This window comes from Euleptes europaea, chromosome 2 (assembly GCF_029931775.1).
Source record: "Euleptes europaea isolate rEulEur1 chromosome 2, rEulEur1.hap1, whole genome shotgun sequence".
In the NCBI taxonomy this organism is placed as follows: domain Eukaryota; kingdom Metazoa; phylum Chordata; class Lepidosauria; order Squamata; family Sphaerodactylidae; genus Euleptes; species Euleptes europaea.
The window spans coordinates 8,154,493-8,282,007 of NC_079313.1; the positions used below are offsets into that span (position 1 = coordinate 8,154,493).

The following is a 127,515-nucleotide window of genomic DNA, read 5'->3' on the forward strand; positions in this document are numbered from 1 at the left end:
CACCACATCACGCTGGTGTAGGGTAGGGTGAAGCTGGTATTTAGGCATCTTAGAACATAAGTAAATAAGAAAAGGCCTGCTGGATCAGATCCAGGCCCATCAAGTCCAGCAGTCTGTTCACACGGCGGCCAACCAGGTGCCTCTAGGAAACCCCCAAACAAGACGACTGCAGCAGCACCATCCTGCCTGTGTTCCACAGCACTCAATATATTAGGCCTGCTCCTCTGATCCTGGAGAGAATAAGTACGCATCATGACTAGCATCCATTTTTACTAGTATGAAAATGAATACCCCTCGTGTGAGAGGAGCCGGCGGGACCAGAAATCCTGAATCCCACCCAGATTCCCCCCCCCAAAAAAATTCCTGTAAGCACCACAATCAGACCTCAGCCTCCACCTGTTGTTAGCCACCCCCAAACCTGGCTGTCGGTGGTATCCTGCCTCTAAATATCGAGGTCCCATTTAGCCCCCCTTGCTAAATAGCCATTGAAAGCCCTCTCTTCCGTGAATTTGGCTAGCTTCCAAAGCTGGTAGCAGTTGCTGCACCCAGTGGCAGAGAGTTCCACGCGTTCGTCAACGTAGTTTGGTGCTTCCTTGTTTCTCCCCTGACTCTACAGCTCATCGGTTTTGTACAGAGGAACGACGAAAAAGCCCCCCCTCCCCATACAATGACGTCTTGCAGGCCGTTGGATTTCTTGTGGCATGAATACTGTTGTACGGGGTTTTGGGCTCAGTGGCGGGGCACCTACTTTGCATGCAGAAGGTCCCAGGTTCAACCTCTGGCACCTTGCATTTAAAGGGTCAGGTGCCGGGAAAGACCGTCCTTTGCCCGGGACCCTGGAGAGCAGCTGCCAGTCAGGGTAGGCAATAGGGAGATACACTGTGCAGGGATCAGACTCTGCCAGAGGCCGCTTTGTACGTTCATAAGTTATATACGTGCAAAAGCGACCTCCTGTTGCGCAGTGTATCTCCGTATTGCCTACTCTGACTGGCAGCTGCATCTCTCTCTCTCTCTCTCTCTCTCGCTAATGCCAGTAAAGGCTTCGTATTCCTATCTATCCATCTATCTATCGCTAATGCCTATAAAGGCTTTGTATATCTATCTATCTATCTATCTATCTATCTATCTATCTATCTATCTATCTATCTATCTATCTATCTATCTATCTATCTATCTGCTTTACTGTGACTGAGTGAAGCCTGGATTGTTTGCGGAGTGTGTGGTTATATTATGCTTCTAAATAGCCACTTAACCTGGTCATCTATGGTGGGACCCAGTTTCTCCTAGGTAACTCTGCAAAGGAAACCTCTAGATTTGTGTCCAGTTGCAGTTTAGAGACCCACAAAAAAATTTTTGGGGGGGTTAATGAGCTTTTGAGAGTAAGATTTATAATTCAAGGAATGGATCTTGCGAATATCCGACAGAGGGGGCTTTGGCTCTTGAAAGGCCCTGCCCTGAAAATCTTGTTGGTCTCTAAGGCGCTAGCAGACTTGAATCTGCCTGTTCTCCTGCAGTCCAATACGGCTACCCTCTGAAACTATGCAAGGAAACTCTATTGGTTTGTTTAGTTATCTCAAGCCATGCATTGTGTGGGAAGGTGGACGTGACCATGAACTAAATTTCTGTGGACTTGTTTACAAGACTTTGAGGGGGGGGGAGCACAGCTATCCATTCCTGGAGTTCCTTTTCGCCAATTTTTTTCTGGGAAGAATTTCTGCTCCGTCATGCTGTTCTGTTATGACACAGACTATATCTCCCTTCCCCATCTCCAGAGATAACCGCAACTTCCGATGGACTAGTATCTTTATTGTAGTGTGTGATATATATATATATATATATATATATATATATATATATATATATATATATATATATATATATATATATATATATATATATATATATATATTTAAATGAGAGTTGGAAACGGATGGCCCTCACCAAGATATAGGGAAAGTAGATTTAAAAGGACAGGTTGTTACCAGACTGGAAAACTCTGGTGTCACAAGCAGCAGAAGACCCGGGAAAAGAAGAGATTTTAACAGAAAGAAAAAGAGAAAGAAAGTAGAAGCTGGGGAAGGGAAGAAAGAAAGAAACTGGGAAAGGAGAGGGAAGGAAGAAAGAGGGAAAGAAAGAGGGAAAGGGACGGAAAGAAGGAAGGAAAGAAAGAGAAACTGGAAAGGGAAGGAAGGAAGAAAGGGGAAGGAAGGAAAGAAAGAGAGAGAAACTGGGGAAGGAAGGAAGAGGGAAAGGGATGGAAAGAAGGAAGGAAAGAAAGAGAGAAAGAGGGGAAGGAAGGAAGAAAGAAAGAGGGAAAGGGACGGAAGGAAAGAAAGAAAGAGAGAAACTGGGAAATGGAAGGCAAGCAAGCCTGCTAAGCATTTTTAAAAACAGCACAAGCTTCAACAATCTCAGTCCAGGATTTTTAGGCAAAATGAGTGTGGAGTTTTATTCCTGGCCCCGGCAATTTCCCGTTTGGCTGCAGCCGGCTGGCTCGGAAGTCAAAAAAATTGGCAGGGGCAATGCAAACAGTGTGTGTGTGTGTGCGCGCGCGCATGTGTGTGTGTGTGTGTTCAACGAAAGCACTCGCTGCCGGCCTGGTGGGGGGGGGGAGTTGTTTTGGCGAGAGTTCTGCCTGGGCTCGATTCATAATTCGGGAAGAACAGATCTGGCAAATAAATATCCGTCATTGTTTGCCGGTGGCTTCCTGCCGCTGTTTAACGAAACCTTTCTCCCCGCTTCCCCCCACCCTTCTCAATATTTACTTATGATTACTTTTTTTTTTTTTGAAAGGACCGAATCTGCTGAACCGGTGGGAGCATGAACCAGCAGCAGAGAATGGCTGCGGCAGGAACCGACAAAGAATTGAGCGACCTCCTGGACTTCAGCATGGTGAGTGAAAAACTCTTTGTGCATAGCGGGTGGGGAGAGACACCCAGGGATGTGTGTTTGGGGGAAAGGGAGACGTTTGGCATTCTTGGGAGGCGGAACGGGTTGTTGTGTGGCGGGGGGAGAGCTTCAGAGCCTGCGTTCAGTGGGAGGCGACAGATCGGCGCAACTTGTTTGTTCGCCGTGGCAAGACCAAGGGGGATTCGTAATTGCTACGGTCGTCTTGTTGTGAAGCCTCGGAGGTGGCTGGCGGGGACGAGCGCGAGTTGCGGGTAATCGCTCCGACACTTTCCGCCTTTTTTTTCTTTTTAAAGTCTTCCCCAAAAAATCAAGGGAATGGGGTGAGAATTCCACCGGCCCGTGAAAAATCGGCCTGTGGATTGTTAGGGATGAGGGAATCTTGGGCTGGTTTTTCTGGGTTGTTCCCCCCCCCCCCATGGAGTTTGCAAAGACTCGCCAACTAAGCATGCAGAGGATGTGTGTGTTTAGAGTGAAATTTGGGGTTCTGGGGAACCTGCACACCTTCTGCTGCATTCTGGCTGGCCACCTTCTTTCATTTGGGGTGTTTTCTGTCCACCGTTGATATGTTTATGTGATGCACTGCATCATGGGAGTTGTAGTCCACAAGGCTTTCAGGCATCGGTTGCATTGGTCTACCTCATGGGTCTAGAAAACCTGTCAAATGCTGTCCCCCCCTCCCCCCCCGGTTAATTCTGGATTTTTGTGTGTGTGTTTGCTAATATGTCTGTGTTTTGATATCCTTCTATTAACGGTTCTCGCATGCTTGCAGTCCTTTTTTTTCTAAGGGAGTGGTAGATTCGCAAACGCAGCCCGTACTCATGCTGCTTCTCATAGAGACTGCGGGTGTCCACATTTGCCCCTGTGTATGTACAAGACCTAGGAGCGGTTCTTTATTTGTGTGCGCAAGAATTCCACTTTGCGCATCAGTGCGGCAGAGGTTCTAAGCTTGTGCATCTCTCTCTTCCCTTCCCGTTCTCCTTTTGAGCTGAAAGAGACGGGCGTTCCGAGTTGTGACGATGATTCCTTTTTCTCCCCCCCCCCCAAATGGGGAATGCTGCCCCCCTCAAATTAGTTCATGTCCAGGTGTTGCACTGCATCATGGTTCATGTGACCTGTGTCAGTTTTTCTTTGCCTCCCTGTCCCTCACTCTGGATCATGATAGTATTTTTATGCTAGCTTATCTCCCTCCCCTTTCCACCCCCCCCCCAATTATCATGGCACCCATTGGGTGCAGATATTTCCTTTCCTTTCCTCAGCTTCGGTAATGCAACAGGATAGTCGTGGAGGTAGAACTGGGGTTTGTCTGCCAGTTTTAGTGAAAACAGGCAGGTGCAGTTGGCCACGGGGAAGTTTGTGTCATCCCAGCTGAAGTTGTCGGGTGTGTGGGTTTGGTTTTTTAAGATAAGGGACACTTTAAGCAGGCCGGAGGGAGGCGGAGAGCCGTGTCATGACAAGAGATAACTGCAGAGTTTTTTCCTTCTTTTTCTCTCCCCTTCTTGTTTCTGTCTGCTCTATTCAGCCAGGATTCACTGAATTGTAGCCCTTTTAAGGGTGCATGTTTGGAGTGAAATTTGGGGATCCACTTACATGGAACTGCTTCTCAAATTTGGGGGGGTTCTGGGGGGAAACCTGCATGCCTTCTGCTGCATTCTGGCTGGCAACTTCTGCCATTTGGGGTGTTTTCTGTCCTCCGCTGATATGTTTATGAGATGCACTGCATCATGGGAGTTGTAGTTCACAAGGCTTTCAGGTATCCATTGCATTGGTCTACCACATGGGTCTAGAACAGGGGTGGGGAATCTTTTTTCTGCGAAGGGCCATTTGGATATTTATAACATCATTTACAGGCCATACAAAATTATCAATGTAAAAATTAGCTGACCAAGCCCCAAGCAGGCAGCTGCCCCAGATGACCTCCCCCCCGCACAGGCAGGCATCCAACCGGTGGCGCACTCGCCCACCTAGGGGCACAGGATGGTCTGTTGCACCAGCTGGGCACAGCCGTCCAGCCGCATGCTGGAGTTGCTCCTGCTCCTCATGGTCGGGGCCGGATTCTATAGCCGGCTCCTGCTACCTCCGCCTGCAGGGGTGAAAGGAGGACACACTGGTTAAGAACTCCCCCCCCCCCATGCATTCTGGCCCTGCCCCCTTTAACCCCTCCATTGTCGCCACTTCCACCCCCAGCCCTCTTGTAGTACAGAGGGAATACGTTTCTCCACGGCCCGGGTGGGAAAGGGTTAACACAGTTTCTTGGGCGGTCCTGGCAGCTCCATAGCTAACGACTCTTCTGTAAGGGGGGGAAAAGGTTCCTTTTCTCGGCAAAACAAACTCACATCCACCTTGAATAGAGGCTGTTCTTGTCCGAGGGAGGGGGTGGATCACCAGTCTTAGATCCTTCTGAGCTAGAGATCTGCCAGGACCCACAAAGGGCCAGACCAAATGATTTCACGGGCCTTAAACGGCCCTCGGGCCTGATGTTCCCCACCCCTGGTCTAGAAAACTTGTCAAATGCTGCCCCCTTTTTTTGTTAATTCTGGATTTGTGTGTGTGTGTTTGCGAATATGTGTGTGTTTTGATATCTTTGCCCACGTGAAATGTGTCGCAAGGGGGCGTAAATCTCATTTGATGTCCCGTTGTGTCTTTCCAGCCCCTTGGAAAGAATACAGACTTGTTTAGTAGGCTGGTTACCATGTTTACAATGGCCAGGGGGAAAATGAGCTAGCCTAGTGGTTAGAGCATTGGATTAAGCCAAGCCGGGGGGGGGGGGCTGAATTCAAATCCCCACACTACCATAAAGCTCACAGTGAGTCTTATGCCCATCTACTTCTCTCTGGCGCGTGTGCACGCACGCACTTGGTTCAACCTACCTTATAGGGTTGTTGTGGGGATAATATTGGGAAAAGGGGAACTATGAATGCTGCTCGAGAGAAAGAGCAGGATAAAAATCAAATACAAATGAGCAAGGGCTGGGTATCTCTTAGGGTTGCCAGGTCCCTCTTCGCCACTGGTGGGAGGTTTTTGGGAGCGTGGAGTTTGGGGAGGGGAGGGACTTCAATGCCATAGAGTCCAATTGCCAAAGCGGTCATTTTCTCCAGGTGAACTGATCTCTATCGGCTGGAGATCAGTTGTCATAGCAGGAGATCTCCAGCTAGTACCTGGAGGTTGTTAACCCTAGTATCTCCTGTTGTTTCTGGTGGAAAACCAAAGCGGAAACATGGCTATATGGGATGGTTGACTGACCCAGGAAGGCAGTTAAAAGGTACTGCAGTCAGTCCACGGGGGGGCGGGGGGGATCGCTTGCAAGAGGCGCAAACAAGGCCTTTGGAGGTATTATGGTTCATCTTGAGCTCATGAATATAGCTGAGGTTTATCCTCAAGGTTGCAAGCCTGCCTGTCTGTGTGACCCACTGGCGAGACCCACAGACAACACACTGATGGCCTGAAAGGGGGGTGGGCGCGAAGAAAGATAGGGTCATATTAGTTAAAATGTGGAACTCCCTGCCCCAGGATGTGGTGATGGCTGCCAACTTGGAAGGCTTTAAGAGGGGAGTGGACATGTTCGTGGAGGAGAGGGGTATTCATGGCTACTAGTCAAAATGGATACTAGTCATGATGCATCCCTATTCTCTCCAGGATCAGAGGAGCAGGCCTATTATTTTGGGTGCGGTGGAACACAGGCAGGATGGTGCTGCTGCAGTCTTCTTGTTTGGGGTCTTCCTAGAAGCACCTGGTTGGCCGCTGTGTGAACAGACTGCTGGACTTTGATGGGCCTGGGTCTGATCCAGCAGGGCCTTTCTTATGTTCTTATGTATTCTGCCTTAATGTAATTGGTGAGGGGTGAGAGATACCTACAGGCAGGAAGCCCTGGCGAAAACCCTCACTTCCCCAGGACTGAAGTTGGGGGGCCGATCTGGAACCTTTATAGCAGACAGTGGCACTTGGTCCTTGAAGTCAACTGACTTCCAGCACCAGGAGTATTCTGGGTCCTATTGTGAGTTTGTCTCGGTGATATGTGTGTGGTTTCTTCCCTTGGATGGCACAGGAAGTGAGGCATCGGGCACTGAACTGGGGGGGGGGCTTCTTCCCTGCGGCGCCCGGCAGCGTCTTCTCCACCTGCTCGGTGAGCCCTAGTGTTAGCAGGGCTGCCAACTTCCAGGCGGGGTCTGGAGATCACCTAGAATTCCACCCGATCGGTTCCCGTGGAGAAAATTGACACTTTGGAGGAGAGTTTCCCAAACTTTTTGAGTCAAGGAGCACTTTTCAGGAGAGAAATTAGTCATGAAGTACTAATTTTCACCTAGCACCTGTATATTTAACCGAATGACAGTCGTATTTTTCTTTCCAATCTCTCTCTCTCTCTCTCTCTCTCTCTCTCTCTCTCTCTCTCTCTCTCTCTCTCTCCCTCTCTCCCTCTCTCCCTCTGTCTCTCTCTCTCTCTTAAATAAAAGGAGGGATACAAAAGGAAAAAGTGGGAAAATAGGGTATCCACAGTGCAATTGAAAGGACAAAAAAAAAATGAGTCAAACAGATTGCATTGCCATGCTATTCAGCACCATAGTATCAACTAATTACCCAAGTAGTAGAAGAAATATTTAAGCATTGCTAATCATATGATCAAAAAATGACCGCCTTATCACATCTATCAAACATATTTAATATCTCTGCAATCAAAATAATTATCTAAATATTAAATTAGATATCTACTCTCTTATTTTGTTTTCGTTAAGATTGGGCCTCAACATATTTGTAGAATAATTTCCATTTTTCATCTTTCCAATCTCTTCACGGAGCACCAGGAGCTGTTTCGCGGAGCACCGAGTGCTCCACGGAGCACAGTTTGGGGACCTCTGCTCTGGAGGATAGCCTTTATGGCATTATACCCCACTGAGGTCCCTCCCTTCCATGAGCCCCGCCCTCCCCAAGCTCCACCCAAAACTCTCCAGGGGTTTCCCAACCCTAAGTGGTAGGGATGTCCAGAGCAGAGGGCCGGTCTCTGAAACACACGGGCCTTAAAGACTGAGAGACTTGGGTTGCTGTGCCAACCCGTCAGCTGGTAAACTATTGTCGCGTTCGCACAAGGGAACAGCAACGCTACAGAGATGGCGTCCTCCTTTCATTTTTAGACATTTCATTCTGGCGGCTAGCGAGGGTTTTAGGGCTCAGTGGTGGAGCCGGCGGTTTGCCCATGGAAGATTGGAGGTTCGTACCCTGGCGGCATCTCCAGCCAAAGGGACGCGGGCACATGGACACAGGAAGCCGTCTTACACTGAATCAGACCCTTGGTCCATCGAAGTCAGTATTGTCTACTCAGACTGGCAGCGGCTCTCCAAGGTCTCAGGCAGAGGTCTTTCACATCACCTACTTGCCTACTCCCTTTAACAGGAGATGCCGGGGATTGAACCTGGGACCTTATGCATGCTAAGCCGAAGCTCTACTACTGAGCTACAGCCCCTCTCCAAATATTGGGTAAGACCTCTCTCTGTAGGGTTGTTAACCTCCAGGTACTAGCTGAAGATCTCCTGCTGTTACAGCTGATCTCCAGGCAGCAGAGATCAGTACCCCTGGAGAAAATGACCACTTTGGAAGGTGGACTCTATGGCATTATACCCTGCTGAGGAGGAAACTGACAATCCCAGCTAGGATTGCCAACCTCCAGTTGGTGGCTGGAGATCTCCTGGGATTACAACTGATCTCTGGGCAATAGAGATCAGTTCCCCTTGAGAAAATGGCCACTTTGGCAATTGGACTCTATGGCATTGAAGTCCCTCCCCAAACCCTGCCCTCCTCGGGCTCCGCCTCAGAAACCACCCACCAGTAGCAAAGAAGGACTTGGCAACCCTGCCGCTCTGCCTGAGATCCTGGAGAGGTGCTAGCAGGACCGATAGTCTGACTCTGACCCGCTGTTTTCCTATCAATGATGGCTGCTTGGCCTGAGTACCTCGCAGTAGACACTTAGCTGCTAAGCAGACGCTCTGCACCCTGCCAAAACCAGAGGCATCTCCGAGCAGGAAGGACTGGGTTTCCTCCTGCTTAGCCCAGTTGCCCTGAAAAAATGGACTTCTGTTGTGTTTGTTTGTTTTTTCAAAAAACTGGTTTTTGTAACTTAGCTTTACTTCTGCCGGTCGGCCACCCCTGGTAGTTCCAGTCGTCCGGAGAATCGGTCCCATTTCTAGAAATCTTACCCCTGGTTAAAAGCGACAACGGCTTATTGCAATTTTGCATTTATTTATTTTTTATTTATTAAAGTAAATAGAATGGTTTTCTGAACAACAGTTAATTCAGGTGGTTGCTTTTTTCCTTTCGTAATGACCAGGGGAAGGGCCGTGGCTCAGTGGCAGAGCATCTGCTTGGCATGCAGAAGGTCCCAGGTTCAATCCCCGGCATCTCCAGCTAAAAGGACCAGCCAGTAGTTGATGGGAGAGACCTCAGCCCGAGACCCTGGAGAGCCGCTGCCAGTCTGAAAAGACTATACCTGATCTCAATGGACCAGTGGTCAGATTCAGTATAAGGCAGCTTCATGTGTTCATAAAAGTATCGAGGCCGTTTATGTTTTAACAGAATCTTTTATTAGTGTTGTTCTAATAAATAAAGCACTTGACTGGTCTTTGACAATCGTTCAGCTGTCAAAGAGTCACCCTTTGGAGATGCATTTCTCTCAAAAGACAGTCAGCCCTCCTCTGCCAATCTTCTCATAATGTGGCATGCCTTCTTTCGGTTGTAGATTCTGGGCCTAGTCCTCATAGAGGGATGCAAATTGTGGGGGACTATACAGTGCCAGACTTCTTGGGGGGGTGTTAGGTGGCTGTGCTCCCCTTCAGTTAAAAACACACAACAGAATTCCTAGAAATAGAAAATGCAGCACCATGGATACAGGCAGAGTTGCCTGCTGTGCTGGATTTCTGCTTGCAGGGAATTCTTTTAGTGTGTGGGAATGCTTAAAACTGGAAGTCCCTGAAACCCGAAGGGGTGAAGTCCCAGCGTGGTGAAGTGGTTAGAGAGTCGGACTAGGATTTGAAGGACCTGTGTTTGTTTAATTTCCTTTAAAAAACGGGGGGAGAACGAAGGGAACGAAGAAAAAAAATTTTTTTTAAAAAAAAGATATATATAAAGACAAAAATATCACAACAGTGGCAGGTCGAATCCCCACTCGCGCCGTGGCATCTTGCTGGGTGACCTTGGCCCAGTCACACACCCTCAGCCTCGACCCTGGCAAGTATTTGAAGACCTGCAAGGAATACCAGGGGGCGGGACGCGGAGGCAGGCAATGGCAAACCACCTCTGAACGGCTCTTGCCTTCAAAACCCCGGGGGTCACCGTAAGTCAGCTGTGACATGATGGCCAAAAAAAGAGAATCTTTTGGATATAGTAAAGGCATGGAGGATCCCCTTTTGTCTGACCATCAGTCAGCCTCCAAGAGACAGGCAAATAGAATCATAGAGTTGGAAGGGACCACCAGGGTCATCTAGTCCAACCCCCTGCACAATGCAGGAAATTACAACTACTTCCCCCCCCCCACACACACACACACACAGTGACCCCTACTCCATGCCCAGAAGATGGTCACGGTGCCCTCCCTCTCACGATCTGCCTAAGGTCATAGACTCAGCATTGCTGACAGATGGCCATCTAGCCTCTGCTTAAAAACCTCCAGGAAAGGAGAGCTTACCACCTCCCGAGGAAGCCTGTTCCACTGAGGAACCGTTCTACCTGTTAGAAAATTCCTCCTAATGCCTAGACGGAAACTCTTTTGATTTAATTTCAACCCGTTGGTTCTGGTCCAACCTTCTGGGGCAACAGAAAACAACTCGGCACCCTCCTCTATATGGCAGCCCTTCAAGTACTTGAAGATGGTTATCATGTCCCCTCTCAGTCTTCTCCTCTTCAGGCTAAACATACCCAGCTCCTTCAACCTTTCCTCATAGGACTTGGTCCTATGAAGTACATAGATGTCTTCAAAAACCAGTGAACATTCTAATACAAAATTGATATGGGTAATAGCGTCTTCCCAGAAAAAAACTGAGTAACTGGAGATGCCCAAACGATATGTTTAAGGGGTGCAGACCTGGATTCAAATACCGGATCAGCCCCAAAGCTCAGTGGGAAACCTCAGTTCAGCACAGCCTACTTCACAGGGCTGTTGTGAGGATAAAAATGGGGGGGGGGAGCTCCCTGACAGAAAGGCGGGGATACAAATGAAGTAGTCGGTCTCTGCCTCCTTCAAGGCCGTGCGCCAACTGAGAATGTGCGTTAGTATTAGGGTCCCTCTTTGCCACCGTCAGGAGGTTTGGGGGCAGGGGCTGAGGAGGGCAAGGTTTGGGGAGGAGAGGGACTTCATTACTATAGAGTCCAATTGCCAAGTGGCCATTTTCTCCAGGGGAACTGATCTTGATCGGTTGGAGATCAGTTGCAATAACAGGAGATCTCCAGCTGTTACCTGGAGATTGAAAAAAATATGCACAAGTACTACTGGGATAGTAGTGAAAATATAGTACTAGGCTCAAACCAATTAATTTAAATAATACACAAGCAAACTATGCAAACATATATTGTGAACAATGTGTAACATCTACTTGTCTGTAGATGTTACACATTGTTCACAATATATGTTTGCATAGTTTGCTTGTGTATTATTTAAATTAATTGGTTTGAGCCTAGTACTATATTTTCACTACTATTACCTGGAGATTGGCAACCCTTATTAGGATGTTTCCCACTGTCCTTTGCAATGAGCAAGAGGTTGTAGGCCATGCGCCCAGGTGTTCTTCCGTGATAGGTTTTGTTTTTGTTTTGTTTAGATATGCAGGGATTTCTCTTCCTCCCCATGCTTTCCCTGTTGTGCGCAGTTACAAAGGTGTGCATGAGACATCAGGCTGTGTAAAGAACAAGATCCCCAGGTGCGCGCAAGGGAAGAAAAAAATTGGCAGGGGGGAAATGTCTTGGGACAACCAGACCCCGAAAGCTCCTTCTATCGACTCATGGGCGAGAATCAGCATTTTGCTCAACAAAACAATATGGCCAAAATCAGGGCGTCCGCGTGTGTCCCCCACCCCCACCCCTTTATCATTCTTTATTTTAAAATACTAATCCAGTTTTAATTTGCGTCGGCTGCTTGCGACATCGGGGTGTGTAGGGGAAGTGTCAAGCTTTTTCAGCCTCTCCCAGTGTTGGTTAGGAAGAAGCAAAATAAGAACTGTTTTCACAGGCCTTCTGGTTAAGTAGAGCCGGAAGGCCCAAGTGTGTATTGGAGGATGACCCCCTAGGGTTGCCAACCTCCAGGTGGTGGCAGGAGATCTCCTGCTGTTACAACTGATCTCCAGCCGATAGAGATCAGTTCGCCTGGAGAAAATGTCCGCTTTGGCAATTGGACTCTACGGCATTGAAGTCCCTCCTCCCCCTCCCTAATCCGCGCCCTCTTCAGGCTTTGCCCCAAAACCTCCCCGCTGGCAGCAAAGAGGGACCTGGCAACTCTATAGGGAAGAGGTGGATCCAATGGTGTGCACAGTGGAAGTTCTGTCTCTGTCTCCTCCACTGTGTTTTCCCAACAACCCTACAATGTAGACGAAGCAGAGAGGGAGTGGTTGAGCTATGTAAACTTCATGACTGAGCAGGGATTTGAACTCGGGATTTGACCTCGGGTCTGCCCGGAATCCATCTAATTGCACTTTCTGTCGGATCCTATTCCTGACCCGAGTTCTCTGGCTGGCCCATAATTCCCTGTAATATGGGGAGAGGGAGACCCACCTTTGCAAGGCTGCTGTCAGGGTCTCCTCGAGGGCAGAGCTTGTTCCGCCTGCTCTGCCTTATGAATAGGGTTGCCAACCTCCAGGTACTAGCTGGAGATCTCCTGCTATTACAACTGATCTCCATCCGATAGAGATCAGTTCACCTGGAGAAAATGGCCACTTTGGCAATTGGACTCTATGGCACTGAAGTCCCTATGGCATTGAAGTCCCTCCCCAAACCCCACCTTCCTCAGGCTCCGCCCCAGAAATTTCCAGGTATTTCCCAACCCAGGGCAGGCAACCCTAACACCCACTTTTAGGGTCGCCAACCTCCAGGTACTAGCTGGAGATCTCCTGCTATTACAACTGATCTCCAGCCGATAGAGATCAGTTCACTTGGAGAAAATGGCTGCTTTAGCTATTGGACTCTATGGCACTGAAGTCCCTCCCCTCTCCAAAACCCGCCCTCCTCAGGCTCCGCCCCAGAAACCTCCCGCCGGTGGCAAAGAGACCTGGCAACCCTACTAATGAGCTAGCTTGCTAATAGCAAGTGGAAATTGGGAAACGGTTTTATTTTGTGTATCTGCGAAATGTGACTTTCACGTGTTTTTGCACCTTGTAAGACACTTGGGTTTCGTGTATGAGAAAAGCGGGTTACAAGTATCCTAAATAAATAAATAAAGCAGGCAAAGCAATGTGTGAAAGGGCGTCGTAGTGGTGCCGGACGTTATCAATGCGAATCCTGTGACTGCCGTGCGCGGAGGCATCGCCATTACCTGGAAAGGGCAAAGAGTAGGCTTGCCAGGCCCCGTAGCTCCACCGGCGGGAGCTTTTCCGGGGCATGGCTGCAGCGTGCGATGCACGCGTGCCTGGCACAGCATGCGCACACACCCTGCGTGACGCACCGACGTCACGTCCGGGTTTACCTGGAAGCAACGTGGACGCTCTAGCGATCTCGGCCAAAAGTTTTCGCTGAGGTTGCCAGACCTCAGCTGGTTGGCGGGCAGCTCGGTGGTTTGGCGGGATTTTACCCGCCGCCACCGGGCACTTGGCAACCCTAGCAAAGAGAGAACTGCTTGCGGGGGTGGGTTTTCAAGATGCATGCCCCGAGCAACCCACCGGTCTTCCTCCATTTAATTTCTGCCTTTCCTTTCCAGATGTTCCCCTTGCCCGTGGCCAACGGCAAAAACAGACCCACGACGCTTGCGAGCACGCAGTTCGGAGGATCAGGTACGGATTGCCGTTTTACCATTTTCTTCCCCCTTCTCACTTTAGAAGGCTGTTCTCTGAAAGAGAGCCGTATCTCTCTTTTCAGTTTATTTATGTCTTGATATTTGAGCTCCCTCCAGTCTGTCTGCTCAGGACGGGCACGTGAAGGTAGAGTTGCCATCTCCGGGTTGGGAAACACCTGGTGGTTTTGTGGGCGGAGCCTGAGGAGGGCGGGGTTTGGGGAGGGGAGGGACTTCAGTGGGGTATAATGCCATAGAGTCCACCTTCCAAAGTGGCCCTTTTCTCCAGGGGAACTGATCTCTGTCGCCCGGAGATACGGTTGCCAACCTCCAGGTACTTTACAACTAGCTGGAGATCTCCTGCTATTACCACTGATCTCCAGCCGATAGAGATCAGTTCCCATGGAGAAAAATGGCTGCTTTGGCAACTGGACTTTGTGGCATTGAAGCCCCTCCCCTCCCCAAACCCTCAGGCTTCGCCCCAAAACCTCCTGCCAGTGGCGACGAGGAACCTGGCAACCCTGCCTGGAGGATCCGTTGTAATAGCGGGAGATCTCCAGCCACCACCTGGAAGTTGCAAGGAAGATCCAGCACTCAGCTCTATAGATTGCAAATTGTATATATTACAAAAACTGTGCAAAAAATAAGACACAAACAGTGTAGAGAAATCCTATACAAGTAAAGACAAACGCAGAGAGAGCAAAATACAAAGGGAAATTGCGAGGCAAAATCCAGGAAGTAAACTTATCCGAAAGGTCCTAAAGTTTCTAAAGAGTCCACGAATTTTCTAAAGTATCCGAATTAGTAGAAGTGTTCACGTTCTCTCCAAAGTTTGCCTCTGGTTCAGGATCGCTGTTATCCTTATGTTATACATCGTGCATTTTCCTTTGCAATCTGTAGAGCTGAGTGCTGTTTCTTCCTTGCATCCTTACCTTAGAGCATAGAGGTTTGGGTTTTTTTGCTTAACCACCTGGAGGTTGGCAACGCTACATGAAGGGAACGTTTGGGTTGAGACCCTTTTCCTCAGCAGACTAGAGAAGTTTTGGCCTGATGTGGTTTTCTATGTGCGGGGTTTTAATTTGTCTTTCTGCAATGGTGCTTTTGCGGGGGGGGGGGGGATGTAAGACTACAGCCCTGAGACAAGTTGGCCGCTTCAGAGAGGTTTATGCTCACTGTGGTTCCCTGTGGGTAGGGTTGCCAGCTCTGGGTTGGGAAAGACCGGGAGATTTTTGGGCGGCGGAGTCTGGGGAGGGCAGGATTTGCAGGGCATAATGCCCTAGGATCCACCCTCCAAAGCAGTCCTTTCCTTCAGGGGAACCGTTCTTGGTCAGCTAGAGGTCAGTTGTAATGGCAAGAGATCTCCAGGTGCCACCGGGAGGTTGGCAGCCCTACCTGCAGGCCCAGTCTTAGTCTGGCACTAACCACTGCATCACGCTGTCTCTTTTCCACGGAGTGGCGTAGGCCTCACAGCTTGCCATTTCAAAAAAGAAAAAAAAAAAGGTCGTTGAGTTTTCTTCCCTCCTCCCCAAACAAAAATGTTCTCGAACCACTTTCTTTTCACTGTCGTGCAAAACGGCCTTTCTGTGTGTGCCAAAGCTACCTTTTCAAAAAAGAATGAAAAGAAAAAGAGTTTAAGGTGGGGAAGAAACAAATCCCTCGTTGTATTTTTTAGTTTTTATCAGGTTTATATGCATGTGTGTTTGGGGGGGGGGTTGCCCTCCCTCTTCCCAGATCTTCTCTGGACCTGTTTGCTAGCGTTTCAATGAAATGAAAGTGACTGTCAGAAGTGCGTGCTTTGATCAGGTTGAGCGTTTTGTGTTTTATTTCTATATAAAAGGTTTTAAACTCGAGAAGTTCCTTCCCCCCCTTTCTTGATAGCGGCGCAAGTTGGTGCGTGTCCCAAATCTAAAGCCACCGGCAACAGAACAAAGCATCAGGTGCTTTCTCTCCCCCTCTTCCCCGTGTCTGAAGTTTGTTGCTTTTGATTTTTCAGTTTTGCATGTTTTAAAAAGAAAAACGTGGTTGCAAGCCCCCTGGGTGGGGATACGATCCAGGGTGGACCCCGCAACCTTTCCTGTGATACGTAGGACCAAAGTTGCCTCCTTTGCAAACCCAGCTTTTGTTGTTTTTGAGCAGCCCCTGGAAAAAGGGAGGGCGGGACCCCCGGCATATGTATTCTGACATCTTCTCTGCCTGGTCGCCTGCTTTCAATCCTTGTGGTCGCCACAGGCGATTGGGATAATTTTTCGAGGCTGGTTTGAGGCTGAAAAGCTCGCCTTGGGGTCTTGGCTTCAAGCTCCAGGTATCTTTTGACAGGGAGCGACGTGGGCTTGTGAGGAGTTAGGCAATCAAAATCACCTCCCCTTCTAGCCCTCCAGAATCCTATAAACTCTTTGGGGTTTAAGAAAATAACTTCCCCCATCTCGTTCTGTTCTCTCCTTTTGCTGATTTTCAGTCATCCACAACATTTGGTGCTTTCAAGAGGGCAGTGCACATGCTCTGTCTCCATCTGCTTGTTTTAGGGTCTCCCCCCACCCTTTCTACTTGGGGAATTCCCCACTAAAAGAGTCTCAGGTTGCCAAAGCTGGGGAAAGACATTTTTCTCTGCCTGAGAACCACGGATGGTGTCAATCATACTGATCTAGATGAACCAGTTGTCTGATCCTGCATGAGGCAGCTTCATATAGCTTTATACCAGCCCGGTGTCTGGAACACATGAAGATGCATTATACTGAATCAGACCCTTGGGTCCATCAAAGTCAGTATTGTCTACTCAGACCGGCAGCGGCTCTCCAGGGTCTCAGGCAGAGGTCTTTCCTACTTGCCTAGTCCCTTTAACTGGAGATGCCAGGGATTGAACCTGGGACCTTCTGCATGCCAAGCAGATGCTCTGCCTCTGAGCCACGGCCCCTCCTCTGTTTTGGGGAGGGAGCGTTTCTCGTAGGGTTGCACAAGCTTCGTATACAGGAGGTCCTGGGTTCAGATCCTGGCATCTCCCATTAAAGAATGTGAGGGAGAACCTTTCTGTGTTTGAAATCCTAGAGAACAGATGACCAGCTCTAGCGATAAAGAAGCTTCATAGTCTCTTGGTAGTTTCAAGTTAATGCAGGCTTGGGGGTTCATACAGAACTCTTCTTCAGACATTGAAAAGTGGCATGGGACAGGGAGGAAGGATAAGCTCTCAAATGTTTGTGTTCTCTTTTAAGCCAGCCTGTTTTCATTTTCTGCTGCAATGCAGGCCTTTCTCTCTCTTTTTCCGTTCCTCCCTTTAATTATTTATGTTAAACAGATATTTGTGCAAGCCCTTCTTATCTGACTGCTCACGACGGTTTTCAAAAACAAATGGAAAATAATCCAAACGTCATAAAATACGTGGCAAACCAATATTTTAAAGAGTCACTTAAAAAAATTATATAAATATATTTAAGCACTTAAAAATGAACAGAGAATGGGAGATGAGGAAAGTGTTTCCGAGGAATGTGTGAAGAAGGCGGTCTCCCTTGCATCTCAGGGGGATTTTGTTGGGGAATCAGAAAGGCTGCATTCAGACCAAATGGTAAACCGGGGTTTAATTCAGTGGTGGTTTGTGTAGAAAACTTTGCTTGGTCTGCCAGACAGAAGTGGCAAATTCCAGGTAGTTGTAAACTCCAGTTCTTCTGCTGTCATATAGAGGATGGTGCCGGGTTGTTTTCAGTCGCCCCAGAAGGTCGGACCAGAACCATCAGGTTGAAATTAAATCAAAAGAGTTTCCGGCCAAACATTAGGAAGTATTTTCTAACAGTTAGAGCAGTTCCTCAGTGGAACAGGCTTCCTCGGGAGGTGGTAAGCTCTCCTTCCTTGGAGGTTTTTAAGCAGAGGCTAGATGGCCATCTGTCAGCAATGCTGATTCTATGATCTTAGGCAGATGATGAAAGGGAGGGCACCTTGGCCATCTTCTGGGCATGGAGTAGGGGTCACTAGGGGTGTGGGGGGAGGTAGTTGTGAATTTCCTGCATTGTGCAAGGGGTTGGACTAGACGACCCTGGTGGTCCCTTCCAACTCTGTGATTCTTACCTTTTCTCCTAAGAGGGTGGACATGCTACTGACACTTCATGCTACTGACTCCGTAGCCTGGCAGTCACAAAGAGCAGGTCCTAGTCTGGGCTGAGAGTGTGTGTTTGGCCCAAGGTAACCCAGCAAGCTTCCATGGCGCCAGTGGGGATTCAAACCAGGTCTCCCAGGTCCGTGTCCGACATCTTAACCACTACACCACGCTGGCTGTCGTGGTTATGATACAGTTAGCTTTAGTCAACAAACTCTGGTTTGCAAATTCAGCCATTGCCCCAAGCCACAGGGACAACCTCGGGTTCACAAACTAGGCGGTTAGAAACCCTCTTTTGACACCAACAAACAAAGCCCGGGATGCTGGACCATCTGCGTTCAGACATTGCAGCTAAAACAGAGTTTGGCCAAACTAACCACAGTTAACTGTGAGGTCTGAATTCAGCCTAGCAGTCAGAATTGGAAGCATTCCCAGAGAAAAGAGAACCCCGTGGGGCCAGCTCTGGGGTGGAGTCGGATCCGATGGTGTTCACAGTGGTGGTTCTTTCCCTGTCTCCTCCACTGTATTTCCCCCAAAATCTTAAAGAAGGGGCCGTGACTCAGTGGTACAGCATCTGCTTGGCACGCAGAAGGTCTCAGGTTCAATCCCAGGCATCTCCAGTTAAAGGGACCAGGCAAATAGGTGATGTGAAAGACCCCTGCCTGAGACCCTGGAGAGCCGCTGCCGGTCTGAGTAGTCAATACTGACTTTGATGGACCGAGGGTCTGATTCAGTATAAGGTAGCTTCATGTGTTCAAAATGTAGTTTAGGTGGAGAGGGAAGGGGGGCTATGTGAACATAACCAAGTGGGGGTTTGAACCCAGGCCTGCCAGGACCTAGTCCAATTATGCTTGGCGGTGGGTTCCCAATTCTGCCACAAGTTCTCTGGCTTTCCCAGTTACAAAGAGGGAACCCTGATGTATCTGCGAGTAGGGAATGTTTGGATATGTCCTGCTTCATTGAGAAAATTATTGGGTCTACTGGCCAATTTCTTATGGGCCAACCTGTTCCAGGGGACTGCAGGGGATTCTTGGAGAATAAGTTGGTTTTTATATGCCGACTTTCTCTCCCACTTAAGGAAAAATCAAACTGGCTTGCAGTCACCTTCCCCTCCCCTCCCCACACCAGGCACCCTGGGAGGTAGGTGGGGCTGAGAGAGCTGTGACTAGCCCAAGGTCACCCAGCTGGTTTTGTGTGTAGGAGTGGGGAAACCAGCCTGGTTCACCAGATTAGAGTCCGCCGCTCATGTGGAGGAGTGGGGAATCAAACCTGGTTCTCCAGATCAACCACTCCAAACCACCGCTCTTTACCACTACGCCACGCTGGCTCCTTTTAAAGGATGGTGGATCTTGACCCAATCCTGTAAGGCCCTTCACTTGCTCTCAGGGAAGAGAGCAGACCTAGAATCACTGAATGCCGATCAAGGATGCGAAGGGATCCTGTTCTAAACTACGAGTCCAGAGCTTATCTCTACCAACAATTTGCCTCAGGCAACCCTAATTCTCTTTCTCATTAAATGTGGGACACATTACAGGGGTGTTTGTTAGGATTGCGGCAATAATCTGAGATTTAACTAAAACATTTACAAATTGCCAGTGGTCTAGGGAGATTCTTTCTTTCTTTCTTTCTTTCTTTCTTTCTTTCTTCCTTCCTTCCTTCCTTCCTTCCTTCCTTCCTTCCTTCCTTCCTTCCTTCCTTCCTTCCTTCCTTCCTTCCTTCCTTCCTTCCTTCCTTCCTTCCTTCCTTCCTTCCTTCCTTCCTTTCTTTCTTTCTTTCTTTCTTTCTTTCTTTCTTGCCATGAGAGATTGAAGCGTGTGTTAGAGTAATACCGTTTCAGGCTTTTGAACTTAGGTGCGTCAGAAGAGCCCTGCCAGAAACCAAAAGGTTCATCAAGTCTAGCAACTCTGGCTAGTTGCCGCTCCCTTGAAAGCCCAAAAGCAGGGCAAGAAGGTGGCTGCCTTCTCCGGCGACCGGTATTCAGAGGTGTACAGCCTTTGTGCATGGAGGCTCTGTTCAGCATTCATAGCTCTTCGAATGTGTCTAAATCCCCCTTTTCAAAAAGCCTGTGGCCATCACCATAATCATGCAGCAGTGAGTTCCTCCGGTCACTTACCTGTCCTGTGAGCAAATGCTTTCTTTTGCCTGCCTCGAACTTTGACTTTTTTGAATTAGATTTTTTTTATTTCAATACATAAACATAGATATACATAAAAAAGAATACACTTGACAAAACAAAACAACAGAAGAACAAAACCCAAGAAATATATACACACGCATAAGACTTCTGCTTTCAATTGCAAAGGAAATATCTATAATAACAAAGTAATTCTAGCTCTCTAGTTACCTTTTATACACTATATCTTACTATGCCTTTATTGCCATCATACATTATCTCCTTTCCTCTATTATCTTTATGTTCTTTTAATCTTCAAATCCACATATCATCAAGTCAGGTTTTTTCCTGATTTCCGTATAAAGTCCATCAGGGGATTCCAATTTTCGATGCATTCGTTTAAATTCTTTCCCCTAATTAATGCAGTTAGTTCGAAACTTAACCTCGAACTGTGATTTTGATGAGTGATTTTGGGGAGCAATTTGTCCCAGACGGGTCTGTAGTCTGAACCCTGCTTGGGTCTATTCAACAGTGCTTGCTTCTCATAAAGTGTCCGTATTTATGAGTGAGCGTTCTGCAGCTGAGTGGGGATTCGAACCTGGGTCTCCCGAAGCCTAGTCCGACGCTTTAACCACTACACCACACTAGCTGTCTTCGGCTTGCACTGTCTAATCAGATCTGGAGAAAAATATTTTTGCTGTGAGGAGGGGTTGTGTCCCCTTTGGGGGGGAGGGAAGCAGGTTATAAATGGTTTAAATTAGGTATCAATCCTCCCCCTGAGTCTCCTGCTCTTAGGAACTAGAAACTTGGCTCCGGCAGTCTGTGTTGAAGCTTAGCCCCCTTCCTGACCATTCACATCAGAGCGCTTCATCCCGTCCGCGATGAATCACCGGTATTCAGATTCCCTGTTTCCATAGGACTGAGGGGGTCTCCAAGCAATCCTTAACCCCCAAACCTAGCATTTTGCAAAATGAATGGGTGAGAAGGGTGGGGTTTTATGTCCTTAATTCTCTTCTCAGTGTGGCGGGCTTTCATCTCTTTCCAAAAAAAAAATAATTGTTGGCATTACTTCTGTGGTATGTATTGTCCCTTTCAGTCTTCTCCTTCCCCTTCATCTCTTAAACAAAGGATTAGAACGTTAACCTGGATTCCCCCTCCCAAAAAAAGGAATTTTCTCCACCCCTTTGATTGTCGAGGCAGGCAGAATACAAAGGTTTCTGTTCCAAATGGATAAAAAGGAAGTATTTTTTCACACAACATGTAGTTAAATTGTGGAACTCCCTGCCCCAGGATACGGTGATGGCTGCCAACTTGGAGGGCTTCAAGAGGGGAGTGGTCATGTTCATGGAGGAGAGGGCTATCCATGGCTACTAGTCAATATGGATACCAGTCATGATGCATCCCTATTCTCTCCAGGGTCAGAGCAGCAGGCCTATTATACTAGGTGCTATGGAACGCAGGCAGGATAATGCTGCTGCCGTCGTCTTGTTTGCAAGCTTCCTAGAGGCCCCTGGTTGGCCGCTGTGTGAAAAGAGTGCTGGACTTGATGGGCCTTGGTCTGATCCAGCAGGGCTTTTCTTATGTTCTTATCTGCTTCCCTCCCCCCCAAAGCAACACATGCCTTGGCGAGGGTGCCCGCAGAGGATGTGGTCATCGGACAAAGGAGACTTTGGGAGGGGCCGGGTTAGAATCCGAATTAAATGCTCAAGCCAGGGCCGCAGCTTTTCCTTGGTTGTGTTGTGAACTCTTGAAATTGGTTCCTGCTTGGTATGTCGCTGGCTGCTAAACGAGGTGGCCTTAAAAACAGGTTAAATTGCCATAGAGGATGGATCCATTAAGGGTCATAAGTCATGACCAAGCCCTATGAATCATAGAATCATAGAGTTGGAAGGGACCACCAGGTTCATCAAGTCCAACCCCCTGCACAATGCAGGAAATTCACAACTACCTCCCCCCACACCCCTAGTGACCCCTACTCCATGCCCAGAAGATGGCCAAGGTGCCCTCCCTTTCATCATCTGCCTAAGGTCATAGAATCAGCATTGCTGACAGATGGCCATCTAGCCTCTGCTTAAAAACCTCCAGGGAAGGAGAGCTCACCACCTCCCGAGGAAGCCTGTTCCACTGAGGAACCGCTCAAACTGTTAGAAAATTCTTCCTAATGTCTAGACGGAAACTCTTTTGATTTAATTTCTACCTGATGGTTCTGGTCCGACCTTCTTGGGCAACAGAAAACAACTCGGCACCCTCCTCTCTATGACAGCCCCTCAAGTACTTGAACATGGTTATCATAAGGAAAGGAAAGGCCGAGGGAGTTGGAAACGTTTAGTCTGGAGAGGAGGAGGTTGAGGGGGGACATGATGGCTCTCTCTAAGCATTTGAAGGGCTGCCACTTAGAGGAGGGCAGAGAGCTGTTCGTATTGGCAGCAGAGGAGAGGACTCGCAATAATGGGTTTAAATTGTGGGCGGAGAGGTACCAGCTGGATATTGGGGTGGGGGGGATTAGAAGACGAAGAAGAGTTGGTTTTTATATGCCGACTTTCTCTACCGCTTAAGGGAGACACAAACTGGCTTACAATCCTTCTCTTCCCCTCCCCACAACAGATACCCTATGAGGTAGGTGGGGCTGAAAGAACTCTAAGAGAGCTGTGACTAGCCCAAGGACACCCAGCTGGCTTCATGCATAGGAGTGGGGAAACTGACCCGGTTCTCCAGATTAGAGCCCGCCACTCATGTGGAGGAGTGGGGAATTAAACCCGGTTCTCCAGATCAGAGTCCACTGCTCCAAACCACCGCTCTTAGCCACTACACCACGCTGGCTCTCTTTTTAAAATTTTAAGCCCACTTTTACGGTAAGAGTTGTTCGGCAGGGGAATCGGCTACCTAGGGAGGTGGTGAGCTCCCCCTCACTGGCAGTCTTTAAGAAGAAGCTGGACAATCACTTGTCAGGGATGCTTTAGGCTGATCCTGCATTCAGCAGGGGGTGGACTAGATGGCCTCTGTGGCCCCTACCAACTCTGTGATTCTGTGCCTTCTATGATAGCTCAACAGAGTGTCCATATTCGGGGGCAGTATCCTTCGGAAGGCCAAGCAACCACTGCGAGCTCCTCCTGAGCTTTCTAGGAACATCTGTTGACAGTAGAGTATTGGACTCGATCGGGGCTCCTCAGCCTTTCTCATCCCACAGGCACCTGCGGTGGGCGCAGCCACAAAATTGCTGCTGCAGCTTACCTTCAGTCACACAGTGAAGGTCCTTGCGCTGTGGTGGGGGCTGCTCCCATAGCAATGTTTTTTTTTAAATGTGCACCACCAATCCAGTCTTCAAAAGCCAGTCAGAAGCCCTACCTGGCCCGGCTCACTTTTTAAAAACAGTGGGCGCCAGGAAGGGTTGCCAACCTCCAGGTATTAACTGGAGATCTCCTCCTATTTAGGGGAGCGGCCGTGGCTCAGTGGTAGAGCCTCTGCTTGGCACGCAGTAGGTCCCAGGTTTAATCCCCGACGTCTCCAGTTAAAGGGATTAGGCAAGTAGGTGATGGGAAAGACGTCTGCCTGAGACCCTGGAGAGACGCTGCCGGTCTGAGTAGACAATACTGACTTCGATGGACTGAGGGTCTGATTCGGTATAAGGCAGCTTCATGTGTACAACTGATCTCCAGCCGATGGAGATCAGTTTGCCTGGAGAAAATGGCCACTTTGGTAACTGGACTATGGCATTGAAGCCCCTCCCCTCCCCAAATCCCGGCCTCCTCCGGCTGTGCCCCAGAAACCTCCCACCGGTGATGAAGGGGGACCTGGCAACACTAGTGCCAGGAAAGATGTTGGTGGGCGCAATGATGCCCCTGGGTACCACCCTAATGTGCGTTAATCTGGTGAACTGGATTTGTTTCCCCACTCCTGCACATGAAGCCCATTGGGTGACCTTGGGCTACTCACAGCTCTCAGAGCTCTCTCAGCCTCACCTACCTCACAAAGTGTCTGTTGTGGGGGGAGGAGGGAAGGTGATTGTAAGCCCCTTTGATTCTCCCTTAAGTGGTAGAGAAAGTTGGCATATAAAAACCAACTCCTCCTCCTTCTCTTCCTCCTCCTCCTCTTCTCTGCCCCACCTTCTCCCCGGTACACTGAATTCACAGGCATGGTTTTCTGCTGTCAAAGGCACCCATCCAGCTCCCTGGGATCAGGCTGGAAGATAGCAGCTGGGGAATTTAATGTGGGTAAGGAAATTTCTATGTGTGGAAGCGGGGGGGGGGTTGCCTTTAACTAGTCCGCAGAACAAGCCGATGCAGGGGTCCTGTGACCCCTGCCTCTCCCCTCCAATCCCCCCCCCCCCACCGTTATGAAGATGCCAGATTCTGGAGTCGATATTGGGGAGATGCTGATGGTGGGGAGAAAGATGTCTTCCTTTCTCTCCCCCCCCCCCCCGTCTCTGCCAATAGCTTTTTTTAAAAAAAAATTAAAATTAAAGCAAGGTGGTCCCCCTTTTCCAAAAGCCCGCTAATGCCCTATTAACATTGTTATACAAAACAGCCGTGCTCCGTTTAATTAGGAAAAATAAGGACTAACCTCCACCATATGTTGCGTTTCTGCCGACATTTGCATTTGAAAGTCCGACCGCGTTTCACGGGCGGATCTGGGATTTTCGCCATATGAACGGCCTCCAAGTCTGTGTTGCTATGGGACGGGAGAAAGAAACCATGTGCTTTCCTATCTTGTTTTTGGCACCTCCCTTTTTATTCATTTACTTTGCTGGAGTTTCTTTTATGGCTGCTGTGTGCGTGTGCCTAAATTAGTTTTTCAACTTTTTTTTTAATACCATTGACATCTTCTTGACTCCACTCACAACTTTGGCACATATGCTGTAGATTCACAGCCCGCCATATCCTGTTGGCTTGCTGTGACAGGCGGTTTTATTTATAAGATCCCTACACGACTTTTTGGACAGTGAAGAAAGCTGATAGGGAGAAAGTAGATCCCTTTGAAAAATGGCATCGGAGGAGATTGTTACAGATACCGTGGACCGCCCAAAAACCACATCAGTGGGTTATAGATCAAATCAAACCTGAACTAACCCTAGAAGCTAAAATGACTAAACTGAGACTATCGTATTTTGGTCATAGTATGAGAAGGCAAGAGTCACTGGAAAAGACAATCATGCTAGGGAAAGTGGAAGGCAGCAGGAAAAGAGGAAGACCCAACAAGAGATGGATCATAACCAAGGTCAGACCAAGGTCCATGAAGTCCAGCAGGTCAGACCAAGGTCCATCAAGTCCTGCAGTCTGTTCACACAGTGGCCAACCAGGTGCTTCTAGGAAGCTCCCAAACACGACAACTGCAGCAGCAGCATCCGGCATGTGTTATAATGCACCTAATATAATAGGCATGCTCTCTGATCCTGGAGAGAATAGGGATGCATCATAACTAGTGTCCATTTTTACTAATAGCCACGAATACCCCTCTCCTCCATGAACACGTCCATTCCCCTCTTAAAGCCTTTTAAGTTGGCAGCCATCACCACATCCTGGGGCAGGGAGTTCCACAATTTAACTATGCGTTATGTGAAGGAATAAACTCTCTAAAGGAAGCCACGGCCCTGTTAAATATAGGATGTTTTGGAGGGCCTTGATTCATGGGTTCGCCATGAGTCGGAAACGACTGGGCAGCACTTAACACACACACACCTTACTTTTATACATGACGTGTGTATATTTTTTGTTGCCCAGAATTGCATGGTGCCCTGGTAAGTAACTTTTTTTTAAAAAAAGAAAGGTTGAGATTTTTTCAAAAGGTCCAAGGAAGGATTAACGTTCTGTATGCCCCCGACTCTCTCCCACATGCCCAGAGCTCTTGAATTCCCCCTTTGTCAATAAATAGCAAGAGAGTCTCTGACAAGAGTCTGCTTTGGGGTATATCGCCTGCTCCATACTATTTCCATAAACCAGAAATAAAAAATTCTGGTTCATGCACAGAAGAGATCTGACACTGTTTCTTCAAAATTGTTTTTTATTATTATTTACCAATAAAAAAGAACAAAACCCACGTAGAAAATACAAAATAGAAAACATAATGCAGATTAATAATATACAAGCATCTTATATGGGTAACCTAATTGAATTTACTACAAAAAATTCTTTCAACCTGCCTGTAAGTATTTAGATAATATTATGTTCCTTAAAAAAAACACCTGAACTATTCTATTTTCCTGTGTTTAACTCTAATCCTATATGCTAATGATTCTAAATATTAAACATTGTATAAAACATTCAGGTTTAATTGGTGACACAGCGTAGTGTAGTGGTTAAAGGTGGTGGTTTGGAGCAGTGGAGCCTGATCTGGAGAACCGGGTTTGATTCCCACACTCCTCCACATGAGTGGCGGCTAATCTGGTGAACTGGATTTGTTTCCCCACTCCTACACACGAAGCCAGCTGGGTGACCTTGGGCTAGTCACAGCTCTCTTAGAGTTCTCTCAGCCCCACCTACCTCACAGGGTGTCTATTGTGGGGAGGGGAAGGGAAGGCGATTGTAAGCCCCTTTGATTCTCCCTTAAGTGGTAGAGAAAGTCAGCATATAAAAACCAGCTCTTCTAATCTGGTGAACCAGGTTGGTCTCCCTACTCCCCCAACTACTACTACTACTCTTTCTTTCTTTCTTTCTTTCTTTCTTTCTTTCTTTCTTTCTTTCTTTCTTTCTTTCTTTCTTTCTTTCTTTCTTTCTTTCTTTCTTTGCTTCTTTGCTTCTTTGCTTCTTTGCTTCTTTGCTTCTTTGCTTCTTTCCTTCCTTCTTTCCTTCTTTCCTTCTTTCCTTCCTTCTTTCCTTCTTTCTTTCTTTCTTTCTTTCTTTCTTTTTTTCTTTCTTTCTTTCTTTCTTTCCTTCCTTCCTTCCTTCTTTCCTTCTTACCTTCTTACCTTTCCTTCTTTCCTTCTTTCTTTCTTTCCTTCTTTCTTTCTTTCCTTCTTTCTTTCTTTCCTTCCTTCCTTCCTTCCTTCCTTCCTTCCTTCCTTCCTTCCTTCCTTCCTTCCTTCCTTCCTTCCTTTCTTCCTTCCTTCCTTCCTTCCTTCCTTCCTTCCTTCCTTCCTTCCTTCCTTCCTCTTTCTTCTTTTTAATCATCTCTTGGCTTCTAAGGAGAGAGCAGAGATTGTGGAGGGGATCTGCCAAAGTATCTGTTTTGCTATTCATACTGAGAATGAAACCTTTGGGCTCCGGCTTAACATCCGTATCAGAATGCGATTCTGGGAATTCCCTCTCTAACTCTGGAGCTGGAGAACACCCAACCCTTTCTAAGGATGGCGGGGCGAAGTCTTGAGTGTCGGATCCTCCTCGACCTGTTCTGTAACCACCGGAAACTGCTTCCTTTTGTGGTAGTGAGGGGGGGTGAAGTAGAGGTCCAGTACACAGCTCCTTCAGCCAGACACGGAGCATAGTTTGTGCGTTCGTGCGCCAAACTATTTGTGCGTGATGACAATCCCAGACCCCAATGAATAGAGTTCTCAAGTCAGGAAGCTGACAGAGAGCTAATTTTAACTTGGACGCGCCGTTTCGGTCTCCTTGAGATGCATCCTCTCCTGGCTGCTTTCCACTCTATCCCCCGCAGGGGATGCCCTTCCCTGGGGGGGGTAGCAGACGTGAAAGGAATTGAAGCCCATGGCTTGAGTGCCAATAATTTGACTTCTCGGGGATGTTTGGGGCAGTAACCCACAAGCATTGGCTGCAGCAGGAGTTAGGGGACATTTTGATGCTTCAGTGAGCCCGGATGGAAACCAGACGATGTGGCTAAAGGTCTTTCAGAAGTGTGTAAGAATCATCTTTCCAGATAAGAACATCAGAAGAGCCCTGCTGGATCAGACCAGTGGTCCATCTAGTCCAGCATCCTGTCTCACACAGTGGCCAACCAGTTCCCCTGGAGGACCAACAACAGGGCATAGAGGCCCAGGCCTTCATAGGAACAACAGCCCTGCTGGATCAGACCAGTGGTCCATCTAATCCAGCATCCCGTCTCACATGGTGGCCAACCAGTTCCTCTAGAGGGCCAGCAACAGAGCGTAGAGGCCGAGGCCTTCATAGGAACATCAGAAGAGCCCTGCTGGATCAGACCAGTGGTCCATCTAGTCTAGCATCCTGTCTCACACAGTTCCTCTGGAGGGCCAACAACAGGGCATAGAGGCAAAGGCCTTCACAAGAACATCAGAAGAGCCCTTTGAACGTCTCTTGCCTTGAAAACCCTACTGGGTTGCCACCAGTCAGCTGTGACTTGTCGGCACCAACGGTCTGTCCAGCCCTGATTTCTGTTTCCAATTTCAGCCAGCCAGATATCATACGCAGGACATGAAACCATCCCCTTTCGGAGGGATACTGCCACTGTACGTGGAAGTTCCATTCGGTTTCTCCTGACCAGTAGCCATGTTGCTAGGGCGGTGCACCAAGCATGTGTCTAATCCTTTCTATAAAGCCATTTTAAGTGAGCTTCCATTGCTGCATCTCATGGTGGCCAGTTCACAAATTATGCTTTGGGTAAAGAAATCCTTTCCTTTGTTGGGTGGCCAAGACGTCTGTGGTAATGGGAGTGTTTGGAGGTCCCTGATCGGCCTCTTTGAGAAACAGGGTGCAGGACTAGATGGACCGTTTTGGTCTCTTCTTATGTTCCAGAATGTGGGTTATTTTGATGTCCTCGGTATGGATGCTGGGTTTAAAGCAGTGGGGAGGTTAAATTTTTTACTTCCAGTTTCTCAGGCATGGCTGCAGGTGACTGTTTTCGCTTTCCTCTTTGGCTGCAAGCGAAAATGGTTTTATTTTTAAACGTATTTTTGTGTGCCTTGAGGTTCCTGTCGCCTGCCTTTTAGTTTCAAGACCCTTTGCCACCTCACAGGGCCCCCGTAAGATCTTCAGTGTTCATCTGCGGACGGGCGGTTAAAATATATTTGGTGTCCAGAACCTTTCTCCCAATCGAACGTGCGTTACTGGAATGGGGAAAGGTGCATGCGTGCGTCTGGCTGCTCTTCAGCGCCACCACTTGAGATGGCCAGAGGGTGGCATTGCAGCCATCCATCCTTTTCGTTCTCATAACTCAGTGGTTCCCAACCTTTTTTTGACCAGGGACCACTAGGACTTTTTTGTTCGGTGCAGGGACCCCAAGGTTCAAAATAAAAATTCCGGGAATTTGAAAATAAACTTTAATCATAACTGTTAGTTAAACATTAAACTTAGAATTATATTTGAATATATATATTTTATAATAGAGAACTTTTAATTGAAAATATTAATTTATTATGGGTTTATAACTGTGTTTCGCGGACCTTAATTTAGTTCTCGCGGACCCCTGGGGGTCCACAGACCCCTGGTTGGGAACCAGTGTCATAACTGATGGGGGTGGGGGGGGGAACAGGAAGAGAAAAAGCCTAAAGCTGCAACCTGAGCAGGGTAGAATCCACAGCAAAAGCCCGGTGTAATTTCTTTTCATTAAAGGGCGGGTGTGGAATTTTAAGTAATCAGCAGACTATTCAAGGTATTGGAGTTACTTCGAGACAGTCGGGGTAGCTGTCCTTTGCCGCCTGGTTTCTTCGCAATTAGGGTGACAGAATTATTCACTCAATAAGCTGCACACGCAAAAATAAATTGGGGAGAGTTAGCTTTGCCAACCTCCAGGCGGCGGCTGGAGGTCTCCCAGCATTACAACAGGCTGCAGAGATCAGTTCCCCTAGAGAAAATGGCTGCTTTGTGAGGGGGGGGGGCTGTATGGCATTATACCCCCCACTGAGGTCCCTCCCTAAATCCCGCCCTCCCGAGGCTTCACCCCCAAAGGTCCAGGGGTTTCCCAACCCAGAGCTGACAACCGTAAGGAGAGTGCATCTGAGATCTGAAGATCTACCCTGGCAAGTTATTGCCCCGAGGCGCTAGCTTGAACACACACATACCAGCCAATCCACAGTGTGAGCTGTGAGCCCAGAAGTCCTGAGTTCAAATCTCCCCTTGGGTGTGAATTTGCTAGATCGCCAAAGCTTGGGGAGGGGCCGTGGCTCAGTGGTAGAGCATCTGCTGGGCATGCAGAAGGTCCCAGGTTCAATCCCCGGCATCTCCAGATAAAGGGACCAGGCAAGTTGGTGATGGGAAAGACCTCTGCCTGAGACCCTGGAGAGCCGCTGCCAGTCTGAGTAGATAATACTGACTTTGATGGACCGAGGGTCTGATTCAGTAGAAGGCAGCTTTGTGTGTTCATGCTTTATAGGGAAGGGGCTGTGGCTCAGTGGCAGAGCATCTGCTTGGCATGCAGAAAGTCCCAGGTTCAATCCCTGACATCTCCAGTTAAAGGGACTAGGCAAGTAGGTGATGTGAAAGACCCCTGCCTGAGACCCTGGAGAGCCATGGAGAGGGGCTGTGGCTCAGTAGTAGAGTATCTGCTTGGCATGCAGAAGGTCCCAGGTTCAATCCCCAGCATCTCCAGTTAAAAGGACCAGGCAAGTAGGTGATGGGAAAGACCTCTGCCTGAGACCCCGGAGAGCAGCTGCCGGTCTGAGTAGACAATACTGACTCTGACGGACCAAGGGTCTGATTCAGTATAAAGCAGCTTCATGTGTTCATGTGCCCCACGTTCTCTCAGACTCCCATAATTGTTAAGGGCGCAGCCCCCCCATTGAGGAACGCCAACTGGGGACGCGGCCTTTCCCCCCATGCCTTGGGGAGGGGTGTCTGGGCATGGCTGTGGATTTAAAACGATGGGGGGGGGCACGGGGGGGGGAAGGGAGAAGGAAACCCTCTTTGTTGTGGCAACAGCGGTTTAGCCAAATAGCTGAAGACAAAGGGCTTGGGGGCGGAGGGGGGGGGGGAGTTTCCGTCCATTTAAAAAGGGGCAGATGGTAGAAAAGGGAACGCTTTTTGTTTGAGATTGGGGGGAGGCTGTCTTGTTTTGCAGACGCGCACCCACACACACACACACACACGGCCCTTCCTTGCGTGGAACAATTCTGTCCCCTTTCCTGCGTTGTGACTCACCGTCTGGCTTCCGCAGACTGATCGCCAGAGAGGAGAGCTCGGCGTGGTGCGAGAAGGCAGCATGGTGTAGCGGTTAAGAGCGGTGGACTCTGACCCGGAGAACCTGGTTGGATTCCCCCACTCCTCCACGTGAGCGGCGGAGGCTAATCTGGCGAACTGGGTTGGTTTCCCCACTCCTCCACGTGAAGCCAGCTGGGCGACCTTGGGCTAGTCACAGCTCTCTTAGAGCTCTCTCAGCCCCACCTACCTCACAGGGTGTCTGTGGTGGGGAGGGGGAGGGAAGGTGATTGTAAGCCGGTTTGATTATTCTTTAAGTGGTAGAGAAAGTCAGTGTATAAAAACCAACTCTTCTTCTAAAAATCAGGCATTTTAAAAAAAGCAACCTAATTCTGAACAGAACGGCGGTGTTTCCTTTTGTGCTTAATGTTTGCAAAGCGGCCCCTATTTCTTCTCTTGAGGGTGGAGAATCCAGCTTCGTTTGATTCCCCACCCCTCCACATGAGCGGCGGCCGCTAATCTGGTGAACTGGATTTGTTTCCCCGCTCCTACACATGAAGCCAGCTGGGCGACCGTTGGGTTAGTCACAGCTCTCTCAGCCCCACCTATCTCACTGGGTGTCTGGTGGGTAGGGGGAGGGAAGGCGATTGTAAGCCGGTTTGATTCTCCCTTAAGTGGCAGAGAAAGTTGGCATATAAAAACCAACTCTTCTCCTCCTCCTCCGTTCCACTGACCACCTCTTGTGCCCTCTGACGGCTGTCCAGTTAAAAACAGGGACATGTGTACAGTGGGAGAAACACAAGTTCCTGTGCTAACTTAGGCCCTCGGTCTGCCTCCCTCTGGCAGCTGGCGGCAGCTCTATGGGGTCTCCCGGAGGGAAAGGTCCATTGCCTGACATCTGTCAGCGGGAGATGCGGTGGCTGAGCCTGGAACTTGTGTGCCTTTCCTCCGCGGAGGTGAGGGTGGCATCCCGAGGTCCATTTCCTGCGTTTATCCTCTCAGCAACCCTGCAAGGGAGTCTGTGGGAGAGGGCACATTAACACATGAAGCTGCCTTATACCGAATCAGACCCTTGGTCCGTCAGAGTCAGTATTGTCTACGCAGACCGGCAGCGGCTCTCCAGGGTCTCAGGCAGAGAAAGGTCTTTCACATCACCTACTTGCCTAGTCCCTTTAACTAGAGATGCCAGGGATTGAACCTGGGACCTTCTGCATGCTGAGCAGATGCTCTACCACTGAGCCACAGCCCCTCTCCATGATTCTCAGGCAGGGGTCTTTCCCATAACCTACTTGCCTAGTCCCTTGAACTGGAGATGCTGGGGAATTGAACCTGGGACCTTCTGCATGCCAAGCAGAAGCTCTACCGCTGAGCTACGGCCCCTCCTGGGACCTGGCCCGAGGTCACCTAGTGAGCTTTCAGAAGAAGAAGAAGAAGAGTATGTTTTTATATGCCGACTTCCTCTACCTTTTAAGGAGAATCAAACCGGCTGACAATTTCCGTTCCTTCCTCTCCCCACAACAGACACCTTGTGAGGTAGGTGGGGCTGAGAGAATTCAGAGAGAACTGTGACTTGCCCAAGGTTACCCAGCAGGCTTCATGTGGAGGAGTGGGGAAACCAACCTGGTTCTCCAGATTAGAGTCCACCGCTCATGTGGAGGAGCGGGGAATCGAACCCGGTTCTCCCTATTAGAATCCACCACTCCTAACCACTACCCCACGCTGGCTCGTCATGGCCAGTGGCGCTAAACCGGCCTGCTCAGAAGAAAGTACCAATCGATGCACCCGGGCCTGCTCCTAGGAAAACATCCTTAGGAGTGCAGCCTGATCGGTGATTTGAAACCAGGTCTTGCAATGGGGACGTCCTAACCACTACCCCCCACCCGGCCGCCTTTGACCCAAGTGAGTCTCGTGAAACTTGCTCAGTTCCGGGTTCGTAACAAGCCGGGGACAGAACCCCCCCCCACCCTCTCTTGCCCCCCAAGGCACAGTTCAAGACTCTTGTTTTTGCTGCTTTAAAAATAATAATAATAAAGTTTGATTTAATTGTGTCGGGTTAACACTCTCCACCCCCCTCTGCACTTTTCCTTTTGGAGCCTGGTTTGCTCCCTGGATGGGGGGGTGGGGGGTTGTCCATCTTGTTTTCACAGCTGCAGGGAAGTGTTTGGGGCACCAGAGGTTTTTTGTTGTCTTCCCCTCTGGGTTTCTCGTCACCCCTTCCCGGAGGAACAGTTGCGTGGGTGTGTTTACTCTTCCCTTTCTTCCATCGGGCCCCTTCTCCGCCTTCCCCCGTCACCTCCGCTTCTCCCCGCTCTCGTCTTCTCTCCTGTTATCACGTCCTTTTGGCCGCTGGGGCCGGAGACTCTGAAGTCAGATGTTGACTCTTCCCCCCCCCCCCCGATTTTATTAGCCTTATCCAGCAATCGCCCATCCAGAGTTGGAAAATCTAAGAGCATAAGGAAAGCCCTGCTGGATCAGACCAAGGCCCATCGAGTCCAGCAGTCTGTTCACACAGCGGCCAACCAGGTGCCTCTAGGAAGCCCCCAAACAAGACGGCTGCAGCAGCATTGTCCTGCCTGCGTTCCACGGCACCTAATGTAGTAGGCCTGTTCCTCTGATCCTGGAGAGAATAGGTATGCATCATGACTAGTATCCGTTTTGACTAGTAGCCATGGATATAAGAACATAAAGGCCCTGCTGGATGAGACCAAGGCCCATCAAGTCCAGCAGCCTCTTCCCACAGCGGCCAATCAGGTGCCTCTAGGAAGCCCCACAAACATGACGACTGCAGCAGCACCATCCTGCCTGTCTTCCACAGCACCCAATATAATAAACATGCTCCTCTGATCCTGGAGAGAATAGGTATGCATCATGACCAGTATTCATTTTTACTACTAGCCATGGATAGTCCTGTCCTCCATAAGAAAAGCTCTGCAGGATCAGACCAAGGCCCATCAAGTCCAGCAGTCTGTTCACTCAGTGGCCAACCAGGTGCCTCTAGGAAGCCCCCAAACAAGACGACTGCAGCAGGTCCATCCTGCCTGTGTTCCACAGCACCTAATATAATAAGCCTGCTCCTCTGATCCTGGAGAGAATAGGTATGCATCATGACTAGTATCCATTTTGACTAGTAGCCATGGATATAAGAACATAAAGGCCCTGCTGGATGAGACCAAGGCCCATCAAGTCCAGCAGTCTCATCCCACAGCGGCCAATCAGGTGCCTCTAGGAAGCCCACAAACAAGACAACTGCAGCAGCAGCATCCTGCCCGTGTCCCACAGTACCTGGTATAATAGGCATGCTCCTCTGATAACAGAGAATAGATATGCATCATGACTAGTATTCATTTTGACTAGTAGCCATGGATAGCCCTCTCCTCCATGAACATGTCCGTTCCCCTCTTCAAGCCTTCCAAGTTGGCAGCCATCACCGCATCCTGGGGCAGGGAGTTCCGCAATTGAACTATGCATTGTGTGAAGAAATACTTCCTTTTATCTGTTTCGAATCTCTCAGCCTCCAGCTTCAGCAGATGACCCTGCATTCTGGTATTATGAGAGAGGGAGAAAAGCTTCTCCCTGTCCGCTCGCTCCAAACCATGCATAATTTTATAGACCTCTGATCATGTCTCCCCTTAACCGCTTTCTTTCCAAGCTAAACAGCCCTAAGCGTTTCAACCGCTTCTCATAGGACTCTAATCTGGAGAGCCGGGTTCGATTCCCCACTCCTCCACATGAGCGGCGGACTCTAATCTGGAGAACTGGGTTGGTTTCCCCACTCCTCCCCATGAAGCCTGCTGGGTGATTTTGGGAGGGGAAAAGAAGGAGATTGTCAGCTGGTTTGATTCTCCTTAAAAGGTAGAGGAAGTCGGCATATAAAAACGGTTTAAAAAATCTAGACTTATCTGCCCCCGAAAGAGACCTTTAGCCCAAGGGAAATATTGTGTTTGCAGTTTTGGTTAATTCTGAGTGGCTTCTTTGGTCCTCCGAAGCAAAAGGTTTTGGAAAGAGTGGCCTTTTCGGTGAGGGCATCCTCCTTTTGTTGGAGGCAGAGTATTCTCGGAAAACCTGCTCCTTGGCATGGGGGCGAAGCAGACAGGCTTTGCAGGGATTTTAATTAGGACTAAGCCGTCCCCGCCTTTCTTTTCCTTCTCCAGATTTCCGTATGTTGGCGGTTGTGAAACGTTTTCACCTGTTTATGTCGCCGACACACACCCCCATTTTTATTTCTCTCCTCTTTATGCCGTCCTTTCTGCCATTGAGGCATAAATACACAAAGACGTGTGGGTTCAACTCACTTGCTCGGGGGTAGGGCTGCCCGCCTCCTGGTACTAGCTGGAGATCTCTTGCTACTACGACTGATCTCCAGCCGATAGAGATCAGTTCACCTGGAGGAAATGGCTGCTTTGGCAACTGGACTCTACGGCATCAAAGTCCCTCCCCAAACCCCGCCCTTTCAGGCTCCATCCCAAAAATCTCCCACCGGAGGTGGGCCTGACAACCCTACTTGGGGGTGGGGAAAGCAAAACAGAAACCGGGGTTTTCCACATCCCAATTACCTCTCCTTTGAATCGGCATGCCAAATGCAGTCGTTTTACGAAGGAGCAGGTAAATAAGGTTGTTTGGTTGGAGGGGGTTGGTAACCTTCTTTAAAATGGGTATGTTATACGGGCAAGGGGGTTGGACCATTAGGGTTGCCAACCTCCAGGTAATAGCACACACTAGTTAGCCTGCCCTATGTGTGTTTGCAAAAGATAAACAGCAGCGTTGCCAAACAAATTAAACAGCAAAGTTATTAAAAGTTAAATTAAACAGCAAAGTTATTAAAGTTAACAGCAAAGAATTACAAACGTGCTCTATTGGTGCAAAATTTCCACATAACAAGTCAAACAATCACAGATATCCTAAGCCTGTCAATTAAAAGACAACGTTTGATTCTCCTTTGATTTTGGAGAAAATTATAGGAAAAGTTCATGTGCAATGCATCTCTTTTTCCAATGTACGGCGGCCTTTTTCCAATGTACGGACGTAGAAACGCGGTCGGATGGTTGCGTTCCTGACCACCTTCCATTTTGCCAAGCATGACTGTCTTTTCCAGTGACTCTTGTCCTCTCATAATATGTCCAAAGTACAACAGCCTCAGTTTAGTCATTTTAGCTTCGAGGGTCAGTTCAGGCTTGATTTCATCTAGAACCCACTGGTTTTTTTGGCGGTCCAGGGTATCCGTAACCCTCTCCTCCAACACCACATTTCAAAGGAATCGCCTTTTTCCTATCAGCTTTTTTCATCATCCAGCTTTCGCACCGATACATAGTAATAGGGAACACGATGGCATGAATTAAATTAAATATGAGTTACATTAAATATGAATTAAATTAAATATGGCTTAAAAATACTAAATGGGAAATACATCCAGCTTTATTTCTTTTGGTGGGTGGAATAGTCTTGGCAATGTTACACCCACCATTCATTCTTTCTCTCTTTCTCCCCCCCCAAAAAAACGGGCTTTTTTCTTCCTTAAAAATTGTGCTTTTTAGCTTGAGTAAGAAGCAGACTCAAAACTCTTGAACTAGAACGCCCTGCTCAGGCAAATGGCGTAGCTGCAATAAGGCGGAATTAACTCCTGCCAAATTGTTACCATCAGCTTTTTCTCTCTCTCTCTCTCTTTTTAAAGTAAACATTTCTATCTCCGCATGCATGGGAGAGGTGGCAGAAAGGAGGCTTGCCGTGGTGGTGGTGGGGCTGCTCTCCCCCCCCCCAGTCCCGCACCACCAACCAATCCTCCCCAGGCTATGGGTCTCCCCAAGGACTCTTGTCTGAAATTTCTCCAGCCTCAGCAGTTCCCAGATGTCGTAAACGCAAGGAGCAGAGAGAATGTTTTGCTTTAACACCCACTCTCTCGCTGCGGCCGGGTTCTCAGCGAGGTGGTAAAGCCTGCCCGGCCTGTACTGCTTACTCACATGACTGTGTGTTCCTCCAGTCAACACCCCCCCCCACCACACACAAATCCCTGCAGTTAGAAATCTAGCCTGTCAGGGAGAAGACTGGCTCGTTTTCTGTGTGCAGGGGGCGAAAGCCGGGTGGAAACATTCAGTGATGTGGTATGGGGAGGGGCCGTGACTCAGTGGCAGAGCATCTGCTTGGCCTACAGAAGGTCCCAGGTTCAATCCCCGGAATCTCCAGTTAAAGGGACCAGGCAAGTAGGTGATGTGAAAGACCTCTGCCTGAGACCCTGGAGAGCCGCTGCCAGTCTGACAATACTGACTTTGATGGACCCAGGGTCTGTTTCAGTAGAAGGCAGCTTCATGTGTTCATCCCGCCTGGACTTCAATGCCATAGAGTCCAATGGCTAAAACGGCCATTTTCTCCAGGTGGACTGATCTCTGTCGGCTGGAGAGCAGTTGTAATAGCAGGAGATCTCCAGCTAGTACCTGGAGGTTGGCAACCCTATGCGACCCCAGCACAGGGCTTTCAAGGCAAGCGATTAAGCAGAGGTAAATGACCATTGCCTTCCTCTGCAGGGCCTTCCTTGGTGGCCCCACTTCCAAGTACCGACCCTGCTTAGCTTCCGAGATCTGACGAGATCGGTCTATACCACGCCGCCTTCCTGACATGGGTAGTGATTTGGGGCCTTTAAAAAGTTTGGAGGTCCACTATGAACTGCTTGAGTTTTATCTTTTTATGATTGCTGGTTAATTCCAGACTACTACAAACCTAGTGCGTTGGTTTATTGAAGTTCCCATTTTGTTGGCTGTACTGATTCAGGGCGCTTTCACACGTGCCAAATAATGCGCTTTCAGTCCACTTTCAATGCACTGTGCAGATGGATTTTACTGTGTGAAACGGTAAAATCCATTGGCCAACGACCGTTAAAGTAGATTGAAAGTGTGTGAAAGCGCTCTCGTTGTAGTCCTCCTTGAGTCCCTGAGAGAGAGGCGGACTGTAAATAACGTAAAGGAAAAAAGCAAAATAATCATGCAGGGGGGAAAATGAATATTTTTGCAATTCTATATTTTCCTCTCCTGCCCCCATCCCCAACTTAGGGTTGCCAGACCCTGCCAGGGCTGGGGGTATTCCCCGCTTTAAGGGCCCTCCCTCTGGTACCATTCAGCTGGCCGGTGGGGGGGGGGTTAAAGTTAAAGGTCCCCTGTGCAAGCACCGGGTCATTCCTGACCCATGGGGTCACATCACATCCCGACGTTTCCAAGGCAGACTTTGTTTGTGGGATGGTTTGCCAGTGCCTTCTCCAGTCGTCTCCCCTTTACCCCCAGCAAGCTGGGTACTCATTTCACCGACCTCGGAAGGATGGAAGGCTGAGTCCACCTTGAGCCGGCTACCTGAAACCAACTTCCGTTGGGATTGAACTCAGGTTGTGAGCAGAGCTTGGACTGCAGTACTGCAGCTTACCGCTCTGCACCATGGGGCTCCTTTACCTGGGGGGGCTTACCTGTAGCAAACTAAGGCCTAGGCCTCCCCACCCCCACCAGTTGCCAAGGAGTACTAGGGTTGCCAGCTCCCTCTTTGCCACCAGCAGGACCTTTTTGGGCGTGGAGTCTGAGGAGGGCGGGGTTTGGGGAGGTGAGGACTTCAATGCCATAGTGTCCAATGGCCAAAGAGGCCATTTTCTCCAGGGGAACTGACCTCTATCAGCTGGAGATGAGTTGTAATAGCGGGAGATCTTCAGCTAGTACCTGGAGGTTGGCAACCCTACTCCCCGACTTCTTGGGGGAAAGCAGGTTTTTCAGAATCGTGGCTGGGGTCCTTTCGTAGCTGCTGCTTGCAATTCTACATTTTCTTCCAAAAGTAATGTCCTTATTCTCCCCATAAGATCTCCTTTCCCAGAAGTATTTTTATCCCAGCTGGAAAACTGGTGCCCCGTGGGTGGGTTTGGGAGACTTTTTAAAGGAAAATGGGAATCTTGAGAGCCAGGTAAGCTGCTTCTCTTACAAATGTCACTCTGCTCCCCCCCACCCACACATTCTCTTAACCTCCCCAAATAGTCAGCGTGGTGTAGTGGTTAAGAGCGGTGGTTTGGAGCGGTGGACTCTAAATCTGGAGACCCGGGTTTGATTCCCCTCTCCTCCACATGAGCGGCGGAGGCTAATCTGGTGAACCGGGTTGGTTTCCTCACTCTTCCACATGAAGCCAGCTGGGTGACCTTGGGCTAGTCACAGTTCTAGAGCTCCCTCAGCCCCACCTACCTCACATGGTGTCTGTTGTGGGGAGGGGGAGGGAAGGCGATTGTAAGCCGGTTTGATTCTGCCATAAGTGGTAGAGAAAATCGGCATGTAAAAACCAACTCTTCTTCCTCCTCCTCGGGTTGAGGAACATGCTTATTTTCCCTTTTCGCTTGCCAGCTGCACCCTCCGACATGCTTAGGTGTATGCGCCTCATGCATCCACTCGCACGTACTTTGGAGTTAACTGTGCGCGGGATTGGGAGGGGGAATCTATTTCACAAAAAATAAACCACTGCTTGTAACGGAGACACAGGGTGGGGGTGCACAGGATTGCATGCCGGTCTGCTGGAGGACAGCGGCTTCTTTGCTGGGAAAGGGCAGGGGCAAAACAACTTTGCCCGAGCAGCCGAGCTAATTGCCGGCGGACTCGTTTTATTGACTTTCCGAGATCGTGCTCGGCTAAGTTTCCTTCTCCAAGGCGGATTCTCGCAGCCCGATTAGGCACGAAAGCTACTTAATATGGCGCTGTTTATCACGGGTGCCTTCTGCCACCCCCCATTTCATTTCAAATGTTCGTGCCGCCAGATTGGTCCTGCCTCCCTCCCACCCCACCCCCACTCCTCACCCCCACCCCATTTCTTCTGTGAAACAGAGATCCGGGAGGCTGGTGGGGCATCTTGACCCCAGGGAGGTGGGGGGGGGGCGCAATTTTTCCTCCAAGCATCTTCCACTCGGAGAAATGTACTCAATTCAACCCATGGGTGTCATGCTCCGAAGAGGGGGAACCAAAGGGGTTGAGCTAAACCCGATCTAATATAGCAACCAATAAATCTATTTTTATTATATATTGTGCAAAGTTGTATTTAAAAACACAGGGCCTAATATACAGGCTTCCCAAAAAGCGCAAACATAGTTACAAGTATTACCAACACATAAAATGACCAAGATTCTTTTCTTCACATCCTGAAATGCTGAATCTCATGTACAAGGTGTGAGCCGTGAGTAGGGTTTCCAGGTCCCTCTTCGCCACTGGTGGGAGGTTTTGGGGGGGCGGAGCCTGAGGAGGGCGGGGTTTGGGGAGGGACTTCAATGCCGTAGAGTCCAATGGCCAAAGCGGCCATTTTCTCCAGGGGAACTGATCTCTATCGGCTGGAGATCAGGTGTAATAGCAGGAGATCTCCAGCTAGTACCTGGAAGTTGGCAACATGTTTTAAGGCACATGGGTGAACCATTTTAACATAAAGCCACACAGAATGAAAGGCTTATATGTATATATTTTACCTTGTACAACATATATGTCAGGATGCGTATTGTAAAATGTCTGGCAACTGAGGAAGGCCTGTAAAAGGCCGAAAAGCATCTGGTCAGATTCTGGTCATTTTAGGTACTAACATCAACTGTTTGGTAATATTTGTAACTATGTCTGTTCTTTTCAGGAAGCCTGTCTATTAGGCCCTGTGGTTTTAAATATGATTGTGCACAATATATAATAAAAGTAGATTTATTGGTTGCTATATTAGATCGCGTTTAGCTCAACCCCTTCGGTTTCCCCTGACTTTTAGGTTGAGTTCCGTGGTTCCCCTTTTTCTTCGGTTCTCATGCTCCGAAGGGAGGTGCGCCGTCCGGGTGCAGGTTTACGGGTGAAGCGGATCCCATCAGAGGAGCAAAATTTCGCAGGCTAAAGAGCAGGGGTCAGCAGAACGGTGCCTGAGCCCAGGCGGGGGTCTTCAGGGTCAGCAGAACGGTGCCTGAGCATGGCGAAGACCACACCCGCAACCCCCTTTCTGGCTAGCTGCTTCAGCTGGCAGAGGTAAATTCGCTCGGCGTAGCCCCAGTTAGCACGAGACGAACGGTGCGATCCTAAGGAGAATTATTCCAGTCTAAGCCCGTTCATTTCCATGACATTACACTGGAGTAAGTCTGCATAGGATTGCTCTGTAAGTCACTGGAGGCTGGTTATTGAGGGTTCCCAATTCACGTGGGGTCGGGCGATTGAAATGCTCTGTTCAGCTGTCCAAATTGGGGGGATCTTCTATAACATTTTGTGAAAAGAGGGAGAAAGTAATCGGTTCGGTTCGGCTGCTGTTGTTCAGCCGCCTTCGAGCCGTGCATTCCACCGTAGCCTTACAGCCACGAGGGCTAGCAACTTGCCCTTTGGAAAGAAGTTGTTTCTGCCAGCTGAGTCTAGCTTTCGGAACGACTCGAAGCCTTTCTTCTGTGCTTCCCTAACCGGCGGTGTTCAACCAGACCCTGACGGTAAACCTTTTTTGTGTGTACAAGTGACCATGCTTTCGTGAGCTCTGTAAGAGAACGCTAATTTTTTGATGACTTAGGCCTGCGTTGCTTCTCTGCGTACGTATGCGCCTTAATGTTGAGCGTGGGTACATTTGTTTGGCTCTGATGTGTGGGGAGCATCCGTCTGAATCCGCTGCCCTTTTGTGTCTGTGCATCGAAATGCTCCAGCGTGGGGAGGGAGGGTCCTCCCACCCCCCGAACCCCCTGCTCTCTCTGTCTGACAGCTACATTTTCAACTATTAGTACATTTTAATTAGAACATGAGCACGGAATGCATTATGAATATTCATGATCGGGGTTATTAAAATGCATAATTAATCTGTGGGGTTGCTATTCCTTCTCTCTCTCTCCCCCCCCCCAACCCAAATTTTAATAACTGTATTAATGGAACGGGAATTGGCAGGACCAGGGCAGAAGAAGGAATGATGTTCAGAAGTTTGACAAAGCAAAAAAAAGAATATTTGCTTGGCTTTGCATCGTGTGTGTTTGTGTGCGCATCCCAGCCAGCGTGCAGATACTGTTCACTGGTCGTGTTGGAGGAAGAAATTCGGTGGAAGTAAAATTTTGAGGGGGTGCCTTTTCCTCTGCAGCTTCTATGCCCTTCTTCCAAGCGACTGCTAAAGTTTTTTTGGGGTGGGCGGGGCTCAACTGGGCATTCAGCGCTTCAGCAAGATGGGGGGGGGAATTGGCAGAACCCCCTCAACTTCATGGAGGTACAGCCGTCTCCATAAACAGAGCATGGGGGGCAATTTCCCCCTCCTTGCTACAGCTTGTGTGTGTTAAGTGCCGACTCGTGGCGACCCTATGAATCAGTGTCCTCCAAAAGGTCCTCTCCTTAACAGCCTTGCTCAGATCTTGCAAATTGAGGGCCGTGGCTTCCTTTATTGAGTCAATCCATCTCTTGTTGGGTCTTCCTCTTTTCCTGCTGCCCTCAACTTTTCCTAGCATGACTGTCTTTTCCAGTGACTCTTGCCTTCTCATAATGTGACCAAAATACGACAGCCTCAGTTTAGTCATTTGAGCATCTAGGGTCAATTCAGGCTCTCCAGGGTCTCAGGCAGCAGTCTTTCACATCACCTGCTTGCCGAGTCCCTTTAACTGGAGATGCCGGGGATTGAACCTGGGACCTTCTGCATGCCGAGCAGAGGCTCTACTTCTGAGCCATGACCCCTCTCCACAGCTCTCCAAGGTCTCAGGCAGAGGTCTTTCACATCACCTACTTGCCTGGTCCCTTTAACTGGAGGTGCCAGGGATTGAACCTGGGACCTTCTGCATGCCGAGCAGATGCTCTACCGCTGAGCCACGGCCCCTCCTCTCCTCTGATCACAAGTGTCGCAGAGTTTCAAGCTTGCGCCTGAGTCTCCAGAGGAACAGGGGCCAGACGGTGCCAGTTCAACGCCCGAGCAGAGCAACAGGCGTTGATTTGCTGACTGCTGGAAAGGTCCGGTGGCCGAAACCCGCAAAGGGGACACCACAGAATGTTCAGGCTCACCGGGCTCTCCTGCCTCAGCCTTTCCTTTTGGTGCAAGTGGGCTCCAAGCTCATGCCTCGCGCTGTGTTTCCAACGGCCCCTTTTCCCTTTTGAGGACGGTGTCCCTGTTTTTGGCGAATCGGGGTCTGTTTCTTTCTCTCTTTTTTTAATCGCCTCTATGCTGCCTTGCCTGCCCTGCCCCTTTTAGGGGGAAAGGCAAGTATCCACATTTTAATAAATAAACACGAGCCCCCCCATGTGTCTCTTCTCCCCCCCCCCAAGTATTTTACAGTTGCAACCACTGCAAGGGTGTTGTGCTAGGTACTGCAGTGTGAAAAGCAGGTCAGAATACCTCAGGCTGCCAACGCTACAGAAGGAGGAGGAGGAGGTGGTGGTGGTGGCAGCTTAGGCTGAACGAAGATGACTGTGCCAAGATAACCCAGTTGGGATTTGAATGGGGATCCTCGTTCAGCACTCTACTGCTGCCAGCGTGGTATAGCGATTAAGAGCAGCGGCCTCGAATCTGGAGAACCGGGTTTGATTCCCCCCACCTCCACATGAGTGGTGGACTCTAATCCGGTGAACCGGGTTGGTTTCGCCACTCCTCCGCATAAAGACAGCTGGGTGACCTTGAGCTAGTCACAGTTCTCTCTGAACTCTTTCAGCGCCACCTACCCCACAAGGTGTCTGTTGAGAGGAGGGGAAGGGAAGGCGATTGTAAACTGCTTTGAGACGCCTTAAAGGTAGAGAAAAGCAGGGTATAAAAACCAACTCTCCTTCTCCTTCTTCTTCCAGTAGAGCCTGATCTACAGAAGGCTCCCAGTCCCTCTATTGTCTTCCCCACTGTCGGAATTGGGAGTGTAAGCTCCTTGGAACGGGTGCCTGTTCTGTTTGCGGGAATCTGCCGCACCCCTGTATGTGCATAGCGCAGCATGCGTTGGCCGGCGGTGACAATTTTGCAAGTGGTAGTTCTAAACCTGCGAGCCTTCCTGCTTTTTTTTTGTTTGTTTGTTTCCTTTTGTGATTTAGGTTCAGGTTCAGACGGAGCTGAATTGTGTCAAGGCAGGGAGGGGGGGAAGCAAAAGCAATTGTCAGAGGAGGTAAGAATTGTAGCTTCCCCCCTCCCCCCCCCCCCATGCGTAGTAGCCAGAGTTGCAATGCAAGCCGATTCTGCCGCTACCCCAAATCCGCACAGTAATCAGATTGGAAAATTTTTTGATTAGAAAACAAAATCTAAATGAGGGCTATGAATATTCATTAGGTGTGGAGATTAATATGCATAATTATGCAAATTAGACAGCAATTAAACACCAATTCTCCAGGGGAAATGATTAACACAAAAGGCCCCCGAAATAGAAGGCTTGGAATTTGAAAGAAGTTTCTGGTTAAATGAACAGTAAGGGGGAAGCGGAGGAGAGAGAGCTGAGGATGGCGCGTTTCCCATAATAATCAGCTCTTGGAAATGTGCGCGCGCTTGCGTGAGGCCCGAGAGCCAAGCGATGCCTTTCTGCCTCCCATTTTGCGTTGGCTGGTGGAGGATGTGGACTGGAACAGCAGGTTGCCTATAGCTGCGGCAAGGGTTGCCAACCTCCAGGTACCAGCTGGAGATCTCCCACTATTGCAACTGATCTCCAACTAAGAGAGATGTTCCCCTGGAGAAAATGGCCGCTTTGGCCATTGGGTTCTATGGCCTTAAAGTCCCTCCCCTCTCCAAACCCCACCCTCCTCAGGCTCCACCCCCAGACTCTAGGTATTTCCCAACCTGGATCTGGCAACCCTACCAATGTGCCATGGGGCACAGCTCACTTTTCTGCGCTTCCCCCTCCCTTTAGGAATGCCTCCTTCGAATGTCACCGATGCAGCTTGCTAATGTTTACCCCTTCTTCGGGGTTCAGTCCTTCCCCTAGAAGCGAAATCTCAAGTGGAGGTAGGGTTGCCAGGAAAGCAGGGTTTGGGGAGGGGAAGGACTTCAATGCCATAGATTCCAATGGCCAAAGCGGCCCATTTCTCCTTGGGGAGCCAATCTCTGTCGGCTGGAGATCTGTTGTAATAGCAGAAGAACGCCAGCTAGTACCTGGAGGTTAGTAAGCCAAAATAGACACCTCTGTGTATAAATGTAGTTACTCCAAATCTAACACAGATCAATGGTATCCTGAGAAGGAACCTGTTGGAAGACTGTTAAGAAATAAAATCGTTGGTATCCTGGGAAGGAACCTTATGAAGGATTCTTGGATATGGATTCTTTAATATGAAATAAGAGACAGGACATATAACGTTGGTGAAGTAGAACTGATGAAGAACTGAAATGGCCGTCTTCCTCTTCACCTTTGCTCCCCTGCTTTGGGACTGAGTAATACTTACCTGGAATCCACACCTGAAAGAAGAAGAAAACCCCAGAATTGGTACCTGTTGGACTTTTTGTCTGTCTTTAGGATAGTGCATTTTGGAAACCTTGGAATATTGTGGCTTTGTGTCTTTATGCTTAAGAAATAGGACTTTTTGTATGTGTTTGTCAATGTTATTGTATAATACGGTCTGTTGTTTAGCTATACTTTGTATGGTTGATCTGTGTTTGATTCGGAGTACCTGGAGGTTGGCAACCCTAAGTGGAAGGTGGTGGTTGGTCGCACAGGACAAGGCGAATGCGCCGGGTAGCTTCGTACACGGCAGCCGACGAGTTGCGTGTTCGTCTGTTGGTAACCTGTGGGGCAAGGTCGATCCCTGCTCTTTTGGGAAAGATGTTCTAGCAACGATGCCTCTTGGCTTCTATGGGGGCGGGGGGCAGACTGTCCTGAAATGAAAGGAATCCAGTCAGCCGTCCAACAAGAGAGTCTTCAGCAATTTGTTGCCTTCTTTTGGGGGGGGGGCTTGCAGAGAGATCCTTGGGATGACAATGGGGGGTCTCCTGCCCCAGCTATGTATTTTCTACTGTGACGTGTCATGTCAGAGGGGAGGATGAGGTGGTAGAGTCCTGAGGAGGTGGAATGGACTATACCACATCAAGTTGCAAGACTATTTGGGGGTGGGAGCAGAGAATCTCATTTTTGAATGTTTTCAAAACTCCCTGCAAGTAGAAAACCAGCTCGGCAGAGCACAGTTGCAACATTATAAATATTACTTAATTAATAATATGATAAATATGTGTTTATTTGTCGAAATGCTTCTACCCTACTATGAGAAATACCCTGAAGGCAGCTTTCACTATAAAATCACTATAAAAGTACAGAGCATTAAATAGATTTAGATATAGATAGGGTGGCCAACCTCCAGGTACTCGCTGGAGATCACCCACTATTTTAACTGATCTCCAGCCGATAGAGATCAGTCCACCTGGAGAAAATGGCCGCTTTGGCAATTCGACTCTATGGCGTTGAAGCCCCTCCCCAAACCCCACCCTCCTCAGGCTCCACCCCAAAAATCTCCAGGTATTTCCCAACCCAATACTGGCAACCCTAGATATAGATATCTATAGAGAGGGATTCAACCTGTATTCAGAATAGCAGTTGGCACAAACCACTAAGGAAGAGAATGAAGATGCAAAATTTGGGTCATTGAGGAGAAATTTAGGATACTACTACTAATAAAAATTCTGGTAATCAGATGACACATATATGTGTGTACATATACGTACTTATAAATATTGTGGAAATATTTGAGTATCTTTTCAGAAATTGAAAAGTACAAAATTGCTACATATTTAACAGTTTTATGAAATCTTTTATAAAAAGGTATTCACATCTTTCTCTCTGGTATGCCATATTTACATATATTAATATGGGGGGGGTGTTCAGAAAGGGCCCCCCTAGGCTTCTCCATGATGTATAGAATGCGTTCTGCCAACTCAGGGTTTTGCTGCCCTGTCTTGCTTGCCAAGTAGACCCGGCGCTCGCTTTCTGCGCGCAACACAAAGCGTGGCCCTTCTCCCTGAGCTGCTAGCTTTCCGCTTCCAAGGAGGCTTTTTCCCCTTGCAGAGGATAGTCGAAGCTCCTCGCTTTTAGCCTGATGTAATTTCCGATGTTCTCGGGCAGGCAATCCACAGTGGCCGCAGGAAGTTTGAATGATGTCCCACCGGAAAAGGTTGGCTTAGTTTTGTAATTTCTGTCTCTCCTCCCTCCCAAATTCGTCTAAATATTTTTGTTTGCAGAAGGAAAAGTTGACTTCAAGGGCTTTGCCTTTGAAGGTTTCTGCTGATAAAAGTAACCACGTTTTGTTTTTTTCCTGCTCTTGTTTTTTCGGCAGGTTTGGAAGAGAGGCCGGCCTCGGGTTCCTGGGGAACAGGAGATCAAAACAGCTCCACGTTTGACCAAGTCCGGGTAAGGACCAGATATGAAACCAGCAACGGGTGGTTTCTTGTGTCTCGTTTCTTCTTGATTTAGCAGTGGGGAAAACCCTAAAAATGTATGCTTACAGCCCTGCTGGGCAGGTTAATTATGTAATTTCCTAGAAACTCCCCCAGCATCCTGTTTCTGACCGAAAGCAGCCCCCAGGAGGTAAAGAAAGGGGGTTGCTGTTCCCTGTTGTATTCCCCCTCCAGCAGCAATCACCTACGAGTACAATGCTTCTGCGCATGGAGGTTCAATAGTTAGCTGTTTGGCAAAGAACTGCTGACAGAGCTGTGTCTTCTGCACATTTGTTGGTCTCCTATTTAAAGCCACGTCAGTTTTGTAAGCTGTGTGTAATGCTTTCACCTGACCTGTTTCTATGTCCCTGTGTTCCTCTCGTTCAGAGCCAGCGTGGTTAAGGGTGGTGGTTTGGAGCGGTGGACTCTGATCGGGAGAACCAGGTTCGATTCCCCACTCCTCCACATGAGCGGCGGAGGCTAATCTGGTGAACTGGGTTTGTTTCCCCACTCCTGCACACGAAGCCAGCTGGGTGACCTTGGGCTGGTCACAGCTCTCTTAGAGCTCTCTCAGCCGCACCTACCTCACAGGGTGTCTGTTGACGGGAGGGGAAGGTGATTGTAAGCCAGTTTGATTCTTCTTTAAGTGGCAGAGAAAGTCGGCATGTAAAAGCCAACTCTCCTCCTCCTCCTCCTCCTCCTCCTCCTCCTCCTTCTTCTGTTAGCAATTTGGATAAGATCTGCTGACAGGCCTGTGTCTTCTGCACATTTGTTGATCTCATATTTAAACCATGTAAATTTTATAAGCCGTGGTGAATACTTTCATCTGAACCGTTTCTATGTTCCTGTGTTCCTCTCATTCTCCCCGAATGTTAGAATTCAAGGGCAACCAATGAAGTTGACAGGCAGGCAGTTCTGGACAGACAAAAGGAAGAGCTTCGTTACGAAACAGCTAATTGATCTGTGGGGCAGTTTTTGCTAGATTAGATGATTTGAGAATAGGATTGGACAGATTCATGGGGAAGGAGTGAAGGACAGCTGCATCCGTGGATGTTAGCCGTGGTGGCTTGATGGAACCTACAAGTTCAGAGGCCGTCTATCTGACTGCCAGTGGCTGGGAGGCAACAACACACACCTAAATTTTAAGAGGTCATCTTGGGGGGGGGGGTCTTCTGGATGCAAGTGAGGCCCTGGAGGGAATCTTCATCTGGGGAAGACTGTGGGGACTCTGAACCACACTGGATGGGATCAGAACATGGGTCATCCTAAAAAATCTTTATTGCCTTCTGTGGAACTCCCTGCCCCAGGATGTAGTGATGTTTGCCAACTTGGAAGGCTTTAAGAGAGGTGTGGCCATGTTCATGGAGAAGAGGGCTATTCATGGCTACTAGTAGAAATGGATACTAGTCATGATACGTACCTATTCTCTCTAGGATCAGAGGAACAGGCCTATTATATGAGGTGCGGTGGAACGCAGGCAGGACAATGCTGCTCCAGCTGTCTTGTTTGTGGGCTTCCTAGAGGCACCTGGTTGGCCACTGTGTGAACAGGATGCTGAAGTTGATGGGCCTGGGTCTGATCCAACAGGGCTTTTCTCCCTGCCCCAGGATGTGGTGATGGCAGCAAACTTGGAAGGCTTTAAGAGGGGGGTGGATATGTTCATGGAGGAGAGGGCTATCCATGGCTACTAGTCAAAATGGATGCTAATCATGATGGATACCTGTTCTCTCTAGGATCAGAGGAGCAGGCCTATTATATTAGGTGCTGTGGAGCACAGGCAGGATGGTGCTGCTGCAATGGTCTTGCTTGTGGGCTTCCTAGAGGCACCTGGTTGGCCACTGTGTGATCAGACTGCTGGACTTGATGGACCTTGGTCTGATCCAGCATGGCCTTTCTTATGTTCTTATGATTACTGAGCTCCGGCTTTTGCTGCTGAGGTCCACGTGCCAGTAGATTGTAGGACTTTCTCTGTTTTGAAGTCACTCCTACAGCTTTGCGCTTTGTCTCTCCAGCAGGGCTACGGCGAAGGCTCGCATTACGGAGAGCACAGGGACCTCCCGTCTCATAACAGCATATCTTCGTCACCATTCCTGGGGTCTGGAATCGTAGGTAAGTGCCACCTGTGTGTGTGGCTACCCATATAAAATTCGATGTGTGTGTGGGGAGAGAGTCTGATCCCCTTTTGGCTTCAGCCTGTTCCTTCTGGGGAGGGGGCGTGGCTCAGTGGTTGAGCCTCTGCTTGGCATTCAGAAGGTCCCAGGTTCAGTTCCCGGCATCTCCAGTTAAAGGGACTAGGCAAGTAGGTGACGTGAAAGACCCTGGAGAGCGGCTGCCAGTCTGAATAGACAATACTGACTTTGATGGACCAAGGGTCTGATTCAGTAGAAGGCAGCTTTATGTGTTCACATGTTCCCCTCTCACCATGCACGTTTCCTGGCTCCTCTGTGCATTCCTTCAATGCAGGCGTCACTCTGGGTCATAGTGGAAGGGTCTCTTTCCCTCACTTCTGGGCTTGCCTGGGTGTGAGCATTCCTCTCCTGGGCTGCTACAGGGGAAACTCAGTGGTGGAATATCCTCCTCGAATGCACAAGGTCCCAGGTTTGATCCCCAGTGTCTGCTATTAAAGGATTTCCAGTGCCCGATTTTGGGGAAGATTTTTCTCTGTTTGGAACTCAGGAAAACTCCTGCCAATTAGACTCAGGAAAACTCCTGCCAAAACTGCTGCTCAATGCAGGAGATTCACAACTACCTCCCGCACACACACCCCAGTGACCCCTGCTCCATGCCCAAAAGATGCCCAAGATGCCCTCCCTCTCATCATCTGCCTAAGGTCATAGAATCAGCATTGCTGACAGATGGCCATCTAGCCTCTGCTTATACACCTCCAGGGAAGGAGAGCTTACCACCTCCAGAGGAAGCCTGTTCCACTGAGGAACTGCTCTAACTGTTAGAAAGTTCTTCCTCATGTCTAGACGGAAACTCTTTTCATTTAATTTCAACCCGTTGGTTCTGGTCCGACCTTCTGGGGCAACAGAAAACAACTCGGCACCCTCCTCCATATGACAGCCCTTCAAGTACTTGAAGATGCATATCATATCATCCCTCAGTCTTCTCCTCTCCAGGCTAAACATACCCAGCTCCTTCATTTGTTTGGTTTGGTTTTTGCTTGTTCATTTGTTTGCATTCCACCGAGCGTGGAATGCAGCGGTTGGCCACAATTCAGCGGACGGCTTTTTCGTTAGAAGTAAATGAAATTCGAATTCCAGGCGTCTTGTCCACACAGGGTGGAAGACACCCACAGCTGTAGCTGTTGGTTCCGAAACATGCCTCAAGACGGGACGGAGCGACCCCCTCCGTGCCCTGCCCTTTCCCACCCCCCCAATAGAAAAGAGGTAAAGGAAGACCCCCAGAATGTCAGAAAAGCAGAGGTGTGTAGTATCAGAGTCCAACAACAAGAATTCAAAGAAATTCTTTTCCAGATAAACCAAAGGATATTCGAGTTATGTTTCTCCATATCCTAACGGTTGCTCGAACAAATCTTGCGAGATATTGGGAAAGCAATAAATCCCCTGATTTAAACAGTTGGCTTGATAAGGTTAAAGAAACCTATGCTTTAATTAAGTTGATGTATTATAATAATGATAAAAATATGGAAGAACTGGACTCTCACTGGAATTTAGCAATTTAAAGGATGGAAAAAACACTCCAATGTGTAAATCGCAGAGAGGTAGTGATGTAAGAATCATTTGGATTTTAGAGAAATAGGTAGAGTATTGCTTGGTTCACTGTTAGGGGTATTTTAGTTATATTAGCAGCATGGTTTTAGTTTCTTTTCAAGAATTTGTATTATGAGTATTTTAGTAATGTTATATTTCCATTTTCTTTTATTGTTATATTCTCATTTTCTCTTAATAATTTTTTTTAAAAAAAACAAGAATTCAAAGAAAAAGGGTTTTATCAAAATTGTGTATAAAATTTATGAAAAGTGAAATACAAGAATAGTTAAATTTGTGCCACGACATGACAATCCCTCAAGACTTCGGTATCTACTTTGTGAAAACACTTAACAACTATTTACGAAGTCACACATCAAAAATTGCATTCCTCAGCAAGTGATGATTCTTAACAAATCTGTTAAGTTGCACAGCATAGTTACAGACAGCGAAATTACGAAGGCAGGAATGCCGGCTGATATTTCCCATTTCGATTTCTTCATCGGTCCACACGGCCCATAACTATCAAGACCAAAATTTCCCAGCAGAATCAAAATATGAATAAGCCATCGACGAGAACCAACTGGGTTCACGTTCTCTCCCTCTTAACTTTTTATTTCCAAGCGGCATCTCCCACATTTATCAGCACACTTAACGCATAATATTTACCAGCCCCACGACATTGGGACACAAATTTAATTCTTGTATTTCACTTTTCATAAATGTTATTCACAGTTTTTGTAAAATCCTGTTTCTTCGAATTGTTGACCTCTGGTACTGTGTACCTTTACTTTCCTGCCCGCCCCACCATCTTATCGACTTCATTACTTCGCTTCTTGAACCAGGATAATCCTCGCAAAGGAGTTTAGGGGGGCGGCAGGAGGGAGCAGTTGTGTACGAGATGGTGTGCGCTCCCGTTGTGAATCTTTCCCTTCCCACTTCTTGGTCTTTGTGGCCCTTTTTGTCCTGTTGGGTTTCGGTTGCCGGCGTTCCCGATTTGTCGGTTTCTTTTTACCCGGTTTGTGCGCAGCCGCCGCAAGTGCGGCATTAAAAATTGCATCCGTTTTAACGGGAAATCGGGGAGGGGACAGATACGGGCTCCACCGGCTCCCGGGAAAACAAGATTGGAAGCGGGATTTCAGTCCTGGGAGAGTGAAATCCGGGTAGTACCTCTATTGTATGCAGGGGGTCAGTGTAAAATGATTTTTATTGAGCCCATAGGTGCTCCCCTACCCAACAACAAAGGGGGGGGGGACTTAACCCTGAAAAACAACAGAATTAAGTACCCAAAGGTCAAGAAAAAATAAACATCCAAGGTCAAATTACTGTGTTTAGGCTGTATGGCTAGGCTTGCCAGGTCCCTCTTCACCACCACCACTGGAGATTTTGGGGGTGGGGCCTGAGGAGGGTGGGGTTTGGGGAGGAGAGGGACTTCAATGCCATAGAGTCCGATGGCCAAAGTGGCCATTTTCTGCAGGTGAACTGATCTCTATTGGCTGGAAATCAGTTGTGATAGCAGAAGATCTCCTGCCACCACCTGGAGGTTAGCCACCCTGGTTGACATGTCCCTCTTCGCCACCGGCGGGAGGTTTTTGGGGCAGGGCCTGAGGAGGGCGGGTTGGGGAGGGGAGGGACTTCCATGCCATAGAGTCCAATTGCCAAAGCGGCCATTTTCTCCAGGGGAGCTGATCTCTGTCGGCTGGAGATCAGTTGTAATGGCAGGAGATCTCCAGCTAGTACCTGGAGGTTGGCAACCCTACGTGTGGCCGAAACACATATGGCCAGAGTCTAATTGTGTGATTCTATGTCTAATTGTGTTACATGAGCATGTTGATTTGGTAGGCTTTCGCAGGGCCTTATATGTGTTACTAATAATAAGCCTGTAATAAATATACACATATTTTGTACTGACCTAACCTTTAGATTGCATAACTTTGGGCCTTGGGTGTTTATTTTTTCTTGACCTTTGGGTACTTAATTCTCCCTCACCCAAGCCTTGGTAGACTGGGGAGGGGTTGAGTAAAATAAAACTGGGTGGGCGGAAACTGTTTTACTAGCAAAGATAAGCCCCCGGCAGATCTCTTTCAAGTAATTATTTCTAGCAATTAACTCCTTTGCAGGGCCCTTCTTGCTAATCTAGCCGGCATTGCTGTTTGGACAACGGTTTTAATGGGCCCCACGGTTTCTCTCCCCCACTTGAAAACACCTCCCCCCCCCTCCTTAATCCCTCTGCCTGATCTCGGCTCCCCACCCCACCCCCAGCCCGGGATGGATTTATTGCGTCTGGATTGTCAGTTCTCCTCAAGCTCAACCTCGGCTTGTTTTCCTTAACCACGGTTGAGCGTTCACGCCCCCAGAGCACTGAAAATAGGGTTGCCAATCTCCAGGTAGTAGCTGGAGATCTCCCGCTATTACAACTGATCTCCAGCCGATAGAGATCAGTTCACCTGGAGGAAATGGCTGGTTTGGCCATTGGACTCTATGGCATTGAAGTCCCTCCCCTCCCCAAACCCCGCCCTCCTCTGGCTCTGCCCCAAAAACCTCCCGCCGGTGGCAAAGAAGTAACCCTAACTGAAAACTGTGGTTTCGGGGAGGCCGTGAGCCGGGTGGTGGCGGAGTGGCTCAGGGCAAGGGTCGCTGAACCGTGACATGCTGTAACCACGGTTAAGCGTTGCACCGAGCAAGCCGCGGTTAAGAACAGGGGTCCCCGATCTTTATGAGCCTGCGGGCGTCTTCTGAATTCGGACATAGGGTGGGGGGCGCAACCAGAAATTGGCTGCTGCAGGAGGCGGAGCCACAAACACAGAGGAAGACCGAGCGCAGGGGGAGAAGAGGGGTAATTTAAAAAAAAAAATACCCTGGGAAAGGGGTGGGAGAGAATAAATCAAAACGCTATGGTGGCAGTGGCACTGGAACAATAACCAGTCAGATCTTCGGTGCCCAATCAGAAGCCCTGCTGGGTAAGAGCCCCACTTGGCCCCACCCACTTTCTAAAAACACTTGGTGGGTACCCAAAAGGTGTCGGGTGCCATGGTGACCACAGGCACCATGTTTGGTACCCCGGGTTAAAAAAGTTACCCAGCCTCTCTGCATGCCGTGGGAAACACGCCGGCCTTGCGGGAAGGAAGAAAAAGAGTTGGTTTTTACATGCTGACTTTCTCCACCACTTAAATAAGAATCCAACCAGCTTACAATCACATTCCCTCCTTCTCTCCTCAACAGACACCCTGTAAGGTAGGTGGGGGCTGAGAGAGCTCTAAGAGAGCTGTGACTAGCCCAAGAAGAAGAGTTGGTTTTTAGATGCTGATTTTCTTTACCTTTTAAGGAGAATCAAGACAGTTTACAATCTCCTTCCCTTCCCCTCCCAACAACAGACACCTTGTGAAGTAGGTGGGGCTGATCGAGTTCGGAGGGAACTGTGATTAGCCCAAGGTCACCCAGCTGGCTTCATGTGGAGGAGTGGGGAAACCAACCCAGTTCTCCAGATTAGCCTCCTCCGCTCATGTGGAGGAGTGGGGAATCAAACCCGGTTCTCCAGATCAGAGTCCACCGCTCCAAACCACCGCTCTGAACCACTACACCAAAGCAGCCATTGGGGGACTAAGTCCCATGTGCCGAACTGCAGTGTGACTATGCACCTGGAATCTTAACCGAGGCTAAAGCAAAACGACCGTGTCTAATGCTAACTCTGCTTGAGGATCCCCCGGGCTGCTGAGGTGTGTTTCTTAATTTCGTCTGTCGGTCTACTGCATGCGCCCCCACCCACTTCGAGTCTGCCTGCTTACTCTTCACTGCTACCAGCCCAGTGCCGGGTGCTGTCCGCTACGCCAGCGGCAGGGTGGTGCATGGCAGCTAGCCTCCTAGAGGTCTGTGTTCAGATGCCCCTCTGCTCAACTCTGGAAGCCCCTGGGCAGCCTTTGACAAGCCACTCCCTCCCTCTTCTCTCCCCTCCTTGTCCACCTGACAGGGCTGTTGTGGGCCTGACTGAGAACTTTGGGGGAAAGGCAAGGAAAAGCATATTCAAAGCAAGTTAAATTGTGGGACTCCCTGCCCCAGGATGGGGTGACGGCTGCCCCAACTTGGAAGGCTTTAAGAGGGGAGTGGACATGTTCATGGAGGAGAGGGCGATCCATGGCTACTAGTCAAAATGGATACTCGTCATGATGCATACCTATTCTCTCCAATGTCTGAGGAGCACGCCTATTATAATAGGTGCTGTTGAACCCAGGCAGGATGCTGCTGCAGTCATCTTTTTCTGGGCTTCCTAGAGGCACCTGGTTGGCCGCTGTGTGAACTGATTGCTGGACTTGATGCACCTTGGTCTGATCCAGCAGGGCTTTCCTTATGTTCTTATGGAGGACGGGGCTGTCAATGGCTACTGTTCAAAATGGCTGCTAGTCATGATGCATCCCTATTGTCTCTAGTATCAGAGGATCATGCCTATTATCTTAGGTGCTCTGGAACCCAGGCAGGATGCTGCTGCGGTCATCTTGCTTTTGGGCTTCCTGGAGGCACCTGGTTGGCCCCTGTGTGAACAGACTGCTGGATACTAGTCATGATACGTACCTATTCTCTCTAGGATCAGAGGAACAGGCCTATTATATTAGGTGCTGTGGAACACAGGCAGGATAATGCTGCTACAGCTGTCTTGTTTGTGGGCTTCCTAGAGGCACCTGGTTGGCCACTGTGTGAACAGGATGCTGGACTTGATGGGCCTTGGTCTGATCCAGCAGGGGTTTTCTCCCTGCCCCAGGATGCGGTGATGGTTGCCAGCTTGGAAGGCTTTAAGAGGGGAGTGGACATGCTCATGGAGGAGACTGCTCTCCATAGCTACTAGTAAAAATGGATGCTGGTCATGATGCATCCCTATTCTCTCCAGGATCAGAGGAGCAGGCCTAATATATTAGGTGCTTTGGAACACAGGCAGGATAATGCTGCTGCATTCGTCTTGTTTGTGGGCTTCCTAGAGGCACCTGGTTGGCCACTGTGTGAACAGACTGCTGGACTTAATGGGTCTGGGTCTGATCTAGCAGGCCTCTTCTTATGTTCAACTGATGCAATCTCTGCCCCCCACCCAAGAGTTCACTATTCTATCTATCTCCTCTGGATACCATTCCTCTTCCACAATTGCTTCAGTTCCCCCCCCCCCCCGGCTGCCTGCTTTTCTTTCTTTCTTTACATCCATGCGATTGTCCACTCCGGCACGATTAGCCCGTGCTGCGAATTCCCTTCCCTTCCCCACTTTTCTTTCCTCATCTGTCAAACCACTGCATCCACCTTGCACAAGTAAATGTTCATTTCTAGCATCCCTCTGGGCTTTTTCCCAGTAGCTTTTAAAAAAAAATTAAAATTCTAAGTACAGTACATGGCTGATAGTGTAAACTGGGGTGGGGCAGACAGATTGTGGGGGGGACACAGTAGACCTGGGCGGGCACATTGAGGAGCACCGACGGCCGTTGCAACTTCTTTCCCAGCATAAGTGTGTGTCAGTGTGCTGATTTGAAGGCATCCATGTGTGGACTCGGCACCTGTTCTTCGCTGATGATATTTCCAGGCAAATCTGGGGCGAAGGTAAACTTCCACCAACTTATGAGTGTGTGCGTGTGACTTGTATGTTTGTGGTTTAAAACAAAACTGCTGCTCACCTGGGGAGAGAAGAATTTCAACTCGGGCGAGTAGCTGGTCCGTAAATTGTACCCTCCCACATTCTGGAATACTTGCTTTCTTGCGCATTCGCACGTGTTTGCGCAAGTAAGCAACCGTCCAGAGTGCAGAAGAGGCAAATCTCTGCCTGTCTCGCTAACCATATCAAATGATGACTTGCCAGTCGAACAGGGGGACGGGACCTCTGGGGTAGTGTTTTCCCGCGGGCCCTTTCACAAAACTTCCTTTCCAGGTCCGCAAGTACTCAACAAGGGAGCACGGCTTGTGTGAATCTGCCAACTCCTGTATGCCCTCCGACGCAAGCACATGCCAGGCTTTGAGTCAAAGGAGTTGGGGGGTGTCTAAATGACCCTGACAGTAGGGTTGCCAGCCTCCAGGTAGTAGCTGGAGATCTCCCGCTATTACAACTGATCTCCAGCCGATAGAGATCAGTTCCCCTGGAGAAAATGGCCGCTTTGGCCATTGGGCTCTATGGCCTTGAAGTCCCTCCCCTCCCCAAACCCCGCCCTCCTCAGGCTTTACCCCCAAAACCTCCCGCCGGTGGTGAAGAGGGACCTGGCAACCCTACCTGACAGGGTGAGAACTCCTTTAATAACACAGCAGACAGCCTTCTCTTGACCCATTCTTTCCGATAAAGAGGTTATTTAACTGTTCATCATTCAGCTAATTAATTTATACTGCTAAGAAAGTCTGGATGATGCTGATTGAAAGTGAAAAGTGGAATGTAAACTACTTATTTATATTAGGTGCCGGGGTCTCTTGGACCCCATAATATTTAATGCTATAGAACCCCAATACTTTGCCTGCGTGGTTAACTACTAAAAAATGCCTCTCAGTTTTTTAAAAAAACCTTTTATTTAATTGCAGTAGAAAAGATCCAAGAGGGGCTGTGGCTCAGTGGCAGAGCCTCTGCTTGGCATGCAGAAGGTTCCAGGTTCAATCCCCGGCATCTCCAGTTAAAGGGACTAGTCACTAGGCAAGTAGGTGACGCGAAAGACCTCCGCCTGAGACCCTGGAGAGCCGCTGCCGGCCTGAGGAGACAATACTAACTTTGATGGACCGAGGGTCTGATTCAGTAGAAGGCAGCTTCATGTGTTCATGTGAGTCCAGTGGCACCTTAAAGACTAACAACATTTCTGGCAGGGTACGAGCTCTCGTGAGCCACAGCTCACTTCTTCGGATACCAATTCTTCCGATTATTTAATTGACATTCATCCGACCCGATGCTAGAATTTATAAAGCGCTTTTCCCAAGTACGGGGGGGGGGGATTAAGAGAGCAGGAAATCTGCTCCCCCCCCCCCAGGAACACACTATGTGCGAACACTCCTCAACTTTGCACGTTTTTACAGAAATCAGGACCCGTCACGCACCCCGCAAGATGGCTCTTACTGAGAAGAGCGAGACTCGTCGGGGGTTCACCCGACGGAACTTTCCGGAACGACGTCGTTTCCCCTCCTCTCCGATTCAGGCCCGACGAGCTTTCGTGACGAAAGCAGTCGGTGCTATTTTTGTTAGAAGTTGCCTGGTGGGGGGGTGGGGAGAGAGCTCAAGATGGGGGTGGGGAGAAGAGGGCGATTGTGTGGCAATTTTAGCTCCTAAACCGCTTAGGGGGAAAAAATTAGGTCAGTTAAAAGATTTTGCCCCGCGACCCTTTGACCTCCGGTTTACTTAACGCTAAGCCGCTCGAGTAAACCGGGGAAATGTGGGCGGCGGAGCACCCTTCTGTCACGGAATGGCTGCGCGGGGCTTTCAGTGAGCCTCTTGCGGCTAGGAGAACCCCCCTATCGTGGGCCATGCTGCCGTCTCAAAAGCAGGAAACTCGACGGTGGTTGGGGCTTATTTATTTACTTGGGAGAATCCTAGAGTTGGAAGGGACCCCCAGGGTCATCTAGTCCAACCCCCTGCACAATGCAGGAAATTCACAACTACCTCCCCCCCACACACACACACCCAATGACCCCTACTCCATGCCCAGAAGATGCCCAAGATGCCCTCCCTCTCATCATCTGCCTAAGGTCATAGAATCAGCATTGCTGACAGATGGCCATCTAGCCTCTGCTCAAAATCTTCCAGGGAGGGAGAGCTCACCCCCTCCCAAGGAAGCCTGTTCCACTGAGGAACCGCTCTAATTGATAGAAAGTTCTTCCTAATATCTAGCCAGAAACTGTTTTGATTTAATTTCAACTCGGTTCTGGTCCGACCTTCTGGGGCAACAGAAGACAACTCAGCACCCTCCTCTATACGACACCCCGTCCCCAGCCATTGCTAGTTTTGGGGGGGCTCGCCCTTGCATGTGAATGTCTGCTGAGTCTGTGGCAACCCCCCATTGCTTTGCGAGCAGAGAGCTCCAGATTCAATTCCCAGCATCACCAGTTAAAGGTCCTTGGGCAAAAGCCCTACTCGCCCGAGGCCCTGGAGAGCCAGCTCTGGTTACAGGAGCCGCTACTGAGCTTAGGGTTGCCAGGTCCCTCTTCGCCACTTGCGGGAGGTTTTTGGAGCATAGTCTGTGGAAGGTGGGGTTGGGGGAGGGGAGGGACTTCAATGCCGTAGAGTCCAATGGCCAAAGCAGCCATTATCATGGGAGCTGATCTCTATTGGCTGGAGATACGTTGTAATAGCAGGAGATCTCCAGCTAGTACCCTGAGGTTGACAACCCTAACTGAACTCGAAGGGCCAAAAGGTATGATGTGACACAAACTGAGCGAAAACCTACAGTTCTGCACTTATGCTTTTTATCCAGACGGGCTCCGGCTCCTGCTTCGTGGGCCAGATGCTCCCGAATCTGGTCTCCGACATCTCCAAGTAAAGGATCTCGGTTAAGGGGAAGATCTTTCTCTGCCGGGGACTCCAGTGAGCTATCAGCAAGGGGAATAGTCAACATGGTGGGCCAACAGTATCTGATCCAGTGTAAAGCTGCCCTGGTTGTGGGCTGGGGCATGGCCTCGTGGCCGCAAACACGCTCTGCCTGCAAAAGGGTCTGGGTGTCGTTTCCAGTTAAAGAATCCCGGGTGCTGCGCCTGAAACCATGGTTGAGCGGCTGCCGGTCAGAGTCTGACTCTGTGATAAGGCAGCTTTTGTGTGTTCATCCAACTCATCTGGAAACAACAACTAAGGAAGAGGCCTTGGGAAATCGGGGTTGTCCAAACGACTGCAGGGTGCGACGGAATCGACTCACGTCTTCACATTTGGCTTGGGTGACGTCATTTCCAGAGTACTGCTTCCACTTTCGATCCCGTCCGCTCAGAAAGAGGGGAATTCGGGCTGAAGCAGGTGCCGAGGGCAGGCGCGCGAAACAGTCAAGCGAGCGGAGGCATTTGAGGGCAGAGATGGAAAGAGCGTGGTCTGTTTTGTGCATTTTGAGACACGGGTCATTAATGCCTGGTCGCTTTAACCTCCTTTATTCCCTGTTTCAGCCAGGATCAAATTTTTCAGTATGCACGCTATCTCATTCCTTGGAAGCTCAACGCTGTTTGGACGCAAAACGAATGGCTTTTCCCATTCCTCTTCTGGCCTGAATTATACCGTTGATCCTGGCTCATTCCGGAGTCACAGAGCGTGCATGCTGCATTAGGGGGAAACACAGAAGATTGGCTTCTCTCACAGCCAATCACGAAGCAGTGTGTAAAGAGGCGGGGATCCAAGTGCTTCCTGCTACCTCAGAGCTCTTTCTGAGCAAAAGAAAGGCTTTTTAAAAACGAGGCTTGGATTTCTCTCTCCCCCCCCCCTTCTTTCAGGTAGCTCCATTTTTTGGTTTTTGTTCTTAAAATGCTTTCGTTATGCGGCAGTTGGGTTTGGGGGAAAGGAAATCTTCTCTCACGGTAAGCCAATTAAAGAGCAGCATTTAAAGGGGTGGGACTTGATTTGAGCTTGGGAGGCTGCTTTTCTGTATTCATGGCTCGATTAGCACACCGTTTCGTCCCTGATCATTCAAGCCAATGCATACTTTTTTCCCCAACCCGGGTTACTTTAATGTGCGATGAACCCAGGTCCAAGCAGGGAGATCCAGCCCATGCATAAAAGACCAGTGTTGCAGACGGATTTGATGTTACGGGATTGAAACGCCGGCGGCGTGTTAGTTTCAGTCTCGGTAAAGAAGGACGTTTCGGCGCTTTGGCCGAACGCCTGCGGCGCGCCAGTTACCAGAAGTCTGGTGGGGGTGGGGAGACAGGGATTACCGATGGCTAAGGTCACGGGATCCAATGGGTGGGAGCTCTTGGCTAGCCGATGCAGGTTGCGGCTGTGGCACAGAGTCTGAACCCCTGTCCCCCGGGCAGGAAGTGAAAGGAACTGACTCATTTCAAGATGATTCTGGGTAGGAAACCATATGCTCAGATGAAGAATTCTAGTTTCTCAGGCCAGTCAATGCGTTTATTATGATGTAGCGAAGTTACCATATCAAGGAGGGAGGGAGGGACTCCTCTTGAGGAGGTGTTTCTTACCAGGGTAGCTTCAGAGAAGAGCTTTCCGAAGTGAAAACGAGGTTAAACTTCTCCTCCAGCATGGGAATAAGCTCTCTTTGGTGCCTGGAGAACTATCTCCCCTTCCCATCTATGACCTGGGAGATTTTTGGGATCGCCTATTCCGTGTTTTGGCAGAGAGCCTTCCATGGTTGTATGCAAATTGGCTCACTCATTTGAGAAATCTGTTGGTTCCGCTGGTGCCAAATGTATCCTGACTGTAGTGCCCGGGGGATCTGATTTGTGAGCCTTGCGATAGAAATTGCTGGTCCCACCTAGGATAGTGTTTTGATTGTACCCCAGTTCTGGGGTTAGGTGGTGCCAGAGATGGGCTATGGTTCAGGGGTAGGGCATTTGCTTAGCATGTAGAAGGTCCTGGGTTCAGTCCCCGGCATCTCCAGTTGAAAGGACCAGGCGATGTGAAAGACATCTGCCTGGGACCCTAGAGACCTGCTGCCAGTAGACAGTACTGGCTTTGATGGACCGATTCAGCAGAAGGCAGCTTCATGTGTATCACATCTAAAAACCAGCTTCTCCCTAAGAGCATAAAATCACTGTTTGGGGGGGGGGGAACCACCCATCCCAAATGTTTATGAGTTACCATTATCGAGATAACTGCCTGACCTCAAATGAGCGCGCAGAGAGAGCAGCATGTTGAAAATGCCACAAAACGTTTGAATGGGGAAGCAGGATTCTACCCATGTGGTGGAGGACAGGGCTTTCCCTGGCTACTAGTCAAAATGGATACCAATCCTGATGCAGACCTGTTCTCTCCAGGATCAGAGGACCAGGCCTATTATTATATTAGGTGCTGTGGAACACCGGCAGGACAATGCTGCTGCAGTCATCTTGTTTGTGGGGCTTCCTTGAGGCACCTGGTTGGCTGCTGTGTGAACAGACTGCGGGACTTGATGGGCCTTGGCCTGATCCAGCATGGCCTTATGTTCTTACAGAGGACGGGGCTATCCATGGCTACTAGTCCAAATGGCTACTAGTCATGATGCATACCTATTCTCGTGGAAGAAAAAAAAGGAGGGGAATAAAACCCAACCTAAAAACTGCTTTACTAGGTTGATACCTGCACACATAGTATTTGAGAGACTTATACTAACCAGTATTACAACAAGAACCTATTATACCAGATGTTTGAGTAATTGAGAATAGAATTTACAACATCTACACATGCCTGGTTGGGTTTGAACTGTTTGTATTTGTATTCATTAATGTATTTCTGTAAATGTGTGCAGGGTTTACAAAAGGTTTTAATTAACCACTGATGAAGGCCCCATAGGCCGAAACGATTTGGTATGTGGTTATAGTTATCAGCCTCGGGAAATGCCATTGTGCTATTTTAATGCTTTTAAATAATTTTAACTTTTATATAACGCTTCTAATAAATTATACTTTCAGTATTTATACATAGACTTATATATATTTTCTTTTCACCCAACCTTGGGTATCCAGCATACCTATTCTCTCCAGGATCAGAGGAGCATGCCTGTTATATAAGGTGCTGTGGAACACAGGCAGGATGCTGCTGCTGCAGTCGCCTTGTTTGTGGGCTTCCTAGAGGCCCCTGGTTGGCCACTGTGTGAACAGACTGCTGGACCTGATGGTCCTTGGTCTGATCCAGCAGGGCTTTCCTTATGTTCTTATGGAGGATGGGGCTATCCATGGCTACTAACCAAAATGGATACTAGTCATGATGCATACCTCTTCTCTCCAGGATCAGAGGAGCATGGCTATTACATTAGGTACTGTGGAGCACAGGCAGGACAATGCTGCTGGGGGGCTAAATGGGACCTCGATATTTAGAGGCAGGATACCACCGACAGCCAGGTTTGGGGGTGGGGGTGGCTAACAACAGGTGGAGGCTGAGGTCTGATTGTGGTGCTTACGGGAATTTTTTTTTGGGGGGGAATCTGGGTGGGATTCAGGATTTCTGGTCCCGCCGGCTCCTCTCACACGAGGGGTATTCATGGCTACTAGTAAAAATGGATGCTAGTCATGATGCGTACCTATTCTCTCCAGGATCAGAGGAGCAGGCCTAATATATTGGGTGCTGTGGAACACAGGCAGGACGGTGCTGCTGCAGTCGTCTTGTTTGGGGGCTTCCTCGAGGCGCCTGGTTGGTCTCTGTGTGAACAGACTGCGGGACTTGATGGACCTTGGTCTGATCCAGCAGCGTTTTTTCTTATATTCTTATGTTCACGTCAAAAGGGCATATTAAAAACTAAAATGAATTCAAAACCCTGGGTTTTTAACCCACGCTCCTCAAAAGGCCAAAAGCAAACCACGATCCATGTGATACCTTTTCCTGGGTCCATCCAAAATGGCACAAAACCGGCATATGAGCTTTTGCGTTCTCAGCCTAAGTGTTAAAAAAAAATTTTTTTAAGAGAGGCTGCAACTGGTGAAGCTAAGCAATTCTGGGGCGCTTAGGTGGTCGCTGTGGACAACCCTGAAGGAACTAAGTCGTTGAATGCATTTTTTAAAAAATCTGTGAAATTGGGGGTGCCAGGTCCCTCTTCGCCACTGGCGAAACGTTTCTGTGGCGGAGCCTGAGGAGGGTGGGGTTTGAGGAGGGGAGGGACTTCAATGCCATAGAGTCCAATGGCCAAAGCGGCCATTTTCTCCAGGGGAACGGATCTCTAACGGCTGGAGATCAGTTGTAATAGCAGGAGATCTCCAGCCACCACCTGGAGGTTGGCAGCCCTAATCTCTGGGCTGTATCGTATAACAGAGGAAGATACATCCCATAGCAAAAGGGGAGGCATTCATCCAATCCAATATGATGTATTTTAACTCTGTGTCCCTTGGGAAACTCTGAGCAAGTCCGGGGAAGGAATCTCACCTGGTCCCTGCCCCGCTGCTTTGATTCGTGGCAACCTTGCAGTGCGGGGCACTCACAATCTCTTTTCTTTTTGTTTCCCCTCTCCACCTTTTAGGGAAAGGTACCGAAAGAAGTTCCTACCCGTTTGGGAGAGACCCAGGCATGCCAGCCCTCAATCAGGTGAGAGAAGCATTGCGGCGATCTGGATTGTGAGGTTTTGTTGGCTGTGAACCGTGCGCTTGGGTTCGCTTGGTCCTGGCACGAAGACTTTTGAACATGGAGGCCATGCGAAGCGATGCGCAAAAGGACCTTGCCAAAGAGGGAACCTTTGGCCAGTTTCTGGCCTTCAGCCACCAAGGGCCTCTGGGAGGCTTACAAGTAGGATGTGAAGCCAACAACCCTCCCCCTCTGGATGGCGTCATGGGCATCTTCTGTACCAGGAGGCTCCGTTTTGCCCTGCTGGATGCACACAAACTTCCCACCTGACCCAGTATCCTGTTTCCAGGGGGTGGTCAGCCAGGGGCCTCCTGAAAAACAGACTGCGGAGTAGCCCTCTCCCTCTCTCCTGTTTTGCGACGAAGGTCTTCGTGCCGGTTTTGTGCCGGGCCTGTCGATCCATTCGAAAGATTGTCCTGGGTTTTGAAAATAGTCTCCTTTTTCCCCCGCAAAGCTGTTGCGCTGCTCTTTTGGCTGGGAGGCGGTTCGCCACCACCCTGCCTCCGCATCACGACCCTGGTATTCCTTGGAGGTCTCCCATCCAGATACTGACCAGGGCCGCCCCTGCTTAGCTTCTGAGATCTGACGGGATCAGTAGGGTTGCCAACTCCGGGTTGGGAAATACCTGGAGATTTTTGGGGTGGAGCCTGAGGAGGGTGGGGTTTGGGGAAGGGAGGGACTTCAATGCCATGGAGTCCAATGGCCAAAGTAGCCATTTTCTCCAGGTAAAAAGATCTCTGTTGGCTGAAAATCAGTTGTAATAGCAGAAGATCTCCTGCAACCACCTGCAGGTTGGCAACCCTAGTTGCCAGGTCCGTCTTCGCCACCGTCAGGAGGTTTTTGGGGCAGCGCCTGAGGAGGGGAGGGGAGGGGCTTCAATGCCATAGAGTCCAGATGCCAAAGTGGCCATTTCCTCCAGGGGAACTGATCTTTATCGGCTGGAGATCAGTTGTAATAGCGGTAGATCTCCAGCCAGTACCTGGAGGTTGGCAACCCTAGCCCTATCATAAACAGCCAGCGGCTGGACCGAGGTCATCTAGCGAGGCATGATTTGAACCCTGAACGTCCAGCCCCACAGCTCATTCTCTTAACCTTGCTAGCTCATCGGGGGGGGGGGGGTCTCCGCTTGGCGTGCTTCAAAACAGAGATCCCTTTCCCCCCCTCCCTCCCGGCTGGGCGGCCCACTGCAACGAGACGCGCATGCACCCGAGAAGCACATGCACATGTGAGCTTTCCAGTTCTCTTGTTTAAAAAAAAAAAAACTTTATTAAGAGAAAAAGCAGAGGGGGAGGAAGGAAAGAGAGAACGGAGGTTGTTTAAAAATCCAGGCCAGCCTTGTGGTAATTTGCACCACCCGGCCTTCTCTAAACGGAGGATGTTTTCTTTTTGGGTTCTGAAACAGCTGCACGGGGCCGGCTCTCGGTGCCAGGGTGGATTTAATTTTGAAATAAGGAAACCTGCCAACCAGCCCTGGTGTTTTAATGTTATGATCTGTTTGCCAGGGGGAGAGAAGAGAGACGGTAGAGAGAGGAGTGAACGCTGGGCGGGGAGGGGGCATAAGCAGTCAGAAACTCGGGCTTTCTGGGACGGTGTCAGGCAGCCAAGTTATGGTTGCCGACCACCAGGTAGTGAGGGAGAAATTAGACACCACTGTACTAGTATCAACAGATAAGGAAATTAGTACAGGAGCGAAAAGATACTTGGTAGTAGCTGGAGATCTCCTGCTATTACAACTGATCTCCAGCTGACAGAGATCACCTGGAGAAAATGGCTGCTTGGGCCATTGGACTCTATAGGATTGAAGTCCCTCTCCTCCCAAAACCCTGCCCTCCTCAGGCTCTGCCCCAAAAACCTCCTGCCAGTTGCAAAGAGGGACCTGGCAACCCTAGGCCAAGTCGATCTCCCGGTTAGGCCAATTCTGCCGGGTACCAAGCCTGGCAGAGCGAGGCAATGGGAGTAAGAATTTTCTTTGCAAAGGTTGAATTAGATCAAAAGATTTTCCGTCTAGTCATTAGGAAGAACTTCCTAACAGTTTGAGTGGTTCCTCAGTGGAACAGGCCTCCTCGGGAGGCGGTGAGCTCTCCTCCCCTGGAGGTTTTGAAGCAGAGGCTAGATGGCCATCTGTCAGCAACGCTGATTCTATGACCTTAGGCAGATGATGAGAGGGAGGGCATCTTGGCCATCTTCTGGGCATGGAGTAGGAGTCACTGGGGATGTGTGGGGGGGGGAGGTAGTTGTGAATTTCCTGCATTGTGCAGGGGGTTGGACTAGATGACCCTGGTGGTCCCCTTCCAACTCTATGATTCTATGACCCACTGAATTTTGTAAACGGCTCTGGCCCTAGATTTCTGTGCCTTGATGTCTTTTGTGATGGTTTTGTTTGGACCAAGTTTCTGGTCCCTTATGACTGTGGATGGCCGCTTGGAAACTGCAGGCCTTGGGGGTGGGGGGAACCCTGGCAAATTTAAAATGCTTAAAAGCCAAAGGGTTATATCGCAGGGCACGGCCAACAGCCCTGTCTCATCTCGTTTCCATCCAGACACCCCAAGCAACTCTCAAGCGACTGGACTTGGACCACAGTCCTTCTGTTCGGTGGTCATGGTTGACAGCAGCTATGGCTGAGTTTGGCTGCTTTTGGAAACGGAATGCCAGGTTGGGGAAAAGTTTGGTTTGGCCTGACAAGACTGTTTTTCGCAATGATGAAAATGAAGAAGAAGAAGTTGGTTTGTATATGCTGACTTTCCTTACCACTTAATGCAGAATCAAACCGGCTTACAATCCACCTTCCCTTCCCACAACCAACACCCTGTGAGGTAGGTGGGGCTGAGAGAGTTCTGAGAGAGCTGTGACTAGCCCACGGTCAGCCAGCTGGCTTCGTGTGTAGGAGTGGGGAAAAAAATCCAGTTTGTCAGATCAGCCTCCGCCGCTCCTGTGGAGGAGTGGGGGAATAAAACCCGGTTCTCCAGATCAGAGTCCGCCACTCCAAACCACCGCTCTTAACCACTAGCCAGCATGGTGTAGTGGTTAAGAGTGGTGGTTTGGAACGGTGGAGTCTGATCTGGAGAACCGGGTTTGATTCCCCACTCCTCCACATGAGCGGCGGAGGCTAATCTGGTTAACTGGATTTGTTTTCCCCGCTCCTACACACGAAGCCAGCTGGGTGACCTTGGGCAAGTCACACTCTCTCAGCCCCACCTACCTCACAGGGTGTCTGCCGTGGGGGGGAAGGGAAGGTGAGTGTTAGCTGGTTTGATTCTCCCTTAAGTGGTAGAGAAAGTCGGCATATAAAAACCAACTCTTCTTCTTCTTCTACACCACCCTGGCTCTACCTTGCCGGGCCTTGAATGTGGAGGTTCCCATTTGGCCTCAGGAAGTTCCATTCATCTGTCAAGACTGAACCTCCCTGTACTGAAGAAGACTATCTGCGTTTGCTGGATTTGCTGAGAAAGCAAATGTGTCCATCGCTGGGAATGGCACACACAAAGGGCTTTGAGCACAATGTTAAAACTGAGCCGTTATCCGTATTTATTATTGATAACATTAATATATTAATTGTAAACATGTATGTATTGATTTCAAGGAATATTCGTATTTGTTAATTGCAAACTTGGAGCCCCTGATGTTCCTTCTTGCCTTTGGCAGGTTGAGGACCTGGGAGGAAGCAGATCACGAGGGGGAGGGCATCTTAGCCATCTTCTGGGCATGGAGTAGGGGTCACTGGGGGTGTGGGGGGGAGGTAGTTGTGTATTTCCTGCATTGGACTAGATGACCCTGGTGGTCCCTTCCAGCTCTATGATTCTATGGTTGACTTGTTCCCATTATAACTCCTGACGTCCTTTTTGTTCTCTGTTTTGCAGGCTGGCTTTCTTCCCAGTGAAATAGGGATTTCAAGTCCTAGCGCACTATCTCCGACAGGGGTGAAGGGCAGCTCTCAGTACTACCCGTTTCCCAACAACCCACGTAGGAGAGGAGCAGACAGCAGTATAGGTATGTGGTTTACATAGTATGGTTGCGACTGAAATGGGAGGAGGGCTCCTGGTCTATGGGTGGGGCTGTACTGCAGGGAGGATGAAAAGTAAGTCTACCAGGTCCTTTGGTGGCTTCACTCCATTGGCTCTCTGCAGTCTGGCTTGGTTCAAAATGCTTCCAGGTTACATGCAGCAGTATCTGGGTCTGGTTTGGCTTGAAATGCTTCCAGGTTACCTGCAACTGCATCCAGATCTGGTTTGGCTTGAAATGCTTCCAGGTTACCTGCAGCTGCATCCGGGTCTGGTTTGATTTGAAATGCTTCCAGGTTACCTGCAGCTGCATCCGGGTCTGGTTTGGCTTGAAATGCTTCCAGGTTATCTGCTGCTGCATCCAGGTCTGGTTTGGCTTGAAATGATTCCAGGTTACCTGCAGCTGCATCCGGGTCTCTTTTGGCTTGAAATGCTTCCAGGTTATCTTCTGCTGCATCTGGGTCTGGTTTGCCGAGAAAGGCTTCTAGGTCACCAGAAGCTGCATAAGGATCTGCTTTGGCTAGAAATGACTGCTCTGGCTAGAATTCTGCATGCGGCTTGACTGCTAAACACTTCTGTGCTCCTCTGCTACAGACGCCCTTTGATTCTGTCCACAAACCCGTGGAAGATTCCTAGTGCAAATCACCGCTTTTCCTACTCGTTGCAGGGGGAAACCGATTTGTCTGCCCATCAGCCTGATGAGATTTTGTGCCGTGTGCTTTTTGAGCGCGTCTTTGCACCCATGAGGGCTAGAAGCTTGGGTGGCAGAGGTGGCGGGGGAGGAGGGAGGGATGGAGCATCTGTTTTTCAACGAAAGCTGCATTTTGCACATTCTTTCCCCCCACCTGCCGGACGGCCGCTTCTGCAGGAGCCAATTTGGAAGAGAGCGGCGGGGTTTGGAGAGATGCAGCTGCGTCGAGGAGCCGCCTGTTTCAGAAAGAGGCACCGCTCCAGGGGCTCCCTTTTGAAGGCTCATTCCGCTTATTATGGGGTGGGAGCGGAGGTAGCCGTTCTTTGCCTTCGGAGAAATCTGCGCTCCAAATCCAGACATCTGGCATTCACTGACGGGAGGGGGGGAATTCCAGGAATGGAGACCTGTTAGGAACCCGGGCCGTGTGGCTCTCCCTCCTTTTGAGTCAGGGCGGGGAGGGGGACTTTGAAGAAGACTCGGGAAGGATCCTCAGGGCTCAGTGATCAATGGCTGTTGGGACTACACGTTTTTGGGTTTTTAAAATTTTTTAATTCTCCACCCCACCAGGCAAACCCAGTTTGCACAACTTCTTTCCCTTTGCCTAACTGTGGTTTTGCAAGGGCGGGAGGTTGGGAGGATCGGGAGGAGGCCTCCCACCCCCACCCCCGGCGTGCTTTTGTGCTTTTTGGTGCATCCGTTACGACTAGCGTCTTGGCGTCTGTGCTTTCGGTTTTTAAAAATCTGGACTTTATGCAAAGTGGCGCAGTCAATTGAACACACGTGAACACATGAAGCTGCCTTCTACTGAATCAGACCCTTGGTCCATCAAAGTCAGTATTGTCTATTATTCATGGAGGAGTGGGGTATTCATGGCTACTAGTTAAAATGGATACTAGTCATGATGCATGCCTATTCTCTCCAGGATCAGAGGAGCATGCCGAATATATAAGGTGTTGTGGAATGCAGGCAGGATAAATGCCGCTGCAGTTTTCTTGTTTGTGGGCTTCCTGGAGGCACCTGGTTGGCCGCTGTGTGAACAGACTGCTGGACCTGGGTCTGATCCAACAGGGCTTTCCTTATGTTCTTATGTCTACTCTGACCAGCAGCGGCTCTCCGGGGTCTCAGGCGGAGGTCTTTCACATCACCTACTTTCCTGGACCCTTTAACTGGAGATGCTGGGGATTGAACCTGGGACCTTCTGCATGCCAAGCAGAAGCTCTACCACTGAGCTACGGCCCTTCCCCCAGTCTGTGGTTTGCAGGATATCTACAGCCCCTTTTTTTTTTAAAAAAAAAGTAAAATTCTCCACCCCACCAGCCAAACCCAATTTACATGGTTTCTCTCCCTTTGCCTAACTGTGGCTTTGCAATGGGGGGGGGGGGGGGCTGGGAGGATTGGGAGGAGGTCTCCCCCCCGGGTGCTTTTAAGCGTTTTGGTGCCTCTGTGAGGGTTAGCATTTACTGCAGTCACATGAACATATGTAGCTGCTTTTGACCGGATCAGACTCTCGGTCCGTCAAAGTCTGTCTTGTCCAGTCTGACAGGCTAGATATATGCTCTCCAGGGTCTCAGGCAGAGGTCTTTCCCATCCCCTGCTGCTAACTTCTTTAACTGGAGATGCCGGGGATTGAACCCAGGACCGTCTGCGTGCCAAGCCGATGCTCTGCCACTGAGCCGCAGCCCCTCTCCGAGGCTCTCCAGGGCCTCAGGCTGAGGTCTTTCACATCACCTACTTGCCTAGTCCCTTTAACTGGAGATGCTGGGGATTGAACCTGGGACCTTCTGAGTGCCAAGCAGATGCTCTACCACTGAGCCGCAGCCCCTCTCCATGGCTCTCCAGGGTCTCAGGCAGAGGTCTTTCCCATCACCTACTCCCTTTAACTGGAGATGCCGGGGATTGAACCCGGGACCTTCTGCGTGTCGAGCAGATGCTCTGCCGCTGAGCCACAGCCCAGATGTTATTGTTCCAAGGGCCACCGGCTTCAGCCTAACTGCACTGCTATGGATTCAATGCTCTTCAACCTTTCAAAGGAGGAAGGGGCATCTTCATTGGGGGGCCGTGCGAGTCCTTTTTCAGGCAGGGCAGGGTGTGTGGCCGTGACAGGATGACCAGCTCCTGCCGGTCCCGAAATAGCAAACGGCACTGTTCCCGGGGACTCAGTGGGTCAGGTTGAGACTCTTCGGCTAGTTCTGTGGCTTCAAGGGGTACCTTGATGGGGTGTGGCTCACTTCCCCCCCCCAACTGCTTCTCTTCCCCCCACGCGATTTCCGGCCCCCGCCTCTCCCTTTTTCTCTCTTTCATCCCCTTATGTTTGGACTAATGAGATCCACCTGTTCTTGCAGACAGGTTCACTCTGAAAAAATACCTCTGCATCGCGGCAAAGGGTCCTAGTGCCTGCCTTTTTAATTCTCCTCTTTCCCCCCCCCCACCCCCAGCAGCCATTTCTGTGTGCTCTTCAGTTGCCTCCAGTGCGGGCAGATCATTGTGCCGGCTCTTTGTTGGCATGGAGGGAACGTCCAGATCATTCCCAGTGCAGGAGAAGCACTTGCTTACCTGGCTGTGGATCTTCACAGGGGTACTTGACTCCTTCTCTAAAAGCTCCTGCGACTGGAATATTTGGGCAGTCAGACGCGCTTTGGAATTACCCAGCCTGCAAGGCACCTGTTTGTTGCATCTCTGCATGAGTCACTGCTCTGAATTTTTTTTCTTTCCGTTGCTGCAAAGAAATTCCTTAATAGTGTGATTATTATCTTTTTAGTCAATCCTAATAAAACGCCAGTCCATGGACACGTTTCAGCTTGTTGTGGGGGGTGACCTCTGTTGACAATTGGAAGCCATAGATGTAGAAAGGAATAAGAACAGGCAGGATGGTGCTGCTGCATTCGTTTTGTTTGTGGGCTTCCTAGAGGCACCTGGTTGGCCACTGTGGGAACAGACTGCTGGACTTGATGGGCCTTGGTCTCATCCAGCAGGGCTTTTTCTTATGTTCTTTTGTTAACCAAGTCAGGCAGGCCTTCATAGGAGCTGGGGGCTGCGAGGGAGCTCCACCATCGGTCCTGGAGAAAAACCACGCTCCTTAATTCTTTACTTACTTGAATGAGACTGCTCATACAGCCGATTCAGCTCTGAACAGTGTCACACTAAGACAGGCCAGCCCATTTCTGAAGAGGGGGGCTCCCGGCCGCTGCAAAGAAAATAACAAGCTTAAAAAAACAGGGGGAAAGCCCCCCATAGAGATTAGCGAGGCTTTGCCACCAGAAAAGGTGGCGTAGCAATGCCGCAATTCGGGGGGGGGGCGTTCCCGGGGCGAAAGGGGTTTGGAATGTTCCGGGAACGCCCCCCCCCCCCAATGCCAGCGTGGGGTTTCCCTTTCGGGAATTCCCTGCTGGCCTAGCTGCGCTGGCAGCGGGGGCCGGCGCAGCTCCGCGGCTCCCCGATGCCATCGTGTTTGCCCCCAGGAGGGCATAGGTGCCACTTTATTCCGTGATAAGGTGGCACCTATATCAGCATGGGGTCATGCCGGCTCCTAAGGAGCTCCTCCCCCTTCAGGAATGTAGAAGAAGAGTTGGTTTTTACATGCCGACTTTCTCTACCACTTCAGGCAGAATCAAACTGGTCCACAATCACCTTCCCTCCCCACAACAGACACCCTGGGAGGTTGGTGGGGCTGAGAGAGTGTGACTAGCCCAAGGTCACCCAGCAGGCTGTATGTGTAGGAGTGGGGAAAACAAATCCAGTTCACCAGATTAGCCTCCGCCGCTCATGTGGAGGAGTGGGGACTCAAACCCGGTTCTCCAGATCAGACTCCACCGCTCCAAACCACTACTCTTAACCACTACACTATGCTGGCTCTCGGTTAGACTAAAAGGAAATTTTATATATATATATATATATATATACACACACACACACACACACACACACACACAAACAATTGATAATTAATAATTTTTAATCTTAATCAACTGGAAGGGAAAACTTGGCAACTGCCAATGTGACATTAAAATCCATCCCTGCTAAAAGAAACCTCAAATTCTCCAATTTACAGCTGGGGTCCTGGATAAAAGGCTTTATCCATCTATCTCTTTTCACATTGAGCAGGACTCAGCTGAATAGAGAATGTGGAAGGGTGTCCCTTTGGCCAGAACCACACTGACGCACTCATGGACATGAACACATGAAGCTGCTTTACTGAAACAGACCCTTGGTCCATCAAAGTCAGTATTGTCTACTCGGACCGGCAGCGGCTCTCCAGGGTCTCAGGCAGAAAAAGGTCTTTCACATCACCTACTTGCCTAGTCCCGTTAACTGGAGATGCCGGGGATTGAACCTGGGACCTTCTGCGTGCTAAGCAGATGCTCTACCACTGAGCCACAGTCAATCCCCTGACGGGACGGCGTTCAGTCTAGCCAGCGTAACTAATCATCTGCAGCGTGGGACTATCAGGAAGACAAAGTATGCCGGAAGAGATTGGGGCGGGGCTCCTGAATTCTCAGCATACCAAGGCGGACTGCAGGCAGGGGAAAGACACTCTGGCCGTGCTCAGGGACTCGGTGCTTTGGTCGACGGGTTCTGGAGCGCAGCCTTAAGAGCATAAGAAAGGCCCTGCTGGATCAGACCAAGGCCCGTCAAGTCCAGCAGCCTGTTCACACAGCGGCCAACCAGCCTTTTTGCTGACGGCATGTTCTGGGGCTGCGGGCGGTAATAAACCAAGCTTGTTCTCCTTTCAGAGGTTTCCCTGCAGGGTGGGATTTGAACTCGGGGCCGAACCTGCCTCTTCACAAGACTGGCTCTTAAAAACCTGCCGTTGAGTTTATTCAAACTGAGTTCTTAAATTAAAATAAACAAGCATTTTTTCCTCTCTCCCCAAATGCAGATGGGCAACCTAAGAAGGTCCGAAAAGTGCCCCCGGGACTCCCCTCCTCGGTAAGTGGTGGTGTTCCGCAAAGGCATAATCCTGGGTAGAAAATCCAAGGGGCGGCAAAAAGCCCCGCCCCTCACCTGCTCCCATTGACTGAGCTTCTCTGACATCACGGAACGTTTGCTGATCTGCTGCTGGGAAGGTTTAAGTTGGTCGTGGAAGGTTGAGAATTTGTGTTGGCGCCAAAGTGGAATCTGGGCCTCGGCTTGAGGGGCTGTTTGCCAAAATTTTGGGAGGGGCGAGGGCAGAAAGAGCTGAGGCAGCCCCAGAATGCCAAGGAACGTGGTGTTGAGCAGGGCCTGAAATACTTCCGGAACTCCCCGCCTCAGTTTTTTTCACGTCTCAAGATGTGGCAGGTCACCTGCCACTGGTATAACGGTTTGAGTACAGGGTAGGGTTGCCAACTTCCAGGCACAAGCTGGAGATCTCCTGCTATTACCACTGATCTCCAGCCGATAAAGATCCGTTCACCTGGAGAAAAAATGGCCACTTTAACAATTGGACTCTATGGCATTGAAGTCCCTCCCCTCCCCAAACCTCGCTCCGCCCCAAAAACCTCCCGCCGGTGGCAAAGAGGGACCTGGCAACCCTAGTACTGGGTGAAGGCCAGAGGAGGTACGGGTTTGAAACTCTGCTCACCGCGAACCTTGCTGGGCCTCTGGGGAACATCCCATTCTCTCACAGCCCGTCCTACCTCGTAGGATTGTCGGCACGACAAAAACAAAAGCAGGGAAGATTGCCTCGAGCTTCTTGGAGGAAGAGAAGGAGAAAAAAATATAATACAACCAGGAGTGAATAAATATGGGCGCCAGGTGTCCCACGGTGTTATTTTTTTTTAAAAAAAAGTTTCGAGATAAAGGGATCAGCCCGACTCGTGCTATCTTTGAAATTGGTCTCGGCCACCTTGGCAAGCGTTTCCTGGTGTTCTCGGGCTGTGGTTTTGGGGAGGGGCCCGGGGGGGCTAGGTGTGGTTGGACCTACATGGGTTGGACTTTGACCCTCGAAGCTGGCAGGAAGGACACCCCCCCACCCCGCCTCTCGGGCGATCAAAGCCCAGCGCTTCGAAAACTGTCACTTGGCAGTCAAAGGGGCCGGGAGTTTATTCTGCTCAAACAAAAGAGAACTGGGATTCCCCAGGAAGCCACATTCCACTTCCAGAGCCTTTTCTTTCCCCACCCCACCCCGCCCCATATGGCCCGGAGGAAAGCAGCTCGTGTTGTAAATATATTTCCATTCGGTGGGGTTGAGCCCAAAGCATCGACAATTTAAATACGGCGAAATGATTCTGAGTATCTTCCCAATTTTTCGCCTACTTCTTATCTCTCCCCACCCCCAGTCTTTTCTAGTCTCACCCCGGGGCCTTGTGTCTCCTCTTCGTTCAGTGTACCCTTCCGACTCCGGATCCCGGATATATTATATGGCAGAAGCCAAAAAAAAAAAAGATTGGACTTTTGGAAAACAGGGCTGCGTTCTGATTTTCTGTCATCGGGGTTCTTCCTTTGACCCTAAGCGAGCAGGTTGTGGGTGTTCAAGAGAGGGACTTCTCCCTCCTCCCCCAAAAGAGCATAATGCATTTATTTTGTCTGTGTTTTTTTTAAATTTCGCAAAATATCATATTCGTAACGAGGTTTGCGCATTTCGGCCGAAACGCAGGAAGCCGGTGCGGGAAAAGCCAAAAACAGACAACGGAATACATTTTTGGGTCTAAATTGCTTTCCTCTGGGGAGGGGGGGCAGGTTCCCTTCCCCCCCCTCTCTCTCTCTGCGTGAGCTGTATTTTAAATTCAGGAAGTGATCTCACCTGTTGGGCTTGGGGGGGGGGGCTGAGACTTTTGCAGAGGTGGGAAGGGGAGGAGGTATGCATGGGGGGGGCACACTTTTGATTTAGCGTTTCCTGTTTGGGGCCAGGCAGAGAATCGGGGACTGCCTCCCTTCCCTCTTGGGGGAAGGCACCTTGGAGCGGTGCTGGAGGCGGCTGCTTTATTTGGAAGGCCTTCTTGTGGGGTGGGGTGAGGGTCTCCACGGGGGGGAAACGCACACCCCTTCCTTTTTAAACCATACCCCAAAACACTCTTTTCTTAGCCAGACTCTTCCACCTCACTGCCTCCATTTTCCTCTTCTGGCTGCCTAGCTTTGGGTAACCGGACGAAGACTTCTTGGGGGCTGGGGAGGGGGTTTGAAAGATTTTTTTTTTAGTACCACAACATGCCGTAGTGTAAGTTTGGGGTTCAAAATGAAAGAACGGCCACCTTGCAGGCGGCAGCTTTGAACAAGCTACTGCCGCACCCCCCCCCCCCTTGGGGGAGAAAACACCTCTTGGTGGGGGGATATATTATGTTGGGTACCCAAGGTTGGGTGGGAGAAATAAAATAAATGGATGGTGAAAATATAATTTATTTAAGGCGCTATGTCAAAGATAAAAATTATTTTTAAAAATAGTTTAGAAAGCACAATGGCATTTCCTAAGGTTGGTATACTGATATATTATGGCAGAAGCCAAAAAACAAAAGATTGGACTTTTGGGAAACAGGGCTGTGTTCTGATTTTCTGTCATCTGGGTTCTTCCTTTTGCCTTAAACAAGCAGGTTGTGGGTGTTCGAGAGAGGGACCTCCCTCCTCCCCCCAAGAAACTTTTAAGCTCACGTTTCTGTAAAGGTGGGAGGAGTGGTTGGTTTTTTTAACATTCCCAGCTCCTGTCTCCCCCCTCTCTCTCTTCCCCATCCACCCCCTTTTTTATTTTAAGGTGTCCCTCTCTTGTTCCCTCCACCAGAGGCTCTGCAGGTGGAGCAACAAGGTGCATTATTTCGAACGGGGGGGGGGGGGGTAGGAGAGCAATGCAAAGTGCAAATGAATGGATTGCACAGGATGGGGGGGGAGAAGGATCTCCCCCCCCCCCCGCGTCACTCTTTAGGGGGAACGGGGGTGTTCTCCGGGCCTGCGTCTGCTCAAACCGGCTTCCTTTTTTTTGCTCTTTCCAAGCTGCTCTCCCCCCTTCTTTCCCTGCCCCCACCCTCTTTGTGTCTCCCATCCTCCTCCCTTCCCCCTTCTTCCCTCCCCCCCTCCCCAGCACCACACAGCTGCCTGGAGAACTGGCCGGGTGCCAAGCACTGGCAGATGGCGTGGAGCTATTATTCTTCCTTTGCTCGAGTCCCGGCTCCTGCTATTTAATCAAATTATAGGAAAAGGCAATTTACTGGATTTCTTATTCTTTGTAGCCTGTTTCGTCTCTCTCTCCCCCCCCCTCGCACGCGCGCTCCCACCCCAGCCTCTCCAGCGCTCTCCCCCACCGCTCCCCCCCTCCAGCTCTCTCCCCCCCTTCCTCACGTACTCTCTGCAAACACGCTCTGCAAAAGGGGAAAGGGGGGGGAGAGGCAGGGATTCCGCCTCCCCTTTATACGGAGGTCGTGGGGTGAAGCATAACTGGGTAGTAAAAGGGGGGTGTTAAAAATGTGCAACGCAGCACACGCGGGCTCGGCCTCTAGGCCCAGAAAATCCTTGAAAACCATGTGGCCAAAACACATACGTGCACACACACACACACCCATAGGGAAACCGGGCAGAAATCTGTGCCCTTTTTTTATACCCATGTGAGAATCCTCAGAGCGGTGGGCGATTTTTGACCGGACTCGTCTGTGTTCATCTCGAAACTTTGCAGCCCATACCGAGAGAGGCTGCTTTACTTAGTCATTTCTCCATTTCCCTGCTGCCTTCGCCCCTCTCCAGGGACCAGCGGCTTAAAAAAGGGGGGCAAAGCTGCAAATTCCGATGGTCCGGTGCGCCTGCTGCCCATTTAACATCAGAGGTTGCGCGCACCACTGATTTACCCCACTTTTTTTCTCTCACCGTCACGACTGAGGGTACGGTTTCCAACCTCCAGGTACTAGCTGGAGATCTCCTGCTATTACAACTGATCTCCGGCCGATAGGGATCGGCTCACCTGGAGAAAATGGCCGCTCTGGCCATTGGACTCTATGGCATTGAAGTCCCTCCCCTCTCCAAACCCCGCCCTCCTCAGGCACCGGCCCAAAAACCTCCCGCCGGTGGCGAAGAGGGACCTGGCAACCTTAACTGAGGGGCTGGATGCGCTTTAGATACAAGTCCCAAAGAAAAGCTGTGGCAAGCACCCCTCTGCTGGCCTGCTGCCCCTACTGAGCCTCTGTGTCTGACTTTGCTTTGCTTTCGTCGCCTTGGCGGATGTGCCGAAAATACAGCTTAGCGTGATTTAATATTGTTTTTTAATCATCTGACTTCTGGTTAGGGTTGCCAGGTCCCTCTTCGCCACCGGTAGGAGATTTTTGGGGCGGAGGCTGAGGAGGACGGGGTTTGGGGAGGGACTTCAATGCCATAGAGTCCAATGGCCAAAGCGGCCATTTTCACCAGGTAAACTGATCTCTATCAGCTGGAGATCAGTTGTAATAGCGGGAGATCTCCAGCTAGTACCTGGCGATTGGCAACCCTACTCCTGGTGCCCCGATGGGCCCTTCTGGGGGCAGTTGCTTTGAGTTTAAGGTGGGGTAAGTAGCCGCTGTAGGTGGAGCACCATCGAGGAAGCAGAGTGGCATTTTGAACAGCCCTCACCCCCCAGGTCCCATCTCCTTCCTCCTCCATGCACCATTAGACTCCACCCTCTTGCCCCAAGCCACTCCCCCTTGGAGGCGGGATCTCGGGAGACCTGGTCATTCTCATGCCGTCCACTCCACAGGCCTCACTGCCCAAAATTTTACACTCTGCAATTTGGGCAGCGTGCCAGTAGAGGGGGCTGTTTCGCCGCTCCCCGCTGCGCTTCAGCGCCACCAGCGTAGGAAGGCCGAGGTCAGTATTGCAGCTAGGCAAGCAGCGCTTCAAAGGGCGGGTGAAGAGTCGCGCTTGCGACTCTAAGGAATTTGGTGTAAGGAATTTGGTGTTTGGTTTTCCGAGTAGAGATCGGGCTGTTGTCAGATTGCCTGTGCTGCAGACCAGCGTAAATCTCCCCTGTTTTGCATCTGCTCCTCTCTAATGACCGGCCTTGGCACAAGGCTGAGCAGGGTGAGTGCGCACGGGCACGCGCACTCTTCCATTTCCCCCTCTTTCCCCCAATCCTGTGATATTAAACCAGCCTATTTCCCCCCATCCGTTGCAAACTTAGATGTGTGTACTCTGTTAAAAAAACAAAAAACAAAACTCAAATGTCTGTATCCGGGGCAGCTAGATTCCACAGTTAGTGCAGGTCAAAATCACTATGTCTGCATGTATCTTTTGGGATAGAGGCCTGAAGCTATGCCTCCAGCCACTGGGCATCTCACATTTCACTGGGTGTGGCCCATGTGCTTTTAAACACAAGATCATAGCTATGAGCACCAGAAATTGGGAAGGAAGGGAGGGGAGAAAGGAAAAGAAAGGAAAGAGAGAGCGAGAGATGAAAGAAGGGAAGGGAGGGAGGGAAGGAAAGAAAGGAAGAAAGGAAGAGGGGAGAAAGGAAGGGAGGGAAGAGAAAGAAAGACAGACAGACAGACACAATGGGCGTTTTATGGGGGGGTGGGCTCTTGGTGAGCGCAAGTGAGACTTTTTTGGCTCAGGAGCAGCATAGCGCAGCATGGATTTGTGGCCAGGGGCCTATGCCGGGCCTTGGTTCTCGAATCGCTTCCTCTTTCTCTTGCAGGTGTATCCCCCCAACTCAGGCGACGACTACAGCAGGGAACCAGCGAGCTACGCTCCTTCCAAACCCCCCAGCACGGTTTACCCTGGAGCCTTCTACATGCCAGGTAGGCAGCCAGGTAAAGGGGGCCAAAGCGATTGCGGTTTAACATCCAGCGATGGGGGGGGGTGAGTCCGAGTCTTGTTTAGTGACCATGGAATTTGGCCTTTCGTTCTCCAGACGGACTGCACAATTCGACCGACCTGTGGAGTTCTTCGGGCACCATGGGCCAGTCCAATTACGGATCCATTTTGGGTGCCTCCTCTTCCCCCCTTCCTCAGTCTGGCAACTTCAGTGGTCTTCACCAGCACGAACGAATGGTAAGGAATGCATTCCTCTACTTTGTGTGTGGGGTGGGGGGTGGGGAGGTCCTCTGGCATGCATCATAGAATCATAGAGTTGGAAGGGACCACTAGTGTCATCTAGTCCAACCCCCTGCACAATGCAGGAAATTCACAACTACCTCCCACCCACCCCAGTGACCCCTACTCCATGCCCAGAAGATGGCCAAGATTCCCTCCCTCTCATGATCTGCTTAAGGTCATGGAATCAGCATTGATAACAGATGGCCATCTAACCTCTTCTTAAAAACCTCCTGGGAAGGAGAGCTTACCACCTCCCGAGGAAGCCTGTTCCCCTGAGGAACCACTAACTGTTAGAAAATTCTTCCTAATGTCTAGAGGGAAACTCTCTTGATTTAATTTCAACCCGTTGGTTCTGGTCCGACCTTCTGGGGCAACAGAAAACAACTCGGCACCCTCCTCTATATGATAGCCTTTCAAGTACTTGAAGATGGTTATCATATCACCTCTCAGTCTTCTCCTCTTCAGGCTAAACATACTCAGCTCCTTCAGCCTTTCCTCATAGGACTTGGTCTCCAGACCCCTCACCATCTTTGTTGCCCTCCTCTGGACACGTTCCAGCTTGTCTACATCCTTAAATTGCGATGCCCAAAACTGAACGCAGTACAATAGGAGAGGTCTAACCATAGCAGAGTAAAGCGATACCATCACTTCGCGTGATCTGGATGCTAGACTTCTGCTGATACAGCCCAAGATCACATTTGCCTTTTTAGCTGCCGCATCACACTGCTGACTCATGTTCAGTGTTTGGTCTACTAAGACCCCAAGATCCTTTTCGCACACGAGTCTCCCCCATCCTATACTTGTGCATCAGTGTTGGCAGAAACCCTGAATCAGGTGGGATGCTTTCGGAAGGAAGTGTAGCAACGTTAACGTTTTTGCCTGTTGACTATTAATCCGTTGCCCTTAGTCTCCTGGCTTGGAGGACTGGCGGAGGATGCATTCTGCAGAATCCAGCGCAGGGGGAAACCCAACATGGCCAGGAGACCGGGTCCTCAGGTGACTCGGTGGTTTCCTTATTTTCATTTATTTATTTACTTATTTAATTTCAATATTTATATCCCACCTTTCTGCATTGCCCAAGGCAGCCTGCAAAGTATAAACATGCACAAATGAAAACTTGAATTAAAATACAACACGGTAAAACTGCAGCATTCTCCCTACCAGAGGCCAGAGACGTTCCTTAGTTATTTCGGCTAAAGGCGCCTTGTAATAATTCTTTCCTGCGCCATTCGTGGAAGGAAGAGAGCATGGGAGCTTTCTGTATCATATCCAGAGAATAATCTCAAGGGGGGGGGGGGAATGATGTGGCTGAACCCTTCAAAAAATGATAGAAGTGGCCCCTGAAGCTCAAAAAAATGGCCGCACTGGGCATTGCTAAGCAACCACAGCAGTATTGTCAGCCTTCCAGACTTGGTTCCTGTCAGCAAAAGGAGGGAGGGCCCTTTCGAAGGCTGTTTCGGGCTTTGAGGGAAGACTCTTCATGGCTGGGCCAGGCAGCAACCACTGAGCAGGTCAATACCACATGCCCAGAACTGGCTGTTTGCTACTGTTCAACAGAAGCCTCCCCGCAAAAGCCAGTGTGGTGTAGGGGCCAGAGTGTCAGGCTGGGATCTGGGAGACCCAGGTTGGAATCACCAGTCTGCCTTGGAACCTCACTGGGTGACCTGGGGCCGTCTGCACATTTTCAGGCTATTCTTCCTCACAAGGTTGTTGTGAGGTAAAATGGAGGACAGGAGAATGACGTCAGCTGCTTTGAAGTCCCCATTGGGGACGAAGGCAGGATAGAAATGGAGAGAGTGGACTGGGAGAAGCATTTCGCCCTCCCTCTCTCATAATACTAGAACACGGGGTCATCTGCTGAAGCTGGAGGGTGAGAGATTCAAAACAGAGAAAAGCATCATTAAATTGTGGAACTCCCTGCCCCAGGCTGTGGTGATGGCTGCCAACTTGGAAGGCTTTAAGAGCGGAGTGGATGTGTTCATGGAGGAGAGGGCTATCCATGGCTACTAGTCAAAATGGCTACTAGTCATGATGCATACCTATTCTCTCCAGGATCAGAGGAGCATGCCTGTTATATAAGGTGCTGTGGAACGCAGGCAGGATGGTGCTGCTGCAGTCGTCTTGTCTCCAGGCTTCCTGGAGGCACCTGGTTGGCCGCTGTGTGAACAGACTGCTGGACTTGATGGGCCTGGGTCTGATCCAGCAGGGCCTTTCTTATGTTCTTACATTCTAAAATAAACAGCAAGAAAGGCTGGCTGAAGCCCAGATAATGTTCTGAATCTTTGTCTGCCAGAGGTAGCATACTGTCATCATGCTTCCAACGGACTGTTTTTTCTTCCCCCCTCTAGAACTATCAGATGCATTCAGGAGAAGTGAATGGAGGGCTCCCATCTGTCTCCGGGTTTTCCTCAGCCTCTACCCAGTATGGAGTGTCCAGCCACACCCCTCCAATTGGCGGGACAGAAAGTGTGATGGGTAAGAATTGGGCAAAGGAGGGGACAGGATGCGTTTTTTCTGTGATATAGGATCAAGGGGCTGCAGAATTTTGCAGAATTAGTCTGACTTCATTTGTGTCATTTTGAGTATCTTACTTCCCAGCATGGTGTAGTGGTTAAGAGTGGTGGGTAGGAGCAGTGGACTCTTAATCTGGAGAACCGGGTTTGATTCCCCACTCCTCCACATGAGCAGTGGACACTAATCTGGAGAACCGGGTTTGATTCCCCACTCCTCCACATGAGCGGTGGACGCTAATCTAGAGAACCGGGTTTGTTTCCCCACTCCTACACATGAAGCCAGCTGGGTGACCTTGGGCTAGTCACAGCTCTCTTACAGCTCTCTCAGTCCCACCTACCTCACAGGGTGACTGTTGAGGGGAGGGGAAGGGAAGTTGATTGTAAGCTGGTTTGATTCTTCCTTAAGTAGTAGAGAAAGTCAGTGTATAAAAACCAACTCTTCTTCTTCCCCACCCACACCCCTCAACCAAGTAAGTTCCTGATAAGCAGCCCAAATGGTATACTCAAAATAATCATAAGAAATTCCCATCAGAATCTCAAATCTGGGAAAACTCTGCATAAAAGCTTCTTCAAAACAGGTTGAAAAACCATAAATACTGCAAAATGATGAAACAACAAAAAAAATCATATCGTTTTACAAGACTGTAAAAATCGGATAAGGATGTTGGCAGTTTCCCAGTGTGCTGGTGTCACTCCCCATGCGCCAGTGTCCCTGGAGTTCCCTGGTCCCTCGATGTGGAGGAGAGTGAAAGAGAGGGGAAAAGCCTAGAACAAGAGAGGAAAGAGAACACGAGAGGAAAGAGAGGGAAAAAGCCTAGAACAATAACAAAACACGTGGGAAAGCAACTGCTTTTTACCAAGTACCAAACTCAAGAGACTCAGCACAATGCAAATAGCTGATAAGAGAGTATTTCACAATTTAGGGTGCCACAACTGAGAAGGCCCTTCTTCTTGTGACAACTTGCCTTGCCTCACAAAGAGGAGGGAGTCAGAGTGGGACCTCCAGAGAGGATCTTGCTGGTGGGGTGGGGGCAAGCCCATACAGGACCAGACGGCCCTTTTGTTACTGCCATCCCAAACCATTTAGGGCTTTAATGGTAATGAGCAGTGCGTTGGATTGCGCCTGGAATCAAATAATCATGGGGTTGCCAGGCAGGGCCTGATAACCAGCAGAGGGGCTAACCAGTGGTGTGAGCCCTCGCATGGAATGTAACGGCATTGCCGGCGATGTGCCGAAGTCATTTCCTGCGCACCTGGAAGTATCATCAGGACGTTGCCAGGGAACTCCAGGGATGCTGGCGCGTGGGGAGTGACATCAGCACACTGGGAAACTGCCACCGTTTCCTCCCTCCTTGTTTCCCACCAGTCTGCTGCTCAGCCAGCTGAGTAGCAGCGTGGAAACGCCCGCTGGTGGCACAGGATTACCTGGCCCCATCGGGAACGGTAGCCCTAAACAGTCGGCCGGCGAACTTGGAGCTGGAGGTTCCATTGGAGGGGTCCAGAGGGAAGTTGAAAGTGTTTTTGATAACTGGAATTGTTTGGGTTACGGCTCTGCTTTAAGCCTCGGACCACCGGCCATTTAACAGAGCTTAGTTATGGCAGCCGATAGTTCGTAAGCAATTTAATTTGTCGATTAAGTCTGCATACGTTTGCTCAATACTTCTGAAGAGGAAACAAGGGAGTACTGTATTACCATTGGGGTGTTTCCTGCTGGAAAGGTGGGGGGGGCTCTTCTAAAATGGCACCTACCAGCTTCAATTTTTTGCAAGTATTTGCATGAGAACAATATTTATTTATTTTTTTAAAATCATCTGCCAGGTCGATTAATTGGGGGCATAAAGCATAAGGGATAGCCCTCAAAAGGACTTCTTCATCTGTTTGTTTGTTTGCTTTCCTGTTAAATTTTGTGGGGTAATGTTTTGCAGCCCTTTGGATTGGTGTTGTCAGATTTAGTCAAATAGCTTAGACAGAATTTGGGGGTTACCGCACTTGTATTCCCACCGATGTATTAAGAGTTTGAAAACGTTATAAAAAATACTGTTCGCACTTTCTGTGTATTCCCACCGATGTATTAAGAGTTTGAAAACGTTATAAAAAATACTGTTAGCACTTTGTTTGTCCCCTTTAGCTGTGAAGACGTCTTCCAACCATTTATAAGCCGTGGTATCCAAAAACCCTTTTAAAGCGATGTTTTTTACAACATTTTCAAACTCTTAATACATTGCTGGGAATACAAAGTGCAGTAACTCCCTTTGTTTCGAGCGACTACCCTAACCGGTTAAGTGGCTGAAAATTACAGATCTGTTTGAGCCATGCTTCTTTATGGGTGGTGTGGGATTGGAGCAGCTGATATGGAGCGTTAAGAACATGAGACCTGATTTTGTACCGTGTGTGTGTGTGTGAGAGAGAGAGAGAGAGAACACACAAGGAAAGGACAGGGTTTGGTGTCGAAGCCTGTATAGATTGGTAATTACACAACATAAGAGAAATAACGCACAATTTGCACAGTCGGTGTTTTACATAGCTGTGGTTTTGCTAGACATGAAACTACAGAGGGTGCTGTCATGAAGCATGGGATATCTGGGGGGTGGGGGGAAGCACTTTTTCTCTCCCTCCCATAATACTAGAACTCAAGAGCCACCCAGTGAAGCTGGCGGGCAGCAAGTTTAGGACAGACAAAAGGACGGGCAGTTAGCAGACCAAAAGGCCCAATTAGTTTGTGGAATTCAGTCTCACAAGATGCGGCAAGGGCTTTTAAAAGGGAACAAATTCAGGGAAGAGAGGTCCAAAGAAGGTCATGATGGCTAAGCAGAACCTCCACGTTCAGAGGTAACGTACCTCTGAATACCAGTTGCCTGGGGGCGGGGATGGGGAAGCTTTGTCCTCTGGGCCCTGCTTGTACACCGTTGGGAGCGGGGCATCTGGTTGGCCAGTGTGGGAAACAGGATGCTGGAGGGGAGGGGCCGTGGCTCAGTGGTAGAGCCTCTGCTTGGCATGCAGAAGGTCCCAGATTCAATCTCCGGCATCTCCAGTTAAAGGGACTAGGCACGTAGGTGATGTGAAAGACCTCCGCCTGAGACCCTGGAGAGCCGCTGCCGGTCTGAGTAGACAATGCTGACTTGGATGGACCGAGGGTCTGGTTCAGTAGAAGGCAGCTTCATGAGTTCGTGTGACCAAATGGTTCATCGATCTGATCCAGCAGGGCTCTCCTGACATTGATAAAGAATAGAAACTTAAATGCAGCCGTTACGATTATCAGCTTTGGTAGTATACACACACAACCCTGACCATCGCGGGGCATAAATCTTTAAGGGTGAGCACTTTTTTTTTTGGAGGGGGGGGAGGTCTAAACATCTGTCCAGTTTAAATCAGTGGGAGCTGGACCGGGAAGGGAACTGATGGCAGCTGTTGAGTATGCGGTTGGGGGAACGGGTGCCGCGGTGCAGACGACAGGGCAGCTTTGGACGCCTGTGCCAGCCTTTTCCTTTCCCCCACCCATTTCAGGTGACTTCTGGACGTCGCATTCAGCGTCGCCCCTTCTTTCCCCACGCATGTAGGTTAATCCTTGTGGGAGTGGCTGTCAGAGACACGCAGGCTGAAACAAACCCGCTGGGCGTTAAGCCGCCTTCTGGGGACTGTGCGCGGTAATTCCCGTCTTCCTCGTGATGGCCAGAGAGGCAGGATTCACCCCCTGCGACTCTCTTACGTGGGCAACAGCACGCTCACACCTGGGATTCCAGCCATTGTGTCTCCCCAAGGCAGCCTGAACATTGTCTTAAATTTAGTTTGTGGAGTGTGAAGGCAAGAAGAAGAGGAGGAGGAGGAGTTGGTTTTTATATGCCAACTTTCTCTGCCACTTAAGGAAGAATCAAACCGGCTTACAATCACCTTCCCTTCCCCTCCCCACAACAGACACCCTGTGAGGTTGGTGGGGCTGAGAGAGCTGTGACTAGCCCAAGGTCACCCAGCTGGCTTCGTGTGGAGGAGTGGGGAAACAAATTCAGTTCACCAGATTAGCCTCCGTCACTCATGTGGAGGAGTGGGGAATCAAACCCGGTTCTCCAGATCAGACTCCACTGCTCCAAACCACTGCTCTTAACCTCTACACCACGCTGGCAGGGGGGAGGCTATGGAAATGGCCGAGTCATGTGTCTTGGCATAGCTAATTCGGGAACAGAATCTTTCTGATCGCCCCTGAGATGTGCTCTTGCAAAATGAGATCCAGAAAGGGGAGATCATATGAATCAGCATGGGGGGGGGGGGGAGGAACCGTTGTCAGACAGTGGCTAGAAAACAGTGGGGGCTTGCCTCGGCAATGCCAAGCTAAAACTCGGCACCCTCTAATCCTTCTGCACCTGCGGCAATGCTGTTACAAAACCATTTCCCTGAAATTAATTTGACAACGATTAGGGAGGGGTTTTTTTGTTTGTTTGTTTTAAAGCAACAAGGACTACCCAAAAAGATGGGGAGAGAGCTCACCTTTGACCCTTATTTTTGGCCATTTGTGGTATATGGATATTCTAGGGTGCCCCAGGAAAAATTAAAGAGAGGCTGTCTCCATCATTATCTCGCAAAGATGATCCAGCGTCAGGTTCTGGGTGTATAAGAGAGAAATCCTATGCGTGTCTACTCAGAACCTGGCTCAAGTCTTATCGAGTGGGGCTTACTCCCAGGAAAGTGATTTTAGGATCGCATTGTGAAAATCTCACACACATATCCATTTATTTCCACCGCCCCCTCTCTCTCTTCCTCTCCCTCCCTCCCGCCGTGCTTTGGGAAGACCTGGGTGAAGGATGTAAATTTTCATGATTTCCCTTGATTTGCATAATTGATTTGGCTTCTGCAAATCACGAGGAAGGGAAAGGGCGGCACAGGCCATGGAATGACATTCCTCCACCCCCTTGAGATTTCATGGAATCATAGAATAGAATCATAGAGTTGGAAGGGACCACCAGGGTCATCTAGTCCAACTCCCTGCACAATGCAGGAAATTCATAACTACCTCCCCACCACACACACACACCCAGTGACCCCTACTCCATGCCCAGAAGATGGCCAAAATGCCCTCCCTCTCATGATCCACCTACGGTCATAGAATCAGCATTGCTGACAGATGGCCATCTAGCCTCTGCTTAAAAACCTCTGGTGAAGGAGAGCTCACCACCTCCTGAGGAAGCCTGTTCCACTGAGGAACCGCTCTGTTAGAATTTCAGTCGATTTCAGTCGGCATGGGCCGGACGCCTTGAAATGCTCCTTCCATACGGACCAGTAACTTGCCCTTTAACAGAAGCCAAGGTTTTCTTTTCTCAGAATCCAGCTGGAGAGCGGGGTGAGTGGTTATGGGGTCTAAATAGCCACTGAACTCATGACACCCTTTCCCTTTCCTCTCCCTTTGCTTTCCTGCTTCAGGTAACAGAGGAACCACCGCCGGTAGTTCAGGGGATGCTCTCGGAAAAGCATTGGCTTCGGTAAGTAACACCCCCAAAATCCTAAAAATCCGGAGTTTGATCCTTGCCTGCCCTTGTTGAATCTTACAAGGAAAACTCACCAAGAAGTATGAGATCCTGCCGTTTGTTTGTTTGTTAGAAGTGTGTCTTTCTCTCCACCAGCATAGGTGAGCATTGCATGAAATCATACCATTAATGCTTAAATATCGCTTTTTTCCTGAGGGTACTCTGAATTGGGGGTGGGGACTATATCAGGGGTTGTCGAATTCAATTGTTACGAGGGCCGGATATGACATAAATGTCACTTGGTTGGGCCGTGCCGTGCCTCGCCAGCCCAGATCAAGAGTGGGGGGGGGGGTATGGCTGCCTCGGCTGGCTCCCAGGCCAGATAAGATCTCTCAAGGGGCTGGATCCGGCCCTCAGGCCTTGTGTTTGACACCCCTGGTCTATATGATGAATAATTACAACCATTTCTCCCCGGGGGGCAGGGGGAGATTTTATTCATTTGACTTAAAATGGAAATTTGCTAATGTTGCCACACTACCTGACTGCCCCTAAAAAAAACATCTCGCCTGGCACTAGTCCCGTTCATCCTGATCAGAAGTGTTTTCAGGAGGGGCCCAGCATTGGAACATCCCCATGGAAAGCAGGAGGGGTTCTTGTTTAACTCCCCGGCATCTCCAAGTAAAGGATCTCAGGCGTAGGCAAGACCTTTCTCTGCCTGAGACCCTGGACACCTACGGCCGGTCAGGGGGACCCAATTCTCTGAATCTGCAAAAGAGAGCTTCTTATGTCTTCTTATAAGTAGGACAGCTTTAACCAGCCCTACTGCCTCTAGAATGACCAATGTGCCCATCTAAACCTGTTAAATAAATGTTTGTTTCCTCCCTCTCCTATCTCTTCCTTCCCACCCCCCACATCCAGCATGGTATAGTGGTTAAGAGCGGTGGTTTGGAGCGGTGGACTCTGATCTGGAGAACCGGGTTTGATTCCGCTCTCCTCCACATGAGAGGCGGAGGCTAATCTGGTGAACTGGATTTGCTTCCCCACTCCTACGCACGAAGCCAGCTGGGTGACCTTGGGCTAGTCACACTCTCTCAGCCCCACCTACCTCACAGGGTGTCTGTTGTGGGGGGGGTGGAGGGAAGGTGATTGTAAGCCGGTTTGATTCTCCCTTAAGTGGTAGAGAAAGTCGGCATATAAAAACCAACTCTTCTTCTTTTTTCCAGATTTACTCCCCAGATCACTCTAGCAATAATTTCTCTTCGAATCCATCCACACCGGTGGGTTCCCCTCAGGGAATAACAGGTAAGCAATTAATTTTGGGGGGAGGGGAGAAAAGGACATTGCAAGGCTTTCTGCTGACTTCCTAAAGAAGGGTGGGCAAAAGGAAATACTTAGTTGCTCAGTGAGAGATGAAAATATGGAATTTGTTGCCAGAAGGTGTAGCGATGGCCACAGGTATGGACAGCTTGCAAGGGAGGTTAGACAGATTCGTGGAGGATCGGTCTGTCAGTGGCTACTAGCCCTGGTGACAAAAGGGAACCTCCACATTCAGACGCAGTCAACCTCTGAATCCCAGTGCCAGGAGGCAACATCAGAGGGAGGCTTCCGTCTCTATGCCCTGTTGTTGGCCCTCTAGAGGAACTAGCATGGTACCGGGTTCAATTCCTTACTCCTCCACATGAAGTCTACTGGGTGACCCTGGGCCAGTCGCAGTTCTCTCAGAACTCTCTCAGCCCCACCTACTTCACAAAGTGCCTGTTGTGGTGGTGATTGTAAGCCGCTGCGAGACTCCTTCAAGGTAGAGAAAACCGGGGGTATAAAAACCATCTCTTCTTCTGGTTGACCACTGTGTGAGACAGGATGCTGGACTAGATGGACCACAGATCAGGTGCAGCATCTGGCCCTTTTGATGGTCTTAAAGTACTGAGGCCTTAAGATTGATTTTGATGTGAAAATGGCTCCATCTAGTGCCTGACTGGAGGAGTTGCAACAGAGCCTATGAATTGCCATGCTGCGGGGTGGGGGGGAGTATTGATTGTCCTGGTTCAGCCTCTTCAATTGTAACTGAATTGAGGGCGGGGGAGCTCTTTAGTTTGTGCCTATTGAAAATCTGGCTCGATAAAAGACCCCATTCTTTTTTCTTCAGGGTTATACATGTATTATGTTGTATATGTATTAGTTATATTACAGATCCTCTGGGTCTGTCCTCTACACCTCCCTAGCTATACCCTGGAACACATGAACACATGAAGCTGCCTTATACTGAACCAGACCCTTGGTCCATGAAAGTCAGTATTGTCTATTCAGACTGGCAGGGTCTCAGGCTGAAGTCTTTCACATCACCTACTCTCCTAGTCTAACTGGAGATGCTGGGGATTGAACCTGGGACCTTCTGCATGCCAAGCAGATGCTCTACCACTGAGCCACAGCCCCTCCCCTAATGTTAAATGCTAAAGGAATGCTAAAGGTTGAGGGAGCGTTGTTTTCCATGAAGGGCAACAAGTTGCTCCTGCCCTGGATGTGAACTCCAGGGGGGGACATAAAACAGGCGCCCGCGGCCATGCAACAGTTTGACAGTTAGCATAACAACATTAAACCACAAAATGTATGGGAATAGTTAGTGTGGCAAATGTAAAGTTGCTTCCTCAGAGGCTTAGAGAGGGCAGCAGGCTGGGCAGAGGTGCATCGTTCTCGTTTGCTTGTGCTTTTTCTTGCTCTGGAGCTAGTTCCTGCAGGGAAGGGTCAGAAGATTGGAAACTTGCTGTAGACGCAAATGAGAGAGCCAGCATGGTGGTGTGGTTAAGAGTGGTGGTTTGGAGTGGTGGACTCTCACCTGGAGAACCGGGTTTGATTCCCCACTCCTCCACCTGAGCGGCGGAGGCTAATCCGGTGAACTGGATTTGTTTCCCCACTCCTACCTGGAGCTGGGCACCTCATTTTCTCTCTGTGTGTTTTCCCTCCACCCAGGTTCTTCGCAGTGGCCCCGATCAGGCGGACAGGGTGCCTTATCCCCAAGTTACGAAGGGACCCTTCATACTTTGGTGAGTCGCTCTGAGGTTGCCGTCGGGTCAGACCTCTGCAAACCTGGTTTGTAAGCAATGGTTTCTTTTTGCCCAAACCTGGAGAGGAGAGAATGTTTTAAGCTGCAGGACTTCCCAGCTCAGTCTCATCAGAAGCAAGCCAAGAGTTTGTTCCAAACGACAAGTCTGGTTGATTCTCAAGCCCCACCCTCTCCTGCTACTGAAGACTTCCTGGTCTGAGCCAGCAGCAATCCATTCAAAAGTTAAACTTGCATGCCTTAAGAAGTTGGAGTTGGTTTGTTTCTTGCTTCAGTCACCTGGATTCTTGTGTGTGCGTGTTAAGTGCCATCAAGTCGCTTCCGACCCATGGCGACCATATGAATCAATGTCCTCCAAAACGTCCTATCATGAACAGCCTTGCTCAGGTCTTGCAAACGGAGGGGCGTGGCTTCCTTTATAGAGTCCATCCATCTCTTGTTGGGTCTTCCTCTTTTCCTGCTGCCTTCAACTTTTCCAAGCATGACTGTCTTTTCCAGTGACTCTTGTCTTCTCATAATGTGACCAAAGTACAACAGCCTCAGTTTAGTCATTAGAGGCTGGATTCTTAGCCACAATTTAATCCTAGTTCAGAATCCTAATTCCCAGGGAAAGCAGCAAGCCCCAGTTTGTTAAGGCACCTGAGTTTTGGCCTCGCAACTGACTAGAACGGAATCGAGGACTTCTGAAGCGCAAGGGAAGGGAGGAGGAGGCGCGAGGCCAAGAATAAACATGGCTTATCTTAGCTGTGAACCAAGTCTGGTTTGTTAGCATGCTGCTTCTCTTTCTCCTCTGCCTTTGCTCCTGGCAGCTGTTTTGTGAATGTCAGCTGGGCAGAGCTTGGCTGGCCTGGTTGGAATCCCCTCGTAGCCACGGACTTGTTAGGGTCACACTGTTTTATTATTTCCCAGCCTGTCAAGGGACAACAGCAATCGCCTACTATAGAATCACAGAATCATAGAGTTGGAAGGGATCACCAGGGTCATCTAGTCCAACCCCCTGCACAATGCAGGACATTCACAACTGCCTCCCCTACATGCCCCCAGTGACCCGTACATGCCCAGAAGATGGCCAAGATGCCCTGTCTCTTATGATCTGCCCATGGTCATCTTGGCCATCTTCTGGGCTTGGAGTAGGGGTCACTGGGGGTGGAGGTAGTTGTGAATTTCCTGCATTGGGCAGGGGGTTGGACTAGATTACCCTGGTGGTCCCTTACAACTCTATGATTCTAAGGTCACAGAATCACTATCTAACCTCTGCTTAAAACCCTCCAGGGAAGGAGAGCCCACCACCTCCCGAGAAAGCCTGTTCCACTGAGGAACTGCTCTGACTGTTAGAAAATTATTCCTAATGTCTAGACGGAAACTCTTTTGATTTAGTTTCTGGTCCGACCTTCTGGGGCAACAGAAAACAACTCGGCACCCTTTGGGACTTCAAGGGACCTTTTGCTGGTGGGGATTAGGAAAGGAAGCATCAGTCCCTTGCAGGTCTCTCTTATGCCTTTCTCTCTACAGTCGTTGTGGTGTTCCTTCAGCTGGGATTCAGATGAAGAACAACCGAGGGAAGCGATAAAATGAATCAGTCTGCCGTCAGACGAGAACTTGCCCAAAGCAATGAGAGGGAGACCAGCAATGTTTAAACGTGCTAAGTAATACACTTTCAGTGCACTTTGCCACTGGATTTTACTGTGTGGAACGGATTCTGCAACGTCCGCACGCCAGCCATCACCCAAGTGCGCTGAAAGTGAATCGGAAGTGCATTCTTTAGCATGTGTGAAAGCTTCCTTCATCTCACCCCTTCTTCTTTCCCCCCCCCCCGAAGCAAAACAAAATGGAAGACCACTTGGATGAAGCAATCCACGTCTTGAGGAGCCACGCCGTGGGCCAGAGCAACCACGGGGACATACACGGCTTGCTAGCTTCCGCATCCGGGCACAGCACCTCGGTGGGGGCGCTCAACCAAGCGTTCCCCCCTGCCTCGGTCTTGCCGATCGCCAATCGGCACTCAAACTTGGTGAGTGAGGGACTGGATGTGTGCTTGAGATTGAAGGGGATGATGTGCTTGGCTAGAGCTGGGGGAACCTGGGTTTAAATCCTCCCTCCACTGCGAAGTTCACTGGGCGACCTTAGGCCAGTCATAATTTCTCAGCCAAACTGATCTCACAGGATTGTTGGGAGGTTTAAAGGGGGGGTGAACCAGGTATGCACCCTCTGATCTCCTTGGAAGGAGGGATGAAATTGTGATAGTTGGGAGGGGAGAAAAAGGGCGCCCTCTTCTGAATTCAGCACATGCGCCCATCCCAAACTGCTGTGGTGGGATTCAAAGCCATGGCTTCTCATTCCATAGTTTAAGTCTCTTGGCCCCTCTGGGTTGCAAATTCCACCCGATCTTTTCTTGACACCTTCTAAATTGAGAGACAGCGTGGTGTAGTGGTTAGGAGCGGTGGTCTCTAATCTGGAGAACCTGGTTGGTTTTTCCACTACTCCACATGAGCGGCGGACTCTAATCTGGAGGACTGGGTTTGATTCCCCGCTCCTCCACATGAGCGGCGGACTCTAATCTGGAGAACCGGGTTTGATTCCCCGCTCCTCCACATGCGTAGCGGACTCTGATCTGGAGAACTGGGTTTGATTCCCCGCTCCTCCACGTGAGCGGCGGACTCTGATCTGGAGAACTGGGTTTGATTCCCCGCTCTTCCACATCAGCGACGGACTCTAATCTAGGTGCCCCATGCAAATTGCCTTTTTTTGTGTGTCCTCCACTTGCAGGTCGGAGGAGGTCACCCTGAAGACAGCCTCTCCAGCAATTCCAGTCTACTTCACAATCATGTTGCTCTCCCAGCCCAGGCCAACTCGCTCCCCGACCTCAACAGAGGACAGTCAGATGCCTTCAGTGGTAAGGCTGCGTCGCGCCACAGTGGGGAGGCTTGGGGGTCGAGCACCTGTTTTGCGTTCGGAAGGTCCCAAGTTCAAGCCTCCGGCATCTCCAGTTTAAGGTAGCTGGCGACGACCTTCCTCAGCCTGAGATCTTGGAGAGGTGCTGCCAGTCAGAGTAGACAATACTAACTTTGATGGACCCAGGGTCTGATTCAGTATAAGGCAGCTTCATGTGTTCATACAGTTTGGGGAGGGGCTGTGGCTCAGTGGTAGAGCATCTGCTTGGCATGCAGGAGGTCCCAGGTTCAATCCCCGGCATCTCCAGTTAAAGGGGCCAGGCAAGTAGGTGATGTGAAAGACCTCTGCCTGAGACCCTGAAAAGTCATGGAGAGGGGCCGTGTGCAGGAGGCATCCCTGACTTTGTGAGATCTGAGCTGGGCTGACCTCAGGTGGGACGGGCCGTGGCTCAGTGGTAGAGCATCTGCTTGGCATGCAGAAGGTCCAAGGTTCAATCCCCGGCATCTCCAGTTAAAGGGACTAGGCAGGTAGGTGATGGGAAAGACCTCTGCCTGAGACCCTGGAGAGCCGCTGCCAGTCTGGGTAGACAATACTGACTTTGATGGACCCAGGGTCTGATTCAGTATAAGGCAGATTCAGGTTTGTCAGAGCTTCTGCTAGGCAGAGTAAACAACGCTGACTGAGATGGGCCAAGGTTCTGGTTCTGTCGGAGGATGCTTCCTGGGTTTGATCTGCCTTTTGCTTTGAGGGCAACCCCACGATTGTTGTCGGAGCACGTAAACTGCGTGCTGACAATCCAAGGTTCAATTCTTGGCCCCCCTGCTAAAAGCATTGATGCTGAAATTAAAGAGAAGGATGGGCTGGGGTGGAGGGACCGATGTTCTGTCTCAGTATAAGGCAGCTGTCGATCAGTGGAAGGGTCTCTGGCAGCAGCATCTCCAGTTAAAAGGACCAGGTAAGTAGGTGATGTGAAAGACCCCTGCCTGAGACCCTGGAGAACTGCTTCCAGTCTGAGTAGACAATACTGACTTTGATGGACCAAGGGTCTGATTAATAATAAGGCAGCGGCTCTCCAGGGTCTTAGGGTCGGCTTTGTCGGCTTAGGTGCCAGGTCAAATCTAATCTGGAGAACTGGGTTTGATTCCCTTCTCCACATGAGTGGCGGACTCTAATCTGGAGAACCTAGGTTTGATTCCCCTCCACATGAAGCCTGCTGGGCTAGTCACAGTTCTCTCTGAACTCTCTCATCCCCACCTACCTCACAAGGTGTCTGTTGTGGAGAGGGAAGGGAAGGAGATTGTAAGCTGGTTTGAGAATCCTTAAAAGGTAGAGAAAGTCAGCATATAAAAACCAACTCTTCTTCATCCTACTGAAGCAGTGCCTCCATTCAGGAGGGCCAGGGCAGCTGCACCCCTTGGGCCCCCAATCTTACATGCTGTGATCCCCTTGCAGGCTTGACGGGGAGCTTGGGGCGGGCCAGCGTCTCATCGGGAACGAGTGAGATCAAGCGGGAAGATAAGGAGGATGACGAGAACACGTCTGTGGCGGACAACTCGGAGGAAGAGAAGAAGGACCTCAAGTCGTCCAGGAACAGAACAAGGTGCTCACTGAACAGGTCTTGAGCTTTCTCTGTTCCCTTTAAGGGCATGGGGGTGACACATGCAGGCGGGGTGCAGATTTCTGAGAGGGGGAGTCAGCCCAAGCAGCCCTGGCATTGAACTCCGCTGGTTGATACTGAAGTGGGATCCGTCTCGTTTGTTCGTGTTGATTTCCCTGGCGTTGCGAGTGTGCGTGCTTAAGTCGGGCCACTCCTTACTACCCAGGGCAGAAAATGTTTCCAACAGTCCTTTTCAAACTGTCCGGGTGCTTGTCCCACATCGAGCGCCGTGGGATCCCTGCACATGGCCAACGGTTCCAGGGACAGAGGATTCCTAAGATGTGCCGTTCAGCTTCACCCAGGATGCTGGCCAAGCTTATTGAGCTTTTGCTGGCACTTGGCGTGAACCGATATATACCCAAAATGTGCCGGAGGCTCCCTTGTGATGGGACAGAAAGCTGGGGTGGGGGCAAGTTAAGAAATCACTGATAGGGCTGTTCTGGAAAACCGTTTGAAAACAGCCGGGCTGAGGGCCGCTGGACAGAAGGGTTGCAGTTTCCTTCCGTTCCGCGATCAGAAAGTGTGTGTCAAGCAGTCTTTGGGGAAGCTTATCTGCTCTTAGTTAACTTCTCGTTGAAAAAAACATTCGGACGGGATTACCCTGAAACACAGTTTGAAAAGAACTGGGGATTCAGAGCAAAACAGATGCTGTTTCCTCCGGTTCCAAAAATTGGGAGGGGTGGGTGGGGGCGGTTGTGTAAGTGTGTTTAAATTTCCTTTTTTGTTTAATTTTCGGGTCTACGTGAAATGGTGCTGAGGTGTGCACACAAGAAAAACGTCCCCCTCCCTTGTTTCCGTTCTTATTTCAAATTATTAGTCAAGATGAGGATGAGGAAGACGACCTTCTTCCCCCAGAGCAAAAAGCCGAGCGAGAGAAAGAGAGGCGGGTTGCCAATAATGCCCGCGAGCGCCTGCGGGTCCGCGACATCAACGAGGCCTTTAAAGAGCTTGGGCGTATGTGCCAGCTTCACCTTAACAGCGAAAAACCTCAGACCAAACTGCTAATTCTCCACCAGGCCGTGTCGGTTATTCTGAACCTGGAACAACAAGTTAGAGGTCAGTGGAGGCTTCCGACGGGGTGACGTTTCGGAACGGCATGGGGCTGTCTGTCTTGTCCCTCCACCCTCCCGCCCCAAGGCTGCGCCGCAGGGCCGGCCTGGCGCTCTTCACCCTGCTGACGTCCCGTCCCCCCTGAACTCTTGCGTCCTTTTCATGGTGGTGCCTTTCGTTGGACTTCTCTGTTCCTGTTTTGGTTTTTTTGTTTGCATCCCCTCTCCCTCTCCTGTTTTGCGTTTGGAAAAAGTGTTGCGCTTTCTGCATGCCGTCCCCTCTTTGCCTGTGCAGGGGCCCGGGGTCAAGCGTCTCATGCAAAGGGGTCTTTAGATTGAGTTACAGGAAACCGTTTCCCCACACACACACACACAAGGAGAACCTCACCACGTGGTGAGAAATCCCTGTAATTCCTCCACCCCGCTCCTTACATGTTGTGTATAAATTGGTTCAGTGATATACACCAAAAGGAGAACCCTGGGGGAAATCCCAGAACACTGAAGATGAGTTGTTTTGTTTTCAGCGTTGGGTCTCTGTTTCACCACATAGGGCCTTGTTTACAAGATGCATTACTGGAATTTTTCACCTCATGATGACGAGCAAATCCCTGCAAAAAAAAATGTGTTTGTTTAAATCTTGCCCTTCACGCAGCATGCAATTTCGCTAACATGAGGGTGGACTTCTTAAGAGTCAAAATGGGTTCCTGGTTGGGGTACCTAAGAGCCGCAGCGGGTCATAGGAAAGAAAGCAGTCTCAAGAAAAGCCGGGGCCAAGCTATTTAGGGTTTTTAAGTCCTAGGGACTAGTGCCCAGTTCTGTCTGGAAGGCAACTTAGCTTCTAAAGGTCTGGTGAAATATGCTCGAAAAATGTGCGGTCAAAATGTGAAAGGTTCTGACTCTGAAGATCACCCCGGTATCCGTAACCCGGGTCTCCCATCCCAATGCCAAGTTATCATCAGAGGTAAAAACGGCAGCAGAGACCCCCTGTTCGAGACCTGCGGCCCCAGGCATTTGACATAGGACTTTCGGGGCGAACAAGGGAGTATCAGCAGGGGGTCTCTCCTGTTGCGGGGGGAGGGGGGAGTTTCACATGGAAAGGAGCTGGGCTAATTTTTCTGCTATGAGTGTTTTTAACGCTTGGCCACGCATGCGATTTAACATTCCTTCCTCCGAATCCGCCAAATGGGTGCATCTTGGCGGTGTTAACTCCGAGTCGTTTCCCCCCACACACACTGACGCCCGGCACAAGCTGCTATCTTTTTACAACGAGGAATTCCTCACGGCCTGTTTCCGCTCTGCTCTGATGTTGCAATGTTGGAATTCCGCGATTCTCCTTTCTCCATTACTTCTGTAACTTCTCCTCCACCCCCTTTTCCCCTTTCATAATGTGTGTGTGTGTGTGTATATATATATATATATATGTATACATATATACACATATATTGATTTATTTATTTTCTTTGTCTTAATTTGTTGTCCCCTTCCCTTCCCCACCCTGCTTTCCTACAGACAGTCCCCAGCCGTGACCTCTCGGTGGTACCCACCCTCTACCTTGTACTTGCTGCTTGCTCAGAGAGACAGAAAACTTGCGGGGAGAGGAGGGTGCAGGGGGGCAGGGAAGGGCCAACCCGTGAGAAGAAAGGTGGCTCCGTCGTCTGGGTTTGGGTCTTCTACGTTCCGTTTTTAGACTGGCGGAAGCCGGTTCCCTTGGCCAAACCAGGCCCCATGCACGATGCTTAAAGAGACCGGTCATGTCCTCCCTCAACCTCCTGTTCTCCAGACTAAACATTCCCAGCTCCCTCAGCCTTTCCCCATAGGGCTTGGTCTCCAGGCCCTTGATCATCCTCGTCGCTCTCCGCTCGATTCTGTCCACATCTTTTTTGAAGTGAGGCCTCCAGAACTGCACACAATACTCCAGGTGCGGCCTGACCAAGGCAGTGTACAGTTGGACTGCGGCATCTTGTGATTTGGATGTTATGCCTCTGTTGATGCATCCCAAGATCGCATTAGCCTTTTTTGTTGCTGCATCACACTGGCTGCTCATATTTTACGGTCCACCCGTACCCCAAGATCTTGTTCATACACACTGAATTTTAGATTTGTAGGGGGCAGTAAGGCGCCAAGGCAAGAGAAGCCACCACTAGGTCTGGTAGCTGCTGTGTGTTCACTGGCCCTCTGTTCCTCTGCTTGGCAGTGGCTGCTACTCATTGCTAACATTGCTGGCAATTCAGGGTGCCGGTTGGTCAGCCGCCACCTGCAATCTGACAACCTGGCAGCGAGGAGCCAAAAGGAGTTGACGCCCCCACCCGTAATGTTCGTGTGCCTGCCGAGGAAGGGAGGCGGACCCAGTCTTCCCAGCAAGGCCCAATCCCATCGCTGCCACTACCAGGAGCCAGCATGGTGTAGTGGCTAAGAGCAGAGGTTTGGAGTGGTAGAGTCTGATCTGGAGAACCGGGTTTGATTCCCCACTACCCCACATGAGCGGCGGAGGCTATTCTGGTGAACTGGATTTGTTTCCCCACTCCTCCACACGAAGCCAGCTGGGGAACCTTGAGCGAGCCACACTCTCTCAGCCCCACCTACCTCACAGGGTGTCTGTTGTGGGGAGGGGAAGGGATTGTAAGCCGGTTTGAGTCTCCCTTAAGTGGCAGAGAAAGTTGGCATATAAAAACCAACTCTTCTTCTTCTTCTAAGTTAGCTTGCTTTCACAGTGGCAGGCCTTGGCTACAGCCAACCCTTGGCCACAGTCCTGTTTTCAGCTTCGACTAGCTGTAACGATAAAGAAAGCAACTGGAGAAAGAAAGGGTGTCTGGGGAGGGGGGTCTGCACTCTGAACTAGGTTCGTTGTTTCTCCCCCTCCCCAAAGCCATGTGAATAGAGTTAACAATTTCCACGTGGTGTTCTCCAGGAATAACACCTGATCTCCAAACTACAGAGATCAGCTCCCGTGGAAGAAATGGCCACTCTGGACCCTATGTCATAGTATAGAGCAGGAGTGTCAAACATACGGCCCACGGGCCAGATCCAGCCCCTTGAGAGCTCTTATCTGGCCCACGAGGCAGCCGAGGCAGCCACCACCACCACCCCACTCTTGATCTGGGCTGGCGAGGTATGGCCAGGCCCAACCAAGTGGCATTTATGCCATATCCAGCTCTTGTAACAATTGAGTTTGACACCTCTGGCACAGAGGCTAGGAGAAACAGACGTCCTACAGTGACCTCACGTTTCCCATGAGCTTCCTCCCCTTGCCAGACTTCACCTACCCCAAGCACTGCCCCAGGAATTATCCAAGTTAGAGTTGGCAGCCCTACTAAGAACGTGTTCACCACCAAATTCTAATTAATTGAAATCAAGTCAAAATCCAGGTTGAGTTTAAAAGGGGTGCGTGTGGAGGGGAGGGAAAGATCTTTTGGCCCATGACGGGAAAGCCCCCACAGTCAATAGTTTGTAACCTCCCTAAGATGAGCACAAGAAATCCCATTGCAGGCTCGATTCAGGTAGATGATACTGGGCGTGAAAGGGATCTCTGCTGGTGCGGAGCCTAAAGGCCACTGAATGGTCTTCCTTTGAAACAGGAAAGCCGGCGGTGCTTCTGATCTGCCTCCAACCCAAATCAGAGACAGGACAGCGGCAGTGCCAAGTGGCTCTTTTGTTTTGGCGCCTTGCCGTGTTTTCCAGCATTAAGTAAGGTCTACTTGCCCGTCTTCACAAAGTCTTGACTGGGGTAGTCTCTTGAGGCTGTCAGCTGCTAACATTTTTCTGTCTCGGGCTTCCTGCTGTGGTTGGGGCCCGTTTGGCAAGAAAGCCAAAACTAGGATAATAGGCACTGCAACATGTTAGTGCTCAAAAAGGGTTAATTCGCTCCCTGTACAGATTGTGGTTGCGTGTGGCTTTCCCTCTTCCAAGACATAGGAAATAGTCATGAAAGACAAGGTCCTATGGTCCAAGGAGATATTTCAAAGATTTTAAGGATCTTGGGTTTATTTTGGGGGGGGGGGTTCCTCCCTATACCCCATGCCACCTGACAAAATCTTTCTGAAACTCCATCATAATCTCCGACCTGGCTTCCCATGTTGTCATAATTTTTATCTGTCCTGCCTTTCCTCGTGCTTCATGGCCGCTTACACATTATGATTAAAAGCATCATAAATTAAAGCCAACAAAAGGAAACCCACAAGTTCCTTACAAGTACAGGCATGATTGGATTTTTACATTACATCTGACTACATTTCAATCCGACTATCAATTAGTTTAGCAAATTCAGGACTTGGTAGTGGTGGTACAGGGTCTTCTCCAAAATTAAATGAAATTTGTAAATGTTTTGAAATGGCAACATTTTTGGACAGATTGAGAAGCTGTAAGAAACTTTGTTCCAGATCTCGCTTATGAACATATGAAAGTGGAGTGGGACCAGTGGTCCATCTAGATCAGTATTACAGGTTGAGTATCCCTTATCCGAAATGCTTGGGACCAGAAGTGCTCCATATTTCGGATCTTTCCATATTTCGGAATATTTGCATATACATAATGAGATATCTTGGGGATGGGACCCAAGTCTAAACACGAAATTCATCTATGTTTTATATATGTTTTATATACACTTTATACACATACCCTGAATATAATTTTAAACTATATTTTTTAATAATTTTGTGTACATTGAACCATTGGAAAGCAAAGAATAACTATCTAACCAGAATACAACAGCAGGCTTTCAGTCTCCATTTGTTGTGTATACTGTATTTTATTTTTTTAGGTGAGAAGAAACATCAGAAACAGTTGAGGGACCAGGAAGTGGGATCCTCTGGGGATGAGGAGGCATTCTGCCGGATGGCTTTTTAAAAATGTTTCCTCCAGAGTGATCCCGCCTCATTAACAACGTTTTTTGTCTTAGAAGTCCGGTTTTCAGGTCATTTGGTTTTCGGATGTCCGGTTAAGGGATACTCAACCTGCCAGCGTGGTGTAGTGGTTAAGATCAGTGGTTTGGAGCAGTGGACTTTAATCTGGAGAACCAGGTTTGATTCCCCACTCCTCCACATGAGCGGCAGACGCTAATCTGGTGAACTGGATTGGTTTCCCCATTCCTACACATGAAGCTAGCTGGATGGCCTTGGGCTAGTCACAGCTCTCTCAGCCCCACCTACCTCACAGGGTGTCAGTTGTGGGGAGGAGAAGGGAAGGCGATTGTAAGCCGCTTTGATTCTGCCTTAAGTGGTGGAGAAAGTCGGCATATAAAAACCAACTCTTCTTCTTCCTCTCTACTCTGATTGGTGGCTGCCTCCCAAGTCTTTCCCAGTTCTTTGTGTCTGAGATCCCTGAAGTGGAGATTGCCCCTGGGACTTCCAGCATGCGATGCAGGCACTCTGCCACAGAGCTGCTCTCCTGCTTCGCTCTGAAACTGGTTTCTGTCCAAAAGGGAGAATTGCTTCCAGCGGGCCGTGGATCTTGACCCGGTCAGGCCTACATGGAAGGCGTTCAAGAGTTGACACGTTAATGAGAGGCAGCGGTGACTTTTCTTTCTTGGTGTGACCACTTTGGGTTCCAGGTGCTTTAAAAGCCCAGGGATGGGTGAAATGGAGTGTGTGGGAGGGGAGGGTGTTGTAGAAGAGTTGGTTTTTATATGCCGGCTTTCTCTGCCACTTAAGGGAGACTCAAACCAACTTACGATCACCTTCCCCTCCCCACAACAGACACCCTGTGAGGTAGGTGAAGCTGAGAGAGTGTGACTTGCCCAAGGTCACCCAGCTGGCTTCGTGTGTAGGAGCGGGGAAACCAATCCAGTTCACCAGATTAGCCTCCGCCGCTCAGGTGGAGGAGTGGGGAATCAAACCCGGTTCTCCAGATCAGATTCCACCGCTCCCCTGGAAGCCATGTCGAGCACCTTGATCAAATCGATCATCTGGGGTAAGTCAAGGTTACAGCTTAGATACATCCCACTCTCTCACAGATCAGCCTTGCCACCCCACATCACGCATCCTGGACCGCTTTGGTCGTTGGTGTGGTATCGCCCGACACAAGTTTGAATAGGGGGTTGTGGTGTCCACTGAGAGATCAGTCTCCGCGTGCTTTCCGACCTTCCTTTTGTGCCCAGCATGGTTTAGGTTGGCCTCCTGTTTGATCCAACACGTCTGCCGATTCCATCCCTTCGAGGCAGCTTTTTGCCTTTCCCGCGGGAATGTTTTGCTCTGGGGGAGAAGAAGGTCGTCCCAACTTGTGACTTCACGTCCTGTATTTGCCAGGGTTTGGGGAGAAGGGCAGGAGAAGGAGGGGGCAGCTTGCCAGGCGAGACCCTTCCAAGAGCTTTAAGTTGCTGCCAACGCTCACGGTTGTCTTAGGACGGTTTGTTCCCGACCCACCTTTTCTGTGCCGATCTCGGCCTTGTTTGGAAGCCCGGCGCACACAATTTGCATGATTTGGGGTGGAAAGATACATCCCAGGAAGGGAGGAAAAGAGGCGCACCCTTCAACAGGTGGTCATCACGGTGCCTTCTTGGGTGTAGTTGTCTCTTTGAGGCGGCTTTGGTTATTTCAAAAACTTGCCAGAACACATTAGATGCATTAACGCAGGCGTCACTAACATGGGAAGATTTTGTGCGCCCACCTGCTTCCCGGAGAAGATACACACTGATGCGTGTTTTGTTTTCATAAAATATTTGAATCCTGCCTCCCCCCCCCCCGAAAAAAAAGGCTAAACGTGGCCGTGTTTTGGACCTTGATTGTGGAAGAGGGTTGCCAACCTCCAGGTAGGGCCTGGAGAGCTCCCAGCATTACAACTGGCCTCCAGACGACAGAGGTCAGTTCTTTTGGAGGAAATGGAAGCTTTAGAGGCATTGTATCCTGCTGAGCTCCCTCCCCTCCCCAAATGCCGTCTCCACCGCGTGAAATCTCCAGGTATTTCCCAACCCAGACCTGGCAACCCTAACCATGGAATGTTCTCGGTGTTCTCTGTGCAAGTCCCGCAGATGGGTCCTGGCCTTACTCAGTACACCTTCAGAACATTCTAGATAGATCACTAGCCAAAGAACTGGCACACATAGCTATTCTCCTCCCCGGGGGAGAACTGCTGCCTTCTCTGCATTTATCCAAGCCCTTCCTTCTCGGTGACTTTTTGCAGTGATGCCTCAAGAGAAGACGCTGTTTGATTGACGAGGCCGCGTTTTGGAGTATCTCTTCCGGGCCTAGCTGACCCGGAGGTTTCCTTTGGCCAGCCCGTCACAGGACTGATGTGCACCACGTCGTGGGGCGCTGAGTCTGTGGTAGCTGATTGAGCTGAGATTATCAGGAGGAGTCCCTCTCTCTGGGTGCCCCGCCTTCACAAATAACGTGGCTTACTAGCAGAGTCAAGGTCTTCTGTGTTGGGAGCGCCTCCCTCTGGAAACTGTCCGTTTAATTTCTGAGCTGGCTTCATTATCTTGTGGTTAACTTGCTTTTATTTATTTTTTAAAAAGCCATTTGCTTTTTGTAGTTTAAAAAAATTGGTTGTAGCTTATGGGTCTTTGAAATCATTTGGTTAATTCCCCCACACACACACAGAGAGAGAGATAAAAGCTATGGAAGCATGGTTGCCTCCATAACCCATTTCAGCTCAGGAACACCCCCTTTAGCCGGCACCGAGTTACGCCTGCATAAAGGCAGACATAGCCCCATTAAATCCTATGGAGGACCTTTTTACCTTCCTTTTATTTACCTTTGTGCTTTCCTGCCGTTCCTGGGCTCTTCTTAACCACCACCATCCCTTAGGATTGTGCAGTCAGTCTCAATGTGTAGGTTTTGCTGCTGGAGTTTCAGATTTGGTGCTCGCACTGATATTGGATTTATTTGCTGTTCGGATACATTTATTAATCTTGCCGCCGGGATAAAAAATCTGAAGGGTGGAACTGTAATTTTTTTGGTGGGGTTATTTTTACAGAGCGTTTTTAATCTTTGTAGTAGAATGGCAGGCAGAGTCAAGCTCCTTTAAAAAGAGGGGCAGAATTCTAACCCATTAAGTTATAAATCTTTGGCTTGTTTCTCCTCCTTGGCTTGGCGTTTCCATAACTGTGGCGCTGATACGGGTGTCCATCTGTGGCTTCCCAGGCTTCCAATATCATGCCTTCTCCCAGTGGAAACCATATTAAGGACTGAGAAAAGAGCAAGAGTCCAGTAGAACTTTAAAGACTAACAAAATTTCTGGCAGTGTATGAGCTTTCGTGAGTCACAGCTCACTTCTTCAGATACAGCTAGGATACGGGTCCATCTATCCTTAAGTAGAGAAGAGTAAAATCACACACCCAGTGGCAAAAGCATGAAGTGTATGAATTCACTCTTCTCTAGTTAAGGATAGATGGGCTCACATTCTGGCTGTTTCTGAAGAAGTGAGCCGTGACTCACAGAAGCTCATAAAGGTAAAGGTAGTCCCCTGTGCAAGCACCGGGTGCTTACTGACCCATGGAGTGACGTCACATCCCGACATTTACTAGGCAGACTATGTTTATGGGGTGGTTTGCCTTTGCCTTCCCCAGTCATCTACATTTTACCCCCAATGAGCTCGAACTCAGGTCGTGAGCAGAGCTTTTGACTGCAGTACTGCAGCTTACCACTCTGCGCCACGGGCTACACACGAAAGCTCACGCCCTGCCAGAAATTTTGCTAGTCTTTCAGGTGCTACTGAACTCTTGCTCTTTTCTACTGCTACAGACAGACGAATTGCAGATTATAATAAGTGTGATCGTACCCTAATGTTGGCAGCTCCTTATCTCTGGGGGAGGGTCCCCTTGTCAATTGACTTTTTTTTTACCGTGGACCTTTTTCTGCCACACCTTGGCACCGCTTTGTCCCTTCCCCCCCCAACCCCACCCCCCGAGTCACTGCGTTTCCCCCCTGATTAACCCCTGTGGTGCTGTGTGAACCCAGCAGTACAGATGAGGCGCTGTCAATGGAGGACAAAGATCTGAGGGACCGGGAGAGGCGGATGGCCAATAATGCCAGGGAGAGGGTGCGCGTGCGGGACATTAACGAGGCCTTTAAAGAGCTGGGACGCATGTGCCAGATGCACTTAAAAACAGACAAAGCGCAGACCAAGCTCATCATCCTTCAGCAAGCAGTACAAGTCATTCTGGGCTTGGAGCAGCAAGTACGAGGTACGGCGCCGGGGGGGGGGGGCTCTCCCACCCTGAGGTCACTCTTGTGCAGGAGTCTGTGTGTGTTTGTGTGCGTTTGTCTGTCCATCTGTCCGTCCGCCTGTGCTCACGCGCATGCTTGCATGAGTCTCTCCGCCTGTCCCTTCGCCCCTTTGCTCTGGGGTTGAGGTGCAGGGTTCTCCCCCGCTCTTCCGTCTCTCGCAATGTGACCGAAGCGGAGAGGACTACGAAGGGTATGATTGAGAGTGCGCTTCTTCTGCCTAATCTGCTGAACAACTTGGGGGCGGGGGGGGGGGCTTGAGGGTCTGTTAATGGCGGCGACGTTTTTCCTTCCCTCTGCAAAGTAGCAGCTTTGTTCTGTTGGGTTGGCTGCAGCTAGCGAAAGGAATAGGACCGCGTTCTCTGCTGGAATATTTCTCAATCTTTCATATATCTGTGTATATATTCTTGCTCTCTCTCTCTCTCTCTGGCTCCTGCTTTTTGGGGAAGAGGGAGGGAGGGAAAGGGCCCCAGGCCCTTCCCAAAGGTTTGGCATTCTCCTCCTTCCCATGGGCTCTCTCTCTTGTATCCCTTTGTCTCAGAACGCAATCTGAACCCCAAGGCGGCCTGCTTGAAACGTCGTGAAGAGGAGAAGGTGTCTGGTGTGGTGGGTGACCCCCAGATGGCGCTGTCAGCATCCCATCCAGGTCTAGGAGATGGGCACAACCCTGTGGGACATATGTAAAGGTACGCACTTCTATCACCATGTGGATGGCCTTTTTTGAGGGGAGGGGCAACCAAGCCCACATGAGAGCCAGCGTGGTGTAGTGGTTAAGAGTGGTGGTTTGGAGCAGTGGACTCTGACTTGGAGAACCGGGTTTGATTCCAAGTCAGTATTGTCTACTCAGACCGGCAGCGGCTCTCCAGGGACTCAGGTAGAGGTCTTTCACATCACCTCCTTGCCCAGTCCCTTTAACTGGGGATGCTGGGGATTGAACCTGGGACCTTTTGCATGCCAGGCAGATGCTCTACCACTGAGCCACAGCCCCTCCAATAGGGGACGGCTTTGGCTACTGCAGCCTGCTTATAGGATTTCTAAAGGTGTTTGGCTGGCCACTGTAGAAAACAGAATACTGGAGTAGCCCTTCTTTTACTATTTTACAAAAAGCGATTATTCTGTCAATGGATGTGTAAAGAGAGCCTTCATGTACATTGGCAGTATATCTCTGATCAGATCCTGAAGCCTAGCAACAGAGCAAGGCTGTTGTCTTTGTACCCTGCTTATGGGTTTTCTATATCATCACATGATAAAAAGAACCTTGCTGGATCAGGCCAATGGTCCATCTAACCAGCATCCTTTTTCCCACAGTGGCCAGCCAGAAAAACTAAGCAAATCTCGGGGCCCAAAGCCTGCCTCTTGATTGCATAGATTCCAGTTAGACATCGTAAGCATTAACTGATTTTTGTTGGCCCGGGGGGCGGTTTGTGTGTTTTTTTTTTTAATTTACTTCATTTATAGCCTGCCTTTCTCACTGAGAGTCAAGGCGGATTACACAGTGTAAGACAAGGTGATCCAGTAACATGAAACACCCAGCCAACTAAGCAATAGGACTAGGGTCACAGAAATTAGAAACAGTGCCAAAAAAAGGGGTATCAGACATGATATGTCAGAAACAGTATTAAAAAAATGGAATTACAAAAGTAAAAAGTAATTCCATAAAAGAAAGGTAATACACTCAGTAAACCAGGGGGTTCTCCAACCCTTTTGAGCCTGCGGGCACATTTGGAATTCTGACACGGCGTGGTGGGCGCAGCAACTAATGGCTGCTGCAGGAGGCGGAACCAGCTACAAAACGATTGCCGCAGCTTAACTTCAGTCACACAGTGAAGATCCTTGTGCTGTGGTGGCAGCTGCTGCCAAAGGGACATTTTTTAAAAATCTGCACAGCCAATCAGAAGCCTCACTGGGCAAAAGCCCTACCTGGCCCTACCCACTTCCCATAAACACTTGGTGGGCACCAGAAAAGTGAACAGTGGAATAGGCTACGATCCTATCCCCTTTATAGACATGCCCTCTTTTTCAGTATACCACAGCCTTGTTCCCTTTGAAATAATGCCCTCCTGAACAATTCTGTTTTACGCCGTTTGCAGAAATGACAGAGATCAGGCAGGCTGTTCCAGAAGGCGGGAGCCACCACAAAGAAAGCGGTGGCTTAATTTTTTTTTTAAGCCATCTAAATGAGTGGCCTTTGCTCTGTTGCATGGCGATCCGTTCCACAGATGGCAACGTCAGGTTGGCTGCTGCAGGAGCCCGGAGGCTAATGCTCTTCTTCCTAACTCTTTTAAAAACCTTAGGTTACGGATAGGCAGTTATTCAGCCCTTTATCTAACCTCAATTACTTCCCCTACATTAAGATGGGCCTTTTCTAGGGCCCGATTTGATGCCCTTCCATCAGCTGTACTTGCAGAAAGGTTTTTTCATTGCCCAAGAGAGACACGCAAATGTTCTTGTTCTATGGATATGGCAGAGACACTAGCGCATATATTATTACTCCTTTGTGAACATTATGACAATGCCAGAAATGGTTTAATTACTCCCCTGCTATCTCGGTTTGTACACGCTCACACCTCCGAGGCCTCTTTAGTCGAATATCTACTGGAAGATAGGGTGACTTTTATTTCACGCTCCATAGCAAAATTTTGTTCTTATGTCTGTTGGAAACGGACGGTATTAATGATGAACAAAGATCTTATGGATAAATCTTCAGCCTAGCAAGCACAGATGAGATGTTGGAAGTGGGAGCTGTATGGTTCTATTAAAGGTAAAGGTAGTCCCCTGTGCAAGCACCGGGTCATTCCTGACCCATGGGGTGATGTCACATCCCAACATTTACTAGGCAGACTATGTTTACTGGGTGGTTTGCCATTGCCTTCCCCAGTCGTCTACACTTTACCCCCAGCAAGCTGGGGACTCATTTTACCAACGCCGGAAGGATGGAAGGCTGAGTCAACCTTGAGCCGGCTACCTGAAACTGACTCCCGTCTGGATCAAACTCAGGTTGTGAGCAGAGCTTTCAACTGCAGTACTGCAGCTTACCACTCTGTGCCACGGGGCTCTTCATGGTTCTATTACAGGATGTATATTTTATATTTTATGCTGGCCTTTGGCTATAATGAAGATTATTTTGATTTGACTGGGAACCCAGAGGCTGAACTACCCTGCAGCTAATTTCTGCATGCTCCATGCAGAGATTCAGGACCTCTGTTTTCATTTCTTTTTCCCCCACCTCTTGCCTTTCTTTCTAGATGATTTCTTTTCTTCTTCTGGGAGCAGACATCTGTCGGAAGAAGGGAAGGCCGTGTCCCGCCCCCCGCCCCTGGTCCACACCAGAAACCGTAGCCCTGTTAATCCTGACGTATGGCAACGGATCTTCAGCACGTTCGAAGGAACTTTTTTTAAAAAAGAGGGAAAGAAAGGATAGAAGACGAGGAGAGAAGCAACTTTATCAAAAAACCAACAGCAAAGATTGCCTTAAAGTGTATATTCTGGAACTGTCAATGCATATCTTGAATTTACTGAGGGGGCATCGGGGAGGGGGGAGAAGTGTGATATACAAAATGGCTTGTTCACAAAAGGCCAGCAGAAGAATTGTGCCTAAGCATAATATTTTTTTTAAAAAAAGAACATTAGTTAACGATAATTTTTTTTAAAAAAAAAAGTAGAACAAACATAGCAATGCCTTTTTTTGGTTTTTTTTTTAAATTAGCTTCTTTTGCATATATGTTTTGTAAGCGAAGACAAAAAAAAGATGTGTACAAAAAAAAGATTTTTTTTGTTCCCCATCCTTTTGGTTATTTTTTTCTGCTGCTGTTTCTATAGTTAATGTTGCATATTATTCTTTTTTTTTTCAAAGAAGATCAACCAGAAATATTAAAAAAATGTACTAAGGGACTGGATGCTTAAAAGAGAAGAAAAAGTGATCACGTTTGGCTCCGTAAAAGCCGCTCGCGCAAATTTAGCTAGGCGGACTAATAAATATTTCCGTTGGGCTCATAACTTCCATGACGAAAGAAATTCAGAATGAGTTGATAACATCCTTTTTTTGCTTTTGGGGTGGGGGAGAACAAGCACAGTGTGACAGCGAGCGGCTCTGTTGTCTATCATCCGGAGGATCTGTCCTGGAAGGATTCCTGGAAGTCTTACATTTTTATCTCCCCCCCTGAGATTTTTGTGATTCTTTTCCTAGGAAGCCAAAGGGGAAAAAAATAACTGTCAGTTCCTTTTGAGCTGTGGGGATGTCACAAGGACCTCAAAATCAACACATCAAGACGCCGGGGGGGACATACGCACGTAGTAGCATGCACGGAGTGGGGGTATGCAGAAGAAGCCTTTAAAAAGGTATTCCAGAGGTGGGAAACTGCTCCTTTTAAAGCACTGGCACCAACTGGCCAGGAACAAAAACAGAGGAAAGCGACGGCTAGAACAAAGATCTTTGGGGGGCGGGGGGGGGGGAACAAAACGAAAGGAACAAAACGCTCTTCGTCCAGCAAACAAAGGAGAAGCAGGAGCTGAGCTGGAGACTTCAGATGTTTGGGCAGAGAAGATGCTTTCTAGTCTGAAGAGCAGGGTTCAGCCACCTCCAGGCTCAGCTGGAAGCCGCAACTGGAAACACACACACGCTCAAAGATGGATCTGTGTCCCTGCATCGCCGTTCCAAGGCTGTTTAGAAAATGTGCTTCCTCAGTCATTTGGAACCCATCGGAAGCTCAGTAACGTCACTACAGGCCAGCTGAGCATCTCTTCCCCCCCCCCCCCGACCGGAATGCCCCGGAGCGATCCCCAAGTGCTCTTCCCCTGCCCCTCTTTGTGGACAGAAAGCAATGTCATCGTTGTAATCCCTCTGCTTCCAGATCAGTCGCGCTGCCATGGGTGGGTCAGCGGGAGTCTCTAATTCAGTTAAGTGGAAGCTTCAGCCTATGCAGGTCTCTCTTCCGGTACAGCCACTGTGTAATTTTGCCAGATTGGGTCCAGGTTTGCAGGCTTAATCTCAAAACGCGAGGTTCCAGATCGCAGAATTTTGCTTTGGGGTTGGTGGAGAGGATGGGTATTCCAGAGGATTGTCAGGAGATTACTTACCTTGATCTCCGTCGCCGTTCGTCTTCCCTCTGACGTGTAAAGAGGGGCTTAGCGGGAAGGGCTTTGCGTTTTGCTGAGCCTCCCAACCTTGGCATTTTAGCTCCTTGGGCCTAACAGTAACTGGGACGAGAAGTCTTTTGATAGGTCATGCTATCTTCTGGCCAAGAATGCGCCTAGCGGAAGCCCTTGGATGCATCCGCTCCATCCCTGGATCTTGCTGTTGTCCCAGTCCCTTGAGTACTAGCTTTCCAACAGAGGGAGTTTGTATGTGCCTAATGGAGGGTGGGGAAAATTTGCTGAGGAAGAGGGGAAACACAACTGCCTATATCACAAAGGTGGTCTGGAGGTTTCGGCCAGCCCTTGGACTCGTTGGATCTCCCAAACTTGTTTGCAGAGGCAGAAGGGGAGATAGGGGTAGGGTTGACCTGGATGCAAACAGAGCTTCTGGAGTGGGCTTTCCTAATTCCATGAAGAAAGCTCCGCGGAGAGACATCTCCAGCCCCCTCCAGACAAAGCTCTAAAGGAGAAAGCCTGTTGACTTTTAGTGCCAGATCTCCTGAAGCCTCTTTCCAATCCACCAGCTCAAAAAAAAAGCTTCTTTTGTTGTTGTTTTTAAATGGTTCATTTTGTTTGTTTTAGTTGTGTGGCGATATTTCTGTTCTGTCGAGCAGAGTCGGGAAGCTCACCTTTCTAAGGGCATGTCTACACTACAAATTTTACACCCGTTTCAAACCATGGCTTTTGTTTTGTTTTTCCAACTCATGGCTTCTTTTTAAATGAACCCTACAGTTTCACGAGGGAGCTGAAAAGAGGGCCCTCCCATCCCGAAGTCTTAGAACTGCAGTGCCCAGATCTCCCGCTTCGGCAGCCGTGGAAGCTGAAAGTGGTTTGAAACCCCCTGAAGTTTGTAATGTGGATACATCCCAAAGAATCTTGGGATATTTATTTTTGTTTGGGTAGAGGGTTAAGAGTTTTAGGAGACAAAAAAAGGGATATCCAGCAAAAAAAGAAAAAGTCTTAGGAGGAACAGCATTGTGGAAAATGAATTTTTGTTTTTTAAAAAATGGGGTTCAAGCAATACAGAGAACAAAATGTAACTTGATTCCCATTAAACTATATTTTTTTAGGAGTGGGGGTGTTGCATATTTTTTAGCCCTTTTGGATGTTTTGAGGGAATTTTTGTTTTGTTTTGTTAACGGGGCTTTTTATATAAAAAAAATAAAAAATAGTCTTTGCTTTTTTGGGGGGGTGGCCCCAATCCAGCTAAAGTGAGTCATGACAAAGTCTCGTTAAAACAGTCGAGTTTTGCAATTTACATGTAAATCCTGTCGTTTCAATGGGACTTCAGACATACATAACTACAGGCTGGATTGTGGCCCTTGGTGTTTTGCTGCCTACATGTAAGTCCAGCTGTACGTAACTGGCTGAGATCCTTGTTATTAAAAATCCAGATACACATTATAGTTTTGAAAAATATATATATAGTATAAATATATATATATGTATGCCTATCCCCAAATTAAAAAAAGAAAAGTTTTTTGGGGAAGGGAGGAGGGGGGCAGGAGAGAGAAAGACATTTTTTTGGACTGAATCACAATTTCTGGGAAGGGAGGGGGAGCACGGGGTTAAAATTGTGTTTCCGAGTGCCTCAAGATATGGATTGTGTTCATTTTTTTAAAAAATAATAATTTTATACAAGTGTCAAGAAAAAAACAGCTGGCTGGATTATTTGGAATTTTTAAATAATCCTTAACTTTTTTAAAAGTAGAATTTGAGAACTGTCCTGTATATAACAGTAATGTAGCAATAAATGTGACATTTTATAACAATATTACTTTTCCCCTCCCCCCCTCCCTGTATCTGTCTTTCAGATGTTGTATACCTATCAATGAAAAAAAAAAGTTGTAATAAAGGGTTTACCTTGTACTAAACTTGTGTGTGTGTGTGCCCTTCCTCCCAAAGAAAGCTGCACTTTCTCTGCCTAACCTACCTTGGAAGGCTGTTGTGAAGATAAAGTAGCAGGGGGATAAACGCTGCCTGACACACTCTAAGCTCCTTGGAGGAAGGACAGGGGGAATATGTGATCTGTGAGCAGCATCTTATTCCATTGCCGCTCATAGCAATCCTGAAGGAGGGGAACAAAAGTTCTTAAGAGCCGGTGTGACCCCTGCAGCGGCATAAGTGCCTGCTAAACTGGCATTTATGCTGCCACAGGGCCTTTATGCCATCTCCGAGGAGCAGCACAGTAGCATGAGCCGTGGGCACTGGCGCAGCCTCGCCAGCAGCGTTTTCCCGACACAAGGGCTCTCACACTAGGGTTGCCATGCCCCTCTTTGCCACCGGCAACTTTCAAATCCGTTATTGAACATTTTCTGTTTTTAATGTCTGCTTCACCGCCACACCGACTTGGCCAAATGTGCAGCCTGATCCTATGCCCGTTTGTTTGGAAGGGAACCCTGCTGCTGTTTACTCCCAGGTAAGTGTACGCATGATTGCAACCATTTTGAGTAGGGGTGCCAGGTCCCTCTTCGCCACCGGTTGGAGGTTTTGGGGACGGAGCCTGACGAGAGTGGGATTTGGGGAGTGGAGGGACTTCAATGCCATAGAGTCCAATTGATAAAGCGGCCATTTTCTCCAGGTGAACTGATCTCTGTCGGCTGGAGATCAGTTGTAATAGCAGGAGAGGTTGGCAACCCCAATTTTGAGGCTTAAATTTACATAGGTGACAGTCCCAGTTTGGCACAAAGGGTTAATTCTTTCAGCAAGATCACGTTGACGTGTATACAAAACAGACCTAGCAGGGACAGATCCCAAAGCAACACCGGACACAAGCAACTTTAGGAAACAATTAAACTAAGGAAGTAATTATAACATTTTAACCAGCATGCAAAATAAATACAGTAGGAGACTAGACAGGAAAGTCGTGTGCCATGATGGAGAACCTTCAAGATTCAACACAATGTGATTTTGGATAGAAGCTGAAACTTTTAAAAAAAAAAAAAATGTCACAGGAGGCTTTTTTTAAAATAAATTTTTATTGTTTTCCATATCATATATTCCAACATAACAACAGCTAAAAGAAATTCTATATCATTTAAAAAACAAATATTGTTGATGATATTCTATAGTTTATAATGAAAAAAGAAACTATTGACTTCCCCTTCACACCCCTCCATCTAAAAAATAAATTGAATATTCCTTTTCATATATTTACTAATCCCAATATTATATTAAATGATAAAACATTACTATTTAAGTCATTATTGAGAGGTTACCTAAAAATAATAGTAAAGATTTATGAAAAGGGATTAGATCAATGAATAACCTTTAAACATCCCCATTTGGAATTCATTTTCACAATATGTCACAGGAGGCTTTGAGTCCTGACTAGGCCACAGTGGGGGACTTTAATTCCACCCATGCCATTTTCCAACCAAAGGAGTGGGAGGGGGGGGCAAAGGAAGCCATGGCAGGGAACAGGGCTAAGCCCCCCCACCCTCCACTGTGCAACTGAATGCTTTTTGCTTACTGAATAGGGTTGCCAACCTCCAGGTACTGCCTTGCACGCCGTTCATGTGTTAAGTCTTAGCTATTTCAGCGTAGGTACTTGTTTTCTTTAACCTCCAGGTACTAGCTGGTAATCTGCTATTACAACATCTCCAACCGATAGAGATCAATTCCCCCAGAGAAAATGGCCGCTTTGACAACTGGACTCTATGGCATGGAAGTCCCTCCCCTCCCCAAACCCCGCCCTCCTCAGGCTCCACCCCAAAAACCTCCCGCCAGTGGTGAAGAGGGACCTGGCAACCCAGGCCTTCAGATACCCGAGGTCAAATCCACTGAAATTCACTGGGAGACCTCTGGCGAGTCGTTTTTTATCAGCCTAGCCTACTTTACAGGGTTGTTGTGAGGCTAATAGGGAGGAGAAGCATGCCACCCTGAACTCCCTGAAGAAAAGGTATGAGATATGCACTAAATATTAACCATGGAAGATCCTTTATGATTAGCACAGACTGTTCTGGGTGCAGAAAAGCTCCAACGCTGGAGGCACTAGACCACCTTCCGCTTTGAACATATAAAAACCCTATAAGGCTCCAGGTGCCAGCAGTGCTCTTACACAGCCATTTATATGGGGCCAATGGGACAGTTTCTCCATAAGAGAATAAATGGGCTTAAATCAGATTTTTTTTTAACAGACACAATCCAAAATCAGCTGGGGAAGATTTCAGCCTTCCTGGATGTAAAGGGCAGCCCACTTCAGCATGAACATCTCAAAAGGAGAGTTCTAGCACGGAGGTTCCAAGTCGGACTTCACGTTGCAGATTTATCAGGCTGGGGCTCAGTAGAGACTGGGAGCAGAGACTGCTAAATTTAGATAGCTGGGTTGCATCAAGTTTCTCTTGGTGCATTCACCATAAAGAGGCACTTGATAAAGCCCATTTTCGCATGCTCTTAACACACCTCTCTCTCTTAGGTGGCTTTCTAGGTATCTCATTCAGGAAAACAGAATAGCTAAAGACCGTCCCCATAGTTCTCACTGAGGAAAATATTAACAGAGCCAAAAAAGAGACAACTGCTGCAGAGGGAGAATTAATTCAACTCTGAGACCTCTACGTGTTTTGCTTATGTTTCACAGTTTTGCCAATGTGGGGCCTGGGGATCTCCAGGAATGACACCTGATCTCTGGACAACAGAGATCAGTTCCCCTGGAGAAAATGGCTACTTTGGAGGGTGGACTCTATGGCAGGGGTTTCAAACGCAATTGTTACGAGGGCCAGATATGATATCAATGTCACTTGGTCAGACCAAGCCATGCCTCACTAGCCCAGGTCAATGGGGGGGGGCTGCCTTGGCTGGCTTCCAGGCCAGATAAGAGCTCTCAAGGCGCCGGATTTGGCCCGCGGGCCTTATGTTTGACACCCCAGTGCTACGGCATTATACCCTGCTGAGGACCCTCCCTTTCCCAAAGCCTGCCTTCCCCCGAGTCCACCCCCAAAACTCCAGGAATTTCCCAACCCTAGGGGGGGGGATCTGTAAAACATCACTGTGAACAGTTCCCACACCGACAGTTTGAGGCAAATTGGAGGAACTGTTGAGACAATGAGATTTTACAGGCCCCCTCTGATGAAGCATATGCAAAACCCGCAGGGGGTCTCAGAGCTGAATTAAAATTAATTTCCCTGCCGCACCAATTCTCTTGTTTCTTGGCAATGTGCTGGGACATACACAGCCATTAAAAACAGCAATATCCTTTTGACAAGCCCCCCCTTTAAGGTTCCAGTATCATTGGAGACCAAACTATAATGACTCCTAGTCTTAGTAGCTATGCTAGGTTTCCTTTCAACAGGGGACTGGGGTGGGGGGTTGAGACATTTTCGGAACAGTTATCATCAAATAACATCTCCCAAGGTTCATGATGTGGCGCGACATTAAGCGATACTAGTTTGGGCAGGTTCTATGGTGAAGTCTAGAACCCACAAATCTGAATGCAAAGGAACACATTGTTGGTTTCTTGTCCTGGTTTAGCCAGAAGTGTAGGTTACGTTTTCTTTCCATTGGATCTGAAGCAGTGAGCTCTCACTCACGAAATTTCAGGCTGGAATAAATGTTGTTGGTCTTTACGGCACCAGTACACTTTTATTTTACTGGGGAAACACAATCAACGAAGGCCTTCTTTAAAAAAAAACAAAAAAAAACCCTTGGTTTGATTTGCAAACAGAACTAAAGGTGCGGTTTGCAAATGAGAAAGAGACCCATGCTTTGTAAACGAAAGAGGGCGTGGTTTGCAAATACAGGTCGAGCTGGATTTGCAGATAGCGTGAGGGGCTGGTTTGCAAATTGTGCAATGGAGGGTTTTCTTTATTGTTGTTTGAACCAGCAGGCACGGACCTCGCCTTTTAAATGCTACTATGCACAGAAACTGTCTAATCCCCAATGGGATTAGTTTGGGCAATTTTCTTTGACACAATAGTCAGGCACCGCCAAGGACAGCCCCCGCTCCATTCTTCCCATCGACCGAGGTAAGAAAAGTCCCCCGTCGCGGGGTCCTCCGCCCGGGAACACAAACTGCCCGCCCGTTGGCGCCTGCACCGCGCAGGCGCGGTCGGCAAGGAAGGAGGCAGAAGCGCCCTTTAAAAAATAACCCGAGGCGCATGCGCCGGAAGGGGCGGACGCGCTAGGCTGACTTTGACCTGAGGTCGGCCGCGGCAGGAAAGGATGCTCAGCAAATACATCGGCCCTCGCTACGTGCAGCTCTTGCGCAACTGGTGGGTAGGGGGGGAGCGGGGGCTGCACCTCCCACAAGATTCTTACAAAGGGGGGGGTCCCGTCTGGAGCGCCTTCCTTGACCCCCCCTTTTCCTCCCATTGCAAAGCCCCCCCCCCCCTCGGTCTCTTCTAAATCCCACGCTTTCCTTATTAGGGTGGTCTTCCTACAGATTTCTTGCAAGGTGCGGGGGAGGGGGTTCCTTATGTAGATCTCCCCCTGGTTGGTGCGTCCTATGTTGAGCTCCTTCCTTGTCCTTCTCTCTTTTTCTCCTTTCCTTGTTCTTAGTAGCATTTTAATTCTACCGTTGTTTTGTTTTTTCTGCCTCTCCCTTGCGGAATGGGGGCTTCGCTTCTTTCCACCTGCCCTCGTAAGGGAGGGGGACGCCTCTCTGGAAAGAAGGCGGCTGAGGGGAGATATGATCGAGGTCTATAAAATTATGCATGGTTTGGAGAGAGTGGACAGGGAGAGGTTTTTCTCCCTCTCCCATAATACTAGAACACGGGGGTCATCTGCTAAAGCTGGAGGGTGAGAGATTCAAAACAGATAAAAGGAAGTATTTTTTTCACACAACGCATAGTTAAATTGTGGAACTCCCTGCCCCAAAATGTTGTGATGGCTGCCAATTTGGAAGGCTTTAAGAGGGGAGTGGACATATTCATAGAGGAGAGGACTATCCATGGCTGCTAGTCAAAATGGATACTAGTCATGATGCATACCTATTCTCTCCAGGATCAGAGGAGCATGTTTATTATATTGGGTGCTGTGGAACACAGGCAGGATGGTGCTGCTGCAGTCGTCTTGTTTGGGGGCTTCCTAGAGTCACCTGGTTGGCCACTGTGTGAGCAGACCGCTGGACTTGATGGACCATGGTCTGATCCAGCAGGGCTTTTCTTATGTTCTTATAATATCTTGCTTTCAGTGTTCTCATGGCTGTTTGCAGACATTACAGGAACTTTGTTGTGTTGCCTTCAGTTGACTTAGAAGGGTATACCTCTGCTCAGGATGGTACTGTGGGGATTGTAAAATAGATTGGGGGGGGGGGGCTGGAGCCAAATGCAGCTTGCCTGTAATGCCATGAAGGAGATGAGATGCAAACCAGGTGCTTCCTGATTCATAGCTCCTTCTCCTAGGACAGCTGCACTGTCTATAACTTTTTATCCTGCCATACTTCAAAAGAGTACAAAGTAGGCTGTCCCCTTTCTGTTTTTTCCTCACACCAACCCAGAAATGGCGATGGGAGCAAGGTGACCCAGTGGCCTTGATTTGCTTAAATACAGATTTGAATCTGTCTAAGTCCGACATTCTAGCCACTATACCAACACAGCTGCTGGTGCAATCAGCCTATCCCCCTTCCCCCAACAATTGCATGAGTGGTAGAAAAGAGCAAAAGTTCAGTAGCATCTTAAAAACTAACAAAATTTCTGGTAAGGCATGAGCTTTCGTGAACCACGGTATCTGAAGACGTGAGCAGTGGCTCACAAAAGCTCATACCCTGCCAGAAGTTTTGTAAAGTTTTTAAGGTGCTACTGGACTCTTGCTCTTTTCTATTGCTGTTGACAAACTAACACAGCTACCCATTGTGATCTAATTGCATGGGTGGTTCCTCTCTGCAGCTTCACCCCCTTTCTGTTGCTTCCCTGCTGGGGTTTTTTTTGGGTGGGGGGTCCTTTTTTTTTGTTTGTTTGTTTTTTTTTTGGTTTTTTTTGCTTACCTCTTTTTTTTGTAAGGTGTCTTCCTCCTTTGTCAAAACCAGCCCCTTTTCTCCCATCTAGATGTACCCCCTGGTCAGGTGGCTTCCTCATTATGCTCATCCGCACACTTATTTCGTTCTACCTTTTGAAACTACAGGAGGGGGTGAGCTCTGGTTTCCCAATTTTTCACACACACACACCAATTGCATATTCTTCATTAAAGCATAACACCCACTCCAGAATACCTCTGTTTCCTTGCCTGCGATTTTGATGCTATTGTCTTAAAGCTTAACAACCTACTCTTTCTTCCACCACACCCATGGTGGTAGAAAGTACCAGTAAGTTGCAGCTGATTATAGAGACCCTGGAGGGCAAGAGATGTTCAGAGGTGGTTTTCCATTGCCTGCCTCTGGGTGGCATCGCTGGACTTCCTCGAAGGTCTCCCATCCAAGTACTAACCAGAGCCAAACCTGCTTAGCTCCCGAGATCTGATGAGATTACGCTAGCCTGGGCCATCCCGGGCAGGGTACCCCACCTGTGCAAGTTCAAAATTTGGTGGGAGGGGGAGAGAAAAGAGGAGAGTGATGCTATCTCCTAGGGACTGGAAATACGGACAATAGCTTACCATGGTGTTTCATCCTGCAGGGTCCCTACGGCGGCCACATGGGGCGCAGTGAGTGCTGTGGGGCTAGTTTGGGCCACAGATTGGAGGCTGATCCTAGACTATGTTCCCTATATCAGGGGCAAGTTTAAAAAGGATGAATGAGCAGCAGCTGCCCATGCAACAGGTAAGGATCTTCCTCTGATAAAGATGCATCTTACTTGTTTTTACATTTTTTGTCCTAAGGAGTTCAAAGCAAGTTCCGTTTTATCCACACACCACAATCCTGTATAGGTAGAGCAACTAGCTCAGGGTCACCCAGTGAACTTCACAGCGGAATGGGGATTTGAACTCTGGTTCGCACCCCCCGTAATATTCTGATCATTACACTGGTGTACACCATTTTGTGGTAACACCCCCCTCCCTTGACTGCTGTTCTTGCGGGGAGAATGAGATTATGTGAAGGATCTATTTCTTAGTGAGGCTCATTAATCCCTTCTTCGGGAGCTATCCTGGAAATGAAAGTTTTACATACTGTTCAAGCCACCTGGCCTGTGTTTAGAGTAGTCCAGATGTCGGTGTTATTGGGTTATTATTTCTGAACTGATACACAAACTTGTCTCCTTGCCCTCTCCCAATTAACAACACTGATCTTCCACTACCCCATAACCCCCCCAATCTATCAGTCTACCTGTCCCAGACAACTCCCTCTTCTATCCCTTGGGGTGAAGGTTCCTTTTTCATCACTTAAATCTTCTCTTTCCCCCTGCTTTCTCTAAAACCTTGTATATCCATGCTTTCTCCCTCCCAGGGGTGAGTGTGTTTGTGACCATTCCATGATGGATAAGGTAGCAACAGAGCTTCTCAAAGCTGCCACTATTCTAAAACCAAGAATGGAGCAAAACTGATTCTGGAGCACAGTGGGTGTACGTTGCAGGAATACGGTTTTGTGCTAGGAGTTAACAGTTCACGAGGAATTATTGGACCATCGATATTCTAAGGGAAATTATGGGATGGTTGGTACTTGGTTTCAGATGTGCATCCTGAAAGTTCCTGGGAATGCGAGCACTAGTTAAGACAGGGTGCTGGTCTGAGGCAAGGGCTGCTCTTGGTATTTTTAAACGGAACACAATCACCATCTTCAGCAGGGCTGTGGCTCAGTGGCAGAGCATCTGCTTGGCTTGCAGAAGGTCCCGGGTTCAATCCCCGGCATCTCCAGTTAAAGGGACTAGGCAAGTAGGTGATGTGAAAGACCTTTGCCGGAGACCCTGGAGAGCTGCTGCCAGTCAGAGTAGACAGTACTGACTTTGATGGACCAAGGGTCTGATTCAGTGTAAGGCAGCACCATATGTTCGTATATATCCTTCTCCAGTATTCTCTCTCTTACCTGCAGGCTGAGCTGTTCAGTCCGTGAAACTTCGAAATCCACCGAACATCAGGAAAAGGACTCAAGACGTTTGTTTTCTCCCCTTGTCAATGGACAGAAGCAACGAGATGTTGTGTGAACAAATAAAACCTCATTTAGCTCATTTGTCTGCCCTGTTGAGTGGATTTTGCTTGCTTTGGCAGCAGGTGTCAGTTGGAAAGCCTGGTGGGCGAAACAACGTAATCAGACATTGCAGCTTTTTTGGCTAATGCTGGCCCTTAGAAAAATGGGCATATTTAGCAGAGATTTTTAATAGCTTCCCTTGGGGAGAACTGTCATGCAAACATTTCTAAATCTGAGATTGAATCCAGAGAAAAAGGGAAAAGGCTTGGCTTGGTGCAACCATAATTTCGGTAATACATCTACTAATTTTGTTTCCTCTCACAATGCCTTTTTTTTCTTTTTTCTTTTCTTTTTTTTTTTTTTGCAGTTGGGGATCTCTCAGGGAACCTTGAAAATCCTAACGTGTTTTGACAGTTGCAATATAGATGAGAAAACCATATATGGTTCTAGTCTCACGCGCACAACTCAAAAGGATTATTGTAGAGCCAGGAGAATGCAACCAAAATGATCAAGGTGCTAGACCCCCTTCTCTGTGACAGAAGGCTGAATAACTTGAGACATTTCCATGTAGAAAAATAGGGGATTCAATTGAGGATGCGATATAGATCTTATAAAATTATGCATTGTGTGGAGAATGTGAAGAGCCCTTTCTCCCTCTCCCATAATAATGTAACTTAAAAAGGTAAAGGTAGTCCCCTGGGCAAGCACTGGGTCATTACTGACCCATGGGGTGACGTCACATCCTGACATTTACTAGGCAGACTGTGTTTATGGGATGGTTTGCCATTGCTTTCCCCAATCGTCTACACTTACCCCCTGCAAGCTGGATACTTATTTTACCAACCTCAGAAGGATGGAAGGCTGAGTCAACCTTGAAACCGACTTCCGTCGGGATCGAACTCAGGTCGTGAGCAGAGCTTTTGACTGCAGTGGGGTCACCCAATCATGGACACAAGATTATGGACAGCCAAAACGGTGCGCATCTTTACACAATACATAATTAACTTGTGGAACTTGTTTCCATGGGATACAGCAGTGGCAGTTAGCTTAGATTTCTCCTCTCTGTCTTAATTCCTCTTTCAAAGTAAAGCTTAGCTGTGATGGCTAAATGGAACTTCCATATTTGGAGGCATCTCTCAATGCCAGGTGTAAGGTGGGGGAGCAACAGGCAATTGCTTTAGACTCTGGTCTGGCGTGTGAACTTTCCAGGGGCATCTCTCTGGTCACTGGGAGACAAGCTGCTGGACAGGATGGACCTTTGACCTGGCCACTTGGGGATTATGTTCTGTATGTCATATTGAACGTCTTGTTTTGTGACAAAGTCTAGCAGGGTGGGTTTTGCAAATATACGGAAGTGCTTTTTAATGTTGAGGGGCAGAAGGTGGACAATTCATTAGTCCTTTTCTTCATTTCTTCGCTTCTCCCTCAAAATTTAAATCTGTTTAGATTCATACAAAATTATGTTCCTTTTGCAAATCCTTTGGGCAATAGCAAAAAACGAGAAAAGGAATGTGGCATCTTAAAAGACTTGCAGTATAAGCATAGTTAGGCCAATAGACCCATTTCATCAGGTGAATGAAGTGAATCCTCAGTCAGTAGGCAAAGAGGAAAAATAAATCCATTAGTCCTTAAGGTGCCTCAAATTCTCCAACTGTCCATTCTCTTAAATGAGAACTAAAGGGAGCCCAGAGCATACACTCCCAGAGAAGGGTACTTGCCGCATCTCTGTCTGAATTGCTGTTCGGAGTTTCCTGCCAAAGCTGTGCTCAGAGCAAAAATGAAGAAAGCCGCCTCCTCTTTGGATGGATATGTTAGACCTTCCACTTACTGCTACCAGCACACTAGTACACAGACCTGCTTAGAGCAGCGACTCTCACAGGGCCCTCTGGAGGCCTGCTTCTGAGAGCACTCCATTCTTTTTCTCTTGGGTGTTTTTTGAGCTGTTAGTAAATCTTACTTCATAAGAAAAAGTTACCAAATTTGGGTACGGGGGGGAATGCCTTGGCTAGTTGGAGACAGAATTTGGGAAGATGGGTGTAGTATATGTGGGGGGCAATTAGTGACCCTGAGGTCCATACCTGTACAATAGCTGGCTGCCACCTGTCTTGCTTTCCAAGCAAATCTCCCTTTTCAGTTTCACAGTTCTGTCATTTTGCTTAGAACATAAGAAAGGCCATGTTGGTCAGACCAAGGCCCATCAAGTCCAGCAGTCTATTCACACAGTGGCCAACCAGGTGCCTCTAGGAAGCCCACAAGCAAGACAACTGCAGCAGCATTATCCTCCCTATGTTCCAGAGCACCTAATAGGCATGCTCCTCTGATCCTGGAGAGAATAGGTATGCATCATGACTAGCATCCATTTTTACTAGTAGCCATGGATAGCCCTCTCCTCCATGAACATGACCACTCTGCTCTTAAAGCCTTCCAAGTTGGCAGCCAACACCACATCCTGGGGTAGGGAGTTCCACAATTTAACCATGAATTAAGAAATACTTCATTTTATCCGTTTTGACTCTCTCACCCTCTAGCTTCAGCAAATGACCCCGTGTTCTAGAATTATGAGAGAGGGAGAAACGTTTCTCCTTGTCCACTCAATACCATGCATAATTTTATAAACCTCTATTGTGTCTCCTCTTAACTGCCTTCTTTCCAAGCTAAACAGCCTAAGAGTTTTAACTGCTCCTCACAGAGCAGTTGATCTAGTCCCCTGATCATTTTGGTTGCTCTTTTCTGCATCTTCTCAAGCTCTGCAATATCCATTTTTAGGTGTGGTGACCAGAACAATACACAGTATTCCAAGTGTGGTCCCACCATAGATTTGTACAAGGGAAGTATGATAGCAGCTACCTTCCCCCATTTCTCTTAGGACAATAAAGCATGGGGGCAGTAGTGGCTCCAAAGGCCAGTTGCTTAGCAATCTCCCTTGCTATCTATCCTACCTCATTTTGCAGTGTGATTATTGTGGGGGGGGGGTGTCAAACTTTTCAAGTCTTGACCAGAGATCTCCACTAGATGGCCATCCTGCACTGTTAAAAAGGGGGATTATGTGAAAAACTGGCCACACCTTATTAATCTGTTCTTTAATGCATGGATATTTTCTAGATATCCTCCCCTTTTTTCCTACAATCAATGATTGTTTCCACAGTTAGTAGGCATGAAAAACATTGTCCAATAGTGAGGGAGCAACATGACCTTTGAAAAACATCTGGTCACAATTACTTATTTTCATCAGTTTGGGGTTCTGTCAATTTACCACCAATAAGAAGAGCCATGCTGGATCAGACCAAGGCCCATCAAGTCCAGCAGTCTGTTCACACAGCAGCCAACCAGGTGCCTCCAGGAAGCCCACAAACAAGATGACTTCAGCAGCACCGTCCTGCCTGTGTTCCACAGCACCTAATATATTCGGCATGCTCTTCTGATCCTGGAGAGAATAGGTATGCATCATGACTAGTATCCATTTTGACTAGTAGCCATGGATGCCCCTCTCCTCCATGAACATGTCCACTTCCCTCTTAAAGCCTTCCAAGTTGGCAGCCATCACCACATCCTGGGGCAGGGAGTTCCACAATTTAACTATGCGTTGTGTGAAGAAATACTTCCTTTTATCAGTTTTGAATCTCTCACCCTGCAGCTTCAGCAGATGACCCTGTGTTCTAGTATTATGAGAGAGGGAGTGAGAGAGGGAGAAAAGCTTCTCCCTGTCCACTGTCTCTAAACCATGCATAATTTTATAGACCTCTATCATGTCTCCCCTTAACCGCCTTCTTTCCAAGCTAAACAGCCCTAAACCTTTTAACAGCTCCTCATAGGGCAGTTGCTCTAGCCCCCTAATCATTTTAGTTCCAATCGTTAATTTCAAATAATCAACCTTCCTCCAGAATATACGCTTTGCATCTACAACACTAACACTGTTGTGTATTGGTTACAGTAGAGGTCAAGAAAGAGTAAGCTGGTATTTAGAACTATTTTGCAGTTTGTCGGCTGAGGAAGAGTAGCTTGCTGTGTTTGGGGGCAGATATGGGATCTGAACCAACTACTTCACTCGTTCTCTTAACCTCTACAGATCACTAGGCTCCCCCCTTCGTCTTTATTTATATTATTTATTTTAATTTTATTTATATTATTTATAGTTATTTGTTTATAGTTATACTTTCTCACTGGGACTCAGGGCAGATGACACAGAGTGAGTCAATACAATCAACGGGATGGGACATTCAACAGAGAAATATTATTAGGATTGCAGAAGTCTGGTACTGTACAAATCTAAAAAACAGAACTGAAGCAAAGCATAAGTATTAACTTGGCCCATTCAACGATGCAAACATTATATAGGAGGATCCTGTTTGAGAAACTTGGTTGCTGTTTGAGAAACTTTTTTAAAAAAATATATTTTTATTTTAAAAGTTTCAACGAATGCATACACAAACACCTACACATACATTCAGTCTTGTCAATCTTTCAGGGAAATCAGTGAACACTTGCCTTTTCTAACATACTCATACTTTTCATGTAAACCATATAGTAAGTTTAATTTCCAGATCAACAACTCTAAATTATTTATGTTTTATAAACATCCTATTTTTTAGCTCTTCCAATCTTTGGAATAAAAAACTAATTATTTGTTATAAAATTATAAATAATGTCTAACATTACTATACTTAATTCTGCTTTTCATTTCTACTTTGGCTTAGCTATAATGTTGCCTGCTACCCACTTTTCTTTCCTATTCTTCTAACATCTTCTATCCTCTACTTTTAAGTATATATTTCTTATATTACACATTCAGATTTGCAAAGTCATAATAAAGCTTCCATTTCTTTTCAAATTCATCCGCTGTTTGAGAAACTTTTAAAGCTGGTTTGAAAGCAAGGTTTGATCCCGAGGAAGTGTTTTGACGCCTCAGGATCATCGAATAAATATTTTTTACACATCTGAAGATTCTTTGTGGGCCTTTTGTTTTGCTCTGTGTGCTGGCGCAGCCCCTCTGAACAGTTCTTAAATACGAGAGGCTAGGTTGGACACTAAGGAATCACTGTATAAAAACGAGATTTTAACCAGCACCACCCTGACTTAAGGCTCATTTCTCTGAACCACAGTGTGGTTTAAGACCATTTAGTGGCCCGGTTCAAAGATTCACCAAGTCCAACAGGCTGTCTCCAACGAAGATTGCAAAAACGAGGCACAAAAGCCCTCTAATTTAACCCCCAGCAACGGATATTTGGAGGTAGACAGTCTCTGAACATGGAAGCTCTCTTTAGCTGCCACGGCCAGTTGCCATTCATGCACACCAGAGCCAAGGCCTTCAAGGTTCTCAGGAAGTGGCAGGGATGTTGTTAAGAAACACCTTCCTTCCCTTCACAAGTTACAAGGCAGGTTCTACAATGTTCTCCTAAATTCCAGCTGAATGGTGACCAGACCAGGCCTGCAGCTGAAAATCAGTTTTTGGCTCTTGTGTGTTTGCAGACAGGATCATAGTGCCCGTTTGTGTGCGTGTGAAGTGCTGTCAAGTCGCTTCCGACTCATGGCGACCCTATGAATCAATGTCCTCCAAAACGCCCTATCTCTAACAGCCTTGCTCAGTTCTTGCAAATCCATCTCTTGTTGGGTCTTCCTCTTTTCCTGCTGCCTTCAACTTTCCCTAGCGTGATTGTCTTTTCCAATGACTCTTGTCTTCTCATAATGTGACCAAAGTACGTCAGCCTCAGTAATTTTAGCTTCTAGGGTCAGTTCAGGCTTGATTTGATCTATAACCCACATATATTGTGGGGTTTTTTGGCAGTCCAGGGTATCCATAACACTCTCCTCCAACATCACATTTCAAAGGAATCTACTTTCTTCCTATCAGCTTCCTACCAGTTTATGCCAAGGCAAATTGGCTCCAATACTCACATGGCATCTTCTCTGTTGCCTCATGGAGGAAGATGTCCATGGAGGGTGTAGGAGGGGGGGCACCCAGCTTTCTTCTGTGATCAACTTAAATAGGGCGGAAAGACTGTAATGCAAGCAACTGGGGAGGGGGAGAGTTTCCAATACCTGTTGGCCTCCTGTACCTTAAAAAAAAACCCCTCTGTAATTGGGAGAGGTTCTCTCTGCACCCCTTACACCCAGAGGAATTGTTCACCTTGGGTGGGAGGGTAGGGCATTCTGGACCCTCCAAGCAAATTGCTACCACACTCATGAGCAGTAGAAAAGAGCAAGAGTCCAGTAGCACCTGAAAAGTCTAGCAAAATTTATGGTAGGGTGTGTGCTTTTGGGAGTCACAGCTCTCTTCTTCAGACTTACAAAAGTTCACACCCTGCCAGAAATGTCGTTAGTCCTTCAGGTGCTACTGGACTCTTGCTCTTTTCTGCTAGTGACAGACTAACAGGACTAGCCATGATGATCACGCTCATGAGGTCACCCTTTGGATGGAAGGAGCTGTTTCAAAAATGGAGGGGGCTACAAGCCATGGGGAGATGATTGCCGGGGGGGTGTCAGTGCAAAGTTGTGGGGAGGTTAGTCGTTTTAACACTGCAAAAACTGTAAAGGTGGCCAGTTTAGAGTAACTGTGTGTGCATGCACACAAAATTGAACCACTGGTCAGGATGGGGGGGGGGCGGGAATTTAGGACTATATTCATACCTAGAGAGAAAAAGAAGAGAAATACTTCCATGATATTAGTGCTTAGGGTTGCCAGCTCCGGGTTGGAAAATACCTGGAGATTTTTGGGGCGGAGCCTGAGGAGGGCGGGGTTTGGAGAGGGGAGGGGCTTCGATGCCATAGAGTCC

At 48.9% G+C, this 127,515-nt stretch overlaps 2 protein-coding genes across 10 annotated transcripts; both read left to right on the forward strand.

Annotated features, from left to right (window-relative positions):
• Positions 1 to 2,817: 2,817 nt before the first annotated feature.
• Positions 2,818 to 108,955, forward strand: TCF3 (transcription factor 3). 9 transcript variants are annotated; one of them, XM_056845312.1, is made up of 19 exons: positions 2,818 to 2,892; positions 13,790 to 13,862; positions 47,210 to 47,283; positions 49,322 to 49,418; positions 64,093 to 64,157; positions 68,051 to 68,180; positions 73,759 to 73,808; positions 79,441 to 79,543; positions 79,657 to 79,796; positions 82,190 to 82,316; positions 87,764 to 87,822; positions 89,031 to 89,109; positions 90,775 to 90,848; positions 92,685 to 92,876; positions 93,632 to 93,758; positions 95,210 to 95,372; positions 96,232 to 96,470; positions 106,163 to 106,307; positions 108,867 to 108,955. In XM_056845312.1, exons 1-18 carry the CDS (start codon positions 2,821 to 2,823, stop codon positions 106,303 to 106,305), a joined length of 2,007 nt encoding a protein of 668 aa, XP_056701290.1. In that variant the 5' UTR covers positions 2,818 to 2,820; the 3' UTR covers positions 106,306 to 106,307; positions 108,867 to 108,955. The 9 variants fall into 9 exon arrangements, with proteins under 9 accessions (XP_056701290.1, XP_056701292.1, XP_056701294.1 ...); XM_056845314.1 differs by lacking the exon at positions 96,232 to 96,470 and adding an exon at positions 105,355 to 105,581; XM_056845316.1 differs by lacking the exon at positions 96,232 to 96,470 and adding an exon at positions 105,358 to 105,581.
• A 7,953-nt stretch (positions 108,956 to 116,908) lies between these two features.
• Positions 116,909 to 120,691, forward strand: LOC130473741 (cytochrome b-c1 complex subunit 10). Its single transcript, XM_056845326.1, has 3 exons — positions 116,909 to 116,963; positions 119,301 to 119,443; positions 120,650 to 120,691. The coding sequence occupies exons 1-2, from the start codon at positions 116,914 to 116,916 to the stop codon at positions 119,419 to 119,421; spliced, it is 171 nt and encodes a 56-aa protein (XP_056701304.1). The 5' UTR covers positions 116,909 to 116,913; the 3' UTR covers positions 119,422 to 119,443; positions 120,650 to 120,691.
• Positions 120,692 to 127,515: the final 6,824 nt, after the last annotated feature.

Excerpts from the sequence above, each read along its gene's own strand:
- TCF3 (XM_056845312.1), top strand. The coding sequence starts at position 2,821 with ATGAACCAGCAGCAGAGAATGGCTGCGGCAGGAACCGACAAAGAATTG. Across the intron at positions 64,158-68,050 it reads GCATGCCAGCCCTCAATCAG|GCTGGCTTTCTTCCCAGTGA; the intron begins GTGAGAGAAGCA and ends TCTGTTTTGCAG. Across the intron at positions 96,471-106,162 it reads CCTGGAACAACAAGTTAGAG|AACGCAATCTGAACCCCAAG; the intron begins GTCAGTGGAGGC and ends CCTTTGTCTCAG.
- LOC130473741 (XM_056845326.1), top strand. The coding sequence starts at position 116,914 with ATGCTCAGCAAATACATCGGCCCTCGCTACGTGCAGCTCTTGCGCAAC. Across the intron at positions 116,964-119,300 it reads GTGCAGCTCTTGCGCAACTG|GGTCCCTACGGCGGCCACAT; the intron begins GTGGGTAGGGGG and ends TTCATCCTGCAG.